Source organism: Abramis brama (genome assembly GCF_963993115.1).
Source record: "Abramis brama genome assembly, chromosome: 5".
Classification (NCBI taxonomy): domain Eukaryota; kingdom Metazoa; phylum Chordata; class Actinopteri; order Cypriniformes; family Leuciscidae; genus Abramis; species Abramis brama.
In genome coordinates, this window is record NC_139967.1 from 8,479,827 (window position 1) to 8,624,005 (window position 144,179).

At 37.4% G+C, this 144,179-nt stretch overlaps 2 protein-coding genes across 2 annotated transcripts; one reads left to right on the forward strand and one right to left on the reverse strand.

The window, feature by feature from the left end:
* Positions 1-16,177: 16,177 nt before the first annotated feature.
* figla (folliculogenesis specific bHLH transcription factor) lies at positions 16,178-23,960 on the reverse strand. The gene is made up of 4 exons (XM_084114886.1): positions 23,626-23,960; positions 18,210-18,359; positions 18,017-18,106; positions 16,178-16,653 (listed from the first exon to the last, which is right to left on the reverse strand). The coding sequence occupies exons 1-4, from the start codon at positions 23,857-23,859 to the stop codon at positions 16,471-16,473; spliced, it is 657 nt and encodes a 218-aa protein (XP_083971012.1). The 5' UTR covers positions 23,860-23,960; the 3' UTR covers positions 16,178-16,470.
* Positions 23,961-27,270: 3,310 nt separating this feature from the next.
* hk2 (hexokinase 2) lies at positions 27,271-87,052 on the forward strand. Its single transcript, XM_084114445.1, has 18 exons — positions 27,271-27,516; positions 37,997-38,159; positions 41,083-41,231; positions 44,473-44,592; positions 44,697-44,792; positions 51,590-51,689; positions 56,790-56,973; positions 60,283-60,444; positions 63,624-63,857; positions 68,713-69,017; positions 72,177-72,325; positions 72,872-72,991; positions 75,551-75,646; positions 75,853-75,952; positions 79,093-79,276; positions 81,589-81,744; positions 82,658-82,894; positions 86,472-87,052. Exons 1-18 carry the CDS (start codon positions 27,454-27,456, stop codon positions 86,611-86,613), a joined length of 2,760 nt encoding a protein of 919 aa, XP_083970571.1. The 5' UTR covers positions 27,271-27,453; the 3' UTR covers positions 86,614-87,052.
* Positions 87,053-144,179: the final 57,127 nt, after the last annotated feature.

The window sequence follows — 144,179 nt, forward strand, 5'->3', positions numbered from 1 at the left end:
CAAACTCCGTGTTTCTCAGCGACAGCCCAGAAACCTGACTGATCTAGAGAAGATCTGTGTGGAGGAATGGGCCAAAATCCCTCCTGCAGTGTGCGCAAACCTGGTGAAAAACTACAGGAACCTCTGTAATTGCAAACAAAGGCTACTGTACCAAATATTAACATTGATTTTCTCAGGTGTTCAAATACTTATTTGCAGCTGTATCATACAAATAAATAGTTAAAAAAATCATACATTGTGATTTCTGGATTTTTTTTATACATTATGTCTCTCACAGTGGACATGCACCTACGATGACAATTTCAGACCCCTCCATGATTTCTAAGTGGGAGAACTTGCAAAATAGCAGGGTGTTCAAATACTTATTTTCCTCACTGTATATATTGAATATATATTATATTTTAATTTGATTCATTTATATATTATTTATAATTACACAATAAATATAATCACACATTTATATGATGATTGAAGATGCATTTTTGTTTGATTGAAGATGCATTTTTGTTTGATCGAAGATGCATTTTTGTTTGATCGAAGATGCATTTTTGTTTGATCGAAGATGCATTTTTGTTTGATCGAAGATACATTTTTGGATGAATGAAGATACATTTTTGGATGAATGAAGATACGTTTGATTGGATGAATGAAGATACGTTTGATTGGATGAATGAAGATACGTTTGATTTGATTGGATGAATGAAGATACGTTTGATTGGATGAATGAAGATACGTTTGATTGGATGAATGAAGATACGTTTGATTGGATGAATGAAGATACGTTTGATTGGATGAATGAAGATACATTTTTGTTTGAATGAAGATACATTTTTGTTTGAATGAAGATACATTTTTGGATGAATGAAGATACGTTTGATTGGATGAATGAAGATACGTTTGATTGGATGAATGAAGATACGTTTGATTGGATGAATGAAGATACATTTTTGTTTGAATGAAGATACATTTTTGGATGAATGAAGATACATTTGATTGGATGAATGAAGATACGTTTGATTGGATGAATGAAGATACATTTTTGTTTGAATGAAGATACATTTTTGGATGAATGAAGATACATTTGATTGGATGAATGAAGATACGTTTGATTGGATGAATGAAGATACATTTTTGTTTGAATGAGGATACATTTTTGGATGAATGAAGATACATTTTTGGATGAATGAAGATACGTTTGATTGAATGAATGAAGATACATTTTTGATTGGATGAATGAATACATTTTTGGATGAATGAAGATACGTTTGATTGGATGGATGAGGATACGTTTTTGTTTGTTTGGATGAGGATACGTTTTTGTTTGGATGAGGATACGTTTTTGTATGGATGGATGGATGAGGATACGTTTTTGTTTGGATGGATGAGGATACGTTTTTGTTTGGATGGATGAGGATACGTTTTTGTTTGGACGAGGATACGTTTTTGTTTGGATGGATGAGGATACGTTTTTGTATGGATGAGGATACGTTTTTGTTTGGATGGATGAGGATACGTTTTTGTTTGTTTGGATGAGGATACATTTTTGTATGGATGAGGATACGTTTTTGTATGGATGGATGAGGATACGTTTTTGTATGGATGGATGAGGATACGTTTTTGTTTGGATGGATGAGGATACGTTTTTGTTTGGATGGATGAGGATACGTTTTTGTTTGGATGAGGATACGTTTTTGTATGGATGGATGAGGATACGTTTTTGTTTGGATGGATTGGATGGATGAGGATACGTTTTTGTTTGGATGGATGAGGATACGTTTTTGTTTGGATGAGGATACGTTGTTGTTTGGATGAGGATACGTTGTTGTGTGGATGAGTGGATGAGGATACGTTGTTTGGATGAGGATACGTTGTTGTTTGGATGGGTGGATGAGGATACGTTGTTTGGATGAGGATACGTTGTTGTTTGGATGGGTGGATGAGGATACGTTGTTGTTTGGATGAGGATACGTTGTTGTTTGGATGGGTGGATGAGGATACGTTGTTGTTTGGATGAGGATACGTTGTTTGGATGGGTGGATGAGGATACGTTGTTTGGATGAGTGGATGAGGATACGTTGTTTGGATGAGGATACGTTGTTGTTTGGATGGATGGATGGTGATACGTTGTTGGATGGATGGATGGTGATACGTTGATGGATGGATGGATGGATGGTGATACGTTGTTGGATGGATGGATGGATGGATGGATGGTGATACGTTGTTGGATGGATGGATGGATGGATGGATGGTGATACGTTGTTGGATGGATGGATGGATGGATGGATGGTGATACGTTGTTGGATGGATGGATGGATGGATGGTGATACGTTGTTGGATGGATGGATGGATGGTGATACGTTGTTGGATGGATGGATGGATGGTGATACGTTGTTGGATGGATGGATGGATGGATGGTGATACGTTGTTGGATGGATGGTGATATGTTGTTGGATGGATGGATGGATGGATGGTGATACGTTGTTGGATGGATGGATGGATGGATGGATGGTGATACGTTGTTGGATGGATGGTGATACGTTGTTGGATGGTGATACGTTGTTGGATGGTGATACGTTGTTGGATGGATGGATGGATGGATGGATGGATGGATGGTGATACGTTGTTGGATGGATGGATGGATGGTGATACGTTGTTGGATGGATGGATGGATGGTGATACGTTGTTGGATGGATGGATGGATGGATGGATGGATGGTGATACGTTGTTGGATGGATGGATGGATGGTGATACGTTGTTGGATGGATGGATGGTGATACGTTGGATGGATGGATGGTGATACGTTGGATGGATGGATGGTGATACGTTGTTGGATGGATGGATGGAGATACGTTGTTGGATGGATGGATGGATGGATGGATGGATGGTGATACGTTGTTGGATGGATGGATGGTGATACGTTGTTGGATGGATGGATGGATGGATGGTGATACGTTGTTGGATGGATGGATGGATGGATGGTGATACGTTGTTGGATGGATGGATGGATGGATGGATGGATGGATGGTGATACGTTGTTGGATGGATGGATGGATGGATGGATGGATGGTGATACGTTGTTGGATGGATGGATGGATGGATGGATGGTGATACGTTGTTGGATGGATGGATGGATGGTGATACGTTGTTGGATGGATGGATGGATGGTGATACGTTGTTGGTTGGATGGATGGATGGAGATACGTTGTTGGATGGATGGATGGATGGTGATACGTTGTTGGATGGATGGATGGATGGTGATACGTTGTTGGATGGATGGATGGATGGATGGTGATACGTTGTTGGATGGATGGATGGATGGATGGATGGTGATACGTTGTTGGATGGATGGATGGATGGATGGATGGTGATACGTTGTTGGATGGATGGATGGATGGTGATACGTTGTTGGATGGATGGATGGATGGTGATACGTTGTTGGTTGGATGGATGGATGGAGATACGTTGTTGGATGGATGGATGGATGGTGATACGTTGTTGGATGGATGGATGGATGGATGGATGGATGGTGATACGTTGTTGGATGGATGGATGGATGGATGGTGATACGTTGTTGGATGGATGGATGGATGGATGGTGATACGTTGTTGGATGGATGGATGGATGGATGGATGGTGATACGTTGTTGGATGGATGGATGGATGGATGGATGGATGGTGATACGTTGTTGGATGGATGGATGGATGGTGATACGTTGTTGGATGGATGGATGGATGGTGATACGTTGTTGGTTGGATGGATGGATGGAGATACGTTGTTGGATGGATGGATGGATGGTGATACGTTGTTGGATGGATGGATGGATGGATGGATGGTGATACGTTGTTGGATGGATGGATGGATGGATGGTGATACGTTGTTGGATGGATGGATGGATGGATGGATGGATGGTGATACGTTGTTGGATGGATGGATGGATGGATGGTGATACGTTGTTGGATGGATGGATGGATGGTGATACGTTGTTGGATGGATGGATGGATGGCGATACGTTGTTGGATGGATGGATGGATGGATGGAGATACGTTGTTGGATGGATGGATGGATGGAGATACGTTGTTGGATGGATGGATGGATGGATGGAGATACGTTGTTGGATGGATGGATGGATGGATGGATGGTGATAAGTTGTTGGATGGATGGATGGATGGATGGTGATACGTTGTTGGATGGATGGATGGATGGATGGATGGATGGTGATACGTTGTTGGATGGATGGATGGATGGATGGATGGATGGTGATACGTTGTTGGATGGATGGATGGATGGATGGATGGTGATACGTTGTTGGATGGATGGATGGATGGCGATACGTTGTTGGATGGATGGATGGATGGCGATACGTTGTTGGATGGATGGATGGATGGCGATACGTTGTTGGATGGATGGATGGATGGATGGAGATACGTTGTTGGATGGATGGATGGATGGATGGAGATACGTTGTTGGATGGATGGATGGATGGTGATACGTTGTTGGATGGATGGATGGATGGTGATACGTTGTTGGATGGATGGATGGATGGTGATACGTTGTTGGTTGGATGGATGGATGGAGATACGTTGTTGGATGGATGGATGGATGGTGATACGTTGTTGGATGGATGGATGGATGGATGGATGGATGGATGGTGATACGTTGTTGGATGGATGGATGGATGGATGGTGATACGTTGTTGGATGGATGGATGGATGGATGGGTGATACGTTGTTGGATGGATGGATGGATGGTGATACGTTGTTGGATGGATGGATGGATGGTGATACGTTGTTGGATGGATGGATGGATGGTGATACGTTGTTGGTTGGATGGATGGATGGAGATACGTTGTTGGATGGATGGATGGATGGTGATACGTTGTTGGATGGATGGATGGATGGATGGATGGTGATACGTTGTTGGATGGATGGATGGATGGATGGTGATACGTTGTTGGATGGATGGATGGATGGATGGATGGATGGTGATACGTTGTTGGATGGATGGATGGATGGATGGATGGTGATACGTTGTTGGATGGTTGGATGGATGGATGGATGGTGATACGTTGTTGGATGGATGGATGGATGGCGATACGTTGTTGGATGGATGGATGGATGGATGGAGATACGTTGTTGGATGGATGGATGGATGGATGGATGGAGATACGTTGTTGGATGGATGGATGGATGGATGGAGATACGTTGTTGGATGGATGGATGGATGGATGGATGGATGGTGATACGTTGTTGGATGGATGGATGGATGGATGGTGATACGTTGTTGGATGGATGGATGGATGGATGGATGGATGGTGATACGTTGTTGGATGGATGGATGGATGGATGGATGGTGATACGTTGTTGGATGGATGGATGGATGGATGGATGGTGATACGTTGTTGGATGGATGGATGGATGGTGATACGTTGTTGGATGGATGGATGGATGGATGGAGATACGTTGTTGGATGGATGGATGGATGGATGGAGATACGTTGTTGGATGGATGGATGGATGGATGGAGATACGTTGTTGGATGGATGGATGGATGGTGATACGTTGTTGGATGGATGGATGGATGGTGATACGTTGTTGGTTGGATGGATGGATGGAGATACGTTGTTGGATGGATGGATGGTGATACGTTGTTGGATGGATGGATGGAGATACGTTGTTGGATGGATGGATGGATGGATGGATGGTGATACGTTGTTGGATGGATGGATGGTGATACGTTGTTGGATGGATGGATGGATGGATGGATGGATGGTGATACGTTGTTGGATGGATGGATGGATGGATGGATGGTGATACGTTGTTGGATGGATGGATGGATGGTGATACGTTGTTGGATGGATGGATGGATGGATGGATGGTGATACGTTGTTAGTTGGATGGATGGATGGAGATACGTTGTTGGATGGATGGATGGTGATACGTTGTTGGATGGATGGATGGATGGTGATACGTTGTTGGATGGATGGATGGATGGATGGATGGTGATACGTTGTTGGATGGATGGATGGATGGTGATACGTTGTTGGATGGATGGATGGATGGTGATACGTTGTTGGATGGATGGATGGATGGCGATACGTTGTTGGATGGATGGATGGATGGATGGAGATACGTTGTTGGATGGATGGATGGATGGATGGATGGAGATACGTTGTTGGATGGATGGATGGATGGATGGAGATACGTTGTTGGATGGATGGATGGATGGAGATACGTTGTTGGATGGATGGATGGATGGTGATACGTTGTTGGATGGATGGATGGATGGTGATACGTTGTTGGATGGATGGTGATACGTTGTTGGTTGGATGGATGGATGGAGATACGTTGTTGGATGGATGGATGGTGATACGTTGTTGGATGGATGGATGGATGGATGGATGGTGATACGTTGTTGGATGGATGGATGGATGGAGATACGTTGTTGGATGGATGGATGGAGATACGTTGTTGGATGGATGGATGGAGATACGTTGTTGGATGGATGGATGGTGATACGTTGTTGGATGGATGGATGGTGATACGTTGTTGGATGGATGGATGGATGGTGATACGTTGTTGGATGGATGGATGGTGATACGTTGTTGGATGGATGGATGGATGGATGGAGATACGTTGTTGGATGGATGGATGGATGGTGATACGTTGTTGGATGGATTGATGGATGGATGGATGACATGGTCCTAAGTATTCAGACCCTTTGCTGTGACACTCATATATTTAACTCAGGTGCTGTCCATTTCTTCTGATCATCCTTGAGATAGTTCTACACCTTCATTTGAGTCCAGCTGTGTTTGATTATACTGATTGGACTTGATTAGGAAAGCCACACACCCGTCTATATAAGACCTTAACAGCTCACAGTGCATGTCAGAGCAAATGAGAATCATGAGGTCAAAGGAACTGCCTGAAGAGCTCAGAGACAGAATTGTGGCAAGGCACAGATGTGGCCAAGGTTACAAAAAAAATTCTGCTGCACTTAAGCTTCCTAAGAGCACAGTGGCCTCCATAATCCTTAAATGGAAGACGTTTGGGACGACCAGAACCCTTCCTAGAGCTGGCCGTCCGGCCAAACTGAGCTATCGGGAGAGAAGAGCCTTGGTGAGAGAGGTAATGAAGAACCCAAAGATCACTGTGGCTGAGCTCCAGAGATGCAGTCGGGAGATGGGAGAAAGTTGTAGTAAGTCAACCATCACTGCAGCCATCCACCATTTGGGGCTTTATGGCAGAGTGGCCCGAGGGAAGCCTCTCCTCAGTGCAAGACACATGAAAGCATGAAAGCACACCTGAAGGACTCCAAGATGGTGATAAATAAGATTCTCTGGTCTGATGAGACCAAGATAGAACTTTTTGGCCTTAATTCTAAGCAGTATGTGTGGAGAAAACCAGGCACTGCTCATCACCTGTCCAATACAGTCTCAACAGTGAAGCATGGTGGTGGCAGCATCATGTTGTGGGAGTGTTTTTCAGCTGCAGGGACAGGACGACTGGTTGCAGTCGAGGGAAAGATGAATGCGGCCAAGTACGGGGATATCCTGGACGAAAACCTTCTCCAGAGTGCTCTGGACCTCGGACTGGGCCGAACAGAGGCTGCATTCGAAACAGCATACTCAATGAGTAGGTACTTAATTTCAATGAGTACTTAATTAACGAGCGCTAAGAGTAGGTACTTTATAGCCAGATCTCGTTGAGTATGAATGCGAACCGGACATCTGCCATGTTGACGTTATCATGTGACCTACGACGTGTTATCACACGCGCAACAACTTAAAAGATTTGAACGACACGTTTAATTCATCTATCTGTAAATATCTTGATATTGATTAAACTTGCTCATTTTGTGGTCTTTTTGAAGAAACTGCTGCCCATTTATTTTGTGAATACATTTAGGGTTGATTTAAGTTCTTCTATTTAACCCTACTAATGTGACCCACCGTTATATCCTTAACAATATTATTTATTTTTATTATGAAATCGCAAAATTGTCATCTTTTGAATATGTTGTTAATTTTATTTTATTTAATATCCAAACATTTTCATCCACAAGCAAAAGTGGCTTACTGCTTTATGTTTTCCTCTTTTTCTTGTTGAATTTAACTCTCGTTTCATCCATCAGGCCTAGGCCTATAAATAAAAAAAAATAAATGTGTTTTTTTTTTTTAAATGTATTATGAATTATTTAAGAAAATATATATTAAGATATTCAACCTTGTAGGTTATTTTTTTCCTGTGTAAAAAATCTCATATGTATGCAAACCCAACACACACGCACGCACGCATTCTGCGGCTTTATTCTGATGAATCAGCTGACCGCCCGAGGTGAGCCGTGCCTTCATGCTGGAGGTTGTTGCGTGTTGTGTTGTGCTTCACAATCTGAGGCAATAAAGGCAGGTGGAGTGATGGAGGGTCTCGTAAGGGCAAGTGGAGTGATGGAGGGTCTCATAAGGGCAGGTGGAGTGATGGAGGGTCTCGTAAGGGCAAGTGGAGTGATGGAGGGTCTCGTAAGGGCAAGTGGAGTGATGGAGGGTCTCGTAAGGGCAAGTGGAGTGATGGAGGGACCATCTCCAGGATTCAGCTCTGGGCTCCTCATCCTCAGTGCTCACACCAGCCTGCTGATATTTCAGATCCTACAAAAATACATAACACAAAAGCAGTAATTTCAACCGCATAATGTCATTTGATTTCAGTATTATTTAGAAGACAAAAATGCTTTTTTTCACAAATGCCGCCATCATCTTTCCTTGTAGGTCCTGCTCCACTACAAAAAAATCTAACAAAATGGTTCTCAGTAGTTTGTATGGCCCCCACGTGCTTGTATGCATGCCTGACAACGTCGGGACAGGCTCCTACTGAGACGACGGATGGTGTCCTGGGGTATTTCCTCCCAGATCTGGACCAGCGCATCACTGAGCTCCTGGACAGTCTGAGGTGCAACCAGGTGATGACAGATGGACCGAAACACAATGTCCCAGAGGTGTTCTATTGGATGTAGGTCAGGTGAGCGTGGTGGCCCTTCAATGGTATCATTCCTTCATCCTCGAGGAACTGCCTGCATGCTCTCGCCACATGAGGCCGGGCATTGTTGTGCACCAGGAGGAACCCAGGACCCACTGCACCAGCATAGGGTCTGACAATGGATCCAAGGATTTCATCCCGATACCTAATGGCAGTCACGGTGCCATTGTCTAGCCTGCAGAGGTCTGTGCGTCCCTCCATGGATATGCCTCCCCAGACCCTCACTGACCCACCACCAAACCGGTCATGCTGAACGATGTTACAGGCAGCATAACATTCTCCACGGCTTCTCCAGACCCTTTCCTGTCTGTCACGTGCTCAGGGTGAACCTGCTCTCATTTGTGAAAACCACAGGGCACCAGTGGCGGACCTACCAATTCTGGTGTTCAATGGGAAATGCCAATCGAGCTCCCTGGTGCTGGGCAGTGAGCACAGGGCCCACTAGAAGACGTCGGGCCCTCAGGCCACCCTCATGAAGTCTGTTTCTGATTGTTTGGTCAGAGACATTCACACCAGTGGCCTGCTGGAGGTCATTTTGTAGGGTTCTGGCAGTGCTCATCATGTTCCTCCTCGCACAAAGGAGCAGATACCGGTCCTGCTGATGGGTTAAGGACCTTCTACGGCCCTGTCCAGCTCTCCTAGAGTAGCTGTCTGTCTTCCTGGAATCTCCTCCATGCTCTTGAGACTGTGCTGGGAGACACAGCAAACCTTCTGGCAATGGCACGTATTGATGAGCCATCCTGAAGGAGCTGGACTGCCTGCGCAACCTCTGTAGGGTCCAGGTATCGCCTCATGCTACCAGTAGTGACACTGACCCTAGCCAAATGCAAAACTGGTGAAAAACAGTCTGAAAAGATGAGTAGGGAAAAAATGTCAGTGGCCTCCACCTGTAAAACCATTCCTGTTTTGGGGGTTGTCTCACTGTTGCCCATCTAGTGCACCTGCTGTTAATTTCATTAACACTAAAGCAGTTGAAACTGATTACCAACCCCCTCTGTTACTTAACTGACCAGATCAATATCCCAGGAGTTTAACTGACTTGATGCTATTCTCTGATTAAAAAGTGTTCCCTTTATTTTTCTGAGCAATATATTAGATAGATGTGTATATATATATATATATATATATATATATATATATATATATATATATATATATATGTATGTATGTATGTATGTATGTATGTATGTATGTATGTATCTATATATATATATATATATATATATATATATATATATATATACACATCTATCTATCTCTCCATCTCTATCTCTCCATCCATCCATCCATCCAACTAGATATACATCTATGAATGCGGTCCGTTATTTCAGAGTGCGAATTACCCCACCATAATTGGGGGGGGTACTGCTCCTTCACTTCTTCTATGACCATCATGGTCCACTACCATATCAATCCCCACCGTGATCACCAAGTGCAACATGTGTGCAACACACATACAAGGTCTAAACATGCGACAAACTGATAATCAGTAGGCTACAGAATATCTCATTGTTATTATATATCCAAAAGAGAACTGTTTTGATCAACTCCCCAAAATTAGAAAGTTAAGTGCACTGAAATACCATTCTAATTACTAGTAAAAGTAATACCTTTACAAGAAGCCTATTGTCTATTTCAGGGTTTTCCTGGCTCAAAATGAGGCGGAGGTGGTAAAATCATAATAATGTATTTTAATAAGATAATTAAATGTGTTTTTTTTTTTTGTAGATCATCAGAAAATTTTGTACATTTTAAAGATAAATTCATTAATCTGGTGCACTTTGAGTCACCCGAATCCACTATTAAAAATAAATAATCCAACCTATATTCTTTGATTTAGATATCTGCATCTGATCATCCTATTACAATTATTCAAATTCTTAGTGTTAAGCATGATAATATGGTAACATATCACACTGAAGTAGGCTGATTTAAAATAAACATTTATTTAAAATAAAAGTTCTTCTTTTGGCAAAATTACATTTCCTTAATAGCCTAAACAGAGGCTTTACTCCCTTCAAGCTTAAATTGTCAATGTTTCATTACATCACTGTTTGAAAACACTCAGAATAATTTTTTGTACCTTTATAAAGGGCATTTTACCCTAATTTTATTAAATGTATGCTCCATCTTTCATTTCAAATTCTTAAATTTGATAAATATATTCAATTAAAATAATTAGACACTAGGCTGTTACCAATAAAATTAAATAATTTACATTGAAAAATAACTGTATTAAATTAATTATTTTTAATATTTTTGAATATACAAATAAGGAATGTTGAAAAGAATGATACTTTATTAAACTAGCGTTTTGTCATTCAACGTTGACACTTGCTTGAGAAGTTGAAGTCGTTCTCTATCTCCGTTGCTTCTAGCCATGGTGGTTAAAAATGGTACGGTCCACGATAGGGGTGTCTGAAATCGCTTTACATTAAAATGTTCCTACAGTGAAAATAGGAGTTGACTTGTATTGTAACTGTAATTATATTTTTTCACAATATCAGAAAAATTATCTGACCCCTCTTGATAACAGACCGCTGCGAAGTATAACACACCGTTGCCATGAAAAACAGAGCGTAGTGGACGCGGAACGGACTATTTTCTTTAGTGGAAGCAATACAATCGTTTTTTAAATCAATAAACTCCTTTTTAAAATCAATAATTTGTGTCAAATTATTGATTTATTTGGTAGGTAGCCATGTAATAAGTGGGATAATGTAGAGCAAGGCGGTTGTTATTGCGAATACAACGCCTTCAGGCTGATTCAAGATCTTCGCGTCGGGGTTGTATTTGCTATAATAACCGCCTCGCTCTACATTATCCCTTACTTATATCCCGCACATGTACAAACAAGATCATGACACAACTGGGGTCTTGATTGTTGCACAATACAAATTATTTTTTTCACTGTTTGTATTTATATTGTATATTTTTGTGTAAGGGAGACTTGCAAAATAAGAATTTCATTGTGTGGTCAAAACCGTAGTGTTTTACTGTGCAGATAATAAATATATCTTGTATAAATAGTTATTTTAATTGCAGATAGCACATTTCATGCTGACTGAAAGGATAAAGACAGCCCACTACAGAGATGCACGTCTGTCCTTCTCAGCCTCACTTTCATTCCCGTTAAAAATCAAAGATGGCACTGCTGTGAATAAGGTCTATTGAGGTGCACATGCTGTTTCAGAAACCATAAAACAACAGTACAAAGAAAGAATGGATTATCACATTTAATTTGCATTATGGCTAAACAGATAAATAAGCCAAAAGGTGCATTTTAACCTGTGTGTTTGCATTTTTTCAAAGAGGACACCATTGGAAAAGTGCTGAGAAGAAAAGCTGCACAATTTGAAATGTATTGAATTGCCATTTATTCATATTTAGATATAACAAATTGCATTGATTTTTAGGTACCTTTCCCACACCAAACTTAGTTTAACCAGAAATAAATTCTGTCATTACTTAGCCTACTCCCCTTCATGTCGTTCCAAACCCGTAAGACTTTTGTTCATCTTCGGAGCACAAATGAAGATCTTTTTGATGAAATCTTAGAGCTTTCTTTCCCTTTATAGACAGCTATGCAACTTACATTTTGATGCTTCAAAAAGTTCATAAAGAGATCGTAAAACTAATCCCTATGAATTGAGCGGTTTAGTCCAAATTGTCTGATGAGACTCGATTACTTTATATGATAAACAGATATAATTTAGGTTTTTATTCACATTCAAACATTGATCAGCGAACATAAACAGAAGCTCAAGCGAACCTGCTTGACGCGCAATAACAAACCTCATTGGTTCTTACTGAAGCTCAAACGCGCTGTGTAACATGCAAATTTATTTGTGTTACGAAGTCTTATGGGTTTGCAAACGACATGAGGGCGAGTAATTAATTTTCATTTTTGGGTAAACTATCCCTTGAACTTACCTTTTAACTGGTTGGCACATGAAGAGCCCCTCTTCCTCCTGATTGTGATATTTCAGTACTGCGAGGAACTGAGGGTGCTCTGTTTGAAGGAATGCCCGATATACCATGCGTTGGACACACTTTGTCAGCTGAATGTTGCCGGATAAATCACATTTTTACTATACTGTAATGAACATCAACTATATCTAATATTTGAAGTAGTCTGTAACATTTTATTAATAATTTAATAATAAAACTAATTCATATTATTTATAAAGTGTAATATTAAGGATAAAGAAAAAAACATGAAACAAATGTCTTCATAAATATCATGATACTGTGAAATAACCATTCACTTGAAAGTGTACTCACTTGTACCAGAGGGCTTTGAGTCTACTTTGGAGCCTGTCGGTAGGACATTTTTTTTTATAAATAACCCCCATTTGTGATGTTTTCTGCTGGAAGGTACTGACCCACTACGAAAGTTGTGTTCCCATCAGCAGCCAGTCCAACTCCTAACTCCTTCGTGTCCTTCCACACGACCTGTGTGAGGTGACCTGGAGAAACCACCAGGAGTCAGTGTTGTAAAAGAGACTAGAGCCAACTTAACAACCCAGAGTGTTTACAGATAAGACTCACCTGTCTTGGAGCAGAATCCCTGCCTACTAAAGTTGTAGTCCTTAATTTCACTGTACCAGCTTTCCACTGCCTCACGTCCTGTATAAAGGTTGGATGTAGGGCTAATTTCTTCAATGCCATATCAAAACACCACTGGATTGGTTCACAGTGTGCAATACTAATTAAATGAATTAAAAGACAACACAAATGCTTTCTCCATCGTTTAATGTCTTGTAATTAAGTTACAAAGTTTTGACAACAGGAGAATGCCTGCAATGGCATCTAGTGCACCCCACTTGACCAAGGTCGGTCTGACTGGATATGACTGTCCTGGGGTGCGTTTCCCAAAAGCATCGTTAGCCAACTATGGTCACAAGTTCCGTCGTTATCAGCATAGTTCAACGAGTCAGTGTTTCCCGAAACCATCGTTCCAATGAACATTCGCAAACAGCATCGCAAAGTTGTGTGGTTGGAAGGGATTGACTCAGAAAGAGTCAATGAATGCACGCGAGTCACCTGATCGACAAATGCACATCTTACTTGTTGCATGCACATGCTGACCTACATTAATACAAAATCAAGGTTTTGTATTAACAACCGTCTCTATTTGTACAAAATGCTGCACATTCATGCATTTCTGGATTTTGCACACACAAGTTGTATTGTAGGCTATTACTTTAATACACTAATACAAAAGAAAACATTTGTATTCACAAAAAAAGTGTCTCTATTTGTACAAATTGTTAGCCTGGCAAGCCAGACCTACATCAAGATGTTAGGTCTGGTAACTCACCATAGTCACAGCTCAATCCGAGGGGTGGGATAAACGACTGTCTTTCAAATTCCCTCTGCACGCAATAGGACATCGCTTCAACCAACCAGGGGTGCGTTTCCCGAAAGCATCGTTGGCCAACTATGGTCGCAAGTTCATCGCAATGTCCATTGAACTCTATTGGTAACGACGGAACTTGCGACCATAGTTGGCCAACGATGCTTTCGGGAAATGCACCTGAAGGGTTAAAATTTAAGAATATGTTTTTAGATCTGCTGATCCTATTTCCCTACATAACATCACATAAAAAACTAAGGTGAACTATACTGTATTGGGCATTCAAGGTGAACATGAGGGCATCCATTTACTGATTAGATTTAACAGTTTCCTTTGAAGGGGGATTGTTAGTCTTTGGTCTTTCTACTAAGAGTTGAACTATGTGTGAATGTTTACCTAGTCTTGGTTCTCGTGACCATGTGTTGTTTATACAATTTGGGGGTACCATTATCTCAGTTGGGGGTAATTGCCTCTATTGTCTTTAGATGATTAGATTCAGCAGTCATCTCTAAGGCTGTGTGTAAGTTCAGCACCTTTAAGGACAGCCCACTGAATGGCCTATAAGATACCATGTAAAGTTCCCCCAGTCAGATCATGTTGGACGTTTCTACAGCCGCGTACGGCGGAGTTCTCAATAAAGAATAACTTCTGTTGAACGCGATCCCGACTGTCTCACTGGTCTCTGCTTCGAACAAAGAAAACTTTACAACACACCCCAGAGCGTTTTCCCAACAGCGGAGCTAACGTTAGTTGATAGATTCAACTTTTGAATCTGGCTGGCAAAACTATGAACACATCTTCCTTTTTTAAGAATGACTTAAGTGCTGTTCTTTGCTCTTTTCTCAAAGAAAAACTTAACTCCAAGTCTTCCAGAGTCGCGGCCAAAGCCGATTCGAAAGACTGTTCTCCAGCAGCAGTCATTCTTCTTTGTTTTCAAGTAGCAGGGAACCGTCGCAACTCTGTCGTCATTATGTTAAGCCCGCCCCGCCTACTCTATACACGATGTGATTGGCCTGAAAATAAATTTTGCTGCCGAAATTTTGTTCAAAATTGAACAAATTGCTACACATTCATTCAATTTTGAATTTTACACACGCAAGTTAAAAGGCATTTGGTTGTAGATAGTAAAACATATCTGCAACCTTTATCAAGTTCATGCATTATAGTGCTTGCACGTTAATCATTTTGATACTATATTCAACCCATACTAATTTGCATATTCATCGAACTGCATATACTAAATGAGGCAACGGTGTAGGGTTACATACAGCTTTTTAAAGCATGAATTTTTCTTCAAGAAAAAAAAAAAAAAAGTTTAAATATGTAATTTGTGATCAAAGATGAGTTAAGGGATAAAATTGACTACAGGGGGATTTTAAATAGAATAAAACAAAAATAAAAATAACTAGCTAGGTTAGCCAATCGCTATCAGTTTGTGCTGCCATTAACAATTTCTCCGACAAGCGGATGCAATGAGACCCGTTTGTTCATGTGACGTTCTGCATAAAGCCTAGATGAATCATTTTCCCCATTTAAAAAGTACAAAATGGGGAATAAAAGTATAGATTTGTAATTATGCATAATTGTAAGTCATAAAAAAAAAAACTTAAGAGAGATTAAGAAAACTAAAGTGCGTAGACTTGATTTTTACAGATTTTCGCATAAATGTTTTTTAGCTATATAAATTCAACATGCAAAGACATATTTTCAATGTCATTAGTCAATGACATATGCCTTTTAAACCTTGATGTTGAAAAATTGGAATAATGATTAAAACGCATTAATTAGCATTTACAATTTATTCATGTTTGTAAACCATAAAGCAGCAGAAAAGACTCAAAATAAACTTTATAGAGATTTTCCTCCCATAATTAATGGAGTTTACATTTATGAAAAAATAAATAATCCAACAAAATAAATTCTCATGAGAGCTCAGCATCAGGCAACCATCCAACTCATCTTGGCTGACATTTCAAATATTTTAGTAATATTAGTGATAAAGGGCACAAATAGCATGAAGTGAAGATCTTGAAGTCACATATAGAAAAATGTGAGTGATTCAAAGCACCAAAAGAAGGCACTAAGACGAGAGTGTACTCGTTACCACCGATTGTTCTGAGCCGACCTGAACAATGTACATTGGTACGACACACTGTACTGTCATGTTGTTGAGATCAATGTCATCGTCCGCTCCTGTCGCCATAGTGACCAGTGGAGCAGCCAAGCTCACGTCCTCAGATAGAAAGGGATTCAACTCCAGGGCCTGAGGAGGAGATCAGGCGATACAGTGATAGCATGCAGAGATTTCAGAGGAAAAAAGGAAGAAATAAATGTTTTTTGAGCAGCAAATCAGCATATTAGAACGATTTCTGAAGGATCATGAGACTGAAGACTGGATTAATTATGCTTAAAATAAAGCTTTGACATCATAGGAATACAACTTTCTTCTCCAATATAAACTATTTTATTTTACAATATTACTAGTGTTGGGGAAGCTACTCTGAAACTGTAGTTTGTAGTTTAACAAGCTACAAAAGTAGTTAAGATACAGTCTAACTACTCTTTTGAAAAAGTAAAACTACTTAGATTTTTTTTTTTTTTTTTTTTTTTACAGTAGCTGCGTTTACATGGACACTTATAATCGGATTGACGGCTCAATCGGACTAAAAAACCTTCATGTAAACACCTTAATCGATCCGATTGAGCTCGATCCGAATTAAATTTCGATCGGATTGAAAGGGGTGGTTTATCCCTTTTGTAATCCGATCGAGAGAACATGTAAACACTTGATCAATAAGCAGCATGGCAAAACGGTTAATATGCTCTAAATTATGACAAAATACAGATTAATATTACATCTGCTGTTTAAAACAAATAAAGAACCAATAGGGGAGAATATTTATGCGCGAAAAGCGGGAAACTCTGTATATTCGTGCAGTGTGCGCATGTCAAAACATCAGATCCGATTTGAAACTTGTGACATATAAACGCGAACATCAACCCGATTATTTTGTTTATCATTCATGTAAACACCTTGTTCGGATTCATCAATCGGATTGATTTCATTCCGATTGTGTCCATGTAAACGCAGCTAGTGACATTGTATATTACAAACAACTGAATAATTGTTAATGAAGAACGATTATTTTTCGATTGACAGATGCTTTGCCAAAGCAATGGTGCCAAACACAACGTTGTTATAAAACTGTGGTGGGACAGATTAAACAGATTTAGGTCATCATAAAATCTGAAATATGCAATAAAGCAGGACAATTCATTTAAAAAGGCTATGATTCACCTGTAAATGCACAGACAGTGTTTTTAATCTTTGGCTTGCATATTCATAACTAGCTCACTGGAAAAACTACACTGCTTTAAAAGCAACTTAGCTCCTGTCAAGCTACTGAAAATTTAGTTTAATAAGGTTGCTACTTGCAGTTAGCTACTCCCCAACACTGAATATTACAGATTTACTGTATTTGATCCAACATACACGGCCTTGGTGGCCAAGAGAGAGAGGGGAACAAAAACCTCCAAACTTTTGAATGTTAGTGTGACATCTGATTGAAAGCATTTACTTAAAACATATTTTACACACTTCTAGAACATTTCGTCAGTGAACTCACATCCTCCATGCTCCAGAGATCAGAAGAGTCACTCTCCATGCTTGAGTAGTTGATTCCAGTGTCCAGGAAAACATTTGCATTCCCATTTCCCTGCAACACACACACGGCATCAAGTACTTTGCACTCGTACTGTATATGAATGGTCTTGTAATATCTTCTAGGACAAAAGGGAATGGCGTGGGGCTTGACTCACAGTGGCAGAGGTATGATTGAGGACCGCTGAGAGGAGCCGGATGTACTCCGTTGCAGCCTTCAGCATGTCCACTTTACTGGGCTTTCGATCTCGCGGCATCACTGGCACAATACGGCGAAGGTACGAGAACATGCTGTTCAGGCTCCTCACCTGAGTGGAGCAGCAGATGACACCATTAACAGGCAACATTTCACAACATCTTTGACTGAACCAAAGAAATAACACAAAAATGGAGCTGAGGAACAAACTCGTCTCACAATGCTTTTGGGAAACACAGCCCTGATGAATACAATATAGGGTAGATCAAGATCAGTATTTTGGTTTTTAAAGGAAGTTACCCAATAGTGAAAATTCCATAATTTACTCACCCTCCCATTCCAAACCCATTCTACTACGTTTTTTTTTTTTTTTTACAAAATATAATGACTTAAACACAGAAATGCTTTACTGTAGCCCAGCATCATAGTGAACGACCATCATGGACTAATTAAAGTGAATGCGTCACAATGCATTAGATCAACTCTGAGAAAGTCAGCTAGTCTCTCTAATTAGGCTATAAATTTTGGAAAATTTCCATAATTGCAAATTGTATATTTGGAATCCTGAGAGCTTCCATTCAGAGAGAGCAGACTTAAAGGAAACAATTATGCATTACAGCTTAAATCCATGGTCATTAGTCTTAAAGTCCCCCTGCAATTTTATCCCTTAAAAATCATCTTTGATCTACAGAAGAGGATTAGGGCCAAGCAATAATAAATAAAAAAAAACATAGAGATTAAAGTCATTATAATGCGAGATTAAACTCGTTAAATTTCGAGAAAAAAGTCAAAATACAATCTTGAGAATAAACTCATTAAATTTCGAGAATACAGTCGTTGTGTTTTGAGAAAAAAAGTCGAAATGAAATGTAGAGAATAACGCATTCAATCAGTGTTCATTGCATAGCCTACTTAATAATTACGTCCAATAGGGGTGGTGCCATTTCTACCGTTTCTATGGTAACGCAACATCCAATTTCAAAACGGTTTTCACAGGATGAATTTGAGTTTGTAAGCTTTCAAATGATACCTAATTTATGATAACTACTAAAATGTGATGTAATAAAGGCGATAAAAATATATTTTAGAGGATAATATAGCCTATATATTATACTTTTTAGAGGATAATATTTTATCTTTTTTTTATTGACAAATACTAGATTATATGTTTTATGAACTTTAAGCATGAAGTTCCAATTATTAAAAGTGTGTGCATCAACTTTGTGACAAACGCCAGAACTCCTGTTATGATGTAGATTTTTTGAGGTGCACTCTTGTCATAAATTCATCTATTACTGTTCCTACATAATTTGTAACAAAAAACAGTGCTAAAATATCTATTTAGGAGTCTTAGACCTTTCCAACGATATATAGCTGGTCATGATTAGATTAGGATTTAATTGTAATATAGTGAATTAAACTCAAAATACAAAGATGGTCAAAATTAGGGTTAATCCCTTTTTTTATACCCTAAACAGGCAACGTGACTCAGGAGTCACATATTTCAAAACGTGCTAAATAACATCATGAACAACATATTAATTTTCTTCAGCACCTTAAGACAATGTTCACAATTAATGTTAACAGTATTATTATTATTTTTCCAGAAGAAAAGTACATTTAATATACATTTTCTTTCCTCAATCTGAATGTCCTGCACTACCGGTAGCCATGTTGGATTTAGGTCAGGCTGACTAATTTATCACAAAAAACTTGAAGCAAATCATGTGACCAGCATACACAAGACAGACCAGGCTGTGATAAATGATAAAAGGATTTGATGAAAAAAAAAAAAAAAAAAAATCGTTCTTATGCCCCAAAAAAGACAATAAAAACTATGTGACTCCCAGAAATGAGGAACATGAGGAAACGGGTTGCCCGTTTTAGGGTGCCCGTTTTTGAAACACCACATAGACAAACAACATTGAAAGCTTGATTTTCACCAGGGGAACTTTAAGACCTGCCATTTGAACATTTATTTCTGTCAAAGCTGTAGTTATTAAAATAAAAATGCATTTTCTGAAATGCCAAAGAAGCCGGAGAACAGTGTTCCAGCTGAAGCAGGAAGGCCTTTAATACACCATCACTGGCCCTGAGATTTTGAAGAGCAAATCTTTCAGCAAGTCAATTAGAGATCTAAAAAAAGAAGGAAAAAAGGAACTGCAATCTTTCTGTAAAGCCATAAAAATAAAAAATAAAAAAAACAACGAGATTAACAAAAGGATTGAAAGTCTGCATGGTATAGCACATGCATTTTGATTGAAACAAATGGATTTTGTCTCTCTTTTGTTACAGTTTACTTGATATTAAAACTGGAAACTTGCTCCTAAGATGATTTTACTGCACCTGCACTGACAATCCATCACAAAGGATAAAATAAAAACACTACAATATTTATTGTAAAAACCATTCAGCCCTTTTTACACAAATTACAAGCAGGCTATTTTAGTTGTGCTTGCCTTGCACCCTAAAGTTTTATCAAAAGTTATAGTGTACTTGGAGCCATTACCATGGAAAGAGAGTCAGTGAAGAGCATAAGATGAAATGAGACTTGTGAAGGAATATTTTTGACCAGTAGCTTATTTTTCAGTCAAGCTGTAAATGGAAACATTATGCAAAAAGGGCAAAACATTTATATTTGTAAGAACTGATTTTCCTGTCAAAACAAAACGCACCCTGCAATAAAGCAGTAAAATGCACCCTGGACAGAAGATAGCAAAGAGAGAGCACAGGACACTGTCCTGCCCAAACTGTCCTTCTTCCTCATCTCTGCATCCCCCTCTCCCTCCTCAAGGAATGTCTTTTTAACACATATGGTGTATCTTGTGAATATGTTGGTTTTCCTTTTCATGTTTGGTGTCATTTAAAAGGGCACAGTGCGATTGGTAAAATGGTCTTAATTTCATTGCAGTCATTGGTTTAATGAAAAAGATTGAGAACTTAGGGAAATCCTGTTCTCCTCTCTGGCTGATATCTCTTTAGGATATCTCCAGAAACCAGGTGCTACCCCCCTGGGGTACATGGATTGGCCCAAACAACTCTAAACAACATTTGCTTAACCCCCCTTCTGTTCTGATCTGGTATTTAAGGTGAGGGAATAGAACACACTTTGGGACTCTTTTACCAGGAACATCCCCCACACAGTAATGCATGTCAGTATTTTCCTGTTGGAAAACCCTGACACATTACTGTGTGTCTTTGTCAGGAAAACATTACTTACTTTTAGAGTCATCTTTGAGTAAATGATGTTATGTATTTTTTGAATTGGCTTTTAATAATTTACTTCTGTAATTGGCATAATACATTTTTACCTGACAAATAAATGTTAACCTTGATTTATTCTGCATTCTTCTGAAATCATTATTTCCAGTAGATTAATGTGTAGTCTGGTGTTTCCGCAAACCTTTGTCCAGAATAGATCAAACTGAAGGCACTTTGAATGGACCATGGGGCACATCTTAGAAAGACCTTCTGATTTCTGACTATTCCCTGACTTAGCATGTTGTATGCTGCAAATATTATATAAATTACACCTATGGGTCTGTAGTGTGCGGCCGCATAGGGTAAAATATTTGTACTGCACCCTCTGACTATTTCAGGACTGGCTAGTTTGTGATCGTGAGCGCGCAGTCGCGACGTGACGTCTCAAAGCGACACTAGGTCCGTAATGAACGAATAATTGAAAGTATGGGATAATCAGAATAATCAAAGATCTAAATTAATTCATAATCAATATTTATGATTATTTTCTAATCAGAAATACGATCTAAATTTGATTATGATTTGAAATTGGAGTCAGATTAAGCGTAGAGCTAAAGCAATACTAAAACTAAGTTCCAATAAATTAAGTGAACTTCACTGGAGCGCTGAAAAGGCATACACGCTTTAAACCTTCGCCAGGCCGTTGGATTCCGTCGTTGGGCTAATGGATGGTCCTTACATATTCACCATCACTTTTTGCAAGTCTGTCGATTTATTCGAGAAACGTAAAGTTTCCATCACAGAATGGCATCAAGTAAAACAGTGTTTCCCAACCTTTTTTCAGTCAAGGCACCCTTTGAAATTTTTTTTAAAAATGTGTGGCACCCTACACTAGTGTTGTCACAATACTACTTTGATATTATACCTTGAAATGTATCAATTTACAAAGAACTGCGGTATAGTCCTACTGTCATATAGATATTTTTAATATTATAAAAAAAAAAAAGTTGTCCATCCATTTAAAGTCTAGGAAATCATTAATTTCTTCTGAAGAGATCACTTTACATGATGACATGTATAATTAAAGCTTTTATTCATATATAAACATTGCTCAATTACCATTGCAAATCTCACCTAAATGTTTGCTGACTCAGTGTATTTGTGTTTTTATATTGGGATAATTTTGTTATAATTGCACAAGATAGCTTGTTTTTAATACATTTTATGTAATAATTTCACAGTTAATCTCCAAATTAATGTAGAAACAACATAAAGACAGTAGGCTATATTTAAAATAATTGTTTAATGGCATCTTTTTATGAATGAAGTGTTATTTGATTCTGATGTCAGTGCTGCACATGTGGATCCCATTTTCTCACAACTCTTAACGTTCATTTAAGACTTTAACTAATTTAAGACTGCTCTCATGAGGATACTCAAAGCGAAACCGTGAAAGAGAAGTCGATTCTGGCGCGCATCGTTCTGTGCGTCTGCGTTCAGCGCATTCTCTTTTGTGTTTTCTCGCTTGCATGGTTTAAAAGCATTTGCATGAAGAAGAACGTGATTATATAATGTAACGCTAGCCAAAGGATGAAAGAAAAAAAACGGATGCTGCTTTAATTGCGTTAAATATTTTTAACGCGTAAAACTGAAAACATGAATCGCACGCGTTACCGTTGACAACAGCACGGACATAACCGATGTGTTTGTGAATACGCGGCAAGACGGACGTTGTGACAATGTTTTCGTGTGTATTTGACCGTTAGTGCAACAATAAAAAAATAGGCAGCTTTATGTGGACGCACTGGGAATGAGGCACGGGAATAAAATCATGCGCAAGCGCAACCTCCTCAATTCAACCCCGAAAACGTATGATTTGCATTTTTATTATACATTTGTGCGCATTATTTGTTGTTATTAGAGACTTATAGACTTATGTAATTTATTTTATTATTTTTTACACATTTTAGCAATTTTTAAATGTTTGATGGGGTTTTTACACGGCACCCCTGCTCTCGCCAGAAGGCACCCCGGTTGGGAAACGCTGAAGTAAAAACAGCACCGTAACTTAGAGAACTAATGTAAACCTGCAGCGCTTCATTCGCCAAAAGAGGGCAGCAATGTACAAATGCTGGAAACAAATGATGCTTGCTGTCGTGAACTTTGCAAACACTCACCCGCAGTCTCTCCTTTGCGTTTGCAAGCTGTCGTCTCTTAACAGCTTTATCTCGGTCCTCCGTATCGAGGTACTGGCCGTCGTCCAAACGGACAAATTTACCAATATTCACGTGAACGGGAAGTGAAGGTTCAGCGCTCTCGCACAACAAAATATCGCCCATAAGCTCGCGCTCTGGGACTTTCATGAGACCCACTATGGACCTGAACTTCTTGCCGGTCATTTCACCTGACATTCGTGTATTTTCTTTAAAATACTAAATGAGAAAATTGCTCAGCAGGCCTATAGTCTAAAACAGGGGTGCCCAATTCTGCTCCTGCCGATCGACTGTCCTGCACAGTAGGCCTACATCTCCAACCCTAATAAAACACACCTGAAGCAATTAAGGTCTTCAGGATCACTTGAAAATTAAAGGCAGGTGTGTTTGATTAGGGTTGGAGATAAACTGTGCAGGACAGTCGATCGGCAGGAGCAGGATTGGGCACCTCTGGTCTAAAATAACACAGGTAAAGCAAATGATATGTTTGGAAAGAAAAAAATAATTGTAATTGATCATACTGTAGAATCTATTGGTCTAGAAGTTGGTCAAATGACTCATTAAAAATCTAATTCTAACTGATAGCACCTGCGACAAACTCCAGCCTGACTGATGTAGATTATGTGCTTTTCAGGCTTCACCGCTAGATGGCAGTGCAGGGTATTATCTCTTGAATCTGCATGAAAAATAAATTTTACCCTGAATCCTTTCCAAAACGACTGATGTGATTGAACTTAAAGTTCTTACTCTGCTGGCAGTAATGTTGATATCCCGATGTATCCCGATATATATAAAACAATTTTTAATTGAATGGGACGACTGGGATAGTTGCCACGTGGGGAAGTTCAGTTGTCACAAGAACTGTTGCCTAAACTTCACTTGCATACATGAAGATTGAATTGCCATCCTGTCTTACTCATTTTAGCTTCTCCTTTGTTTCAAACTTTCAACAACAGTGTTTCAATTTTCATTAAACAACAGCAACAACAATGGATAAGCTGTTCATGTCTGTCAGGTCACGTTTTTGTACCAACATATAAGCATGAATGCACTGCAGCAGATTGCATTTGCATAAACATTGCATCATCATTCATATTATTTTTTGTTGCATTTCTTCCCTTTCAGTAGATACTACTTCAGATCCATCCCCACTTCTTGACTCAGTGAAACTGTACAAAAGTGTCACTGGTCATAAACATATTCATTTAGAATAATTACACACTTACACAAATACGCTCATTATAGCCTTCAGTCTGAGCGAGTGGCATTGTACTGAACACATACTGTCTATCACCTTTCTTTTGTAAGAAATCATACTTTATGAACCAGTTAAGTGGAAATGCATCATACTGGTGAGTCATTTGTCTGCATTACTTAATCGTATATGCTTTTTAAAACAATATCCTTTTTCAGAGAGAAGATGTATAAAAACGTGGATTAAACATAATCCACAAAATATTCCTAGCAAAATTCAATAATAAATAACTAAACATCATAGCGTGGTGATGTCTGAAAATAATCCAATGTAAACATCCTGTTCATCTTCATTACTTCCTTGTTAAATCATAAAACCACAACTGACTTTTATGAATTGATAACCTAATCTGACGCATCACGTTATCACCAGATTGAGAGTGGATAAAGTTGTTCTGTTCTTATCGGTCTTACATCATACAACATACATCGATCAGTCTGACATAACCGTTCTGTAAAAGATTTTATTCAGTGTATTATTTGCTGTTTTCCCCCATAACAAAGAACTCTTATCACACTTCTTTTGAACATGAAATAAAAAAGAAGCAAACAATGTCAGAAAAAACTGGACAGTACTCAGTAACTATCTCCATAATTCACAACTATAATGGCCTAATATCCTACTTTCCAGTGCCTTGGATACAATTGTGAAAGACATCAAATAGATTTTTCTTTTCTGTTTTTGACTGTTATTATTTTTTACTTTTTTATATATATATGTTAACAATAAGAAACAAGAAGTGTTATGAAAAATGTATCACAGAAGACTTTCATAATGTTGCATTCGTTTCAGCAAGTAAAGACCTTTACCCCAGTTTACAGCTTGCTCATGCAAGAGACTGTAGTTGCCCTCACAATAATGATTTTGAGAACAACTGAGGCACAATTGTGGGTTTGGAATCTGATCAGCTGCTGTCTTACATTAATGTGCCTGTGGGATGTCAGGAACTCAATTCATGCTCATCTGATAACGGGACCAGCTCTCTCCAAAGACATTCTGTGAATTCATAATCGTACTAACCCAAATAAGTAGGCAAAGTGGTGTTGCAGGTATTTCAAAAGTGAGCTTCAGTGAGAGGAATAGTACTAACAACACTAGTCACTTGAAAAACTAATTTCTTTTGTACAACACTCATGTTGCTTTTTAGTTTTTTATTTATTTAAATCTCATATACTTCGTCAGCGTATATGCAATTATAAATATTCTAATTAGAATCTGCCAACAAATACCATTAATGTTTTTTAGACTGTAAAAGATGGTCACATGTTTTTTTTTAAACACATTTTCAGTGTGTTTCTTTCAATAAAGGCTGTTTTTTAAAGTACTTCTTCCTGACTCTATGTATTAATGCTCATGGGTAGCCTAAATGGGTTCCATTCAGACCTTAACATTAAGTATTTTACTGTTATGTGTCAACAAGATTCAACAAGACATTTTCACCTGGCTATACCCAATGTTTAGATCTGTTGTGGTATTTATGCAAATTAGAACATACATAATGAGATTATGCACCTTTTGTCCATGTTAACAAACAATTTCAAAAAACTTGTAATACATTTTTTGTTTATCTTGATGTAAGTAATCAACACAGTAATTTTCATGGTGATATCTAAAGGTTAAAACTTTTACCCTATTCACATAAGAAAAAGAATGAATAGGCTATATTTGGGTCTTTTTCGAAACTTTCCCCTGATGGGATTCTTCTGGGCTTTTTTTTTCCTTACTCAGGACATATTGAGGATACAAAATCAGTTGAGTTTGCTTCTGTTGCAACCTTTTTTCATAAAATGACTGGACTACTATGGAAAACATCTTTTAGACTCCCAAATGTGTAGGGGGACAAATGCAAAGTTTGAAGTCAAGAGACTGTTTCTAATAAAGAAGTCATAATGAAACTGTTGCTGTGTGTGTCATACAAGGAGACGTGCCAAGTTGCACATCTAGTTCTAGGTTGTGTCATACAGACAAAATGAACTAATTCAGATGAAGAGCACTTACTCTTGCTGCAACCTAGACTCCTTTATTCTTAAATACATAAAAACATCATCCCATTATGCTGTTTAACCAGAGCTTTCACTGACAAATGATCTTGAATTACAGTAAATTGCAATTTTTATCATGTCTTTTTTGATGCATGACTTAATCAAACTGCTAAAAAATGAAGTCATATGTTAGCCTACAGAAAATTGGATTTAAAAAAAAAACTAAATTACCATTTTATTAGGCCTATATCATAAATTATGCTGGGATTGGTTGAGTCTGGGTGGGGGTGTCCCAGAGTCTGTAAACTTTGACACGCCTTCTTTGCGGCCAATCAGCAGCAAGACTCTCAGTGACGTATACCTACTCAAATTACTAGTGTGAAGTGGGTGGAATTAATAGTGACATCACTTTGCATCATCATCGTACCGGATAGCTCAAGTCCAAGAAAGAGTTTGAGAAACTTGAAGAACATGAGCTCACACTTAAATTGACTTACAATCAGTTCAGATCACATTCAACACACTTAAGAAGACACCCCAAGCTGACAGAAGACGATGATCGCCTCTCATTTACTGGCATACTACTTCACTGAGCTTCATCATGACCACGTCCAGAAAGTAAGTAGCCTACTACTGTAGCCGGCTTGCGCTAAATCGTCATCTCACATTGTAACTTATATTGACTTAATCAGGCCGATGGACGAGTGAAGATCATTATCGGTCAGTTACAATGTTCGTTTGTTGGTTTTTAATGTAAGTCGTTCACATCCTCTCTCGCATCTACTACACGTGTGTGTGACAGCGAGGTCAGCTTTACATCACTTTACACAAGATAATATCACGATCCTACTTATAACAGGCTTTGAGATCCTGTAGTTTATTGAATATTCCGTTAGGCCTAACGTTATATTGATTTCCTTTTCTAAATTTCCCCCACATCGAGTATTTCCACGAGCTCCGTGCGTCAGTAGGAAAGCGTCAGTTTCCGCATTTTTGAAGTATGAAGAGTAACGTTACGTAGTTTGGGAGTTGGGAGCTGCTCCATACCAATAATAACATTAGATGATATTCGTGTCGATAATATCTAGGCTATATTTTTAGTATATAACATAACCGTATGTCTGCCAGTTTGAAATAATGGTCTATAAAAACAATGATAATAAAGGTAAAAATGATATTGTATAAACTAGCTGGGCGAGTTTTCGTGGCGCTTCCTGCCACGACGTACCTTTAACTGAGGGAGCGAGTGTTGCTCTGGTAACCTGAGACACTAGCGCCCTGCTAGTCACGTGTGTCACCTCCTGGCCGCGCGACTTCAGTAAATTCCATTATGACAAAAGCATTCTGTGACCTCTGACAAGTACATTGTCACACTTAAAAAAGAATTAGAACTGTGATTAAGTTAATTTGATGTGATGTCCTCCATACTCTTCAGAGCAACTCAGGAATTGACAAGATGTTTATAGCCTATTTCATGCACTCCTATACATACCTTCATATCGTCACCTTCCTAAAATAATTGCCTAAGTAATTTTTTCAGGTTTCTCAGAAAACACACAAAAAATGAAAAACAACTTCAGAGGTTCGTCCTTCTTGATGCAGCTCCCATCTTGAAAAGCTTGTAAAATTGCCTTTTAAAATTTTAAAATTGCTTGTAAAATCTTTTGACTTAGGCCAAATAAAACGGCCTAAGTCACACTCTTGACATAGGCCATTACACTACAGGGGTAGAACTGCATGATCTGTTCAACTGAGGATGTGGGGATTTTACCAGAGGTGGCCAGCATCATGAGGAGATGACTTATGCAAAAAAATCATTTTTGTCAAAAAATGACTTAGGCAATTATTTTAGGAAGGTGACGATATTCATTGTGATATAGGCCTACGCCAAAGCTTAATCTGTGTTTGTTAACACATTAGCAGATTACAGTTGACAGCCCTTTTTTATATACGTAGTGTTTGATTCTAAACAAGACTATCAACTGCATTCTTTTACTGAACTGAACTGCCTCACCTTTGTTTGGTTAACTAGTGCTGCGTGAATGAAACTGCACTGGATGAATGGTTGTCTGACAAGTCAGCTATTACCCTCAGTGTCTTATAGCCTACGTTATCAACAAATGGCCAAATGGGATCATTGTACAAACAACAAACTGTATGAAATTAATATACCCTGGTTAAAAGCTGCATTTTTATTTTCTGCTGTCACTGGGATCAGATGATATACACAATGCCGAATAGAACATTCCAGAATCAAACACAAATTCTTAATACCAAATTAAGAACCACTGCCATGTTCCTCATGCCAGAGTAGAGTAAGCTATCTCTTAAGCATATTTTGATATGTGGCAAACTCACAAAAATCTTATTAGTAGAGACTACTAACATCTATCATGAATAAATCAAATATGTTATGATAAATTATTCTTAGAAATATCAAATCAGTGTTATATCTTTCCAGAGTTATTGGTCTATATGAAAAATTATAATATTTTCATTGCATTTAAGCACTGCAATCTCTGAACAAATAACACACATCAGTTTAACACAGAAAGAATGAAGACTTAGTTACTTTTTTGTCCATCCTTCTTTGAATTTTCGGTCTACATTATTGTCTTCTGTGTATCAGAACAGTAATTCATCGTGTGATCGCATTCATAATCAGATGTACCGTAGTATCAGTATCCTTATTTGAACATATCATATATTTAATTTGAAGAAGACATGATGAAATATGTCTGTGTGCGTACGTATGTACACAGTGCTAGTTCATGTTTGGAGCACTAGGAATGAAATATGTCTATAAAAACTTGAAACATGCTTGCTCTGGTCCAGTTATGAACTATGATCCGCATTGCGAGTATTGTTAAGGACTGTCTGAAGGACAACAACCCAAAGCTGAACAGGCAGATTTGAACGAACAGTCTTTTGTTGACATTTGAATTATCTTCTGTAATGTGATTTCATATGGCGCACTGATTGGATTAAAAGAGTTAATTCCTATGAATAATGCAGAAAAAAACTCAGAAATTGATGACAGATGCTCTCCAGACACGGCACCACTCTGAATTGACCTATGGCTAAGCCACGCCCCCAAACGCGATGAGCCAATCACAGTGTGCATAGCTAACCCAATACACTCGGACATTCTCTGCTTCCACGTCCATTGAAATGCATTGCAGTTAGTCAGTTTTCATTCGTTTTTATCTGTTTTTTCTTGTCATTTTAAGTTTAAAATGGTCAAACGGTGTGCATGGGGTACATTCAACTCCAACTCTAGGTATCCTGAGAGGCTGGGCGACGGTGTGTATTTTTTTTACCCTTTCCCAAGCCACATCTCAACCGAGATATAAGTGTCTGCTCTGGATTAATTTATGCGGTAACTAACTTAGACCACAACACCAACTAAACGTGGATAAATTAAACAAGGATGTCTATATCTGTTCTAAGGCAAGTCAACAACGTATTTGAACGTTATCTTTAACATCTCCAAAGTAACGTTAGCCTAGCTTCTAGCTGCGTTACAGTTTGACAAAAGCACAATGTTGTGTTTTATACAAATATAAGTAGGCTAAACACTTTGCAGTTTTAATGATGTCCTGTATGAACAAAATGGAGTATGTTTTTATGTTTCCACTGTTCGATCGCGATCGCGCCCGCGCCTCTCTCTCTCTGACACACACACAAACACACACACACACACATTCCAGCATTGCAATCTTGACATCGCAGCCTGTTCATTACGCTGCGTTCACACCAAACGCGAATAGAGCGTCAAATTCGCGCGTATAAAGCGAGCGTTTGAAGCGAAATAGCACCAAACTATAACGTTTACACGCTGACCTGTAACGTTAAATCTTTGTCTGGAGCTGAAGCTTTTCATCGACCTTCTCAACAATACAATTATTAATATAACCCTCCAATGCATTGTTAAGGCCCTTTTGGTGACTTCGAGATGATATATAATCTTTCTGTCTCCAAAAATCATCAATTGCCTCCTGTGAAATGTCTCCTACTGTGACAGCTACCGCTATAGCGCCTGTTACCGAATGTTGACTGTTTGTCCGAGTGAGTGGAGGGGGCGTGGCTTAGCCATAGGTCAAATTGACGCATATACCGCAATTTTTGTGACTTTCGTTCAGCTTTGCTTTTTAATCCAACATGTTTAAACTGACATGCAAAATGATAAACTTTCGCTCTATGATGGTTAAAGTTTGCAATTAATCCGAGAATCACGTGCGTTTCGAACCATGGTGCCAGAGGGTTGTTCCATAAAACAAGATTAGAATACAAGCCAGGCTTATTTTGGTTAGTCAGACTTATTGTCGGTGGATTCTGTTTCATAAAGCAAACTTAAAATAGTTCAAACTCAGTTACCCTGGCAACTTATGCTGGGAAACTAGCCTGGTCCAGGGCAGGCTAACTGTCAGGCTAAGCCTCAGCTGTTACACAGATCCTCTAACACTGACCAATAGGAACACAATGATATTACCACTGACACTCTCTCATACCATTATTGGACTTTATTAACCACTATTAGTCCAAAAATAAATACACAGTATACAGAAAATCAACTTAAATAAGGCTACAATGATAAATAAATTAGACAATAGACCTATATATATATATATATATAGATAGATAGATAGATAGATAGATAGATAGATAGATAGATAGATAGACCTAAATACAATACAGGTTTTCTTTTTTTACTGGCTGAATGTTTTGTGCCCAAGATTTAATTAGATTGTTTCAAAGATTTATGAATACCTTTCTCTCTGGTTTTGTTTGGCAGCTGTTGTACGTTTATGATTATTAGAAGAACATTAGAACACAATCTAAAAAAACCTTTGTAAAGCAGAAGTTAAAATCACAAAATGAAAAAAATAAATAATTACAAAAGCACAGTATAAATTTTAACTGGTAAGATGAATCTGAGCTTAGTAATTGACAGTATATTAGCCTACATTTGATTTACCCCATTACAATAGTCCCTTTACAGTTATTGCTATCATAAAAATACACTTGTAGGTTTAAAATTCTAAATAAGGGACATCTAATGTCCAAATAACAAATATTTTAGCATATATATATATATATATATATATATATATATATATATATATATATATATATATATATATATATATATATATATATATATATATATATATATATATATATATATATATATATATATATATATATATATATATTATGTACTTTATTATGTCTTTCAACACATTTAACACAATTATACAAATTGACAGTTCCTTTAAAGACATCATATTTTCCCCCAATAAATATTCCTTATTTTTCCTTCTACTTTTTTTTCTTTTGTGATAATACCCACCAACACATAGCCTAAAAAGCACATGATTAGAACAATAACCAAAAATACATAGTTAGACACTATAAGGGGGGAAAGACAAAAAAACAATAAATAAATATTAATAAAAATTGAACATTCACATATTTATATTTAATTCCTAATAGTTATTCAAGTAATATTATTTGAATATCAAATATTTAATATTAAATAAGTAAATAAATAAAATAACAAATAACTAGAAATAAAAGGGAGGGAGGGTTACATAAAAATGTAGTTAATGTAGGCTAATATTTATTCCTTTATTTTATGGAATATTCTTTGATTTTAGAGTTGCACATTTACACTACATTTGCTCTTAATTTCATGTTATCCTCTCCATAATGTACTTTAGAAACTAAATCTAACCACTCATTTAAAACTGGGGATTCTTGCTTTCTCCAAAAAATTATTGCATTAAAAGCTGTAATTCTCAGCATTCTAAATAAGTATACCTCATCTTTATTAAGTAGCATAGGTCCTATACCCAAAACTATATTTTGTATCTTTATATATTTAGTTTCTTAAAAAAAATCTTCCCTGAATTAGGCTACTTCTGTTCACTGAAGTACTTCTGTTCGCTAGAAGTTCACTGCAACTTATCCAACATCCTAAAGATAAATTATTATAATTAGAAGATATTTCTAGTGTTATAAAATATCGCATATTAATTTTCCAAGCAAAATGTATATTTTAGTCAGAATTATTGCGCTCCTAATTGGCGCGCATGCGCGCAACAGCGCTCGTTCAATATGAAGGTTAGCAGCAAAATGGATACATTTGCATGACTTTCTAACATTTACAGATGGAGAATATAACTGTAAAATGTAAGTTTTGCACTGAGGGGAAAAAAACACGTCACAAAACGCATAAAACGGCACAAAATATACGCTGTTTGATCAATTTGATCCACGATCGACCTCTAGGGCTGCTTAAGAAACGCGTGCACACGCAATTATCTAGACTAGATAAACCTGGATCAAATTAGTGAGATTGCGTGAACTTCAATTACCTTTTATGGAACCACTTTAGCCCCAACTTATTTGTTAGGCTCATTCAAGTCCGGTTTTGGAGTTTAATCCCCGCTTTTCTAAGCGTCTTTTATGGAACAACCCTCTGGTCCGTACAGATCAACAACAATACTTCCCATTAATTTAATTGAATAATCACCTTCAATTAAATGTAGTTAAAACAAATGACATGCTCATTGATTTTAGAAAAAAAAAAACCAAACACAAGAAATTACATCAATCAATGGTCAAACTGTTGAATGTGTCGATTCATATAAATACCTGGGGATGATAATAGACTCCAAACTCACATTTGGAACTAACTGTGAAGTGGTATGTAAAAAAGGGCATCAGCGCCTGTTTTGTTTGAGGAAATTGAGTAAATTCCAGGTTGATAAATCCATCATGACCCTATTTTATCACGCTTTTATCGAGTCAGTTTTATCATTTGCACTAGCAGCCTGGTTTGGGAATCTCACTTTGAAAAATAAAAACTCGCTCAACCAAATAGTAAAGTGGTCTAGCAGGCTGATTGGTGAGCAACAGCCTAACGTGGAGACCTTATACACAAAACAGGTACAGCGCATAACTAGCTCAATTTTAAACGACAGTTCTCATTCACTGTACACAGAGTTCCAGCTTCTACCCTCCGGGCGTAGGTTTATGATCCCCAGGTGTAAAACAAAAAGACACAAGAATAGTTTTGTCCCTGCAGCCATTACATTGAGGAATAAGTTATAGCTATATTTTGCACAAGTGTTCATTCTGTTTTTTGTAATATACAATATGTATGTATTATTCTATTCCTTTAGTTTTATATGCGTCTACTGCAAACAAAAATTTTACCTACGTATTTAAAAATTTTTTTACTTGTATCTTACATACAATTTTTACGTATGCTTATGTATTATTTTATTCTTGACCGATAAGAACTTTTCTGATGATTTTTGATGATGTGTGGTAATGTGATGATGTGCGATAATGTGATGGTGTGTGACTCTACTGCAAACAAAATCTACCTTCGGGTATAAATAAAGTAACTTGAACTTGAACTTGAACTTGATTATAAAGGCTGGGATACGGTCATTGTGACATTTTTTTCTATTTTCTTGTGGTGGAGCAAGAAATGTACACATCAGTGCTTGGGCGTTCCAGATTACGAAATGTCCAAAATTACCCTGATTCATCCTATTACAATTATAATTTCTTTAAAAAAATACCCACGTGACTGTTTGGTAAAAGTCATTCAATATTGGCTAGGAAAAGTAAAGTATAGTTGACAAAAGGTTTAATGAAATAAAACTCACAGTTTCAAAATGCTGTTCGAGGCCAATGTGGGAGTAATGTGAATAAGAGCCCTGTCTAATGTTGAGATTTAAAAGAACTTTATGGATTTGTATTTGTGGAGCTGTCTGTACATCTTTCACTGGGATTCAGATTCCTATTTAGATCATTCAATGCACGCACACTGACCTTTTTCATATCCTCATGTTATTACTCACTTGTCTTGCATGCAAGAGTTCTGAAATGTCTTGTGCAAATGATCAGTTTCCGGCTTCCTAAGAGTTCTCTTTTCTTTTGTATTGACAATACATTCTGAACCTCATTAAAGTGTCCTCGCATACGTTGGAGTCAAAAGCAGGTGAAATTGGTGGTGTTGAAATTGGCATGTAATTGGAAAGGTGTTCAGTTTAGCCCCAAATAGAAGTGACCCCAGGGCAAGACATTCATTGAAATAATTACCCTTTCAACATTATTGTAGGCCTATTGAACAGTCAGTGTTCATAAACGCTTATGCTACAGTAGGGTGAAATAACCTGGGATATTTTTTGAACTCGACTTTTTTCCGACAAAAACATACATACTGAATACAGCTGGGCGATGCAGCTTAAACCTCACACTTCTGACATCTGATGTATGTCAGTATTTGCACTGAAAAGGCTTTAAAAAAACTTTAAAAATAAAAAACAAATAACATTTTATATTAAGATTATTTATAGCATTATTAAAGTAATGATCAAGATATGTTTTTCACTAAATAAGAACAACGAAGTATATTTATGAATCTGCTCTTCAAATGTCATTGAAATGAATCATTGAATCAGAGTTTTAAATAGATTTTTTTCTTTTTCTTTTTAAATTGAAGTTTCTTTTTAAGCAGACCGTTTGAGTTGATTCACAGAAATGAATCAAATGTAACAACTGCAAAACTGTGTTTGCACTTGAAGTTTAAACCAGAATATAATAGCGTATATCTCTGTCTTAACGCGATAATTATAAACTTGTTTATCATAGCACTGTGTACTGTTACATCCAGTATGTCCTGGACAGGACCTTGAGACCAGCCTGGACTTAGAAAAGTTTGACTCCATAATGCAGATTGTACTGCATGTGTGTGTGTGTGACTTTATACAGTAGTCTGCACCGTATCAGTGCCTCCGAAGTCCTATTTGCCTTTTATATTTACATGATTTTTAATCAAAACAAGCTTCTTTTTTAATTCATTTTCACATACATTTTTTAATTTTGTTGTTCTTTCAAATAATCAATAAGAAATAGCCTATATTTTTGATATTCATGCCCTTAAGCCCTGTTGAATCCTGTGTATTAGGCGACAGGTTGATATGTTTCCCATGTGATCTTGGCACCATATTTCTTATCGTGGGCAGCTGTGTGAATGATTCTGTCCCCCTGTGATGTCAAATGTCATATTATAGAAACAGCCATATGAGTTTCACATCTTACATAAGTGCTTAGTATTTACCAAGACAGGCCATTTCTCCTGCTGAGGTGGATATGTGTGATTGTGAATGCTGTACGCTTTTGTAGGTATCTGTATGAATTGCGCCTCAGTACAGTGCTCTGTTCATGCTATTCATCAGGGTGAATTCATCACAGCGAATCGAACCATTATTGAGCTAGAATTGCAAACAACACTTGGTCCATTGTCAATCATTAAATATAATGCAGACCTCAGAGAGAGAGCTGCAATTCTTTTACAATCTGGAAGGATGTTGCCTAAAGAGACTCTTTCTTTCTTAATCTTTATATTACTGCTTTTAAGAGCTTCTCTTATGAAGTCAACATCTGACCTTTGAGTGAAAGCTAGTACGGGACATTCCAGCTTCCCTTTCTTGTAAAAGATTCTTCAGCTGGTATCAGGACTGTAAGAATAAACGGATGGCCTCAAGTTACTATTGGCCTTCAAAGAAAAGCAGGTCTCTGTGATTGCCAGTGTCAGATAGTGGCCGAGAGCAGCCTTCATTTATATAGGCCTACAAATATTTATATATAATGCAGGATGTAATTCCATTCTGAACAGAACCATAGGCACAAAATCAGACAGACTTTCGATTTTATAAAATCAAAAGCTCAAATACAACAGCATAAAATAGCACGTTCAGCCTTACTGATTACATTTTGAACTGAAAGTTACTCTGTGTTCGAAATGTAACCAGTAAGGCTGAATGTACTATTTTATGCTGTTGTGTTTTAGCTCAGATTTTATAAAGTCGAGTCTGTCTTTCACATTTTGTGCCTACAGCTATTGACAGAGGGGATGTGCCTACTGCATTTATAAATTTGGCAAACATAGTAATTTGGTTATTCAGTGAAAAAAATAAATAAAGTTGCGATATCCAGGCCTGGAAAATACTCTCATGCATAGTTTGTGATATTAGCTCACTTTTCGGCAAAAGCTCTGTTGGCTTTTATTATTTGAGAAATAAAAACTTGTGTTAATGTTATGCAAATGGTTAATTATTTGTATGACTACATCACAAAGAGTCAAGTCTTGTAAAAGCATTAGATTGAAAACATTGAAATTACACAAAGTGTGTAAATAATAGAAACGCAGTTCAAAATGGCCTTTCTTTAAATGCAAATGTTCTTTGAGAACTTAATTTGTGAAGGTAAAGCATGTACTCACTATACTCCTAATTACAAAAAGAAAAAACTGCTCTTAAACTGGGTGTGTGACAGGCTGTGAAATGGGGTTTGGCTGAGGGAAAATTTTCAGTCAAAAGTTTCAGTTTTTTTATTTTTTTTGCTTTAACCCCGTACCTAGAATGATTTCCAGTTTAGTGAGTATGCATACCTAAAATATTTCATGCCTTTTTGTGAGTGCTTTATGAAATCATTTAAAATAAAATTCTTATGAAATGGGAGGGAGGCCGCACTATGCTTAAATATATTTAATTTTTTATTTTTATTTGCACAGTTTTTATTTTTATTGTGCAAATAATAATAAAAAAATAAAAAAAAAAAAAAAAAAATATATATATATATATATATATATTTAAGCATAGTGTGGCCTCCCTCCCTCCCATTTCATGATTATAATTATTTAGGCCAGCACTCTTAAAGTTGACAAGTATACTCGAGTGAAGCCTGCTCATATCCACATTTAAATAAAATTCTTACCCATTTTGTGAGAACCCTGGTTAGTCTTATTCCTTGCTTGCAGAAAATTTGTGGAGAGTTAATATGTCATGTTGCAAAGTTATTATGAGTAGTATAATAGTTTGCCATTATATTTAAACCCCATGCCATGTTGTACATTTGTATGAGAATATGTATAGTGATATTTGTCAAAAACTTTACTAATAAAAAGTAAATCGGTGTTGTTAAGTAGAAGTACATTTCTTTATTTAATTTGACCTATATAAAAAAGAAAATAGGAAAATGTAGTGAATTTTCACCCTTCATTTGGTTTTCTCAGGTGGATAAGTACCTGTATCACATGCGACTGTCTGATGAGAACCTGATGGATGTCTCCAAGCGGTTCAGAAGGGAGATGGATAAAGGACTGGGCAGAGACACTAACCCAACTGCAGCTGTCAAGATGCTCCCCACCTTCGTCCGCTCCACACCTGACGGCACAGGTGATAATGAGATTTTTTGACCTATACAGATGGAAAAAAAGCATCATCAAAATAGCCTAAGACATTCAAGTTTAGCTTTTTAAAATCATAAAAGGTATCAGAACACAAACACACTTATAAATGTAGTATGCTATGAATTCAGGTAAAATAGGCCAATTTTAGCCCAATTTCCAAAAAAGTGCCCCACTTTAGCTGAATCCATTGAATTTCAATGCATTTGAAAAGTAAATAAATCAAACCAAGCAACACCTACAAACAGCTAACGCAAGAGCTTTTCTCAGAACTGACTTTACTTTTCTTTTGACCTTTCACCAACTGATCTCAAGGTAATTTTTAGATGTATGAAGTCTGTTCTCCTCAAGTTCACATACAGTAGGTGTCTTAGCCTTCAAAACCTTGGGGTGGTGGGTAAGATATTTTTAAGTATTGAAAGAGGTCCCTTAAGCTCGCCAAGGTTGCATTTTTTAAAATCAGTTATACAGTAAAATAGAAATATTGTTAAATGTTATTACAATTTAAAATAACAGTCATCAGTTTTCAACAGTCATTACTCCAGTCTTCAGTGTCACATGATCCTTCAAAAATCATTCTAGTATGCTGATTTGCTGCTCAAGAAACATTTCTTATTATTATCAATGTTGAAAACTTAATACTGCTTAATATGTTTTGTGGAAACAGCTTTCATGTTTATTTGATGAAAGTTCAAAAGAACAGCATTTATTTGAAATACAAAATCTTTTGATCACTTTTGATCAATTTAATGCATCCTTTTCGAAAAATCTTATTGACCCTGAACTTTTGAACAGTAGTGTAGTTCCCAAACTGGATTGTGTTATAATTTCAAACTGAACAAACATCTTTTTGTGAAATGTTTTGCTTAAAATGTTATTTGTGATATGTAATGTAACAGCATGCATGTTTTGTGACTGTGGCTTAAGTATCCAAATCCATTTTAAGGCATTTGTATGTCAACAACTTTTATTACAAATTCTTAATCTAATTATAATGAGGGAAAAAAATTAATTGAATATTGTGAATGAAAAGCATTTGTACCCTTTGGGAATGTGTTGGCGTCAGGTTCCATGTGGATCATGTCATGGGCGGAGGTGTATTATTGTCTTTAGTGGCAAGCATCCTGTGGAACTGTTATTGTTCTGTCCTGGAAGTGGTTCCTTTTTGTTGTGAGATAAGATGAAGAAATGATTGATGCAGCTCTCCAGGTGTGTTATTATCAGCCCTCACTGTTGATGTGTTTGAGTGTGTGTTTCTGTCACAGTGTCTGACAGCATCCCAATGCTGTCACTGGCATCTGAGAGTGTTTGACTGTGCACGTGGGATGAGACAATGTCTCAAGTGGAGTGTGAAAAGAATAACTGTTTTCGGGTTCCTGGAAAGAATGCCTGCACACAGAGAAGTAGTCATGTGGGTGTGAGCCACAAAAGAGTGCTAGGAAGTGTTGCCAAGGGAACGATACTGATCTGAGACCAAGGTGGGTTTGTTTCCAAATGGATGTTTGCCATCCCCACTTACTCAGGGACTTTATTCTCATGTCATGATTCAGCGGTTGAGATGTTTCTGCTTGCTCAACGTTTTGCTTTCTCTTGAAGAGATAGATTTCTTGTTGCATGGTTGTAGATTTAAGCAACTTCCTTGTAACAAAACATTTGCAAAGGCAATGTTTATCATGTCGTTTTGAAGTGAGATCTTTGGGTGCATGAAAGCCTGTTGCTATACTGACATTGTACGCTAAGGCAGAAGGTCACGCCTGTACTGACAGACATCTGTCCTCACCTTGAGAGTTTAACAAATGCTTTCTGAAAGACCTTTAGTGTGTGTTAAGCATAGAAAAGCATGCAAAGACTAGTTCTGAAGAGGCCATATCTTGAAAAATCCTTGGAGATAAAAAGTAATTCAAATTCAAAGTACTGTGAGCTTTCAAAAATCTGAAATTCCTCCAACACTCAGTGCTCAGAAACTTAGCCCATCCAGTTACAAGGACAATTGTAATTAGTGTGACAGCCTTTTAGTGCTACATTAAACAATGTAACATTACAAAGTCATAAAGTGTTGAGAAACAAGTCATAAAGGTTAATCTAGTAATAATTATTATCATTCATTGCATATAGCGCCTTTTCTTGGCACTCAAAGTGCTTTACATTTGAAAGGAGGGAATCTGCTCAACTACCACTAATGTGCAGCATCCACCTGGATGATGCGAGCGACGGCAGCCATATTGCGCCACACACCGTTTCTTTACCGTATAGTGTCCCCATCACTATACTGGGGCGTTAGGATCACACAGACCACAGGATGAGCGCCCCCTGCTGGCCTCACTAACACCTCTTCCAGCAGCAACCTGGTTTTCCCAGAAGTCTCTTGTCCAGGTACTGACCCGGCTCAGCCCTGCTGAGCTTCAGTGGGCAACCAGTCTTGGGCTACAGGGTGATATGGCTGCTGGCATAATGCAGGTTTAATAAACAAGTATTGTCTGAGAACAGCTTTGTTCTCGTAACAAACAACTTTTTTTGGTAACATTTTATTTTAAGGTGACAGTTACACGTTACATGTACTTACTTTAGTAATAATAGTAAATTATGCATAATTACAAGCAGCTAACCCTAACCCCTAAACTAAGAACATGTAGTTAATTAATATTACTCAGTACTTGTTTGTGTAAATAGACTGTAACAACATCACCTTAAAATCATGATCTTTTATTCCCATAATTTTTATTTTATTCTCAAAATACTGTTTGTTCTGATGTTTTGACTTCATTGTCAAAACTTGGACTATTTGTAAAATATTATTGTTGTAAAATAATAATGTGATTATTCTTGAGCCATGACCTCTTTGTTCTTGTAATGTTGTCTTTATTCTCGAAATCTATTCTCTTGAGTTAAATTTACATTACATTTGTTTGTAGAAACGGGCGACTTCCTTGCCCTGGACTTGGGAGGAACCAATTTCCGGGTTCTGCTTGTCAGAGTGTCCAGTAATGGGAAGCAGACGGTGGAGATGGAGAACCAGATCTATGCCATTCCAGAGAACATCATGAGGGGAACTGGGACAGAGGTGAGGAGTGTGTGCGCAAGCCTGTTGAATTCTTTCTTTTGCGGGTCTTCCGTTTTATTTTATTTTTTTGTGAGTGTTTCTTACTCGGATCTCATTTTAGTCTTTGCTAGCCTCAGCACATATTTAAAAACCTGTCTTTGAAAATTCTTGTTGCGATCTTTAAAGGTCTAGGGGAACGTTGGTCCTGGAGAGCCACTGTCCTGCAGAGTTTAGTTCCAACCCTAATCAAACACACCTGAACCAGCTAGAACCGAAGCCACTAGATACAGTGTGTGAGCTATGTACAATGTAAATGAAAACACACAAAAGGAAACGAACATACACATAATTATAGGGAAAAGGAACTTAAGTGGCGCCAAATTAAAGAACCAAATATAACAAAATAATTCCCTTAAACTACCCCCACAACCTCTAACCTAATAAAATAAAATGTGAAAAATAAACCGAATTCTTCAGCGTATTCGACGCCCTAAAATCCTTCTCTAACTAAGAAAACAAAAATTTCTGTTGCTCAAACAGCACTTCTTACCTAGTGTGTCTAGCACCTGACATTACTACGGGCACAATGTATATCGCGCAATCTACTGACCTGTTCTCTTTTCCCACATAGACCTAAAGCCCATTAAACTAAGAACATTGGCGTAAAGCACAAAATAACACTAAGGAAATAAATGTTAGACTACACATGCACAAGTGGGATTCGATTAAACTGATACAAAGTACGCAACTCAGGACACTGAACAAACACACACTGCTGCCGAACGAGATGCACTGGAAGTCTTTTAAAACAGCGGGGCGACAGCAGATTGGTCGCAGAAGAGCCGCCCTGGTGATGATTGACAGCTGACACGGCCTATCACAGGAACCTGAGAGCAAATAGAAGGCGTACAAGAGAGGGAGGGAAAAACAAAAACAAAAGCACAACAACAAACACAAGTATTGGACCTAACAATTCTCATGCAGAAAGTTCTAATGTGAAAGTTATTATGCAGAAATCATGATGCAGAAATTTTGATTCATTATTAGGTGTATTATTTTTTAGAGGGATACAGTATATCACCTATATGAAAATATGTCATTTTCTCACCCATATTTTGTTCCAAACCTGTATGACTTACTTTCTTCTGCGGGACATAGAAAAACATATTTTGATGGTTGTCTGCAAGTTTTTTTTTTTTTTTTTTTTTTGGCTAGACAATGGAGGTCAATGGTAACCCAAACTGTCAAATTTCGAAATAACATCAGGAATGATGTGAGTCAATGATAACAGAATTCAAATTTTCAAATTTGAATTTCAAAATTTGAAATTCAAATTCAAATTTCAAAATTCAACATTTTGGGTGAAGTATCCCTATTCCAAAGTAACAAATATGATTTATATGATATACATGTGTGGTCTGGTAAAGGTTCTACAAAACTTTTTCTGTTGCTCAAACAGCAGAGGTCATGGGTTCGATTCCCGGGGAAAGCAAGAACTGATAAAAATTGTAAAATGCGTGCCTTGAATGCAAAGTAATTCGCTTTGGACAAAAGCATCTGTCAAATGCATTAATGTAATTGTATTTAAATAACAATCTGGCCAACCACATATATCTAGGCCTAATAGACAGTCTAATCTAGAGTATGCACCTGAAAGTTTTACATGAGAACGTTTTAACATCTAAGAACAAAGTAAATGAGATTCACTGTATCTCTGCACATGAACATTTAACCAATTAACCATAACACACAAGGCATCTGTTTTTATCTCGGGGCCTGGTTGAAAAATTATTTTAATTATGCATTATTAAAGGGATAGATTATTAAAAAATCTTTCTTGAATTTCTTTCTTCAGCTGAACACAAAAAGGATATTCTGAAGAATGTTGGTAACCAAACAGTTGATGGGCCCTATTGACTTCCATAGGGCCCATCAACTGTTTGGTTACCGATATTCTTCAGAATATCCTTTTTGTGTTCAGCTGAAGAAAGAAATTCATACAGGTTTGGAACTTGAGGGTGATTAAATGATAGAATTTTCATCTTTGGGTAAACTATTCCTTTAACTTTGTCTTTTAGACAACTTGATAATGTATAATGGGTGCTTCTTTAACTGCAAAATCCAAAGTTAACAGATTGTGAAGATGTAGAAATGGATTCATCTGAATTTATTAAATGGTTTAACATTTCTCTTATTTCATCTTGCAGTAGATAATAATGTTCTCACTTTAAGTGTCACTGTCTCTGCATGAAATTACCATTTTAGGCAAAGGCCAAATGAATGTGCGTCATAAGAAAATCATTTTAATGCACATTCTTTCTTATACACTTGTTCACTGTTAAAAAAAGTATTAATACTTAAACGCATTTCAAATGGTTTAATCCTAAATGTATAAAACAGACATGTCCGTTTGTTTTATATCTCCTTATGTTTTATTTTTTATAAATATGCTGTTATACAAAGAATTATATCTTCTTTCCATGACATAATACAGTCATTTGTATATTATTGATTAAGCAAAAAAAAAATAAAAATAAAAAAAAAATTACCTTTTCATCATAATAATTATATAAACTGCCATAAAAATAAAAATAATAGTGTCTCTTAGGTGGCTGGGAATGCCACATGTCTAGGGTAAAACTAAACCAATTTTCATCCCTACTTCTCCGTGTTAATTTGGCAGTGGATGTGTTCACTGTTTGGACTTCAATCATTGCAATTCGGCCACAAGAGTCCTTTATAAGAGTGCATGACCAGAGGGTGGAAGATATAGTTGGAACCCAGCTGTCAGAAAATTATGAGTTGCACCTGGTTCCTCACACACACCCCACCATGGCATTATGGCGTTGTGATTTCAATATAGAATGTATGGCCTGAGGAGACTGCACGACATATTGATTGTCTGTCCCCATTGGATTTCCGCATCAGAACTTTTCACTTTCAGTAGCTTTTCTGAGGCTTGTTTCCACTTTAGTTTTTCATTTCAAAACAATTTTACTGTGCTTATGATTTTGTAGACTTCAAAAATGTCATATTTAAGAGATGAAAATAACGACACCTTTGGACTAACTTGCGCTTTGTAAGATTACCTTTTTTCCTTTTACTTAGACTTTTGATCCACCTAATTTGTTTGCTATTGAACATATTAGGCTATATTTAGACATTTTGGTGTGGGTCACTTTTGACTGTAATGGGTTCTTAATCTTAGCTAAGCAATGTAATTTAAATGTTAAAATCTGTCTTTTTTTCTTTTCTTTTCCAGCTCTTCGATCACATAGCCGAATGCTTGGCCAATTTCCTTGAAAAATTGGGCATCAAAGAGAAGAAGCTGCCTCTAGGCTTTACCTTTTCATTTCCTTGCCAGCAGACTAAACTAGATGAGGTGAGATGAGAAAGAAAAAAATTTAAAGGAGGAAGAATGCATTAAAATAAGGAGCTCTTTAGCGAGAATGCCATGTCTCCATGGTTGTCCTTATTTCTGTGCAGAGTTTTCTGGTGTCCTGGACCAAAGGTTTTAAGGCGAGTGGAGTGGAGGGGAAAGATGTTGTAGGCCTTCTGAGAAAAGCCATCAAGAAGAGAGGGGTGAGTGTATGAATCAGTGTGTCATGCTTTTACATGCTAAAGCCATTGGTTTAATAGACCCTGTCCCAAATGGCACACTTCATATGCACTTACTTACAGTGGCCAATGCGTGCGAAGTTAGAGCTGCACAATTAATTGTTAAAAGATTGCGATCTTGATTCAAACACTTTTTAGCAGCACTTGATCCATTAATAGTAACACTTTATCTTCTATTCTATATATATTATCTTTATAAAAAAAAACAAAAAAACATGTACTGCGTTAGATTAAACTGGGAAGGGTCATAGCACTTGCATATTGTTGTCCTGTTGTTAGTTTAACTGCTTCTATTGTTCTCATTTGTAAGTCGCTTTGGATAAAAGCGTCTGCTAAATTAATAAATGTAAATGTAAAACAGCTTCACAAACAGTCTTTTCAACATCACAGTATGATTATTTCTGTTTTACAATAATTCAAATGATCACAGAAGTACTGTGATAAGTTTTATAGTTCGGATATTAACACTGATGTCTACGGTAGCGATCAAAATAGAGTAAATCGCCTTTTGAAAGTAATATGGCACTTCAAATAACGATTGTATCGATTACATCTTTACACCACCAGGTGGCGACAAGTGACTGTTAAAAAATGTATTTGTCATTGAATCATTCATTCAAGAGATTTGTTTAAAAACACAGATTCATTCAGTAATAAAAATATTTGTGACCCATGCTGGCAAAATGAGTCAGAATGAGCAAATTTTGCTCGTGTTTGTTATTGTGCAAGTGCATGAATCATATAATGTTATGAAAAACCATTGAAAATTGACCTTCAAAATGATGTATGATTTATTGGAATTGGACTAACAATGAATGAGCTACACCTGTTTGAAGTCGATAGAGTCAGCAACGTAAATTTTGAGAAAAATCGTATTAAAGTTTTCTGAATCGTGGGAGAATCGTGATCTCAGTTTGAAAGAAAAAAAAATTGTGATTCTCAATTTATCCAGAATCGTGTAGTCCACAAGACCGTTGGGTGTCTCATTTGTCATTTTAGGTTTTAGAAGGGTGCTCCTCAGTGCCCCCTTTGAGGTTGATATGTGCCCTCGATGCACACTAAAGCGAGCTTCACAGCAGACTTTTTCCCGACAGTCAAAGCGGCATTACGTTGTGAAAGTGCAGACTCGTAGGAAGCGTTGAACACCCGTTTCAATCCGATCGAAATTTCATTCAGATCGAGCCCAATCGGTTCGATTTAAGGTGTTTACATGAAGGCTTTTCAGTCCGATTGAGCCGTTAATTTGATTACTAATGAATTATTTGGTTGCATGTAAACGTAGCCATTGAAGCTTCTTCTCCAGATCTTCCAATAACCAAGCTTTCCCCTTTTGCTATTCAAAAGGGTATCACTGGAATAGCAGGAACAGTAAAAGAAGTGAACAAATTATGAACTGGACAAAGTCGTGTGGAATGCTGTAAAAAGGCCAATGCTGAAAACCTGTTACATGCAAACATGTAAGTTGGATTACATATAAAGACATCTCCTCATCCAACTTTGAACTGTAGTAAAGGCGTAATCCGTACCAGAAAGTTGGATGATGTGGATGAAGAAGTAATGCAGGAACTCGAGACTCAAGGAGTAATGAATGTAAAAAGAATAAAAATCAAAAGAGAAGAACGAATTATTAAAACTATTAAAACAAAATCATTAAAACATCATCCCTTTTAATAAGCCGATACTGCTAGAAAGAATTCGAAATGGGTATCTGAGTGTTCCAGTGGACCTATTTGTACCCAACCCTTTGCTGGGTTTCAATTGTCAAAAGTACGGACACGGGTCTAATGGCTGCAACAAAAAATACATCTGTTGTAACTGTGCTGCGGAAGGCCACGACAAGGAGAGTTGTGAAAAACCATCTAAATGTTGTTATGACACGGGAGATCTGATCATTCAAAACATCTGCATCAAAACAATGTCTCATATGGATCAAAGAAAAGGAAATACAGAAGGTTAGATGTACAAAGAGGATCAGTTACCCCGAAGCAAAGAAAATGGTGGCTGCTGACCCTATTTTCAATTTGAATAAAACTTTTGCTTTGCTATCAAAAAAAGCTGTAAGAACAATAGATTGCCAGACAGATATAACCTGGATGCATAAAGATAAACCCCAAACTTAACTACAGTAATCTTATCTCAAAAACGAAGAATACAGGAATTCAGAGCGAAACTCTTTCAAATGACTTTCATCTCAATCAGAGTTCAACAACTGAGAATCAAAAGGCAAATAAAAATAACAAAGGCAAGCTCTTCACAATCAAAAGATGAAACTTCAAAAAGACGAGACAAATTAAAGATGTCGAAATGAGTCAACACCATAGTAGAAGCCCAGTTGCAGTATTTAATTGCAGTTATTAGGGGCCAAGCACTGAAAGTGCGTAGGCACCTCTTGAAATCGTTGGCATTTTTATTCTTCTTCTTCCGTATGGAGGTCTATGGTAGCCCAGAGAACCGCTGGCGGTAAAGTTATGAAATTTGGCACACTGATAGAGGACAGTCTGAACTGTCACCATAGCAAATTTGGAGTCTCTAACTCAATCTGTTTAGCTCCACCAACTGTCCAAAGTTTCACTCATGTTTATGCTAATAACTTTTGAACTGTAAGGGCTAGAAAATCAAAAATCTTGTTTCCTCTGATTTATTCGATTGCACCCTATGACGTCCTTTTCTGTCATGAAAACTTTTCCGCCATTTTGAATTTTTTTAAAAACCTACTTTTTTGAACTCGTCCTAGATGGTTGCTCCGATTTTCACGTACAGTAAATTGAACCAGATAATCTTCAGACCATTCTGACAAATAGTAATGGAATTCAAGTTGATTCGTCAAACCGTTCTCGAATACCGTGCAAACTAATTTTGTATAGCGCTTGCAAAAACAGACATAAGGCTGTATCTCCGCAATGCTTTATCGTATTGAGACCAAACTTGGTAGATGTCATCACAAGCATGACTTGAGGCTATATGCTGCGTTTCGGCGCAGCGCCACCTACTGGTCCGGAGATACAAAAAATCTCGCTATTTTTGGCTATAACTTCTGAACAGTTTGTCCAAAAATCATAAAAGTGGTTAGATTCAGGGCGTCATGCCGAGTCAACTGATATCCAGTTTTTCCATATCGGCCATTTTGAATTTTGTACTAAAATGCTGTATTTTATGAACGCATGAACGTATCTTTACAAAACTTGGTATGGGTCATCGGCACGATGCTCTGAAAGAGTCTGAGAAGTTTCGGACCAGCGCCACCTAGTGGTGAAAAAAATTATTTACATGCTTATAACTTTGGATTTGGTTGACTTATTTTCATGGGAGTCATCTCCTTAAATTCCTGAATCCTTGCCGAGTCTAACAATACCAAACATTCTAGGTTTTGCCTTGTGGTTAGTGCATTGTTGTAAATTAGCGCTTGCAAAACATTTGCCAATACCTTCGAAACCCATCGAGACGAAACCACCGTAGGAAGTTAGGAAACATAGGTCGTTGGCAATATGCTAATGTCCAAAGTTCAAAATTTTGATAGTAAGTGGAAAAAAAATCCAATCAAAGTCACCCCTGCGTCATTTTTTATGCTCTCATACATATAAATGTTTATCCAAAACAAAATTAGATATTTTCACCAAATTTGGCACACACATGTATGGGCTCACTCTGAGAACACAAAAAAAGCAGTGGAACTGCGCCACTTGGTGGCACTATAATAGAACAAAACAAGGACATTGCCATTAATTACAATATAATATGATATTACCTGCAACACTTTACGAATGCATTGGTGTACCATTATGTGCACAGTATGTGTCTTGATAATCCATTAAATCATAATTTAAGTTACTGTATATATGATTTATCAGCCATTTTGCCTAAAATCATCTTTAAATGTCTTTAATTTCTCATTGTTGCAGTTGGTCTGACACTCCCAGCCATGTTGGCATGTCTCATTGTCTTGTTTTTGCTTGGCCCCGATAATTGCTGCTGCTTGCAGCTATATTTAATCCTTAATTATTTAATCCTCTTGTTGTATGTTTATAGGAGATACAATTATCATCAGATTGTGCTTTCTCCTTTAATAGTCATAGTCACATCAGTATTAAAAGCAATCTACAGGTGACGGCAGTACGATGGACACTGCAGAAAACCATTATAGTTTCACTTACATTCCTCCTGATTTAAATTTGACACGCATGGATCTAGATCACCTTGTTACTCAACTGCCATCTTCTTTTATTCTCATGGGAGATTTTAATAGCCATAACTTTCTGTGTACTTTCTGGCAGTAAAAAGTACATCATGACCTTTGTGGAAGTGACCATTTTCTAATCATTGTAACCATTAAAGGAAAAGAGGAAGAAACAAAAGTACAGAGATGGCAGGTAAAAAAAGCAAACTGGTATCAGTTTCAAATTCTCTGTTATGAGAGATTTGCAAACTTTCTGGAGGACAGCCCAGATGCGATGCAGATTTTCACAGAAACGCCTATATCTGTAGCAAATTATACTGTCCCAAGAACATCTTTAAGCAAAAAATGTAGATGACTTCCATGGTTTGATGATAAATGTAAGGAAGTTATAAAAGAGAGGAAAAAAGCTGAAAGATTTTTCTTCAGACATCCATCAATTGAAAATCTTATCAAACTCAAGATGAGTAGAGCACAAGCAAGAAGAAATAAATGAAGTTAAGAAGGAAAGCTGGAGAAGATTAGTTTCAAGCATGTCAACAAGTTCTCCATCAAACAAAATATGGAGCTGATACTAAAAATAAAGGGCAAAAGCAGTGGTCCTCAAATTCAACACATCAAACAGCATGATTCACTCTTGACTGTCTTCCTGCTTTCCAAACTTTTCATGCTCAACAAAGGAGGGGGAGAAAATTAACTTAAGCTCTAGTAATATAGAGCAATACAACCGTGATGCTTTTATTAGGAAAGAACATGTCGTAGCTTTTTCTCTTTTTTTTATTATTTGGAGAAAGCCTATTACACGACATGGACACTTGGAATTTTAAAGGATTTGTACCAAATGAATTTTAGAGGTCGTTTGCCTATCTTCATTGAAAGATTTCTATCGATTAGACACTTTAGAGTCGAGGTAGCAAACACCCTGTCTGGCCTGCATAAACAGGAACTTGGAGTACCTCAAGGAAGTATTTTATCGGTATCTCTTTTTAGTATTAAAATAGACAGCATTGCAAAAGTCATTGGTTCTGATGTGCACTGTAGTTTAAATGTAGATGATATCCGCATTTGCTACAGAAGTAAGTACATGAATACTATAGAGTGAAAAATCCAACTGAAGATAAACAAAATACAAACTGGGTCAATGCAGAATGGTTTTAGGTTCTCACAAACAAAAACTGTCTGTATGCATTTCTGTCAGCTTCGTTCTTTGCACAATAAACCATAGTTGTTTATGGATGGAATCCCCATTAAAGTATTTTATTCCTCACATTAAATCTATACTATATTAATACTATTTCTATTGTATAGGCTGTTAGGGTTCTTTGAGAGAGAGGACTCAGATGCAGAATGAGCAGGGAGTGATATTTATTTACAAAAAGCACAGCACAAGATAGGAGAGGGAGGAACACAGTCTAAAAAATAGGGCAGGGCACAAAACAGGAGAACAGGCTGGTCGGGGATGAGGCAGCTCCAGACGCCAAGGCAACAATGGAGATAAGGCGGTGGCTCAAGAAACCAGAGACTTGGCACTGAAACTGCAGAAGCATCAGAGTTAGCTGTCAGGTTCGGAGAGTCAGCGACCAGTCAGGACACAGGAAGCAGGGCAGGGACCAACACACAAGACAAGACAACAAGAGATTAAAAAATGGCAAAACTATAGAGAAAATAAAATAAACTATAAATATAACTGGGTTTAGAAAAAAACCCAAAATAAAATTCTAGAAATAAAAAAACTTTAATTTGCAAACAAGAAGAAATCAGATGAAATCATTTCTATGAAAAAATGACTGGAACTGCAAATAATTGGAAAAAAGACTGCAACATTGCAGGAAATTTAAGAGAAAAAGAAATAGGCTAGGGAAAACTAAAGCAAAAATAAAGACTACAACTTGACTGGAGTAAAAAAAAAAACAACAACAACAACAACAACAACAAATAGAAACTAACGAAACAAATAAGGCCTAGACAAGGACTAAACAAGGGGGCATGATAACGGCAAACAACGAGGCTGGACGAGAAAAGAATATGGCCAACACAAACTCAGGCACAAGACAAACAAAGAAACATGAAACGAAGACAAAATGTAAAAGGTCAGACGTTGTTATAGGAAACGGTTTGAAAGTCCCTGTAGAAACAAGGTTCCAAAAGGTATGTCTGGTACAGTGCCTTGAGACGGTCCAGCGTGTTCCCTTGGCAGCTCTACTGGCTGTGGAGCGCACGAGGAGTGAGGGTTCCTTGGGGTTTGGTTCCCTGAAGAAAATGCGCTCACTGTTATCCTCAAATCACCCATGCTACTGCCTGAAGTAACCCTCTAAAAACAACATCTTTCTGCATACAGGTTTTTTTTAACCAACATTTATAAATGTCATTTATTATTTAGAATTGCTATTACCTCCATAAGGTGTAGTTACAAAATCTACCAGCAGGGGTTAACTGAGCCATAACTCGGCCAACCCTTCAAATCCATTTTCATTTTAAATTCACCCTTCAACCCATTAAAATCGCAGTAACATATAGCTTCACGTGCCTCATTGCTTTATTTGACCTTGTTTCAAATACCAAACAACTTTTTTTTTCTCTCTCTCTTCAGGACTTTGACATTGACATTGTTGCTGTGATCAATGACACCGTTGGCACCATGATGACCTGTGGCTATGACGACCATCACTGTGAGATTGGTCTCATTGTCGGTGAGTCACTGACTGTCTTACTTTTGCACTCATATTCTAGCTGATATCAGTGGGAAATATCAGCCAGGGTGTCAGCAATTATTGTCAGGCAAATGATCTGCTTGGTGTGAATGAATAGTGCTTTATTCAGACACAGACATTTTCTTCTGTCATTTCATTTGTTTAGGTTATTGGTTGAGGGAATACTAAATCACACATTTCAGGCATTTTATAGCCTGTTCAGGCCTATTATTATGGCCTAACAAAATTATTTTTTGCGGCATCTTGACAATTATAATCCTCACACTTCACTTAACGAACTAATTATTTTGATTCATTTCCCCAATAGTGTGTCAAATATGTGTAATTATAGAGGCTAGAGCAGATGCTCCCTGAGTCGTTCCTAACAACTTTGTATGCCATGCACTGCCTCAGTTATTATACTCACTAATTTGAAACATCATTTCAACAGTCTTTCACATAAGATGACAATTACAGTGGGCTAAATATATTCTTGGTGATGTGGAAATACAGAACAGCTGAAAAGTGTGGAAGTGGTGTTAGTGTATATATATATATAATGTGTGTTTTTGTGTTTGTGTGTGTATATGTGTATAATATAAAGATCTGAACGACTTTGACAAGGGCCAAATTGTTATGTCACGGTGACTGGGTCTGAGTATCTCTGAAATGGCAAGGCTTGTCGGTTGCTCCTGGTCAGCAATTTAGCAACAGTGGTCCAAGGAGGGACAAACCACAAACCAGCGACAGGGTGTTAGCCACCCAAAGCTCAGCAATGCATGAAGACAATGAATATTATCCAATAATAGGCAATAATATACATTGTGGGGGGATGACAAGCCGCTGGAGGTTGAGTGATGCTCTGGGCAATATTCTGCTGGGAAACCCTGACACGTGCCACCTACCTAAACATTGTTGCAGACCAGGTACAACCCTTCATGATAATGGTGTTCCCTGATGGAAGAAAACATTTTTACAAATATTTTGTTGTCTAATAGCCATTCAATGACCAAAAACTCAATAGTTCGAAAGATGAACTCTATAGAGGAGCATTTTTCAAAAAAATATGTTTATATAAGTTATTATAACATTATTATCATAAAAAACTGCATTATATGCAATTGTAGACAAATCAGTTGTTAATTCTAACCTTTAATATTATAGTAATGTGCCAGCTTACTGTCCAGCCTTAATAAAAACACAGTACCAGTCATTAGTTACGTTTCCATTCAAAGTTGCGAATTTAAAATTCGAATATAAAGCATTTGTGAATAAAGCAGAGCTTCCATCCCATGTCCTCAAGAAAACAGAATCATCTCTTCTTGGGAAATTGGCCACTGTGGCTCTTTTTTCCTACATCATAAATTAATTGCGTCTCAGAGCGCACAGGCGAACACAATAAACACTGTCATGTTCTCTTCCATTCAGATGCCAGAGTAATACCAAATCATTTTGATGACAGAATTTGGCTAAGGCATTTCAGAATTATCAAACTAACATTTGAGACGCTGTGAAATGAAATTGGTTTGATGATCACTCCAGTTATCCAATCACATCCTTTGTTGAGGCAAAGTCACTTGAGTTTTTTGTTGCACATCAATTTTATGTGCATTTCGTATCTGCCTCAATTTAAGTTTTTTATGCATATTTTTAGAATTTATGCACATTTTGCCGTTTCCATCCAGAGTTTTTTCATGCAATATTCAAAGATGCGCATAAAAATAGGTGGATGGAAACCGCGTTTGAATGATGAAAAATGATGGAAATCATTTTTTAGTCCAAAATTGTCATGGTCATTTTCCAAGCTTCAGAATGTTTAGGATACAAATTAATAAGATAAGAGCTGTTACTATCATGCAAATCGGTGGAACGTCCTGTATATTTGAAGGCAGCGAGTTTATTTTGAATTCAAAGACAGTGTTGAGAGACTACAGTAAACTTACTGATAGCTGGGCTAATAAAACAAACTTACCCAAGGCTTACCTTGTCATCTTCCACAAAGCCAGTCTAGCACTGTTGTTTACTATTGATACATTGTTTGAACATCATGAAGATCTGATGTAAATTCGTAAATTCCCTTGTAAAAGTTAATTATCTCGCCTGCACCTTTGAACGTGTGTTTTTATTATTTAAGGATTTGTAGGAATCTGTTGAGATGGTGCTTAGAAAACACACAGACTGCAGTGGATTTTAAAGAGGAATTGCATTGCAGAAGATGTGCGTGACTTACTTTGTTTGCATTTGCATTTGCATTTATTTTAGAATATTAGCATTAGCGGAAAGAATTGGCCACCATTTTAGCACTGGTCGTTCACACCTCAGATTTAAAGAGGAGAGATCATTTTATGGACAAATGAATATTAATAAATGTGCAAAGAAAAAACAAACAACAGTTTGTTGGGGCACCTTGATGTATTTTAATAATACAACCCCATGACTACAAACTCAGACAAATCTTGAGACTAACAACTATCATGAGCAAATCAAATACATTCTGGTAATTTATTCTTAGAAATACAGTATCAACATCAGCATTGCCTATGTAACAGTTTAACTCTGGCTGTGTTTGTTGTTCTTGTCAATAAAGATAATGTCGATGGAAGAGGTCTCAGGATGCTTTATTCGCTGCAGAAATACACAGAGCACAGTGAATTATTTGGGATACACGTCTCTCCCCTTCAGTCAGCACGATTTTTAGAAGAGCGAGAGAAAGCACACCCAAACCCTTCAATGGCAAATGTGCTTCTAAAGATGGCGCTGTTAGCACATCGCACATCAGCGTTATCATGTGCGTCACCAAGTGCCCCTTATAAAACATTCTGCATGAATGGTTCCCAATTGAATTAATTATGTACATTGTACCTTATAACTCAGAATAATCAATTATGATGGAGTTCATTATATTTTATACTTTTTGAACAAGCTACACAGAGCTATAATAATATTTTCATTATGTTTTCTAGCACTACAATCACAACAAATTTCACACATCAGTATAAGGACACAGAAATAATAAAGACATAGTTACTTTTTTGTCCATTCATCTTTGAATTCTCGGTCTACATCATTGTCTTCTGTGAAATCAGAATAATTAATTGTGTCATCGCGTTCATGATCAGACGTACCGCTGTATCAGTGTTATTTGCACAAATTTAATTTGAAGAAGACATGCATGATGAAATGTGTGCTGGTTCATGTTTGGAGCAGGAGAGTATATGAAATATGTCCATAAAAACTTGAAACACTTCCTTTGCTTCCCTTCCACTTGCTTTGTTCCTGATATGAACTGATTCAATTTAATTTAATTTTGTACAGCGCCTTTCACAATATATATTGTTTCAAAGCTATCAGAGGTGACTATGTCCAAGTTATGTGTTTCAGAAATGTACACATACAAATCACACAGTTAGCTAATAATGTATTCATTTAAACAATGTATTAATTTAAGGCAGAAACAATGAGCTTATTGAAGTAATGAATACATGCTTGTTAACAAATGAATAGGATATATAGTAAAATGTAGCATTGGGGCATGATTCCTAACTTGCTTCATCTGAAGTCTTCGCAGGAGTTTATAACGGAGATGCGCAAATTAGTGCATATACCTCACTTTTCATGACGTTGGTACAACTTTGCTTTTTAAACTGGAAGAATGAAATTGCTTGGAAAACTAAAAAAAATAACCACTTTTCCCTAATTAAAAAACACGAGTGCTATTGTTGTTTTTATTCATGTGCAACCTAAAAAAAAATAAAAAATTATGCGTTTTATGGTTTCATGGCCCTATAATTCTCTCATAATATACAGTACATTGCAGCATCGCCTCTCTTCACACAGTATTTAAAACATTTTGATCTATCTCTGTTTAAAACGTTTTGATCGGTCTCTATAAAAACCTCCTTTCTGGGTTATATTACATGAAAGTTAATATCTGAAAAATCCTAATAGGGGCAGTGCACTTTAAGGAGAGTTTGCACAAAAATATTGTATATATGTTGTTCAGTGCCATTTCATGTTGGCTTTAGTAGCTACTTAAAATTTTCTTTGCCATTCCTTTAAGCAGTCCTAATCTTTAAAAAGCTTTCTGACCTTAACATGTGTCATGCTTCTGTCATTGTATGACAGTTTTAGCATGTTGACAAGGTTTATACATAATGATTCACACATAATAAATTGAACACACCCATTTCTTTTATTGCTCATGCTTTTTTTGCAAAGACTGAGAAAACATTCTTTATAATAAACCACAAAGAGCACCTATACCATGAAATATTCAACATTATTCTGTTCAGATGTTCTTTTTATATGCTTTTATATATACATATTTTGTAGGGTAACACCAGAGTCTGGGTTATACATCAGATTTCTTAATGCTATCTTAAATTAATTAGAAATCAATAGAAATTAATTTGAGTAAATCTCAGGAAAGAAGTAGGTATTTGAAACAGGGTTCCCACAGTCAAAGAAAATCTTAGGCCTGGAAAAGTCATTGAAATATAAAACTGTTAAAAAGTTATGGAGATGTATATAGTTAATGTACATTTCTGTTAATGCTCTGCATGGAGTCTCTGAAATTTCAATCCTGCATTGAGCCTTATTCAAATCTCAGGTAAATTTTTTCTCTTTGTGGAGATATTTGTACATAAAATACATTCAATTTGAAAAGGTCACCAGTAAATGCCTATGGAATCCTATGGAAAGTACTTATACATTAATCATGAACTACTGGATAATTATGGAAATTCATTGGTCAAGAAGGGTGGGAACCCTGTTTTAAGTGTCATGAAAAGCCCCTTTTGTCAGCATGGGTCAGTTCTCTTCAAGTAATGTTACCCATCGGACTTGAAAACTGCCTGTTAGAAGTTCCAGTTTAAAATTCCATTTAAAAAAAGACAGAACTGCTTTTTTTAGGCTACTAATATGACTGGAGTCTTCATTTCATGGTAGTGTACATTATTATTTATTTGTGTAAAACATTTTTTATGAGGGAAAAATTACTCGGTGCTCCTTTAAAATGCAGCACACGTTTGCATGCAACATGTAACGTCATGCAAAATTTCCAGGAATCTTCAATGTGAACAAGTTGCGTGTGTTTTACAGGGACAGGCACCAACGCGTGCTACATGGAGGAAATGCGGCACTTGGAGCTGGTGGACGGTGACGAGGGTCGCATGTGTGTGAACATGGAGTGGGGTGCTTTCGGCGACGATGGCACCCTGGATGACATCCGCACCGAATTTGACAGAGAGATTGATGCTGGCTCCCTAAACCCCGGCAAACAGCTGTGAGTGACAGTCCTGCACCTGACAGTTATTGCCACTCCCAACAGTTCTTTTGTTGATACAAAAAGCCATTGAGGCCTTTTTCCCTAGTCAGCCGGTTGTACAACTAGGCTAACGGTTAACAAGGTTGAAAATAAGAAAAAGGAAAATAAGAAAAAAAAAACATGCTAGGCCTATATTTATTTGTTTATGTTTTTGCTATAAATAAACTGGAAAAAGTACAGTAAGTAAATGATGACTTCATATTGTGCTTCACTGCACAGCACAAATGAACACTACTTTTCAGTTGTTTTTTTCATTGTTGTTAAGAGTTCTTATCCATGGGAACAAGAACATGTTTACAGTACTCGATCTGGACATAGTCTAAACATTCATCATGTCTCATGTCTCTAGGCTAACAGTTAACAAGGCTGTCACCATGGCGACACCAAGTCACAGCATTCTTGCATCCGCATTTGTTTTTAGAAAGCAACTGCTAGAAAGTGAGTCACATCATTCACTGTACGTTAGCCTGCTTTTTCCGAACAGACGTCACAGGTCTTGGGAGTTTTAAAGCTACTTTTCCTGCCCCTAGTCGCTGTGACTCAACATGCGCTTTCATTTCACTGTGAAGAACCAGCACTTTGAAAGCTCAGAAAATGCAAAACTAATCAAATGCCATTATGCTATGAGTGCTTGTGGCTAAGCTCTCTACATGCTGTCAGTGGTGGAGTGTGGCAGTCGATTGCCTTATCAGATTTGCACATGCACATTCACTGTTGTCTTTTTAGAGCTGCTTAACGGCAGAATTTGAACTTCTCATCTTTACATACACCGTTTCTTTAGAGTCGCAAGTCACTTTTATTGTTCTCTCGCATACACTGCTCTCTGAGACATGATGAATGTTTAGACCATGTCCAGATCGAGTTCTGCAAACATGTTCTTGCTCCCATGGATAATATCTCTTTAACAATGAAAAAAAACAACAACTGAAAATTATTTACATTTGTGCTGTGCAGTGAAGCACAATATGAAGTCATCATTTACTTACTGTACTTTTTCCAGTTTATTTATAGCAAAAACATAAATAAATAAATATAGCCTGGGTTTTTTTCTTATTTTCCTTCATAACTGACAGACTACTACAAATCTGCCTCCTTAACACAATAAGAAAAGAAAACAAACAAGTAACAAAAAAGTTACTTTCCGTTCAACCCCTACATAACCTAGTCTAACTGAGGAAAAACCAAACCATTACAATGACATACAATAGCTCCTTGCCTAGTGTGTTAACAATGCAATTCCCTAGGTGTTGTGAGATGAAAGTCACGTGACATGCTTTCCTGTTCACTACTCCCTGGTCTGTTGTCAAAAAGAAAGTAACAAAAGAAAAAAAACGATTTAGCTCAAAGCAAAAATCATACACACAAGGAGCAAACCAACGAGTCAAAAAGAAAAAAGAAAAAAAAAGAAACGACAATAACAAAGTGTGACAGGAAAAGACTCCGCTCCCTTTTCCTTCCTTTCATTTCCGGTTGACGTCTGCCTTTTATCAGAGGGACACCCATTCATAACAGACAGCATTACCAGCCAATAGCGCCGCCCTGAGAGGTGATCGCGGAGAAAGTGAAAGTAAAAACAACAGCACACCATATCCTCTGAGCACGTAACATGATAAAACAATCAATTATTTTGTCACATTTTGCTTGTCAAGTGTTAGTGGAACATGTTCAGATATAATTATTTGAAATGAGTCAAATCCTTTTCTTTATTGATCAGGAATCATTTTCAACCAGTTACATTTTTTTATATCGGCATCAAACCGTAGTTTCAATAGTCCTTTCTTCCCTTTTGTGAAATCCCAGTGAAACAGCTTCTCAATCAAGAAAAAAAGTAAGGCAGGACTTGATTTTGGTCATCAGAAATTGATTGGATCGTTGTGGTTTGCTATTGGTTGATCTCATGTGAGTGACAGGTTGTCCCGTCCTCACACCAGTAAACATGTCATCAGAGAAGAGAAGAGATGTTGTTGCAAGAGGAAGAGGAACTTATTTTGATTAAAGAAGTACAAGGGCACATGCATTTTTAAATGATGCTGTGCACAGATAAATCATTTATAATGAATATTGCAATATTCCATAAAAAACATTTCATGGTGACTTATAAAAATATTATTTAAAAAAACGTAACATTTATTTAACTTTAAATTAAATTCTTTAATTAAATTCATTAAATTATTGTTGCAAGTGACCCCTGTCTCCACTACATTAATTACTTTCAAGGCCATGTCTCTAGAGTTTTAAGTAAGGAATAATTGACATGCATCTCAATTATGATTGAGCATCTCATCCCAAGCCTCCGTTGCTAATTCCAAAACGTCAATTTAGAGCTAGTAACAGAGGCTTCAGCCACTGATAGTAGACTCATGCAGTTATCAATGTAGTTATTAGAGAGAGAGAGTTATCAAGCGTGTATGAATTACCCGAGTCTCTGCGTCTCTCAACAGTGTTCGGCTTCAGCAGCGTCTCTAATAGTGAAACTTTAAGTTCATCTGCTCCAAGAACAGCGCCGTTAATACCTCGCTAGTGAGAAATTACATGTAGCTTTTAAGTTGTTTAAACTATTTTACTGATAAAATCGTCTGAGCAGCACTGACAACATGTTTCTGTGGGAGGGTGTGTTAGTACTGTATATGTGCGCTTTTGAGTGGGAGAGAGAGAGAGTGAGTATATGCTGTCCGTAAATAATAAAATGTAATTTTGCAGCAAAAAAACATGTAAATAATTGAAAATGTTTAACCTATGGTTTACTATACTTATTTGCTTGGTCAGTGTCATTGTGTGTTTGGTTCTTTTGCTGTTGTAGTCTGTAAGGACCTTTAAAAAAAACTGAAAACATTTGCCGAAGTGATATGGAACTGTAATGTGGTCGAGACCTGCCTGGAACTACTTTAGCCCTGCATTTGCCTGAAAATAATTGCACACCTTTGAACGTTCCTGAACCAATCAGATTCAAGCATTCAATAGCCCCGTAGTAAAAAAAAAAAAATCAACACTAGAATGTACCCTGTGATGTACCCTCTCTTTCTTTTCTTTTTTCCACAAATATTTCCTACACCCCTGATTAAGGGACGGTCCCCCTGAAGCATCCTGGGGTTAAGTGTCTCACTCAAGTGAATAATAGTGATTGGGTTCACTCGTTTGCCCCAGCATGGGATCAATAACCTCTAGGCGACCATCGTCCCATACCGCCACACTGCATCATGACACGTGTGTTCATCGTGGTCACTCATCAGCCTGACTCTACGTGCTGCGTGTTTTGTTTTCATGCAGGTTTGAGAAGATGATTAGTGGGATGTACATGGGGGAGCTGGTCAGACTCATCCTGGTGAAGATGGCCAAAGACGCTCTGCTGTTCCAGGGACACACCACTCCAGATCTGCTCACCACCGGACACTTCCAGACCTCCTTTGTCTCTGCCATCGAAAATAGAAAGTCAGTACCTTTTTGTGCTTGTGTGTTTCTAGCTCTACTAAAATGGCTGCAGAAGTAAGCCGAATCTGATCATTTAGTTTAAAAGGTTACACTTTACAATAAGGTCTCTTTTGTTGACATTAGTTAATGCATTAGCTATCATGATCTAACAATGAGCAATATATTTTTTACAGCATTTATTAATCTGTGCTGATGTTAGTTAATAAAAATACAATTCTTCATTGTTTGTTCATGTTAGTTCACTGCACATTAACTAATGTTAATAAAAACAACTTTTGATTTAAAAAATGTATTACTAAATGTTGAAATTAACATTCATATTAACAAATGCTGTAGAAGTATTGTTTATTGTTTGTTCATGTCTAATAGTGTAGTTAATGTTAATAAATGAAAACTTGTTAAAAAACATGTTAAAGTAAAAAAAAAAAAGAGCTAAATCCTGGGGCTGTATTCACAAAGAATTTTATCTCACCTTAAGGGTTTCTACCTAGGAGTTTTAGCTTAACCTATTGACAACAAAAAAAGAGCAAGTTTTACTAAGGAACTCTTAATATATGAGTAAGGCCGGGTTGACCTCATTTCTCTGGATGATGCCACTTTTTGGTATATATGGCTACATGAAATGCAAACAGTTTGTGTGTGTGTGTGTGCCTGCACTTTATTTCTATCCCGGTGGGGACTTCAACCTGAATGCACACTGACTCATGGGGAGTCGTCGTGTCACAGTGGGGACCTAAATTGAGGTCCCCATGGGTACACAAGCTTATAAATCATACAGAATGAGATTTTTTTTTGTTGAAAATATAAAAATGCAGAAAGTTTTCTGTGATGGGTAGGTTTAGGAGTAGGGTTAGTGTAAGGGGGCAGAATATCCAGTTTGTACAGTATAAAAACCATTACGTCTATGGAGAGTCCCCACAAAGATAGCGAACCAGACTTGTTTGCACACGTGTGTGTGTGTGTGTGTGTGTGTGTGTGTGTGTGTGTGTGTGTGTTTACTAGAACATTATCAAGTGTTGAGTAGCCTATAGCATACATTATGTTTAACATTATCTCCTAATCAATTAAATGGCTAACACTTTTCAAAACTGTACGCATATAGTGATGGATAATACAGGACCACCAAAGATAAGACAAAGAAAGGAAAACTGGACTACATTTAAAGCTAAGAAAACACTTTCGCGATACAGGTGATACCCTGTTAAAAGGTCGATGTCATTGTAAAATTATTGTAATGTCATTGTCTGCGTCAGGAGGAACTTTTATCCTTAAGATTTTTTGTGAATACAGCCGCTGTTTTTAAGGTTGTACTTTCTTTACAAATGGCACCAGCTGAATCTTTGCCATGCTGCTCATTATTTTCATTGTTATATTCTAGGCTGTCAATTTTAGGTTAAAAAATAAAATAATTAATCACGGTTAATCTCAGAATTTTTCCACAAATAACGCGCCTAAAAAAGACCCAGGTGTAATTATTAGGGCTGTAATTTGTGTAGCGGATATTCATGGTGTAAATTTATACAGCAGTGATCTTTACAGTCTCACATAATGTCACACTGAGTAAATGTGTTGGCGTTAAACATTTTTAATTAAACTACTTTTTGTGATGCAATGGAGTGTAATTTATAAATAACTTATGCATTATAATTTTGTATTACTTTTGTTTGAAGAGTTTGCTTTAGGTGTATGGGTAGGATTTACATACATTAAGTATTGAACTAACTTTATTAGTTCATTTAATATTACAGGAATAATATTATTGGTGACAGTTGTTTGTATGCTGCTCCAGAACTCAGTTGGGAGAGCACCTCCCACAGAAGTAATTAGCTTCTCAAAATTACCTTCTTGCCAGACTCACCATCAGGTCACAGACTGAGAACAAATGAGTGTTAAATTTGTACAGTGGGTATAACATTATTAACCTTTTCAGATATCAGACTTTTTGTTGGCAGAAAAGCAATGTGCTAATTGAAATTTTGAACTACAATTGTTAATTGTATATAATGAAAATGTAATTAAATGAAATTAAATTAGAGCTTGAATTAGTTATGCCAATTATGCCACAGGGGATGCGCATTCTTGATGTGTTGCTAAAAATCTCATCTTCTTACCAAGAAGCATTTGTGTCTGTGAATATCTACTGTTGGGTCCAAATTCTACCACAAGTGAAAATATTATTATTTTTGTCCCTACAAATAAGATCAGCATAACAATTTGATTGAATTATACAATGTTTTAGCGTTTAATGTGTCACTCTTTTGATTTAATGACAGCAACACAAGGACACAAACTTCACAAATTAGATCAAAACCTTATGAATCCATTTCATTCCTGTATAATTTGATCTTAAGGTCTCAATTTTTAAAAGAAGTCTCTTATGTTCACCAAGGCTGCTTTTATTTAATCAGAAATACAGCAAAAACAATAACATTGTGGAATATTATTACAATTTAGAAATTAAATGTAATAATATAATTTTAATGTATTACTTTTCAGCATCATTATCCAGCATCACATGATCCTTCAGAAATCATTCTAATATGCTGATTTGGGGCTCAAGGAACATCTCTTATTATTATCAATGTTGGAAACCATTGTGCTGCTTAATATTTTTGTGGAAACAGTGATACATTTTTTTTTTTTTTCTGGATTCTTTGATGAATAGAAAGTTCAAAAGAACAACATTTACTTGAATTTTATTTGTGATGTAAAGGTTTTTACTGTCACTTTTTATCAATTTAAGTCATTTAAGTCCTTTCCTTCTTTAAAAAACCTTGCAGTTACTGAACAGAAACTTTTAAACAGTGTCCAAAAATGTTCCAAGAAACATTCAAAATCTGAAAGTGAACCATCTTGCAACAGTGTTTATTATACCAGCATCTGCACCTTAAGTCTTTAATACCCTGTTTTTGTTGCTTAGAATAATATTTGCTGCTAGGAAGGATTAATTAGTTTACTGTTTATTTGTATTTTCTTTTCTATTATTGTTCTAATTTATATTTGGATTTTAATGCGATTAGAAAGATAGCTGTCGGGAAGAAGCTTTTTGTTATTTGCGTTTCTAAGTGCAGAACTGTCCCTCAGTAGTTTCGATTTCAGCCATTCACATGCTGTAGGCATTTGGCTAATATTAATTAAAACCTCCAAATAAATCAGAATCAACATTGTCTCTTCTGCAGGAATAACGAAGGTCTGGTGAGTGCAGATCAGGTGTTGAGAGGACTCGGACTGGACCCGTCCCCTGAAGACTGTGTGGCCACGCAGCGTGTGTGTCAGATTGTGTCTACGCGTGCGGCCCATCTCTGTGCTGCCTCGCTGGCGGCTGTGCTACGGCAGATCCGAGATAACAAAGCCCTAGAGAAATTGCGCACCACTATTGGCGTGGATGGATCGGTCTACAAAAACCACCCACAGTGAGTCCATTGTCCGATACTTGTGTGAGATTGTTGTGGTAACAAATGATTACACCATGCCATTGTACTTAAAAGAATACCATGGGAAATGTATTGTAGATGTTAGATTTCCATATTTTTGTGTTTCTTCTCAGTTGTTCGGATTATTCTAACTCGACAAAATACTCAAAAGCTCATTATTGTAAGGTTGGACCCCTTGTAAGTGGTAAATGCGTTTCAGTAAAGCTCTTGAGGCTGTAATTGAAATTAAAAGCAAGACAGAGAAAAACAGTTACAAGTGGCGTTGCACTAGCCAACTTGAAACAACTCTCTTTTAGGAGGGTTTGTTACACTTTATAATTTTTGGGCAAATTATCCCCCAAATATGAAATAATTGTTTTAATGAAGTGATACTCTAAACAAGAAACTAAAACTGCCAGTGGTGGTAAATGTCAAAATGAGAAAGTCAATGAGTCATTCATTTGATTCGTTCACACGGCTGATTCATTCAGGAATTAAGTTAATAGCTCTCTTTATGAATAGGCCATTGAATTCGCTCAATACCCAAATTAATTGATTCGCTCGAATTAATTGATTCGGTTGATTCGCTCAATACCCAAATTAATTCAGAAACGAAACATTAGGTGTGTTTAACTTGTAGTGGCACTGCGCAGGTGTGTGTGTGTGTGTGTGTGTGTGTGTGTGTATGTGTATATGCATACTGTATATATATATTGCATACAGTGCCTTAAGAAAGTATTCAAACCCCTTAATTTTTTTTCACATTTTATGTTGCTCCCTTATGTTTAATTACTTTTAATTGCTTAAGAAAAACCTCTCTTTTGGGAGGGTTTGTTACACTTACCAACTGTTATTTCTGAAATCTGGCCCCTGACTGAGCCTGTTTTTTTCTCCACTACTGTGACCTGCTGGAGTTTTGGTTCTGTGCCACTGTCGCCTTTGTCAGTTGGGGTTTAAAAGAAATGTAATATTCAGTAATATTATCGATTTAACTGCAGTGACTGATGAGAACAAATCTGAACTGAATTGAGCTGTCATTCTGTCATACTCCCTGACTGAAGACTGAAAAAGATGACAGACTAAACAACCTTTGTTGCGGATTGACAAGAAAATAGACTGACAGCAATAGACTAATCTAGACTGATCTTCAAAGAGGATTTATTATGTTAAAAAACAGATCGTTCTGTGTCCGCATTTATACTTTACTTCTCAATTAAGTGCTTGACAATGCTAGACATTTTTTTGTTTACAAATTGGCCATGGATAATCGCTGTGGTATAATTTTAGATCAGAGCAGAGCAGGACGACGGTTCGTCAGTTCATTCATGAACTCATTGGTCACTACACAAGAGCCCATTTCACGGACTCAGTGACTCTTCCTGAATGTTGTCAGAGAGTTTGGCAAGGTCATAAACGCAGGAAGGAGTTGAAATTCTGGGGGCTTTTAACAACCACCCGCTGAGACGCGGCTGCATACATCAATTTCCTATGATTCCTCAACGACTATGTAAATTAAGCGTATGACTGAAAAATGTCTGTAAATCGGTTAGTAGGTGCTGTGCTGTGCAATGATGCGTATAGACATTTTCCTAGCAAAAGTGATTATGAATTTTTATTGCTTGGAATTTAATTTATTAATATAATAACTCTTTCATTTTCAGTTATTGTTGATAATTTTATATTAAAGGAACTTAACGTCTGATCATTTTTTTTATTTAACATGCATGCATCTATCTCTATATCTGTCTGTCTGTCTATACACTCACCTAAAGGATTATTAGGAACACCTGTTCAATTTCTCATTAATGCAATTATCTAATCAACCAATCACATGGCAGTTGCTTCAATGCATTTAGGGGTGTGGTCCTGGTCAAGACAATCTCCTGAACTCCAAACTGAATGTCAGAAAGGGAAAGAAAGGTGATTTAAGCAATTTTGAGCGTGGCATGGTTGTTGGTGCCAGACGGGCCGGTCTGAGTATTTCACAATCTGCTCAGTTACTGGGATTTTCACACACAACCATTTCTAGGGTTTACAAAGAATGGTGTGAAAAGGGAAAAACATCCAGTATGCGGCAGTCCTGTGGGCGAAAATGCCTTGTTGATGCTAGAGGTCAGAGGAGAATGGGCCGACTGATTCAAGCTGATAGAAGAGCAACTTTGACTGAAATAACCCTATTGTTACAACCGAGGTATGCAGCAAAGCATTTGTGAAGCCACAACATGTACAACCTTGAGGCGGATGGGCTACAACAGCAGAAGACCCCACCGGGTACCACTCATCTCCAGTACAAATAGGAAAAAGAGGCTACAATTTGCACGAGCTCACCAAAATTGGACAGTTGAAGACTGGAAAAATGTTGCCTGGTCTGATGAGTCTCGATTTCTGTTGAGACATTCAGATGGTAGAGTCAGAATTTGGCGTAAACAGAATGAGAACATGGATCCATCATGCCTTGTTACCACTGTGCAGGCTGGTGGTGGTGGTGGTGTAATGGTGTGGGGGATGTTTTCTTGGCACACTTTAGGCCCCTTAGTGCCAATTGCGCATCGTTTAAATGCCACGGCCTACCTGAGCATTGTTTCTGACATGTCCATCCCTTTATGACCACCATGTACCCATCCTCTGATGGCTACTTCCAGCAGGATAATGCACCATGTCACAAAGCTCGAATCATTTCAAATTGGTTTCTTGAACATGACAATGAGTTCACTGTACTAAAATGGCCCCCACAGTCACCAGATCTCAACCCAATAGAGCATCTTTGGGATGTGGTGGAACGGGAGCTTCGTGCCCTGGATATGCATCCCACAAATCTCCATCAACTGCAAGATGCTATCCTATCAATATGGGCCAACATTTCTAAAGAATGCTTTCAGCACCTTGTTGAATCAATGCCACGTAGAATTAAGGCAGTTCTGAAGGCGAAAGGGGGTCAAACACAGTATTAGTATGGTGTTCCTAATAATCCTTTAGGTGAGTGTATAATGTATGTATATATCCAATTTTTATTCTAATTATTTACATGATGTTCTACTTAATTAATCTACTTAATCATCAAATTTGGCTGAGAAATTACCACCAAAAGATCATTTAAAGTCATTATTGTGTTAAATGACAAACACATAACAGACATTGCAAAAAGTAGCTTTAGAAAGAAATAGTTTGATTCAACATAGAATTTATTACACATACATTTTAAGCTACAATGGCCATGGTTTTTTTTCTTCTCCAGAAGCTGCATCTGAATTGTTATTTAGATATATTTATTTAGATATATTTACAAACCAAAACCGTTTGGTTACCAGCATTTTTCAAAATACCTTCTTTTGTGTTCCGCAAAAGAAAGTCATACAGATTTGAAATGACATGAGGATTGATGTAAATGATGACAGAATTTTAATTTTGGGTGAACTATCCTTTTCCTTGGTGTTGTGCAGAGCACTTATTTACATGGCTTATGCTTTATGCAATTAAAGCAATCTTCAAGCATCAATGTCAATTAGTTGTGCTCTATTTTAATCTGCACACCCAACTTGTGTTCACAGCTTTAATCACCCGGGGTGCTAACACATGCATTCATAGAAAGGGATCATGCTCGAACCTTTTCTAAAGGTGTGGATGGCACTTTCAGAGATTAGCTGCCACAAGTGCCATCACATGCCAGTCATATGCAGTTTATTTTGGTATGTGTAGGTAGATGTAGAGCAAAGATGACATAGCTCAATTAGCCTCAAGACAACTTTCTTTAAAGGGAAAGTCAACAATAATGAGATTGAAACAATGAAATAGTGAAGTTTCTACCTCCTACACTCATATATCTACAATCAAAGTTACACTTGGAGTGAAAACAAAACAACTTCATTAACTGCAATGGAAGCAATCTAGTTGTTTTCACATTATGCTGCGGCTTGTACTTCCAGTGTATATTAGATCTGTAAATTAGTTTTCAACCTGTGGAGCACCTGTTAATAAAGAAGCATACACTCGAGTAAAACAGCTGTAAATGTTTAGTCTGCAAATCTTTAGTCTGCAAATCTTTAGTCATGCACTAAAGGGGGCAATTTGACTATTTTCGCAGCTAATCATTGGCTATGGTTACTGTAGATTTGGCGCATCTGAATTTGAGCAAAAACAACTAAAAACAAAATGGACGGGTCGCTTGTAAAAAACAAGAATACCAGAGATTATCAAACGGTTAAACTGAATGATAAACAAGCTCAGCCTCACACACTAAATTTGGTATGCATAATACTAAAATGTAAATATAATGACACATTTTACACTATTCAATATAATTCTATATACAATAAACACTATAATGTAAATAAAAATGTACATAATACATTTAATTTATTATTATTTTTATTTTAAATTAATTATTTTTATTTTATTTATTAAATTTGAAGATCATTGTGTTTGCAAGTCTAGGGCTTATCCAACTTTTTTTCTCCAAAGAATGAAAAATCCACACCATCACACATTATTCCAAAATCCACTTGAAGATTGATCAAGACCCTGGTCAGATTGTTATTCCAGGACATCATAAATGTTTTAACATTCATTTTTTTGAGTTCATATATAATTTAACTGAAGAATCACCAAACTTCAAACATTGCATCACCACTCAAAGTACAGTAGTTGTTCTCAAACCTTTAAATGTACTCTCTACCATGCAACCGACTATTTTATTATGAGCTAATGTTATTTTCTCCTGTTCCCCATCTTGTGCATCTTTCTCATTTTCCTCTAACCTTTCCTTCCCTTTCCTTTCTTCTTCTTTCTTTGCTTTTAAACCCTTTTCTCTCTCTCATTCACAAACACACTCTTTTGCTCTGTGTTTTTTTTGCGGTAGGTTTGCCCGGCGACTGAATAAAATGGTTCGATCATTGGTGCCTGACTGCGACGTGCGTTTCTTGCGCTCTGAGGATGGCAGCGGCAAAGGGGCTGCCATGGTTACAGCCGTGGCATACCGGTTGGCAAAGCAGCATGCAGAACGTCAGCGTATCCTGGACACCTTACGCCTCAATCGGGATCAACTCCTGGAGGTGAAGAAAAGGATGGAAGTGGAGATGAACCGAGGCCTGGCTAAAAATACACACCTCGAAGCCACTGTTAAAATGCTGCCCACCTTTGTGCGCTCTACACCGGATGGAACAGGTTAGAGTTAGAAACCGATTTTTTTCTAATAATTTGGGCAAACTAAAAGTAGTCAAAATGCCATCATCTTTTATTTACCCCCGTGTTCCAAAACCAGATTTTTTGTGAAAGCAAAAAAAAACAAAAAACAAACAAACATTTTAACAATTCATACAACAATTCATAGTGGGCACATCTGCAGAGCTCTAAAATAAACATAAAGCACAATGAAAGCACAATAATTGTGCTCCATATGACTACAGTACAGTATATTCCAAGTATACTGAAGTATGAAGAACAGACCAGAATTTACTGCAAGTTGCCTAGGATTCCAAAATGGTTTGATGTTATTCACACCAAAATAGCATTGGTTTTTGCACATTGTTTATTTATTTATTTAGCATTTACCTTTTTATTTATTTCGCATTTCACTTACTGATTTAATTGTTTTACATTTTATGTATTTATTGATTTGTTTTGCATGTGATTGATTTTTTTTTGTTTGCATTTTAATTATTTAATTATTTATTTGTTTTACATTTTACGTAACACTTTAGTTTAGGGTCCAATTCTCACTATTAACTAGTTGCTTATTAGCATGCATATTACTAGGTATATTAGTACTTATAATAGCACATATTAAAGCAACACCAAATATTATTTTGTACCTTACCCTAATGGGTAACACTTTATAATAACTGCAGGCTATTAATCATTAGTTAAGAATTAGTAAACAGTTAATTCATCATTTATAAAGCATTCATAGACATTAATAAGCAGTTTATAAATACAGTTATAAATGCTGTATTCTTGATTTAAAAGCATATCTATAATGTGTTCTAATAATTGTATTTTCATACTTTATTAATGATCAATTTATCATTTCTAACTGAAGTATTGCATTATTTACAAACCAGTTGTTTAGGAGTTGTCATAAGAAACTACAAATTTGACATGCTTTACGGCAAGCGTTACTATAGCCGATAGGTGGAGCCTATATATAAAAAATAGCCGTTAACATCTTCCTTACTAACTATTAATAAGCAGAAATTAGGAGTTTATTGAGGCAATTTTTACTTATTTATTGATTTGTTTAGTATTTTACTTATTTATTTATTGGTTTTGCATTTTACTTATTTATTGATTGGTTTTGCATTTTACCTATTTATTGATTTGTTTTGCATTTTACTGATTGATTTGTTTTGCATTTTACTTATTATTTTATTTTTAATCTGGACATTTATTCGACTTCAACCTCTGGTGGATCTGATTCATCGTTGTTGTTGTTTCCGATCCTCTAACCCATTGATAGATGTTGTCACTAGGAACTGTTTAAGAAAACCGCTGCAAAAATGAATGCTTGTGTGCTTGTGGAAAAAATACCAGTAACATCTTTGAAGATCTGATCACAAATGGGAATGTATTGCATGCAAAATAAGATGTCATTCCATCTTGCCAAAGAATCAAAGAGAATTTGCAGGGGAAATTGTTTGAATATAAATGGCAGCTGTGCGTAATGCATCATATACCGAGAGTGTGATCAGTGCACGATTCAAGTTTGCTCGAGAATGTTTCCATGCATAATTTCATTCAATTCTATCCCTGACTGTGGCACAGTACGTGGGCAGAGATAAAACATATAAAACAGAAAGTGTCCATGGTAACATAAATCGCTCCCCTGTCTTGCCTACACTTGACCACAGTATCTCACTTCACTCCCATTGATAGTACCTGTATCACGTTGCTTCTTTGTTTGCATAAAGAGTTTATCGATTGCCAATGGACACTCTCACCTGTGTTGCTTCAAATCACAGTCTCTTCTTTAAAATAGTTTGCTTTAAATCAACAAAATGATTTCTAACATTGGTGAAGCAGAAACACTTTCAGTCTCCTTCACCACTCACTGTAGGTTTTGAAAGACTACTTGAAAAACACATCTGTGCTGCATTTGTCTGATTTTAAATTGTTTCATCAGCATTATAATTTGATTTAATTTGATCATTTGTTTTTAAGAAAAATAAATTGAGAAATTTATATTTTTATTCAGCAAGGATGCATTAAATTGATCGAATTGAGAGTAAAGACATTTTTGCTGCTCTTTTGACACTTCTATTCATCAAAGAATACTGAAAAAATGCATCATGGTTGCCAAAACAAAAAATATTAAGCAGCAGTTGATAACACTGCTTGATGATAATAATAAATGTTTCTTGAGCACTAAATCAGAATAGTAGAATGATTTCTGAAGGATCATGTTACACTGAAGGCTGGGGTAATGATGATGATAAATTCAGCTTTAAAATATATTTAATATAACACAAATAAATACATTTCTTTGTATCAAATTTGCATATTTATGTGTTCTTGGGGCAGCATGTAATGAAAAAATAAGCGTAATAATGGAAGTAGTAATTGGCAAGATTTTCATAATAATATCTAATATTTCATAGGAATATTGAAATATAATTTATTTCCCTATTCACTTTTATTGTCTCCCAAAAAGCCTGATAAACATGATTTAAGTCCTGGTGCCCTCTACAGTGGACATGTATGAAATCGATGTCTTGTTTTGTAACAGAAAGTCATATTTTGATTTGAAACCCCATAACATTTTCCTGAGATGTTTATTTATGACAAAAATAGTCAGTTTTAAATAATTACAAAATATTATCATATTTCCATAAGAGTGTTAAATTTGATCACTAAATTAATGTCAATCATTTTTAAAGTCCAAGGAGAGGCAGTTGTCATTGTGAAACTTCCAAACGTTTGGTATCTCTGAAAAGCCCCGTATCTGCTCTTTACAGGACACCCAGACTTTTAAATCTCCTTGTTAGTGTGCTGATACAGCTAAAATGCAAGTGAAATGGAGTGACAAAGGAAAATTTTGACTAATCTGAATATAAGACAAAAACTGCTTTGACCAATGCAGGGCAAATAAAATAAAAGAGAAACTAGACAGTATGTAAGACCTGACTGGGATAAGACACAAATCAATTACCCCTCTATATCTACTCTGTACCACCTCCATAATTAGACTGTTCCGAATCTCCTGAGCCTAGTTGAAAAAGTTGATTGGTGTGTGAGTGCACGTCTGAACAAGATGATGTGTGCTCTGTGTGTGTGTGTGTGTGTGTGAGAGTCATTTCGGTCTCTGAATCTCTTGTGCATGCTCTACAGAGCGTGGTGACTTTTTGGCACTGGATCTGGGCGGCACAAACTTCAGGGTGCTCTTGGTGCGTGTTCGAAGTGGAAAACGACGGAGTGTGGAGATGCATAATAAGATCTACACTATCCCCCAAGACATTACGCAGGGCACCGGCGAGGAGGTACGCACACTAATCCTATTCTACATCATTAAAACCCATTCAAAATGTGAATTTGGTACATGGTGGATTCCTTTCACTTGCCAGTTTTCTTTTCGTATTTTCTCAACTGAGCTGCAGAATTGAAATGAAAGTGCAGCTCACTTGACACACTAACACATGATGATATTGTATGTCTTGGATTGCTAGTCAAGCACACTAGAGGTACTATGCACATAATAAAGATATCCCTGTTTTTGAACCTGAAAAACACTCACCTATTTGCAATTTATTTGAAAGTGGTCACTGGCAGCACTCGAGTGCTACTATCCTGCTGTCTGCTGCATACATAGTGGTGTATTGTATTCCATATTGGCATGAAATTAATGGAAGTTGTTGTGATAAGTACATGTCATGGATAATGGACTTTGTATATGAATGATCTTCTGTCTTCACCTACGTATGTGTTTGTGTGTGTGTGTGTGTGTGTGTGTGTGTGTGTGTGTGTGTGTGTGTGTGTGTGTGTGTGTGTGTGTGTGTGTGTGTGTGTGTGTGAATGGTTCTCTGCAGCTGTTTGATCATATTGTGCACTGTATAGCTGACTTCTTGGAGTATATGGGTTTGAAGGGGGCATCCCTGCCTCTTGGTTTCACCTTCTCATTTCCCTGCCATCAGACCCGACTGGACCAGGCAAGTACACACATACACACACTTGTCTATCTAGCTATCCAAATGAGGACAAACCATAGACTGATCTTGTAAAGTATTTTTGGTGATTTTAACATTGAAAAGTGTATTTTCATGAATAGGGTACAAAATGGAGCTTAAACTCTTAAAAATTATGAACAGATAAAAATTGGAAACTTATAAACTTATATAAAATTAAACGTGTGTGTGTGTGTGTGTCAGCGGTGAGTGGTGACTTCTTTAACCGGGTATGTCAAAAAAAGTACACGCATTTTAATATGTTGGAGGGCCGTTTGCAAAATATGCTGTATTTTCGTAATTCTGCTTGGTGCCACTAGTGTCGTAGAAACTACAAACTTCACATTTAAACGGTACGGCGCATCGGCTGAGGACATACAAAAGACTCAGATCTAAATCAGAGATGACAAATAAGAAACACCATGGCAAATGTCAATTTAAATGTATGTCGGAAGTTTTTTTTTATTAAGAATAAAAAAAGGATAATATAATAAATATTAGTAGCCTGTAATATATAAGTAAGTAAAATATAATTATTATAAATATAAGTATAGTACATACAAATATAAGTATTCTTTAAAAAACAAGTTGAAATAATTCAATGACTTTAACAAACTCATAGACTATCGATTAACAAAACTTTGATTGTTACAGTAGCCTAGGTCTGTCTTTAACAGTTTATACTGTAAGTTTTAGATAAAATAATTTCCCTGTAGAGAAAATGAAATACTATGAAAATAGTTTCAGTTATGTCTGAAATCTATTTGATTTAGTTTCATATCAAATGCTATGTGATTTCCGTTAATCGAGATCTGGCAGCAAATTTTCTGCTTGGGCGAGCGGTTTTTGGACCGCTTTCCCTTTGCATGAAATCTCCCATATGCCAGCAAAACAGTGAGAACATGGGACAATGATGACGATACATATCAACCGAGCATAGGCGCCAAAACTGCTTCTTTTTTTTCCTCCTCTTTTTTTTTTTTTTTTTTTTTTAACAGTGATTTTTATATTAATTCAATAGATTATATACAATTTTGACATTTGTGAGACTAGTTATTTGACGCAGTAGATGACGTCAAGACCTCTGATGTTAGCCAGCCTTAAATCATTGTTTTAAGTGAAGTTGCGTTTTAGCTTTGGTAATTTTATATTATATAGTAGACAGTGTAATAGGTCTCTCTCTAAAGAACATCCTATTTTCGCTTTAAAAATATAATGGGAGACCAATTTGTACCCTATTCATGGAAACATGCACATGTTATTTTTAAGTAATTTTTCTTTTAAGATGATGTACTCAAGTTAAAGGTAGGGTAGGTAGTATTTTTATAAAAAACTTTTTTTTCAAATTTGTTTAAACTGTCTTTATATACCAATACATAATTAAAATGTAAGTGCTCTGAAAAAGAGAGTATACAAATCGAGTGACTGTAGACCTTTTAATCTGCAATAAACACAGCTCATTATTTCCATTCGGGACAAAACAATTGATTGGTTTGGGCGACTGTCACTCACTCTCATAACCATGGCTACCACCACTGTTGCTACAAGATCTGCCCATATGCGCGCGCACCCGTTTGATTTGAGGAGTGCAAGAGAGGCGCGTAACCTACGAAGAGTAAAATTATGGCAGAGAAAGAGCATTCAAAATTCAAAGCACCTGCATATGCAGTCAGCGAAGGCAAACAAGGCAAAAACTACTTCCTCGGACCCTGATTGCCCGCACTCTTGAACGACCTCCTCTGCTTCGACCCCGGACCGACGATGCGGTACTTGTCACCGGAGTGTAACGTTAGTCCTCATCAGAGTCAACAATGTTTTCATCATGGAAACTCTTACATGCAAAACACTGTATATGTTATGAATCTTACACGAAATTCACCTTCATCACAGTTTAACTGATGGTAATGGAAAAACGTGTATCAATGTAACCTGTTTTTAGCTTTGCCTTATAAATATAGCTCGTTACCTATAGCCTAAATATAGCTTGTTACCGAAACAAACAAAATATTAAACTTTACCAGTATCGATATGCTAGCTTGATAGTGAGTACTAAAAGCCATCTTATTTGTTTATATTTATAGTGATAAAGTTAGGTATTTTCTTACATGTGATTCTGACATGATGTCACTGCATGCACTGCGCTCCTTCCTCTCCACTCGTCTCAGGTAAATAAATGCGTCCTCCAGCTGAGCGTTTGGCGTCGCGCGTTCATGTGTTTTGGGGGCGTGGCTTTGGAAGGAGCCCAGAAGGGAGGGGGTGGGAGTGAATGGAAATAATTAGCTGTGTTTACAACAGTCGTGAGAGGTCTACAGACACTCGATTTTTATACTCTCTTTTTCAGAGTACTTACATTTTAATTATGTATTGGTATATAAAGACAGTTTAAACAAATTTGTAATGTTTTTTTTTTTTTTTTTTAAATCCTACCTACCCTACCTTTAACGTCTGGATTTAAAAAAAAAAAACTCTCTCTCTCTCTCACAAAAAAAAATTGTCTACAGTGTTGTCCTGTGTCCACTATATTCCCATCTCTCTTCCTCACAGGGTATCCTGATAAAGTGGACGAAGGGCTTCAAGGCCTCAGGCTGTGAGGGAGAGGACGTGGCCACACTGCTGAAAGACGCCATCCATCGCAGTGAGGTCAGCACTATCACTCACCGCTGGTGCTCTACTGCTGCGAGAGCAATTTCTGCAGTTATTAGCCACAATTACCCTGTCTTTTATAGCAAGATGTAATTAGTAGATGTTCAGTCAGATGAATCGTGTCCTGAAAGGCAGTGATGGTGGATTTGCTCTGCCTTGCTGGTAATACTTCTCTCTCTCTGTATGTCTTTTGTTCCTCAAAGGAATTTGATTTAGATGTGGTTGCTGTGGTGAATGACACTGTGGGGACGATGATGACGTGTGGGTACGAGGACCCACAATGTGAAGTTGGACTCATTGTCGGTGGGTGTGATTTCTTGGCCTATGTGCCTCTGATTAGCCTGTTTTTTCTAGATGACTTTAATGTCGATGTCTAGTGAGAGGTTTAGTGATTATCTAGTTGGCTCAATAATTATTTGAACAACAAAGTCTTAATTTAAATTTGCATTAGATAATGAAATCTAATGAAATAATAAAGCAAGGTAGCATACAAATCATGCATTTTGCAGAACCAAAACTTTTTTGAGCCATTTTTTGCAATTAGCTTTAAGCAACTGGTGTCAAGGTGATTTTTAGAGAATGCGTTAAGTCGGATCCCCTCACTGGTTTGACTACCGCAAAGTGCCGAAATATTATTTTATCTACATTTTCAGTAGTGTTTTTTTTGTTGTTGTTTAAAGCATAATGCGCTTCTTTTAATTCAGATGTGTGCTTTTGCTATCTTAATTATTAAGCAAGTCGATATTCTGATCATATTTTTTTCCTAGCACATTTTTCCAATTCCAAGCTGCGTCAATCCTGCTGGGACAAAAAGTATATTTAACTCACACTGAAAATGTAGCTTTGCTTTCCATTTTATTACTTTCAGCACACTAAGTACTCCGATACCACAGCAAAACCTACTAGCCTAACTAATAAGTTTCAAACATTATTAAAGGCAAGTGAACAGTCAGTAATACACTAATTATATGCATAGATAAATACAGTATAACAAAGTTATAAATAAAGTAAGGTCTAACTGTAGTGTATTCAGATACAGACATGTAATAATTAGGCCTAAATGTAAAATAACACTATAGTACTCACTGTATGGATTAAATATAGATTAATCTTTGTTAAAGTTGTTTTTTGTTGTCTCATTAACATTAATGACTTGGACAGCAACAGGTATTTATAGGTTGCCGTCACTTTAAAGGCAGGGTCGGCAGTTTTTTTCTAAAAAAAAAATTGCAATTTTTTAAAAACTTTTTTTATATACCAATTAGGGCTGTAGTACTCGAGTCCGGTCTTGGACTCGAGTCCGGACTCGAGACCGCTTTTCTATGGTCTCGGACTTGTCTCGGACTCGCTGGTATTCGGACTCGGACTTGTCTCGGTCTCGGCCACTGGTCTTGCCAAATATGGCTTTTGGTCTCGACCGAGTCCAGGTTTCTTTATTATGTTCCCAGTAATCACACATACGTCGCCGCAATATTAAAACAATATATTATTGGAGGGAAAGTGAAACACTGGCCACCTAATAACTATGGGCATTTCGGCTCTTTTTCGTGAGCCGGCTCGTTTCACTCAGCTCACTGAAAGAGCCGGCTCTTTTGACTCACAAACGGCTCTTTAAAAAATAAATGTTTAAATAAACTCGCTGAAAGTCCACCGCTAGTGCAACGTGAATATTCATATTTTTAATTGTCCATAACACCCCGAAAACTAGCCTGCTTGCCTTGCACATCTAAATAATGGGCAAAGTTTTCCGACTTTTTTTCTTACCTTTCTTTCTTTGCCTCCACGAGTGGTAGGCGCAATAAATGGCTGTTTTAAAATATAGCTAATATCGAAACAAAATAACCCAGCTCATAACTTGCAGGTTTGCTTAGTGGCTAACTTTTTTCATTTGATTGCTTCAGCCGCCACCCGCCCGAATTTAATTAAAATATTATTTTTTGTCACGTCATCCGCCCGATCCGCGGTTTATCCGCATCTCTTGTGTGTGTGTGTGTGTGTCTGTGAGTTGTCTCGGTCCTCCCTCATGCAGTTTAATTGGTTGACATCGCGTGTATGATTGACAGGAACAGAATGTAAGGCTGATCAGACAGTCGAAACGAATGTGTAGTGCTCCTTTAGGCCTGTATAATTATATATTTTTTGTTGTTCTTTGAATTAGTCAATTATTTTAAATAAAATTAAAATTATTCATTATTACATAATGATTTAATTTCTATAGGCTAGCCTATATTTTTTAGCAGACTTTTTTTCCCCTGTCCTGGACTCGGTCTTGACTCGGACTCGAACCTTTTTGGACTCGGTCTTGACTCGGACTCGAACCTCTTTGGACTCGGTCTTGACTTGGACTCGACTAGTCCTGGTCTTGGACTTGTCTTGGACTCGACAAAGGTGGTCTTGACTACAGCCCTAATAAGAGAGTATAAAAATCGAGTGTCTGTAGTCCTCTCAGGACTGCAATAAACACAGCTACTTATTTCCATTCACTCCCACCCCCTCCCTTCTTGGCTCCTTCCAAAGCCACGCCCCCAAAACACATGAACGCGCGATGCCGACCGCTCAGCTGGAGGACGCGTTTACCAGCGCCGAGCGGAGAGGAGCGCAGTGCATGTAGTGACATCATGTCAGAATCACATGTAATAAAATACCTAATAGACTCATAGTTTATCATTATGAATATAAACAACTAACATGGCTGTTAGTACTTACTATCAAGCTAGCATATCGATACTGGTAAAGTTTAAAATATATTGAGTTTGATTCGGTAACGAGCTAGTAACATAAGGCAAAGCTAAAAACAGGTTGCATTGATACACGTTTTCCCATTACCATCAGTTACACTGTGATGAAGGTGAAGACTAACGTTACACTCCGGAGACAAGTAGCCTACCTTTCTACCTTACTAGTTCCTTTTTTTGCCTTGTTTGCCTTCGCTGACTGTATATGCAGGTACTGGGAATTTTGACTGCTCTTTCTCTGCCATTATTGTGATTCTTCCTAGCTTCCGTGCCTCTCTCCGTGCCTCTTCGCCTCCTCGAGTCAAACAGGTGCGCGCATGTGGGCAGCTCCTGTAGCAGCAGGGGTGGTAGCCATGGTAGCGAGGGAGAGTGACAGTCGCCCAGCCAATCATTTAATTCGTTCCGAATGGAATAAGTAGCCGTGTTTATTGCGCCCTGAGAGGACTAGAGACACTCGATTTTTATACTCTTTTTCAGAGTACTTACATTTTAATTATGTATTGGTATATAAAGAAAGTTTAAACAAATTTGGAAAAAAATATTTTAGAAAAAAACTGCCGACCCTGCCTTTAAGATCAAATGCAAAAATCCAATATAATGATACACATCCAATTTGTATCTCAACTGCACAGCGCCGCTTCAAGTCAAACACACCATTGTGTATCTGTGTACAGCACATTTAAATGTGTTTCTTTCTTCACCCTATAGGCACAGGGACTAACGCATGCTACATGGAGGAGATGTCAAACATTGAGCTGGTGGATGGAGATGAGGGCCTTATGTGTGTGAACATGGAGTGGGGAGCTTTCGGGGACAGTGGAGAGCTGGATGATGTTTGCACAGAGTTTGATCGAGCTGTGGATGACCAGTCCACTTACCCTGGGAAACAGCGGTAAGAGTTCAAAACCTGATCCCTTTATGCAATGTTGTCAACTTCCCGTTAGAGAAATGTCCATATCTAATGGGGTTTCAGATTTGAGGACCAGGATGGTGCCGCTCATATGAAATTCTGCTGTTTGAATCGGCCCAGACTTCAGGTTTATGCATTGGCTTCCAGTCACATGAAATAGATTTTTAAAGTGCTATTACTAATTTATAGATGACTCAATCAAAATACATTATGGATATGCTTGCAGGATTTAAACCTAATGGACCTCTTAGATCATTCGATCAGGTCAGCTTAGTGCAATGCCTAGAGTTAATTTTAAATATGATGAAACAGCGTTTAGCTACTGAACTGCCTACAGCTGGAACCAACTTCAAGAGGATCTTAGATGTCAGTTTCCCATAAGTAGTCAGACTGTAGTCTAAACTGTAAACGCATCTTTTTATTTTTGCGTTCTCCATCATATGAATAGTTTACATATCCAAGCTACAATTAGATACAAAAACTGTATATGTATGTTACATATAGCTACAGTAGATAGAAAATAAATAAGGATGGAAGTCTTGCCATTGTCCTCAAATGACATTTACACTTGTGCACATAAATATCAAAAGGGAATCTATTTTTCCGTGTGTTTACAAACACATGACTATTTGCGTTCCAAGGAAGAAAGAAATTCAGACTTCTTTTTAACAGCATAAATATGAGTAAATTATATTAATTTAGGTGAACTGTCCCTTTAAGATTCTGGAAAAAGTTGGATGGATTGATAAATTGGTCATTAAAGTTGTAGTCGTAGATGTGTGGTCTAAATGTTGTCTTGAGATCATGCCAAAGCATCTCAGTCAGGTTGCCAGAAGGCGTATTTTCTTCTGTTGATACCATTCTGTTGTTGGTTTACTCGTGTGCTTTGGTTTGTTGTCCTGTTGCATCATTTAGTGTCTGTTGGGATTCATTTGACAGACAGATGGCCTTACATTCTCCTGCCAAATGTCCTGATAAACTCAGTATTTTTCCATTGGTGATGGCTAGCTGTCTGACCCTGAGGCAGCAAGCAATGTAGCCCCAAACCATTATGGCTCCATCATACTTTATAGTTGGGATGAGGTTTGATGTTGGTTTGCTCTGACGTTTTTGGTACTGAACAGCTAAACTTTGGATTTAATTTTTAAATGTTACTGAAAGAAGTATCTTATGCTCACCAAGGCTGCATTTATTTGATCAAAAATACTGTAAAAACAATAATATTGTGAAATTTAAAATAGCTGTTTTCTATTTGAATATAATTTTACAATGTAATTTATTCCTGCCACATATATACATTGAATACATTCATAATGCATAATACATAAAGGCTTTAAGTAGAGTGTTACCATTTTTAGCTTGTTGATTCACATGCATTTTTCAACTTTACACAGTTTGTGCGTTTAAAAGAAAATCGCGAAAAAAATATCATTGTTTATGTGTAATTTGTTTAAGCAGACTGTGTTCTTGTGACTTGGATGAAGATCATATAAAACAATGTTGAACAGTTCATGCAGAAAAACAGTTAAATCCAAAGGTTCATATACTTTTTCCTGCAACTGCTGTATATATGTTTTTTTTTTCTTCTTTTAATTCTTTTTAATCCATTAAATTGTGTTTTAACTTTTTCAGGGACCTTAACCTTATTTTTTATTCAGTCATTGTAGCCCATCTTCAGGTTAACCTATGGTCTAAATTATTATTATTATTATTATTATTTTTTAATTTTACTATTATTTTTTTCTCATTGAATTTAATTGATTTAACTCGTATTATCTGTCCTATTATGTACTGACCCACATAATTGACCCACATAAAAAATGTCAGCTTTAGTCAAATGTAATTTTTTATATCTTTTTGTACTTGAGCTCTAGATCATTATACTAAATTAGAATAGGGAAGCAAGCTTAAATGCCCCTTTTTATTATTAAAATGTTTTGGTTACTAAGGAACACTTTAAAGTATTGTTCCAGGTTCATTACAAGTAAAGCTCTATCAACAATGACAATAATTATTACCACAGACATTAATTTGTGTTTAAGGTGTATTTTTTTGTGATTACAGTCAGTTACTTTTTTGCCTTGCCACTGTAGTTCTATTGTATGTTACACAAATAGACACTATTTAAAAAGTATAGCCACAAGACAGTTAATGTATTAAATTATACATTATATAAATTGCCTTTCCTGTGCAAAGTTGTAATCCAATATTTTCACTCATCACTTCAAACTTTTGCAGCAATATGCATTATTGAGGGTCAAGGAATAATTTCCTTGTTTCTTTGTCACTTTCAGGTATGAGAAGATGATCAGTGGGATGTATCTTGGAGAGATTGTCAGAAACGTACTCTTGGACTTCACTGCCAAAGGTCTGCTTTTCCGTGGCAAACTTTCAGAGAGACTGAAAACTCGTGGAATCTTCGAGACCAAGTTCCTGTCGCAGATTGAAAGGTGTGTAAGAACAGTCCTGCAACAGACTGCATGAATTGTTAACATTTGTGTCTGAGCCCCGGGGGCTTCTCTGTTGGAAGCATGCTGATTATGTCCTATAATTTTTGATGAGCCTAAGGCGTCTTGGCAAATATAATTAGATGTGCTGTTTTCTTTTATGCTTAATCATAAAGGTAATATTCCAAGTGAGGATTGCCTGCAAATTTTGGTTTGATTTGACAATTCTTGCATATCCATGCTGTAGTATTTGTATTCCATCTCTGTGCCTTGGATTTGGGGGGAAAAAATGCAACCGTAATGTTTGTTAACCTTGATTTATTTAAACTACTTATGTAGGAGGAGATATGCAATACAATTTGTTCTGTGGCTATTGATTATTAAAAGGATCGTATTTTTACATTTTTATTTTCTTACCTGTGTAATATTGCTGTTTGAGCATGATGAAGCTCTGCAAAGCACAAAGTCACTCCAAAGAGAGTTATTCTCTACAACAGTAAGCCCTGTTTTAAAACTTCCTGAAACGCATCGATTGCAGTCTTGAGTTTTCTTATGAGAATTTTCACGTCACAATATTCCTCGTTTAAATAATTCCCACCCAAGACAAACGCAAAAAAAGGGGCGAGGTCTGTTTGAGTTGCGTTAGAAGTGTGTTGAAAGACATTTCTGAAGCATGCTCAAAGCGGTTGACCAATCACAACACACTGGTCCAGCCGACCAATCAGAGAAAACTGAGCTTTTCAGGAGGGGTTTCATAGAGACCGGAACTAAACAGTGTTACAGTGTGACTGTGAAGAGGTGCTGCAATAATGTAAAATATGTGAAAAATGTGTTTGAAGCATGAAAACCTATTTTAGTAGACCATTTGAAAAGGGTCCCTTTTAATCAACATAATTAATCTGTTTCTTTCTCACAGCGATCGTTTGGCACTGAGGCAGGTCCGTTCCATCCTGCAGCACTTGGGCTTGACCAGCAGTACGTGCGACGACAGTATTCTTGTGAAGGAGGTTTGCAGCGTGGTGTCCAGACGGGCTGCCCAGTTGTGCGGAGCCGGTCTGGCTGCTGTGGTGGACAAGATGCGGCGGAACCGTGGCCTTGAGCAACTCAACATCACAGTAGGAGTGGACGGCACGCTCTACAAACTCCACCCACAGTGAGTTGCCACACAGCACGATGATGGGATAAGAGCAAAAGCAAGACCATGAATCTCTTTTGCAGCTAATATTTGCCCCTGATTACTAAATTAGTGGTTTTCAAACTATGGGTTGACATTCTACTTGTAGCATGTGGGCTTTTGTGAGGGGCGTACAGTAAAGGGAGGAAAAAAATGTGCTTATGTAAGGCAAGAAAAATGTAATTATACCACAGGAGCCTGAAATGAAAAATTGTCAGTGCCCCATGCCGCTTGTTAATGTAGCAGAGGCGTTAAAGCTGAGCCATAAATCACAGGTGTTGCTAGACCTATTTGTGAGGTCTTGAGCTTCTATCTGTAACCGAGGCCAACTAGTAAGAGCTGGACGAGTAAACCTCACTCCCCTGGCCTCAAGAGGTGCACTAGCGACTGAGGCTAGAGACGCAGGTTTGAATCTCGCCCAGAGCAGGTCGAGTAGGATTGGTTGCATTGGTGCTGTGACCAGGATGGGAGTGAGGTTTAGGGGGGTGAGTGTAACAGAGGCCAGCTAGTTAGAGCTGTGCGAGTAAACCTCACTCCCCTGGCTTCAAAAAGTGCAGGAACAGATTTAATTTAGGCAGAACCTTTAAAGGTCCCATTGCATGAAAATTTCACTTTATGAGGTTTTTTTAACCTTAATATGAGTTTCCCTAGCCTGCCTATGGTCCCCCAGTGGCTAGACGTTTTGGTGGGTGTAAACCAAGCCCTGGGTATTTTTGAGAAAATAAAAAAGCTCAGACGGGCGAATCTAGAAATCTTCCCCTTAAGTCGTCATAAGGGGAAAGGTCACCTCCCCTTTCTCTTCTTTGCCCGCAAAAAATAATTTGGCCCGCCCATGAGAAAATGAGCTGCACGAGCGCGATATTGGTTTTTCCTCGAGAGACAACATGGCTTGCAAACAAGCGAAGCATGGCAGTTGCTCAGTGTTTGGATGTACAAATGAACACAAAAGTATTTTTTTAGTTCCTTCATCCGAGCCTCTGAAAAACCAGTGGGTTATGTGAATTTCTGATGTGTAATTGTTCAAGTTCAGACAGATAATCTTTCTCTCAAAGTCGTTCAATACTGTTTAAGCATGTCAGCCTATCACAGCAGTGGGCGTTTACACTGAAGTCTCACACAGACACGCCCCTTAAAACAGAGCGTTCAAATCAGAGGCTAAAATCAGGCTAGGAAATATGCCTTTTATTTCTAAATTATAACAACTTTTGATCTAAAAAACATGCTAACATTATAAGGGCACCCCAAGAAACATTCTAAAATAATAAAATAATCCATGCAATGGGACCTTTAAATAATGTGTAAAATTTAATAATCCTTTCAGCTGTTTGCACTGAACAAATTAAATAAAAGTAATTGAAATAGCTGAACACAACAAATATTTTAAGTGGTTTCCCCGAATTCGACTAAAAATGCAACTTTTAATGACTTCTGCACTGCAGTCTCAAAATTATTCAACCCCTTCATGGCAAGCATCTTTAGTACTGAGTAGAACACCCATTTGCTGTTATGACCTGCTGCAAACGAGATGTATAACCAGACACCAGCTTCTGGCAGCGTTTCTGAGGAATCTTAGTCCATTCCTCATGAGCATTGGCCTCCAGTTCAGAAATGTTCTGAGGTTTTCTATGGGGTTCAAGTCAGGTGACTGATGGCCACTGTAGAATCTTCCAGGACATCTTCTGCAACCAAGCCTTGGTGGAATTTGAGGTATGCTTGGGATCATTGTCCTTTTGGAAGATCCAAATGATGCCCAAGATTCAGCTTCCTCACTGATAGCATGACGTTTTTCCTAGGATATCCAGATACATTTTGCCTTCCACACGCTGGTTTCCAGTGCCAGAGGATGCAAAGCAGCACCAGAGCATCACCGAACCCCACCATGCTTAACTGTAGACAGAGTGTTCTTTTCAACATACGTTTCATTCTTCTTCCTCCAGACATACCACAGAACAGAATCCCCAAACTTCTGTGGCTTATTTAGATAATTTTTAGCACTTTTCTTGTGCTTTTGGGTCAGTAGTGGTGTATGTATTGGAGTTTTGGCATGGAAACCGCATGTGTTTAGTACGCACCTTACTGTGCAGCTGAAACCTCAGTGACTGTTGCCACCAAGTCTTGCTGCAGGTCTTTTGCAGTCACTCGAGGGTTTTTCTGAACCTGTCTTCTCAGAAATCTGGTTGCAGCCATTAGCTTCCTTTTTCTTCCCCGAACAGTTAGTGTAACCACTGTTCCTTTAACTTTGAACTTGTGAACTATGCTTCCAATGGTGTCTCTAGGAACCTTTAATGTCTTTGCTATCTTTTTGTATCCCTTGTTTGTGAAATGCGACGATATCTTCTCTTAACATTTTGGACCATTCTTTTGATTTAGCCATATTTCTAACATGCAGTCAAACATGACATTCAACAAACTTAGGCCCTGTCCACACAAATACGGGTATTTTCAAAATCTGTGCTTTGGCCGTTCGTCCACACGCAAACGCAGTATTTTTTTAAACCTAACCTTTTTGAAAACTCCTGCCAGGGTGAAGATTTTCAGAAACTCCAGGTTGTAGTGTTGTCGTGTAGCCGATGAAACCGGAGATATTGGCTTGTGACGTCGGAGTGCGTGCTGTTATCTCCTTTGTTTGACATTAGATTGTGAGATGCCATCTCCTTTGTTTACATGAGGCAAGTCTGTGCCCTAGCGGACGTAGCCAAAATATTGCTGCTAATAGGGCTTATAACATATGCAGATACATGCACGGTTCTCCCATTATATTGCAGAACAGAGACATCAGAATTGAATACTACGCAGGTCACTGTGTATGACAACTTCTGATTGGCCAACATGGCTTTACGGTTAGGGTGATATCGGCACTTGTTGGTTTGGCATGCTCTTGACAGCGCTTCATAGCGTGTTTTTGCATTTTCATGTGGACGGAGAAAACCTGTCTACGTGTAGACTAGGCCCTAGCCAGTTCACATATTTCATGTGTTCTAGCTCAAGCACACCTTGTGCACCTAATGAAGCCCTTGATGAGTTGCATCAGGTGTTCTTGAGACAACACCTGTTTTGCAGATTTGTGCTGTTGTGAGGGATTCTATTCAGGGGGTTGAATTTGTTCATTGCAAACTGTTGAAAGTCTGTAAATTTTGCCAATAAACCTGATTTGCAATGGGGGTTGAATAATTTCGATTACAACTGTGTGTGTGTATAGAGTATGCTTCCTTGTGCGATGTTAGGAGTTTAATTAACAATTTGATTGAAGTGTCACTGACTGTATACTGTAAGCTTTCGATCAAATGACTACAAAAACAGCCTAAACCTCGCTGGAGGAATGTACTGTGCTTTTAAACATAGCTTTTAAACTTGAATAGTAGTAGTTTCATTTTATTTTATTTTATTATATTATATCATATTAATAGAAAAAGGAGTTTTGAAAAGTGCTGATTTTTTAATGTACTATGCTATGGGAAAACAAAAAAAGCCCAATAAATGCACAAAAGAGCAGATTTTGCTCATACTCAGATTTCCTCATTCAGATGTTCTGTTGTCTCCTCTTTTATCTCATCAGCTTTGCCACCATCATGCGGGAGACCTTAAGAGACCTGGCGCCCAACTGTGAGGTCACTCTCGTCCAATCAGAAGATGGCAGCGGAAAAGGTGCCGCCCTCATCACGGCCGTGGCTTGTCGATTAAGAGATGCGGAAAAGTAGTGACTGAACGGAATAATATAAAGGGGAAAAGATAATGAGGAAAAAAGAAAATTATGTACTGAGCTTCCAGATTTTTTTAAAATATTATTTTCTGTGCAACAATGTGACCTTACTGAAAAAACACTCCTGTCTGTACAAGAATGTATTTTATTTATTTTTTTTGTTTTTTGTTTGTTTTGCTTTAGGTCATTCATTGCAAGGGCTTGGAATGTGTGGGGTGTGGGGGAAAGGGAAAAGAGTTTGTAGAAAAGGGAATATCAAGCAGAAGAAAAACAAAGAACTAGTCTAGATCCTCTTGCAGATATATATTATCATATTGTTACTGATTTGAAAAAAGCACAAAGAGATTTTAATCACCTTTTGACTTGTGAATGATGTAATTTATGTTTGTACCTAACTAGAGTCCATGCATGTGATTAAAGGAATAATTGTAAGTGAAGTAGGTGAGTAAACAGAATTGTTATTTTTGGGTGAACTGTTCCTTTAAATACATTTATTGATGATTCTCAGGTGAGGATGCTCTTTAGTTTAATCTTAATTTGTGTCATGCTGCTCTTCCTGTTACTAAAGCACAGTCCCGCTGCTACTAGACTGAGATGAAGCTAATCTCATTCGTTTTCTGAACAGGTCCATTGCTGGTTTGAGGAAAGCTGTCAGGTGAGGTGCTTTTTAAGAGCTAACTTGATGTTGTGAGCTGAAAATTGACTTTAAGTGCTGTACTGTAAGTTTATGTGCGGTGACCAAACTGAATTTGGTCTTTTATAATATCTAGGCCTACTAAAAAGTGCATGCAATCCAAAACATACAAATGGAATTATACAATCGTGCTCTTTTTTTTTTTTTTATATGCACAATTTACTGTAAATTGCATTGGCACTTTTTGGGTTGGGAATGACAGGTGAAATGATCACTTTTAGATGTCAAAAGAGACTCACACTGTGAAAATGAATGCATCAAATTGTGTCTTTTCTTGCAGCTCTGGTAGGATATTTATTATTGATGAATGTCGCCATTGCTGATCAGAGCTGTGCATCACAGTTTATCATGTTGTGGATAATGTCAGGGTGTGAGGTGTAATTTTCTCACAGCAGAAATTGAACGAGTGCCATTTTGTCAGACTGTCAGTAATGAACCCTCTGCAAACTTTTAGTCTAGTAATCAAATAAGATCAAGTTGGTCGTTTTATTTTTATATGATTTCACAAATTTATCTCCTTGATTGAATTGCTTATAGGTTGGATTAATTTTACAGTGTAATTTCTGCAAATTCACACAAATTCTTTTGCACAAGAATGGTGCCAGACAATAAAGACTAACATCACCGGTTACCACCGATATAGTGCATTACCAATTGACTGAATTGAAGTGGCCTACTACAAAATGTTAGGTTATCTATCTTTCCCAAGTAATTGCAGTCTGCACACAAAGGCAGAATATAAATATCCCTCAGAGAATATCCCTTAAATTATCCCTTTTTTTCTGGCTGAATTCAATTCACATTTATTTGTATAGTTGTATACTGTAATTTAACAATGTAATAATTAAAGGCAGAAACAATGAGCTCATTGAAGTAATGAATACTTGTTTGTTAACAAATGATTATGACATTTAAAAAAATGTTGCATTGGTGCATGTTGATTCAGAGTTTGCGTGAAGTTGAAGTTATATATATATATAAGGCTGCACCTATGTGATCAAAATATAATAAAAAGGTAATGTTATGAAATATTGTTACGATTTAAAAAATAAAAAATTACACCCAGTTACAATTTTAATATATAAAAATTGTATATACAATAGAATAAACATTCAACTTCCTTGTAAGGTAGCAAAACATGTTGCTTATGTTTAAAAATGGAACGTATACTTCGTGCTTACACATGGTTCAATCCACTATCCCTCTGTGTATACATTAGTGGTACATTTGCATCAGTTGAAACACATTCCTTTCCTTGTAAAGAACATACCAACTGTACACATTTGAAGTATCATCATCACTGCACTGTCAAAATGAATATGCTATATCTACTCAATAAAGTTGTGGCAACAGATTACAAGCAATATTATTAATTCAATTGAAAAAATTAGAATTGAGTAATAACTAATCAAATTAATTCCTTAAAAGTTACCCATTTAAAATGAGTAAAATTTAAAACATTTTTTTAAACAAAAATATCTGAATAACAGACAGACGTCAAAGATGAATTAAGAACTCTTTATTTTTTATTGCCAACATTGAAGACACCTGATATTAACAAGCAGAATCACTTTTCACAGGGTTTTGTTTACATTGTAAAAGTTAGAAGTATTATGCTGTACAAGGACAGTGCTGCTATAATTAAAGTAAAGCTAACTCAGAAATCGGGCTCTATATGAGTTGAGTGATTCAGGTCAAGTGAAATAATGATTATGTTAAACACCATCAGATCACCTTTTCTATTTGTTCATCTGGCTGTTATAACTCAGGTACAACAGCCAAACAAAGTTGGTGATATAAGGGTCAAGAGCCCAACTAAAACAAACACTGATCACCATAACGGTGACTTAAAATTACGGTTTTCTCCTTCAGTGATTCTGCTTGTTAACATCAGGTGTCTTCAATGTTGGCAATAAAAAATAAAGAGTTCTTAATTCATCTTTGTCTGTTATTCAGATATTTTTGTTTAAAAAAATTTTTTTTGTAAATGTTACTCATTTTAAATGGTTAACTTTTAAGGAATTAATTTGAATAATTATTACTCAATTCTAATTTGTTAAGTTTAATTAATAATATTGCTTGTAATCTGTTGCCACAATTTTATTGAGTAGATATAGCGTATTCATTTTTTACAGTGTGGATCATCTCTGCTCAGTGAACGTTGCATTGCGCACATATACCTCTTAGCAAAATATATAATTCTCCCAGCTCCCTGCTCAGCACACATGTACAACATACTCTGACTCATAACATACATTATGAAATTATTATGAAAATGAATCTTTTCTCATTGCGTTAAGAACTTTGCATGCACTCACTTAGATTGATTCGTATGAATTTATGAATAACAGATTTTCTGTTCAGTGTACCGGTCCATTCTGTGCCTGTGAGCAGTCTACTTATTTTAGTAAGGCTTCAGGGACAATAACTCATGAATTTTAAGGTCAAATCAGGTCTGATATGCTACAGCTTTCAAATGTTCTTTGTGGCACCTGCACCAAACACTGCCTTTTGCAGGGGAATTTTCGCATATTCAGTGTGTCCATGCTAAAGGCCATTTCAGAAATGCAATAGACAAGCAAAGGAGGAATGACCTTTAACACCTGGTGAATATCTCTGTAAGCGTTGTATTTTGTTTTTAAGTAAAGCCCCCTGCAACCAACCCCACATATATGCAAAATACTTAAATTCATAGAGTTTTGTCGTTTTGTAATAAATGTTTTTAAATTTATTAATAATTCATAATTGAGTTTCTTCATCACCAGGGCTTAGGTTACGAGCCCCCCCCCCCCCCCCCCCCCCCCCCCATTTAATTTTTTATTTCAGGATTCTTTGATGAATAGAAAGTTCAAAAGAACAGCATTTATTTGAAATAGAATCTTTTGTAACATTATGTGTTATTTTAACTTTTGATCAATTGAATTCATCCTTGATGAATACAAGTATTGATTTCTTTTATTTCTTTCCCCCCAAAAATAAAATAAAAATTCTTACTGACCCCAAACTTTTGAATGGTAGGGTTTAATGTTACAAAAGCTATATTTCAAATAAATGCTGTTCTTCTGAACTTTCTATTCATCAAAGAATCCTGAAATAAAAATTTAAATAACTGTTTTCAACATTGATAATAATGAGAAATGTTTCTTGAGCATCAAATCATATTAGAATGATTTCTGAAGGATCATGTGACACTGAAGACTGGAGTAATGACGCTGAAAATTCAGCTTTGATCACAGGAATAAATTACACTTTACTATATATTCACATAGAAAAAAGCTGTTTTAAATAGTAATAATATTTCACAATATGTGAAAATATACAGCTGCATTGAAAAGCACAAGCACACTGTTGAAGCTATTGACACTTTCAACATGAACCTATACAATGACAGCAGCTGAGTCATTTTTTTATTTATTTATTTTGTCACAACTGTTCTTAACTAAAGGGCTGAAAGGATAGTTGAATTAATTGATTAAAAAATTAACCATATCATAATGTACAAAAAAAAAAGAAACCCCTGGTAAAAAGTTGCTCTTTACATATCTTTTGAACTTGAAATACTTTTATTATGGGCAGACTACCATTCAACAGTTCGGAGAAGATAATGAGTCAAATTAACAGTAACTTTCAAAATAACTGTCGGAATTGATTTTTACTGCAGCCAGCTGTGATTTGTGTGCTTTGATTATGTCCAAAATAAATAACACGTTGTCGTTGAGTTGTTAAAAGGATTTTTTTACATTTAAAAGAAATGTCAGGTGTCTGCTTTTAAAATGTCTGTCTGAAATGTTTCTCATCTAGCTGCATCAAATGTTGCAATACTTTTATTTTACAGTCTCTGTGCTGTACAAGTGATAGAGCATTATCTGCAAGCTTCTATAATGTACTTTTTAGCGCAATTTTCCACCGGAAAAAATTGCGATTGTTAACTCATGATTTCTGTTCTGTCTGTGCGCACCAATCTTGCACTTCTATCTACTCCTCAACCATACCACCTAGAGACTTCGGGTTTTCGGCATTATGTTAAGGAAGGTCTAATCTCGGGAACGCACAAAAAAAAATCCAGGAAAAGATTTACTATCTCTTAGTGTTGTGATCCCATGAGGTGAGAAAATTGCGCTAAAACACTCACCGAGTTTTTATTACTTGTTTTTAATTGACTGCATAACCGAAAGTCAGGCATGTAAAAGTACAAACTATAAATGAGTCTTCCGGTGTAACCAGTGAAGTCCTGATATCCAACAGTTATTTGACGCAAGAAGGAATAGAACAGAATCTGCAGAAGTTGCTTTGAGCTCCACTTCCCTCTTAAATCACAAATCCAATTAATGCCATTCTGCTACTGTTATTTAACGTGTGTGTTAACATTCTTCTAGTGTTTTTAACTTTGCTACCTAATCATTGTATCACTTCACTTCACTACCTTATCATTGTAGCTTTTTTGCATGACTTTTTTTTTTTTTCACTAAGGTGCAAATAACTACAAGTGTAAATAGTATCTAATATTATTTATACTGCACAGTCAAAAAAATCTGTCAAAGGATGTTTTTGGTTGTTAGTTTCTTTTTTTTTTCTTTTTTTTTTTTTTTGGATCTCAATTACTAGACTGTTGCAGCATTGAAAAGATGTTTGAAATCCCCAATTTACACTCACAAGGGCTTGAGAACCAGACATACAGTAACAAAAGGGCAGAGGTACAAATAACAAGAATTTCCTTTGGATGATTCAGAAGAGGAGTCTTCAATTTCAAGTAAACTTTGAGTCTTGATTTTTTTTTTCTATCTATCTATCTATAGCCTTTAGCTTATGTGAACTGTAGTATTAAGTATTTAGACTAAATTGCCATTTAATTATTTACTGCAATGTCTAATCCCTCTTTGAGCACTGCATGTTTTAAGGACTAACTTCTCTGAGCTTTATCAATCAAAAGGCACCACGGTCCTTTTCTTATCCGACATTAACTCTTGCAATATAACAACATGTTTCACTTTATTTCATTTAATACTGGTGCTTTAGTTTTCTCTATTCAAGGTGATAAATGTAGAGGAGACAGAGGGCTATTGTGATTTATTTATTAAATTTTCTTTCATAACTCATAAACATTAGAAACAAACAGTAATGCTATAAAGTAATGCTGAATAAAGACGTAGGATGTCATGTAATGTACTCTCATATCATTACTTGTATTACTTGCGCAAGCACATTGTTGAAGCATTTGACACTTTCTACATGAACCTATACTTAATGAGTACAAAGACAACAGCTATGTCATTTTTTATTTATTTTGTGTCACAATCAGTCTAGTCTATCTGTGCAAACTAGAAATCCACATACCCATTTCCAAAGTTATCAAGAAAATTTCTTTGAAGTTACTACAAAAAAAAAAAAAAAAAATTAACACAGAAATCCGAGTTTAAATTATACACACAATATTACGTTTATATAATGATCAACATTGTTGTCAATTGAACTCAATAAAATAATGTTTGCAACTTAAACAGGTTCCCTGAATTACTTATCCAGTTAGTTTGTTTTCTGTAGCTGATTCAGTTCTGTATTCATGAGCTCACTGTGCACTCCAGGCCCTTTGAGTCATGTATTTGATGAAGGATTTTATAAATCACACTAAACACAAAAGGGCCATAATGGAGAATAAATCTGGCCGAACAGTTGTGGATGCGTCATGCTGAATCGAGGATGAACTCCTCTGAGACAGAACCTTGGATTTCCTTGACTGCTCTGTGACAATCCATTAAAATATCTGTTTGTCGAACTCCAGTGAGACTTTTAAACGCCTTGCTTGATTTCAAGCAATTGTGATGCTGTATTGTGCATTCACGACTGCTAAACCCTCAGATCAAGAATAAATATTCCTCAGTATGCATTCAGTGTAAATACAGACACTTCTGAGCAGTAGATCGTGTTACAGTGGGTGTGTGTCAATCAGCTCCCTATAGGTCATGAATCCGGATATCATGTACACAAATTTGGGCACTGGTAAGGACTCTGGTTTACCTCACATTGGAACTTTGATGACTACTTTTCTGCTAGACATTTTTGACATTGAGCCCATTTACCATACTGCATTTGTTTGCTGCTTTTGGGCTTGGGTGTCTTACATAAAAAAAATTACCTGGTTATTTTTTTCGGGCAGCAGGGTGAAAAGACTCAAAGAAAAAACATTGGAGACCACTTACAAAAAGGTTAGGTTAGTAAGGTATAAATCATATATAGGCAATAATCCAAAATATTAGACCACAAGTAAAAATGCTTATGTTTGGATTTTTCTAATTGCATTTTTTTTTTTATTACAAGTTTCTCAACCATTCAAAAGATTGGAGTCAGTGAGATTTTTGAAAGAAATTAATACTTTTATTCAGCAATAACTAACAGTTAAGACATTTATAATGTTACAAAAGATTTATATTTCAAATAAATGCAGTTCTTTCAAAGAATCCTAAAAAATGCATCATGGTTTCACAAAATAATAATAAAAATAATACTAGTCAGCACAACTGTTTTCAACATGTTTCTTGAGCAGCAAATCAGCATAGAATGATTTCTGAAGGATCATGAGACACTGAATACTGGGGCAATGATGCTGAAAGTTCAGCTTACCAACACAAGAATAAATTACATTCTAAAATACAGTAGTCAATCAAAGTTGTCCTAAGACAAGAACGGGTATTGTTCAAAATTCACGTATAACTTTGATACTTTTAATAAGGTTTTGAATATGTGTATATGTTATTTACTGTATATATAGTTGTTTGATTTGACACATGCTGCATCCCAATTCACCTACTTATGCCCTAAAAGTATAAGTATTTGTAAAGAAAAAGTACATACTATTGAGTATGTAGCAGAATAATAGGCAAGGTTTGGGACATACTAATTTGTCATAATTGCATCTTTAACAGACAGCTCTGTCACTTATGCTCCATACCCTCTCGTGTAGGCTTGAGATAACAACAACACATTACGTTTTGCTCTGCGTCCTATGCGTTTCTATGGAGATACTATCAAATGTGCAGCATTCAGGTGGTACAGTGGTGACGTGGTACGAGTAGGAGCTCTCAGAAATTAGAAATGCCACATCTTACAAGTTGTAATTACGAGCTATAATACAATAACTATTTCTAAGTTGAAAACTATAAATTACGGTAATTTTCAACATGGCGTGAATGCACATTCAGTTGTGCATCCTGTCACTGTTTAAACTGCCCTTTCATTCATCTTCAAATCCTCCACATTCAGTGCAATTTAATTTCATACCGTTTTGGAGTGAAATGTCACGTTGATCTGCCAGTTGTGGGTCTTTCATGCAGTGACTTTCCTCGTGTGTTTGCAATTTGAATAATGATGCCTTTAAAAGTAAATGACCAAACTTATCTTTAAAAAAAGTTCACAATGGTTAGATATATATACTGATTATTAATCACTCAAAACCTATTTTATCTAAACCTCTCTACATAACCGTCGGACTCACACATCTTAGATGTTAAAAGTGTGCACGGATCTGCACTTCGGATTCTAACCGGAAAAGACCATCTGGGTATCTTTGGAATACTCATTTTGACATGGCCTATGATTTGGGGACGCTCATTTTAATTTCTAATATATTTATAAGGGATAGTACGCGAATTGGGATGCAGCAGTTAACTCAAGGAAGCACGCTGATGTCCATATGCTGATGAGATATTCCTTACAAATTTTCACACCAATTATTTCATCATCATGTGTGATTGTCTCTAACAGTGACAGTCCCAGAAACCTGTTTTTAGATAGGCCTACCTTTAGTTTATAAAATTTTATTTTATGAAGTCAATGAAATTCAGTGCAAGAGGAGCTTTCTTGTTGATGCCGGATGTGCAGGTTTGAATTTTATTTTTCAAAAGTTTCTCTCTGTCACACACACACACACACAGACACACACCTGCTCAAACCTGGCCAGGGCTGCTGTCCGCTGGGAGATTAAGAACATAGACTCCAGGAGGTAAGGTAGAATAATGACATCTGGGACTGAGGCGTAATGAGGGGACATTTCCATCCTTTTCAGTCCGGGGGCAGGATCCAGTGGAAGTCTGAAGCATGCTGATTATTTCACTGAATACTGAGCAGAAGCTGCGACCCAGAACACAGGATTAGAAGTAGGGTTTCATCCCAATGCAACGAGAACCCTCTCTGGCATAGAATGACTGCATTTAATTGAACCATATAATTCCAGGTAGTTTAGGAGAAGCAACATCATTATATGCACATTCAAGGCACAGATCGTGATGAAAACAAAGCTGCTCCTTTGTTTAAATGTGATGCAGCGTACAAACAGGCTTTTCGCCTTCAGAATGGGCCAGTTAGTCATATTGTCCTCGATGTTCATTTCTTGAGTTTCAATTTCCAGAATGTGCCATAATTTGCATCTATTGAGGATCTCTTAAATGGAGGGACTTAATTTTAGTTGTCACACAATAAGATGGCAGATGGCAGCTTTTGACGTACTTTGCACAGATTATCAGAAGCAGAATGTCTCAGAGTATTTCAGAGTTCATTGCAGTCTTGTCACCTAGAACAAAAACATCACTTACTGTCACCTAGTTTGCTTAGAGCTCACTCAGAGCTGTGGAATGCTGGTTTTCTAATTTTTGATGCACGGTTTAAAAATGTCAGATTTATGTCAACACAAACAGAAGTTGATTTTTTTTTCTTTGTTTGCAGGATAATTTAAGTGTTTGCTATGGTTGTGTTGGATATCAGATGTTAAATATATCCAAAGTTCGCTGGAGTTGCAGAAACTTGATGGCGTGTCTGATTAAAACAGAACGAAAACCAGTCCTTTGCTCTCTTTTATTTTAAGTTCAGGATGATTAAGTCTTGGGTAATTCACATGACATGAAGTTCATGGATTCACATGGAGCAGAGTCACACGATGAAAATGGACAGGTGTTAACGGATGGACAGGATGAACAGGATGTACAAGATGGTCTTAAGTCACTACAAACAATACAATAAATGAAATCAAACTCATATAATTTATCAATAAACATATCAACAACATATATATACTCAATCCAAACAATTCAAATAAACAAATTCAAACAATACAATTGGCAAAACAAACTTACTTAATGCATCCTAAGGAAAGGACTTGGTTGGGTGTCCATTCAAACACCCACACCTCACCAATGCAAAATAAACAAAGGAAGGAAGTGGAACTAATTATAGACCTTGACCACAGGGTGTATGGGTAATGTAGTGCTTGGAGTTTGCGGGATATGTAGTACAAATATGTGGGGAAAAAAAGGTAAAATTAAAGAAAAGGGCCAAATTCACAACAGGTTGTTCTAGGTGGTTGCAAAAGAAATCACTAGTCTCTATTATATTCAGGGCTCATGCCACTCCTTCAATGTACAGCAAGTCTACATTATAGAGGTAAGATTTTAAATCAGTATAATCGCTTGCCAGCAATAAATCATACATCTGGTGCTTCAAAGAAGTAATGGCACACCTTTCCTCAACAAGCTGCGTGGTTTGATGTATCACTCACCAAAGTTAAATGCTTTGTGTTTTAGAAGATTATTCAAATCCCTAAACTTAAGTATGAACAAGAGTAATAGTGAGGCTTGCATTAGCTCTTTCTTTAAATAAACTTCAAAGAAAAGTTTTATTAGCAAATAAACAGGTAATTGTGAAATGTAGTTTGCCATTTCAAGGGTGTCCACCATTGTTGTATGGGCCAATGTGTTTTATTGTGCGTGACAGATAATTTATCAAGTAAGCTAAAAGCTCAGGGACAAATGAGGAACAATGCATGGAGGGACAGTCTCAGATGTTTTTCTACATTTTATGTTTATGTTTAATGCTTTGCTAACACATGCCCAACAGGAAACATTCTTAGAACACTGGCAAATGTTCTGGCAAGGTTATGAACAAATGTTCTTCTGGTAACGTTAATAAATGTTTGTTCATAGCAGGGTTGGGTATCATTTGAATTTAGCGATTCCGGTTCTGCTTATTGTTTCTGATTCTTATTCATTTCCAGTTTTGATTTCAACAAGGTAAAATCAAACATTTAGATATCAAACATATTTATTCTGTTTATTTAATTCAAAACATTTCTTTGCCAGCTAAATACCAGAAATAAAAAATCAGCAGCCTAAAGAACACACACAAGGAATTTTTGCCTATGGTTTTAACAAAAAATACCACCGCAAAAACTATATATATAACTATAACTATATAAATATCAAACATTATTAAAGACAAGTAAACAGTCAGAAATAAAATAAGAACAAATAAGCAAAAGCAAAATTAACTGAAAGATACAAATGAAACAAACCGTGTTTTAGGTTTTTTTCAGGTATTTGGGTACAGAAATTTAAAGGGGTGGTATAATGCCATTTTCACAAGATGTAAAATAAATATCTGATGTCCCCAGAGTGTGTATGTGAAGTCTTAGCTCAAAATACCCCACAGATATTTTTATATAGCATGTTAAAGTTGTCACTTTTTGAGGGTGAGCAAAAACGCCTCGTTTTGTGTCTGTCCCTTTAAATGCAAATGAGCTGCTGCTCCCGGCACAGAGGGCGGAGCTTCAAGAGCTCTTGTCATTAGCAGCTTCGATTACCTCACACAGACATGCACTGAAAATTTCAAAAACCTTTAGCCTTTTATGTTCAAACTGGAGTCAGACAAAGATGGAGAGACTCAAGAAGAAGTGACAACATGTAGACAGCATTTCTGAATGGTTGATGAATTTATGTAGCTTATGTGTAGTTATCTTCTAGTCATTGATTAGCATATTCTGTCTTGATAATCTATAAATCATGTACCGGGGGCGGGGTTTATGTAAATATTGGGGTTGGTGACGTCACTAACCCGGGAGGAATGTTGTGTAGTCTCTACCAGCCGTTTGTTGTAGTCCTTAAAAAGCGATTTCTGTAAAATAAAATATCTCCCTTTGCTGTGAACTTTGAGCATTGTAACTTTGCAGATGTTGTTTATGCTCAAACAGCAACATTACACACTAACTAAAGTTAGAAAAGTGAAATCATAATCAACCACCCCTTTAAATCAGTGTAATCTAATGTAAAATAACTGCAAAGTCTTCACTTTGCAAATAAAATATATATCTAGTTATTAAAGATACAAACGTTTTTCAGTCAAGATCAATGAGTGATTTTCTTTGAATTGAGTTCTCTTTGGCATCTTCTTGGCTTGAATGGTTTAAAAATCACATTAAAAATGTGCGCACAGGAATTGATAAGCGGAATTAAAATGTTAATTTTATAACACGTAGCTGATTCCTGACCTCGATTTTCGATTCTCAACCTTAGTTCATAGTTATCTGATCTTTTTTTTTTAAAAATGTTAGCACAAAAACGGTATTTTTACATCATTCATGGAATTTCTTTCCCCGGAAACGATTTACTTGGACATTCATCTTTTTCACCCTGTGTGACGCGGCCCACTAGAGGGCCTCAGTGATCCTCCCAGGTGGCCGCGAGATAACTTAAAATTAATTTAAATGTATTAATATAATTAATTAATTTTATTATCAATATGTTAAATAAAAAACATAAATAAAATAAATAAATAATAAAAAAATAAAATAAAAAAAATGAAAGCACCACCTCTCTCATACGGGTGACGTCACGCCGTGTTGCATTATGCGTCCGCCGCCATATTGAGAGGATCGCGCCCTATTCCGCTGTATGTGAATTCATGTGTTGGAGGCTGTGTTTAGATTTTCTGTTGAGATTTTTAGTAACGTCGATATGGTTGGTCAGTACTGCTCGATCAAGAACTGCCATAGCAGATCACACGATCGTTCAGGGAGGAAAATGAACAACAGAATACGTTTTTTCCACTTTCCTTCCGTGAAAAAAACAACATGGGAAGCAGATGGAGGAGCTGACGAGAAGGCGCCGGATCGCGTGGGTTGCCGCAATAATGAGAACATTTTTTTAATTTTAATAAACAAATACAAAATATTGTCTTCTAAAATTCCCATAAATATGGTTCTGCCATGTGAGGGTGAGACTGTGGTTCTTGGACAAAGTTGTCACAGTCTGCTGTGCTCTTACAAACATGTGTCCAAGTGTTGTGCAGTGATTGCTAAATCAACTGGTTTGTAAAAACGTTTGTTAAAAGTTGTACAAAGCTAGAGGTTTTGTATTGTATATTCCTTGATGACTTGTAGGATAGTTGATGAATTGTGTTGATTTTGTGGTTCATGTTAGCAGACGATAAAGCCACTGCATGAATCAAATAAATTATATTTTTGTTTTCAATTAACAATTTGCTTTGATATTCTATATACATTAAGTGACTTTTATCTGTTTCTGTACTGATTGCATCCACAAAGACGTTTTAAATAACGTTACACATAAACTGGGATGGGCAAAGATACATCAATCTATTTTGAAGGGATGTATAGCTCTTAAACTCCTGCAAAGTGTACGTACTCAATTCAAAAACAAGGTTAACGATGTCCAGATTTGTGAGCGGAGGTAACGTTAGTGCGTCTGGATCTGTAACATTAATCCAGTCTTGGACTGCTAAATCATATGGATCAACGTTGTTTATCGCGGACAATTTGTCCGAATAACGTTTTTGGTAGTGGCATTTAGTTTCTCCCGATAGGGTCCCTTCTCTTTTTCTTTCAATTTCATTCGTTTTTCTTCAATTTTACCTCGTTGTAGCCAAACACACCCAACTATTACATGTCATAGCAACGGGCGGCGAAAAGGTAAACAGAGATCGTGCCTCCTAAGATGGCGGCCACGTCCCATAGTGCAACACTGCGTGACGTACCTTCACATTCCCTATTCTGTGATTGTTTCGGAGCAGCCCAAGCCGTTTCTCATCGCGCTGTGTGAAATAGCCGTTTATATACTGTCTATGGAAATAGCCTACAGACTGAACGGCGGATCAACAGACAAAACACCCAACCGCTTCATGAGGAATTAATAGGCTACATCTCCCAGTTGGATAAAGAAAACCAGTGTCCCTGATAAAGTTTTAATGGACGACGATTGTAATGATTAACGTTAGGTGTCATACAGGAGGAGTCGTAGTTGTCCAAATGGATGTAAGTTAGGCCTACTGTGGGTGTTTTATTATAACGGATGCTCGACGAAGAAGCATGTTTTAGAGAAGTTTGTGAGGATCAGTCAGTGGTGTTTATGTAGCTACGTACCCGGCATCAGACGCTCCATAGACACGATTGCTTGTTCTGACAGAGGAACTGTTCACTGATGACATCGACCCACCTTCAGATTGGTGAGTTTCCACACATTCAAAAAGTTTTTATTTTTCATTTGTATTTTGGTGTTTAATAATTCTGTATTTATCCGTTGCCTATAGTAGTATAACTATATTCAGTCCTTTGTACGGTGGCCGAGAGAGCTATTCGCGCTGCAACTGAAGAAAACACATGCAAATAGAAAAAACACCCGCAAATTAAGAAAACATCTTCATCAGTTTCACAACACATGTGTGCTCCAAATACTCACAACACAACCAAATACAGAAACGCGCTGCAAAAGTTCACAACACAAACAAATACAGAAACGCGCTGCAAATAGGACAGAACACAACGGAAATGTTTCCAGGGAACCCAATAAGTGACGGACGGACGGCTGGGACGTGCTTATTGCTCGTGAGCTTTACCTATGCCCTACTCTCTTAAAAGGGCAGACGGAAGAGCCCTTGAATTGGGCACTTTGGAGGGAGCGGGGCACTTGTGTGCCATTATGTTGATGAAGGGATAGGCCGGGAGCCAGGTCCACTCCTCAGGATGTTTTTGCTACCTTTTTTTCACTATTATTTCCTATTATCTTATACCTTGGGCCATCACAAGATGATAATGACCACCCCCAACTCAGCCCCGTTTGGTCTCAGGGGCCAAAAAACACCCTTTTTGGGAAAAGCTTTTGGCAGAATGATGTAATTGTGAATATAAAGGTACTGCAGCTACATAAATGGCCATATAACCCTACAATTTTGCATGGTGTATCGTGACACATAGGGGAAACTAGCAGAAAAAAGATTCTGGGCATTGCTGCCTTTTTTCTGTCAAATATCACCCTCAACATACCCCAAAAGACTAAAAAATGTCTGTCCGCCTGACAAATTGTCATCAAAAGTGATCATTTTCAAGCATTTTATTATATATATCACTGCCTCAAATGTACATGAAAAACTTCCCAAATTTATAAGCTTTAATTTAAGTCCAAGATGACCTTTCTATCTAGAGGATTATAGCTGGTATAACCAAAGTTCTCCACTGTACCTCAAATCGGAGAAAACAGTACTTTCAAGCATTACCATTCCTTATGAATTCCATAAGTCCACAAAGTCCTCGCAACACAAGGAATAAAGATGACTCTAGTGTGTAGTCTGTTATCAAAAAAACAACCTTCAATAGAGTAAACGTTAGTAACCTTCTGTACAGGTAAACATTCTTTACAGCCAAATGGCGAAACTAAAATACAGCTCAAACATAAAATAGAAAACATTTATTTGGTTCTTAGATCTTTTTGCTGCTTATCCATGCTGTACTTCGACGACTGGTAATGTTAGTGTGTTGTATTAGTGTAGAATATAAACTCTTAATCATCATTTTCCTCATCTTCATCTATATTTGTATGGATTTCATCAGTTTTTGGAGCCAAGCACTTCGATGTGTTCTACATACCTTCAAGGAGATTGTGAAACTGAGCGAGCTTCTTCTTCTTCAGACCTCTCCACACTGGTGCGGGTGACAGCACAGCAGCGCGAGCGGTCTTTTTTCTCTCTCTTTCTTTTCTTTTTGCTTTTGTTTTGACTTGAGCAAACAAAAGCTGTTCTCACAGCTGGTAAGGTGCACTTGAGAGCACTCAAAGGCAACGTGGTCGAGAACTTTGCCCAGCAGAAACTGGCTGAAAAGCAGACTGAGACCATCAAGCACATCCTGCCGCGGCGGTCAGCTGCTGCCTCCACCCCATTGCCTGCAGCCCCTCAGTCTGCTCGTCGCCGGGGCGGCCTTCTGTGTCTGCCCTCGCTCCCGCGCCGCAGCAGCAGCCTCCACCTAAGCGGAGCCAAGGAGCCAGTCACAGGCAGGCCCCCCCCACCCGTCCAGGCCCCTGCCAAGCAGGGCGGTAAAGCCAAGAGCAAGCAGCCCTAGGACGGGCGACCCGGAGATGGATCGGGCCATTCACTCCACTACAGTGAGAGCAGCCGATGCCCATGTCTTGCGAGCAGATATCGCAATCCTACTAGGACGCGATAGAGCCAGTCCCACCAGCCGATTTGAGGTCAGGGCACTACAGTCCCTACTTTATTGTACCCAAGAAATGTGGTGGGTTCAAAATGCTCATGCAGAAACGCATTTTCGAATGCATCCGTCCCCAAGATTGGTTTGCAGCGATCGACCTGAAGGACGCGCACTTTCATGTCTTGATTCTTCCTCGACACAGGCCATTTCTGCACTTTGCGTTCGAGGGTCGAGCATATCAGTACAAGGTCCTGCCCTTCGGGCTGTCCCTGTCTCCCCGTGTCTTCACAAAAGTCACGGAGGGGACCCTTGTTTCCATGAGAGAACAGGGCGTGCACATCCTGAACTATTTCGACGACTGACTCATATTAGCACACTCTCGAGATCAGTTATGCGAACACAGGGACCTCGTGCTCAGGCACCTCAGCCAGTTGCGTCTTCCGGCCAGTTGGGAGAAGAGCAAACTCGCCCCCATGCAGAGGATCTCTTTTCTCGGTATGGAGTTGGATTCGGTCGCACAGACAGCACGCCTCACAGAGCAAACGCGCTCAGTCGGTGCTGAACTGCTTGAACACCTTCAAAGGTAGGACCCTGTGCAAAGTCAGGGAGGACGAGGAGCAGGTCCTTCTGGTGGCCCCCTATTGGCCCACCCGGACCTGGTTCCCAGAAATCATGCTCCTCGTGACAGTCCCTCCCATTCCTCTGAGGAAGGATCTTCTGACTCAGAGACAGGGCACCCTATGGCACCCGCGTCCGGACCTCTGGAAACTCAATCTCTGGTTCTAGGTGACTTACCCCCAGAGGTACTTAACACCATCACTTCTGCACGGACGCCGTCCACGAGACGTGTGCCTTGAAGTGGAAACTGTTCGTCAAGTGGTTTTCTTCTCGCCGAGAGGACCCCCGAAGATGTTCAATAGGGTCCGTGCTTTCCTTTTTGCAGCAAGGGTTGGAGCGAAGGCTGTCTCTATCCACCCTCAAAGTACATGCTGCTGCCATTTCAGCTTATCACGACCACATAGATGGCAAATCAGTTGCCATCTATGTGCCATCTATGGAAAGCACGAACTGGTCGTCAGGTTCCTTAGGGGGGCGAGAAGGTTAAACCCTCCTCGTCCCCCCTCCATACCCTCTTGGGACCTTTCCCTGGTGCTTCAAGCTCTTCAGGATGCTCCCTTTGAGCCTTTGAAGTCAGCAGACTTAAAGCTTCTCTCTTTGAAGATTTTGCTGCTGATTGCACTGGCCTCTATCAAGAGGGTAGGGGGCCTGCAAGCATTTTCGGTCGACGAATCGTGCCTAGAGTTCGGGCCGGGTGACAACCATGTTGTACTGAGACCCGGCCTGGCTATGTGCCCAAGGTTCCTACCACTCCCTTCAGAGATCAGGTGTTAGGCTGGGTTCCATATGTGTATACTTCCATGGCTGCTTCTAATCGAAGCCCCGTGTCTTTCCCTTGGGCTAAGTTACCCAATATTCATATGCAGTACAACCTTCGGGCTAGTCCATATGTATTTTTCCACATAACTCCCTTGAAGAAAGTGGCTTCCGCAGCGTTCCCCTTCCATAGAATGAGCACGCTTTCCCAGTGTTATCCAATAATCTCACTGTATGGGTTATCATGGAACAACAGTGATGGATACGCTCTGTGTAAGCCCTTTCCTATCGTCCGTCCAGGCAAGAAGGGGTACAGGCTTACACCGGGCGCTGGATGGGGTGCAGCAGCTGTGGCGCTTTGGTAGGGATTCCTATCAGTCGGTCAAGACATACGTCGAGAGTGACCGACCGATAAGGGAACGTCTTGGTTACATATGGTAACCGTCGTTCCCTGAGGGAGGGAACGGAGACGTACATCCCATCTGCTGCTGCCCACGGGGGCGGCCAGCTTACCAGGCTTGGCTCCTCAGCAAAAAAGGAGCTCACCTCGCACCTGCTGCTCATTATATACCTGCGCTGCGAGGCTTAACAGTTGATGCAAATGACTGCATGCCAATGTGTATTGGCTCATTTTAGTTTTACTCAAAGTAGATTGGCCTCTCTAGCGAGATTCCTATCAGTCGGTCACGACGTACGTCTCCGTTCCCTCCCTCAGGGAACGAGGGTTACCATATGTAACCGAGACGTTTCACCATTTGGCTGTAAACAATGTTTACCTGTACAGAAGGTTACTAACGTTTACTCTATTGAAGGTTGGCTTTTTGATAACAGACAGCACACTAGGGTCATCTTTATTCCTTGTGTTGTGAGGACTTTGTGGACTTTAATAAATCTCACATTTGGCTAATTGATTTTGTGTGAATGTACCCTATGTTGCACCCTGACCCCAGTCCACCTAGGGCAGGGCTATTCAATTGGCAGCCTGTGGGCCACATACGGCCCGCCAATCATCTCTATCTGTCCCAAAGGCACTCCAACCTCCCTCCGCCTCTTTTCCTGGCGGTGTGGCTACATTTGGTTAGATATGCGAGTGGCCGTAGTGGCGCGTGCAGCTGTACGTCTATACGCACTGTGCATACCATGAATGCTCCGACTAACCTGAGAAACGTTTTCAGTCCGAATATTTCACCAATTATTATGTGTGTCCCGTATTTCTGTCGACTGAACCAGCGATACCAATCATTTGTGAATGGTGCGAATATTTTGTTCGATCTTTGGTTCAATTATTTCCTTTACATGAATTGGCTAAATGCGCTTGCATTATGGTCTGAAACGATTCAGATTCGTTCGGACCGCTCTGTCACTGAATCATCTGAAGCTGTTTCTTGGTCAGTAACAACAAATATAGAACAAATAGCGCTGTTTTCAGTTTAGTTTCAGTTCAACTCGCAGTTTAGTTTACTTTGAACTACGCAGCACCACCCAGTGGATAACGGAACGCAAGCTTAAAGGAGTTGCATTTACTCCCGGTTCTGGGGCCTCATTTATAAACGTTGCGTACGCACAAAAGAAGGCATATGCCGCTCTCTACGCAATAATTGGTATTAATAAAAAGAAAACTTGACGGGAAAATGTGCGGTCCTTCACGCCAACTCTGACCCAGGCGTACGCACAAAAACGGGTGAAATGAGAAATGGCGACACCGTCGGCAGATGGAAGAAACACGCGAAAGTGTGTGAAACTGTAGACAGTTGTGTAAAAGAAATGGCAATACTGCTTCTCATAAATAACATGAAGACTTCACAAAGCAAGTCTTACAATTAACAGCCTACACGAACACCCGTTTGATCGATCTGCAGTGTAAAACAAACAAAATCAAACGAAGATTACAACAGAAATGCAAATTAACACATATTTGCATGTATATTTGCAATAATATTAGCATGTTATGCAATTCATCCTCATAACACATCTGTAGCTTGTCAGATGCAATCAAATGGATGGTAATAAAATGCCATAATGCCATCACAATGCGTAATGACGCACAATGGCTGATCTTGCGCTTCACGCTTGCGCGTGAGTGAAGCTACGTTTCTTGGTTTTTCTCTGCGTTTGCCATGATTTCGCAATCGATGAATATTAACTTGTGGGTGTTTCACGGACTATTTATGGGCAAATATGGGCGTGACAGAAGCCGCAAAAGCTGCGCTACATTTAGAATTGATTGTGATTTATTAAGGGAAAACTGCGTAGAATGTGCGTGCGCACGGTTTTATAAATCCGAATATTTCTGTGCGTACGCACGTCCTATGTTTCAGAAATGTGGAATATTTATACTGAATACTAACTTATAGTCATTTAGGCCTATATTGCAGTAGATTAATTAGGTTGGTAGAGGAATATACAGTTCATTTTGTGTATAGTTTTTACCTGTGTTTAAGCATTTTGTTATACAGTGGTAGTGAGTGAGTAACCACGTATGGTTTTACATGTGGTTATCACGTCTCACTGTCAGTATATTTTCATTTAAGCCTATAATAATTATAAATAAAATAATTCTTACCAATAGCTATGATCTTGTATAATTCATATTTTTGTACATAGCTGTAAATAAGTTATTTATTAAATACTCATAAATCTGCATACTGTTGGGTACCACATTTCCAAGTAAATACAATACTTTTTTTAGGTTTACTTTAGCTTATTTATTGATACTGTTATGTTTCAATAAGTCATAAATAATGTTTCAATAAATAAACTAAACCCACCGGCCCTCCTCAACATTTCGATTTAATAATCCGGCCCTTGAATGAAGCTAATTGAATAGCCCTGACCTAGGGGCATAACATTGCTCACTTTTCATGCAATTCATTTCATATAGTATAGCTCATAAGTCAAGTCTCAACTCTTGTTTAAGACATTGTTCATATGCAAAAAATATGCTTAATCCCATATGGAATGGTAATGCTTGAAATTTCTGTTTTCTCCGATTTGAGGTACAGTGAAGAACTTTGGTTATACCAGCTATAATCCTCTAGATAAAAAGGTCATCTTGGACTTAAATTGAAGCTTATAAACTTGGGAAGTTTTTCATGTACATTTGAGGCAGTGATATATATAATAAAATGCTTGAAAATTATCACTTTTGATGACACTTTGTCAGGCGGACAGCCATTTTTTAGTCTTTTGGGGTATGTTGAGGGTGATATTTGACAGAAAAAAGGCAGCAATGCCCAGAATCTTTTTCTGCTAGTTTCCACTATGTGTCACGATACACCATGCAAAATTTTAGGGTTATATGGCCATTTATGTAGCTGCAGTACCTTTATATTCACAATTACATCATTCCGCCAAAAGCTTTTCCCCAAAAAGGGTGTTTTTTGGCCCCTGAGACCAAACGGGGCTGAGTTGGGGGTGGTCATTATCATCTTGTGATGGCCCAAGGTATAAGATAATAGGAAATAATAGTGAAAAAAAGGTAGCAAAAAACATCCTGAGGAGTGGACCTGGCTCCCGGCCTAGGAGCAACGAAAGACAACGTAATTTCCTCATTATTTTCACCTGGGATGTTCCCATGACAACACAGCGCGTGTCCATCAGCTGAATAGCTGTTCTTACCAGAAATATAGTATTATTGCTGTTAACATAACTGTTGCAAATAAATATACATTTTATACAACACAGTTTTTAAAATATGCGTTATATCTGTGTGTGAGTGTCTCAACTTTAAAACTTGCCTTCTCATATTTGGACCTATAGCTGCATTCTAACATTTCTTATGAAACTTATTTTAACATAACATGACAAAATGTGTAACGTTACAATGTAACTGATGTATAGATTAATGTCTTTCCCTCATGTTCTTTTTCTCTATCTTTATTTATTTATTTATTTATTTTAGTCTTCAGCTCATTGTTCTTTTTAGTATTCTTATGACATTGAACATATTGTAAATACATTTTGTATATTGTATACGAAGTTGTATGTCATAAACGTGTCATCTCTGTATGTTTTGCAAAAAAATAATAATAATAAAAGTAGACAGCTGTAAGCACGTCCTAGCCGGGTCCGTCACTTATTGGGTTCCCCGGAAACATTTCCGTTGTGTTCTGTTCTATTTGCAGCGCGTTTCTGTATTTGGTTGTGTTGTGAACTTTTGCAGCGCGTTTCTGTATTTGGTTGTGTTGTGAGTATTTGGAGCACACATGTGTTGTGAAACTGATGAAGATGTTTTCTTAATTTGCAGGTGTTTTTCTATTTGCATGTGTTTTCTTCAGTTGCAGCGCGTTGAGCTCTCTCGGCCACCGTACCTTTGGCATCTCCCTGTGGTTTTGTTTGGTATGGCCAGGGGGGCAGCGTTTCAAATTATTTTGAAGGTACCCCCGGGAGCCGCCATTGGCTAACAAGCCTTCACCTGCTGTTAGCATCCCATTGACTCCCATTCATTTTGGCGTCACTTTGACAGCGAATAACTTTACATCTGAGGCGTTTAAAGACTCCATTTGTCCATGGTTTATTTCTAAAGAAACACGACAATGTATAAAAGGCTCCATTACCTTGTATCTTACGTTATGGCCCCGTAGAAGCAGTTTCTGTAAAAGTAGGCTAACGATTGCGTCATAACCACGCGACTCTCTGGAAATTACCGTATAGACAAGAGGAGAAGCTCGCAGTCAATCGGGGGATACGTGGAGGCATAAAGTCCGATAAAGTCAAGGGAGAAGCCCATAGAGAGTCATGACGTTGCTCCTGCTCCTAGCTCATGGACAGATCCTACTCACGCTTTCCGTCTCTGCAAGATTCGGAAGGGAATGGTTCAGATTTCGTTTGGCACAGCTACTAGAAAACTTACAACTGTCAGGCAGGCTGCTCACGTCACATCCACGTCGTCAAGCTCAGTTTGAGTCTGCGCAGTACGCTCGGCAATCAGGAAATGAGGGCTTCTAATGTGCTTCACTTCTCTCCGTTAAAACCTATGGGGTCGCTGTGTCCAGTTTATATACTGTCTATGGGTATGGCAGGTTGATTTGTGCTTATTTGTTGAATAGCCTAACTGTAGAACTGAGTAGAGTAAGTACTTTTAAGTTGTAAAGAATGTCTGCAAAGTATGTTTGCAAAAAAGAACACTTGCATTATTGATTCGGAGAGGAGGGGTGCCTTGGAGTAAAAAAGGTTGAGAACCACTGATCTAACATTTTTTAAACTTTACTACTACTTAAAGCAACTACTTGTTTCAAAACGTTCAACATCCAAAAAAAAAAAACCATTCCCATGATGTTTGTAAAATGATAATATCATTCACGTTTTTGCTAACCTTTGCATAAACAAGATTTTTTTTTTTTTTAACATTTAAAAAACTGGACGATTTGAAAGTTCTGTGAACATTCAGAAATAATGTTTCCATAACGGGAACATTATCAAAACGTTCTTAGAACATATTTTTATCATCTGGGTGGCAGCATGTCCTGATTTCTGGCATCAGTTTGCACATTGCATGTTTTCATTTGTCAAATAAAACTGATTTAAATGAAAGCAATACATGAGAAACAAGCATACTTCATTCAAGCATGAGAATAGTATGTAATCACAGTGAAGAATGTTCAACAGACAGGCCTATTCTCACAATCAGTTATCTGGCCGTTGCCATGACGTCTGCAATCTACTAATTATCCAATGTACTGCACACTGACAGCTCTTGTGTCATCTAACTAATGAATCACGTTGCTGAGGGCACTGGGTAAACAAGCCTTAAGCGCCATGTTTGTCCTCATCCCAGTGTGCAATAATCGCATAGTCTTCCATGAAAATCTTGTCTGAAAACAAGATGCCTTGTGCTCTCTTTTTGGTGTTAAACATTTAGTTCAAGATGCTTAGGCTTCCAAACAGAATATTGCCAACACATACAAATTTCCTAGCAACCCCTCTACAGGTGTGTTACCCTGCTAACAAAAATATGTTCTTAGAACGTTTTACTGACATTCCCATGAAGTTGAAAACGAGAGGTAAATTGGGGGTTGAATGCATCAACAAATGCTTGACAAATGCATTCACAACCTTGCAACTATGTTATTGAACTTTAATACATAAAGTAATACATCCTTTCCATTCAACTTTTGTCCCGCAACAATAGAATAATGACAAACAAATAAAAAATAGTTTAGCTTTTAACACTTTTGACATGTCACAGTTTCTTTTCATGACCATTGGTAAAAAAAAATAAAAAAAATCAGTTGCCATAAACCCCCCCCACTATTTCAGCAAAAAATAATTTCAGTCCTCCAGATGTTCTTTTGTATACTTTCCTTATGTGGGCTTCGAGGTCACTTGCACCTTTATGACACGTAGTCTATGCGCCAGCTTTGCAGGTCATGCATTCTGCTTCACACGGATCCCGACCGAGACGAAAACACTGGAACTTTCTCTGTAAATCATTTGTGAATTTACATTTGGGCTTTTTTTAACGCTGTTCAGGGGCCTATACCATGAAGCCGGTTTAGGTGGCTAGCCAGGTATGTTTCAGTTTAGTTTGCACCAACCCTGGGTTTTAGGCACTATGAAAGTGGTTTGGCTTTTAGAAGTGTTCATCGCCATAGTAACTTATGCTCCACAGCTAACCTGGTCCGGGGCAGGTTATGTTCCAGGTAAGCAGTTGCAAACCGAACTTGGACCAATCAGCTGTGAGCAAAGGATAAAGTCACTCCACCTGTTTCTACTCCAAATTAAAGGTCACTACATAGTAAATGATTTTTAAAGACAAAATCGTCTGGCTGTTAGTAATGCTTATTTAGAATAATAATTTTGTATGATTTAGATATTATTTATGTAATTATTATACCCTTAATCGATCACACATGTACAATTTTAGTTCATCAATTATTATTACACAGAGTTTAATAAATATATAAAGGAAATATAAATATGCTTTAGAATCAAAAGATAAAGCTATAAAATGACTACATGTGAGCTTAAATGTTCAATTCTCTCTATACCTTCATCAAATGTATAAACTAACTTCACAACTTTTACTTGCACTGAAATACAGTGGCGAGACACTTTCTTTTAGTTGTCCTCTTTCATAGAAAGCTATTTTCTTCTTGCTGTGTAAATTTGTTTAAATTCTTAATATTTTAATACTTTTATTTAATAAGTGAATTGTGCTGCTTCTCTCACAAGAAATGAATCGCAGTTTTACTCTTTCTCAGCATGTGATTGGCTGTTCGCTTCTGATGTCACACCTAAACTCAGGATCAAAGCCTGAGTTGACAGAAAGTTGATGATCAGCATCACGGTACCAACAAAGCCTGGTTGGACTGGTTTGGTTTTGTCAAATCGAAACTAATCCTGCAACCCTTAATTTGTTCAACTACCATCATGGTACAGGCGCCAGGAGCCATGTGCCACTGTTGACAAGCAAGCGCTGCTCTGTCTCTTGGCTGTTGCCGTGCTGAGGGTAATGATTGAGATGCAGTTTGACCAGTGTTTGCGTTACGTACATGACCAACCGACCGACCAATGGTGCCGTGCGAGAAGGCGGGACCTAAAGGAACGCAATAACGCACATCAACCCGATCACTTGTTTATCGTTCATGTAAACGGTACATTCAGATTCATCAATCTGAATGAATTCAGTCCGATTAAAACAAAAGATGTGCATGTAAACATAATGAATGGTCCTCCCGAACTTTGTTAATATAACATCATTTGAAATCACGAAATTTCGGTTATTATTATCATAATTAATATAATTAATCAATTATATTATTATTGATAATTATAATAAATAATTAATATAATATCATTATTATTTATAATTAATTATGTTATATAATAATTTTTTTATATAATTATAATTATTATTAATTGCTCTCTTCATTTGTAAGTTGCTTTGGATAAAAGCATCGACTAAAATGTAAATGTAATTACAACATGGCGTGAACACAGTTTAAATGTTAAGGCTTTTTTAAAACTTTCAGGCAAGGCATTGCAAAGCCAATACTCAAGAGTTTGTCCTGACAAACATTCCTTTTTTGTTGTTTTAATAAAACGGATGCTTTTTTCATTTTGTTATAAAGTTTTACAATATCTATAGTTTTGTTTACATCATTGAATCTTATTTGCTGAAATAAAATGCCATATGAGAGTTTGTTTACCACTTTCAGGGCTGATAAGAGACAAGCTTATGCTCTGTGAAGTCTATTTTATTGGAATCGTGAGCTTATTTGATCACAAAACCCTGGAGACCCAGTTATTTATGTTCTCATCTATATTCTTTGTCTGTAGAAAATTGCAGTGAAGCTTCAAACATCATATTGGAGAATGAATTTGAGAGCAACCTTTCCAAAAATATGCTAACCAGTAGGCATGTGCCGGTATCAAATTTTCATGCTGCGATTAATTGATTGAGCTTTTATCACGGTATTCGGTATTATCACGGTATTTTAATTGCTATAATTATTAAAGGTTAAAAATGAACAAATTAAATTAAATATAATTTGGTTTTCATTATAATAAATTATGACACAAGTAAAAATATAATACAAATGTAATATAGTGCACATATTTAGCAAAATACTCCTCTCTATAGCTTTTTTTTTCTAGTCAGCTATGTGTTGGTCATTAAATGGTAAATGTAACGTTCTGTGACATAATTGTTCACCTGCAGTTTTATTGACCTCTTTCCGTGGTTGAAAAACACTGATTGATCGATATTATGTGTGAGGCATAAATACCTTTCGGTAAGTTGTACTGTATCTTTAAATAAAAAGTAACAGATGATCGTTTTACTTGAACTGAGGCGCTACAGCGATCGGTCACGTCACATTTACAAGCACCAAAACGGTATTTATTGTCTGAATTTCGTAATAAAATGGACAGAACATGAGAGCTGAGAATTTTCAAAAGTAACCTGCTCTGTCTGTCGATGTCAGTGTACTCTTTGCTCCGCGATTTTTCTCTGAGTGAGAAAATGAATGTGTGGCGGGAGAGCGTGTGAAAAGTGTCGATTGTGTGAGTCTCACACTGAATGCGTAGAGTTGACAGCCCTGCTTTTAGAAGGGGGATAAATCGACGGCAGCGTTCCTCCTTCCGCCGTGCTTCTTCTCCATGTGAAGATTGTTTACATTAGGCTAGAGTGCGGACTGGGCCGCATGCACACAGCGCTTCATGTGGGGATTGTTTACATCAGAGTGCGCACGTGTTTCGCGCAGCATATACGCAGTGTTTATTTAAGCGGTTGATGGAAAATAAGCTAATGCGCGTTCTATAAATATAAATTCTGATCTATTATTTTTCACGGTATTTTGAAGTGCCCGCGATAACAATATCGTGCATATTCATTACCGCGATTTATCGCATTACCGAATACCGCCACATGTCTACTAACCAGCCACATTGTCAGTGATTAAAAATCTCGTTTTACTTCAGTTATTTTTCAGCAATACAGTGACATGTAAAATCACACTTTCATAGCCCCAAATTGCTTCTGCACCTTCACATGTGAGATTCAAACACCTTTTCAGTGTTTCACCTTTTCTGTATGAGAACTGTGATTGCATATGCCAGAGGATCCGTGACCTCTTTTCACTAACAGTGTTTTCAGTTGTGTTTGGTGCTTTTATTTTAGAGGACTAGAGAACAACACAAAGGACTTCAGCCAAACCAAATGCTTCTATCTCCTAATGGTACTCTTCCAGGATCAGTGTGTGATCAACACAGGAAGTTTTTAGAAAGGTAAATACTGTGCACAAAGCTTCCTTCATCTCAGCAATCCCAGCTTGTGTCAGGGAGAAAAATATTTTGTTAAACAAACTGTAGGTTTTGCAGCACACTGCCTACTGTGAAGCTGCAAAACAGTGAATGGAGGCCAGCTGGGATTGAGCTCACAGGAACATGTTTTGGTGAAACTTTGCAATATTTTCGTGAGACAAGACATTCCTTATATTACATAGCGCCTTTATATCTTACATTGCAATGTCTACCATTTTAAGAATAAATTGCATTACATTAGCAAAAACATTGACAGTGTGGAATTACATGCTGTTCCACAAAAAAATATAATTCTGTAAGATTTGTAAGTGTTTTTGAAAGTCTCGTTTATGCTCACCAAGGCTGCATAAATAAAATAAAAAATACAGTAAAACAGTAATATTGTAAAATATGAGTACAATTTAAAATAACTCTTTTCTATTTGAATATATGTTCAAATGTAATTTATTCTTGTGATGGCAAAGAATTCAATCTTCAGTGATTTCATGAGAAAAAAAGTCTAAAAGTTTATATCTCGCAATTCAGACTTTATAATCTGCAATTCTGACTTTTTTATTGCAATTGCGATTTTATATCACACGATTCTGACTTTATAATTTTCGATTTTGACTTCTTTTTTCAGAATTGTGAGATATAAACTTGCAAGATTTATGGATAAGCTGTTTGATTTATAATTATTAGATTATTTTTAAATTTCACTTACCCTGCTGTGCGTGAACATAGCTGTTCCTCAATTTGTGTGTTTCCCATTTGAATGGTCAGCATACGAGGTGGCTGCTGCTTGCGCTGGGACCTACACAGTATAGGCTTTAGCTGAAATTTTGATTAAATTATTCTCTAATCGGTTGCATATTATGTCGTGGATATATCTCTCGAATGCATACTGCAGTCCCTTTTTTCTTGCTCTCTCAGATATTTCACCTGTTTGCAAAAAATTATTAATTATCTCCTTGGGAATGTCTGACACCGGTGCATACATACCGTAATAGATGTGCCAGGTGCGAAAGCTTGTCAGGCGTAGCAACAGTAACTAAGGAGGGCGGGGCTTAGTGAAGGGTCAATTCTGAGAAAATAAAGACTGAGACTGAATTTAGGTATATCTCGCGATTTTGAGAAAAAAAGTCAGTATTGCGAGATGTAAACCTACAATTGTGAGATAAATAGTTCACCCAAAAATTCTGTAAGATTTGTAAGTGTTTTTGAAAGTCTCGTTTATGCTCACCAAGGCTGCATAAATAAAATAAAAAATACAGTAAAACAGTAATATTGTAAAATATGAGTACAATTTAAAATAACTCTTTTCTATTTGAATATATGTTCAAATGTAATTTATTCTTGTGATGGCAAAGAATTCAATCTTCAGTGATTTCATGAGAAAAAAAGTCTAAAAGTTTATATCTCGCAATTCAGACTTTATAATCTGCAATTCTGACTTTTTTATTGCAATTGCGATTTTATATCACACGATTCTGACTTTATAATTTTCGATTTTGACTTCTTTTTTCAGAATTGTGAGATATAAACTTGCAAGATTTATGGATAAGCTGTTTGATTTATAATTATTAGATTATTTTTAAATTTCACTTACCCTGCTGTGCGTGAACATAGCTGTTCCTCAATTTGTGTGTTTCCCATTTGAATGGTCAGCATACGAGGTGGCTGCTGCTTGCGCTGGGACCTACACAGTATAGGCTTTAGCTGAAATTTTGATTAAATTATTCTCTAATCGGTTGCATATTATGTCGTGGATATATCTCTCGAATGCATACTGCAGTCCCTTTTTTCTTGCTCTCTCAGATATTTCACCTGTTTGCAAAAAATTATTAATTATCTCCTTGGGAATGTCTGACACCGGTGCATACATACCGTAATAGATGTGCCAGGTGCGAAAGCTTGTCAGGCGTAGCAACAGTAACTAAGGAGGGCGGGGCTTAGTGAAGGGTCAATTCTGAGAAAATAAAGACTGAGACTGAATTTAGGTATATCTCGCGATTTTGAGAAAAAAAGTCAGTATTGCGAGATGTAAACCTACAATTGTGAGATAAATAGTTCACCCAAAAATGACAATTCTATCATTATTTACTTACCCTCATGTCATTCCAGGCCTGTTTGACTTTCTTCTGTGGAACATTATATTTTGAGAAATGCCTTTTTTTTTTAAAGCTTGATTACCAATATTCTTTAAAACATCTTTTTTGTTCCACAGAAGAAAGAAAGAGAGAGAGAGAGAGAAAGAAAGAAAGAGAGAGAGAGAGAGAGAGAGAGGCTTAACAATATCTTTATTAGACCATTACTTTTACCTCAATACAATTATCTTACAAAAATTTAATTTCATAAATTAAATTTCTATTTCTACACATTTAAAAACAACATTTCATTTTCTCCATTTTGACAAAGTACTCCCCCCACTGACCAAATTTCAGAAAACATTACAATGTCACTGACCAATTTATAATATGTATACTCTATCTTGATTCTAGCAGTTATCATCCCTTTTAGTACCATTTCAGCATTAATTGGACCTATACCTAACATTTTATTTTTTCTAGTTTTCCATATGGACAACTTAGCTGATCCCAACAGAAAATTCAGTAAACATTTCTTCCTCCTTTCTTGAAAATTATAAATTGGACCACTTATAAAATTCTGATAAGAAATTTTTTTGAACATTGTGTTAAAAAATTAAACATTCCCTCCAACCTAAAACAATCAATAAATAAGTGATTAACCGTTTCTTCTAAGCCACAAAATAAACACTCTGTCCCCACTGCTTGATTGAGGTGTGCCACGTGTCTGTTCGTAGCTATAGCCCCGAACATCAGTCTCCACTGCAAATCTGCAGTACGCTTTTCAACAGGCAACTTATATAGAGATCTCCAACATGCCTTAAAATTTGTCCCAAACACTTCTGACCACCTCCAAGTCTTCACTCCTCTTAGCACAGTCTGATGCGTAACTTTTACACACGTTACATAGAGTTCTTTCTTCTTAATATCTTGAAAACTCCCCAACTCGAAGTACTCAAATGATAAAATCGAATGTCCAGTTTCCTCCATCTCCTCTTGCACAGCAGCAGATACTTTGATGTAGGGCTGCAGCTATCGATTCTTTTTGTAATCGATTAATCTAGCACTTAATCGATTAATCGGATAAAAAAAAATTGTGTGTTTTTAAACAACCAAAACAAATAATGCATAACGAAAATGATGTGGCTGTAAAATGATCAAGCATTTGGCTTTTATTTCTCAAAAACAAAACAAAAAACAGGTATTTATTCCAACTCCAACATATGGCTCCAAAACTAAGCCTATTTATTGCCATTTTTACCCATTTAGTGTTTATAAGTGCCAGTGCCAACAATTTTATAACAATACAGTTAAGTCAACTTACTGTAAAACATGTATAACATGTAAAACTATGAATACAAACTTAAATAGTAAAGGCCATTTGGCCTTAGTTTTGTCTTCTTAATACAACATTACAAAAAAAGGATTGCACCTTCTGCAAATTACCCACCGGAGAACAAAAATAAATGAAATGAATATAAAATATCAAGCCAAACAGGTACACAATGTATACAATTTATAAAAAAAATAAGTGTAGCTTTGAAAAGGGGAATGTTTTATTGCAAATATGCATTTTGTTAAACAGAAAAAGAACAGCATTTTGTTTTTCACTTAGGCTAGTTGAAGTATAGTTGAAGTATATTAGCACGTTTTGTAGTATTATATTTTTTTGTTAATTGAAAATGTTCAATTACTTTGGTAGCCGATTATGTCTTCCCCAAAAGTATGAGTGGATTTGGAGAAGCAGGCCTGGGGAGTTTCATTTTTTGTTGTTGTCTGTAACTATTTGGCAGTCACGTGACATAGCCTACAAACAAGGTCTTGCAAAGACTGCAATACAATATTTGTTCCTCCATCACATCCCGGTGTATACAGTGAATGCATGCTGAAATTATTGTTGCGTGGCTACATAAAAGTTTAAGCATATGTGATGCATTGCCGCAATTGGTCTGACTGGCGCGTGAGAGAGAGGTGCGTGTGTGTGTGTGTGTGAAGGGGTTCTTTTTTTAGGCTATGCTCTCTTGCAATTGAACGTGAATACGTTTACTACTTAAAAACATCAAAGCTAAACCGCTTTTACATTTGAATACGAACGCGTCACAAAAATGTTTTTATGAGTTAGCACATACTCATCAGCCATAACGGCTGCGTCCGCCAAAGATGTAACCTTTTGTTCGTTCAGATGCACTACTAAACTCTCGGGAAGACAGTTCTTAAAATCTTCCAGCAGAATTAATTCCTGCAGACCCTCGAAAGTATTCACTTTTGACGCAGCGCACCATTTTTCTAACATGTTTCTCTTGTCTCTGGCAAATTCGAGAAAAGTGTGTTTGTCAGATTTACTATAACCTCGAAATTTCTGCCTATAGGCCTCAGGCACAAGTTCATAAGCCCTGAGTACCGCAGTTTTTACTAGGTCATAATTCAGAGAATCCTCGATAGGCATCGCTGCACAGACTTCTTGAGCTTTACCGACTAGATTACTCTGCAACATAAGTGCCCACATATCCCTCGGCCATCTTAATTTCCCAGCTACACGCTCAAAAGCTGTGAAATAAGCGTCGACCTCCGTTTCCCTAAACGGTGGAACTAATCGAATATATCGACTTGGATCAAATTGATCAGAGTTAACAGCACCAACAGGTTGAACATTAAGGACACCCTCATCGCGCTCTTCCTGCTTCGTAACACGGTGCAACTCCATCTCTCTTAAATGCAATAAACGATTTTTATGTTCTTGCTGCTTAATTTGGAGTTCTAACTCTTTCAATTTTAACGCAACCATCGGGTCACTTTCCCGTTCAGGGGAGACAGACTTTAACCTTTCACTCGGTTCTTCCATCTCCTCCACAACTTCACTCGCGACCGGGGGTTCCTCTGGCAAAATGCCAAGAGCTATCATTTCAGAAAGAAGATCAGATTTAATTACTTGTTTTTTTACATTCGGCACAACTTCGATTTTTAAAGCATCTGCCAACTGTAAAAGATCTTTCTTTCTAAATTTATCTAGCTGTTTAGCAGTTGGATTACCAAGAAAAGCCTCAACATTCACTTCCATAATAAAAAGAAAATTAGGCTTGTTCCCAACTACCCCCGTACACAAAAAAGGAGAGTTAATAAAAACTGTACTTAACACTTTTCAAAATTAGAGAAAAAAGTACAAATTATATAAACACAATGGTGTATGGTCTTTTTCCTTTTTTCTCAACCTCAATTTAGACTACATCACTTTGGCTCGATAAAAAAAAAAAAAACAAGTAAAGAAAAAAAAGAAAGGACGAGCCCCCATTTGTTACGAGGTCCGACAAAAGCTGCACCACCACAGCCAATTTTCAAGAAGTATAATAAGAAGAGGATTTATTAATTACATAAACTTAGGAGACAAACAAAAGAATAAGCTAATTACCTCAGGAGGGTTTACCTCCAGCTATCTACCGCATTACACCTCTTTCCTTCTCAAAAATAAAGAAGAAAATAAATAACATAGTCTTACCTCCCTGCTAACCTCAACACAGGAGAAAACGGAGGAAAAACAAAAAAAGGCACCCACCTCCCTACATACGTCTCCTTTTGTTACACAGGTGATTCGACAAACTTTCACATTATGAATACAAACAAGGTTTTGAATAGCTCGATGGTACAACAAGGCTTAGAAAAAAACTCAAAGTAAACCACGAAGCCGGGAGAGAGGAGAGCTCGTGGAGGAAGCATCCAAACACTTAAATCAAACTTCTCCGCCATGCCACTTCTGACGTCATCGTAATGCCATGCACCTGTACGCGCTCTAACGAGCGCCGCTAGGAGAGAAAGAGAGAGAGAGAGAACCACAACAACAACAAAACCACATGCACAAACACAACGGAAAAATAACATCATTCATCAAAAATCATTAAATTAAACAACGTAACACATATCTAGTCAAACCGCATCACGACATCACTACAAATACAGTATGGGATTAAAATCAGCGAACATCAATGTATAGGCTTAGGCACGGGCGGAAATATATAAAAAAAAAATGTCAAAAAAAAATGCGGGGGACAGAATCGTTACCTTGTTTCAGCGACGCTGAAAGGAAGCGATCCCAAACTTTAGACATTCTCTGCCATTTATGGACATCTTTACTCTCCGCCATCGCACCAACTACATTCAAAATGTATCACGCGCTATGATGTGCTTCCTGAACATTGAACAACGGTCCGTGTGAAACAATCAGAACCCTGCACGTATAGTGCGCGTCATAGGAATTTAACGAGGCTTCGAGGCAGAGTTTTTGCCTCGAGGAATTTTTGTAATCGAGTTAATCTAGTAACTCGATGAATCGTTTCAGCCCTACTTTGATGGGTGGAAATGTATAGTGCCCATTCCAGTCCTGTGACAGTGCCTCTCTGCAGGCCCCAGGTAGAGCTGCCCACACCTCCTCCATTATTCGTCTCACAAGTCGAAGAGATCTCAACCCCGTAACACTCTGCAAAGACTCAGCTGTTTTCCAGTCATCACCACTTCTCAGATCCCCCAACTTGACATACCCAGCCTTCACAAAACAGCTTTCCACAGATTTAGAGAACAAAAATCCTTGTTCTTATTAATGGATTATGGAACAGCGGTTCTCCCATTATCCAGTCCTCAGGTTGTAAAATATCTCTGTGAATAATAAACGTCTTTTTCCAAGCTGTTATCATTGATTTATAAAAAGGTGTCAACTCTTTTAAATCCACTTCATCACTTATGTAGTAGAAAAAGCTGTTTATCATACAATAATCCAGATGTTTTCCGCAGAAGAGCACAAGCAACATTAATCCACCCAACATTCTCCTCGTACAATAGTCTCTGGGCTGCTTGCAATCGAAAAGCATTTATGCGGCTTCGTACATCTATTAGGCTTTGCCCTCCTTCAATCACTGGTAGATAAAGTGCCTGCCGAGGAATCCATTTTTGACCTGACCAGAAATAAAACATAACCACCAATTTCCTCTGACTCTCCTTAATACTGTCATCTGGTGGCTCAAGCACATTTAGTTTGTGCCATAACATACAGTAGAGGCAGTCAGGTTGTTTGTAATTAGGACTCTGCCTCTATAAGATAGTTCGGGCAATAGCCAGTTCCACTTAGACAGCTTAGCAACAACCTTTCCAAGCAGACCCTCCCAGTTCTTATCAGTGCCCAAATACACTCCCAAAACTTTAAAACCTTCCTTTCCCCATTTCAGTCCTTCAGGAAGTTGAGGTGGCCCCTTATCATCCCAAGACCCCACAGCAAACCCTTCACACTTTGCTCAGTTTACCTTGGCCGAAGAAGACTTTTCATAAAGGTTTTTTCATAAAGCATCTGAATATAATTTTGACCAGAAATAAAAATATTTACATCATCCGCATAAGCAGACACAGAATACCTTAGCCCTGAATTATCTCCTGGTATCATTAAAACTTGTAACTCATTTCTTAGCTTACACAGTAAGGGTTCTATGGCTAAACTATAAAGTTGTCCTGATAGAGGACATCCCTGCCTGATTCCTCTTTTAACAGGGATTGGACAACTCAGGCCACCTCCTATCTTAAGCATAACTGAAGCATCTTCATAAAGTATTTTTATCCAAGAAATAATATTCTCCCCAAATCCAAAGGTTTTTAACACAGTAAAAAGGTATTTATGACCTACCCGGTCAAAAGCTTTCTCTTGGTCAATAGATAAAAAAAACCACATCAAGATTGTTTCTAATAGATAAATCTATCACATCTCTCATAAGAAACAAATTGTCCATTATTGTCCGCCCAGGAATACAGTAAGTTTGTCCACTTTCCACCACAACATGCAAAATATTTTTTAATCTGTTTGCTAAACATTTAGACAATATTTTATAATTTAGACACATTAAAGACACTGGTCGCCAATCCTTCAACAAGCCTAGGGCCCCATCCACACTACTGCGTTTTAGTTTAGAAACGGAGAATTAAAACGAATACGATCTCCGTCCACACCAGCGTTTTAGCTGCGTATTAGAATTGATCTCCGTCCACATTAAAACGACTGAAAACGCGGATCACGTGACCATTCACCAACACTGGGCATGCGCGTGCCGGTGTAAACACAACTTCATTGATAAAATTATCCCACCATGCGCTGGTTCTTCTCGGGTTAACCCAAAACCGACGCTCCATGTACGGTCGATACCGCCGCTGCACACGGGAATTGTCACAGATCGCTCGAATAATAGCTTGCCTCCGGCGCATGTAGGCAGTTATAGCATTGTAAAATGCAGAATTTACTTGCACAACAGCTGCTAGCAAAGATATACGCCATGACTGATGACACCCAATCATAGAGCCGAGCGTGAGCCTCTACTACGTCATTGTTTCTAAAGTCCTCCGTTTTGACCCGTCTTCACTAAAACACCCTCCGGAGATTCAAAACGAAAAACGGGTCGGCAGCGTTTCTAAACTTCTCCGTTTTGGGTCTCCGTTTTTACCGTTTTAGTCTGGACGGGAGGTGCAAACGTAGCAAAAGGTCTCCGTTTTTAAACGAAAACGCAGTAGTGTGGATGGGGCCTAGGTCTCCATTTTTTGGCAGGAGTGATAACACAGCTCTTTGACAGCTGTTTGGTAGACAACCTCTTTTAAAACATTCACAAAATACATTATACAAATCTTCTAAGACACCCCAAAATGCTTTATAAAACTCCGCTGGTAAACCATCAATTCCTGGTGACTTTCCTGTAGAGAGCTGTTTGACCGCCTTTGAAAGTTCATCAAAAGAAATCATTACGTCCAATGAATTTTTTTCCTCAGGCCTTAATTTAGGAAGATCTCTTAAGAACTGGTCCATAGATCCAACATCACAGCGCATATTACCAAACAGTTCTTTATAAAATTCAATGCCCATTGTTCTCATTTCTGTTGGATCTGAAGTAATAGTTCCATTTTTTCTTTTGAAATGAAGCATACATTTCTTTTGTGCTTCCTTCCGTTCAAGTCCAAAAAAATAAGCAGTTGGAGCATCCATTTCTTTAATTGAAGATATTCTAGCTCGTCCTAGTGCACCTTTAACTCTTTGTTCCAACAATGACTTCAACTCCATTTTTTTTCTTTTTTAAAATATTCACTGAACCATCATTAACAACATCAATCATTCTTTTTTTTATTTCATTAATCTCAAACTCCAACATTTTCACATTTCCCACCTCCCACCATTGAGTCAGATTTTCAAAATAATTTTTCCTCTGTCTCCAAATTTCCCAAAAACTACAGAATTTCTCAAAAAAATCTGTATCCTGTAATAGTTTTACATTAAAATGCCAATAAAATTCAGGTCTTGAAATTTTCACAACATTAAAATCTAAAGTAACTAAGTTTATGATGGTCTGAAAAACCATTCGGTAATATATTAGTATTAGTTACTCTCTTTATTTCTGATTTACTTATATATAACCTATCCAGTCTCGATCCTGTCACAACAGAATCTAATATCTTTATCCAGGTATACTGCTTCACCAACTTATTTCTACTTCTCCACACATCCACCAACTTTAAATTATTTGTGGTATCAATTAGTAACTTAATAGATTTTGAGTGAGGCTCATCCCCATTCCTATCCAAAAAGAAATGTGTTGTGCAATTCCAATCACCTCCTATTACAACACATGTATTGCCATCATCATATTGTTTTATTGCATCATTTAATTTTTGATATGTTATTTCACGATGCCATCCTATATTCAGAGCATACACATTAAAAAAAAGGAATTTAACACTTTTAATTTCTGCTATAACTAATAACACTCTACCTTTTTCTACCTCTATTGTTGTCACAATTTTTAAATCCAAATATTTTGAGAAGAGAATTGCAACACCCATACTTAAATCAGTGCTCTTTTGACCCTATCTCTTCCCCCATTAATGTTTAAGGATCCTACTCTTACAAACTCCATAATAAGGTTCCAATGGAGGGAAAAGAAAGACAGTGAGAAAAGAAGAAATAGAAACACCCTTAGTGAATTATACATCATTTAAATTTCCTTTTTTTCAGGGTTTTCCCCCCTCTTATTTTTGTGACAAACTTTTTCAATCGAAACCTCTTCCTCCTACTTAATTTGTCCTCTCCAACTCGTTTCATCCAGTATAATACAGAACTTTCAAATGTCTTAGTGTCAGTAAAGTAATCCTTCACTTCTGCTACTTTCCCGAAAGTCTCATCCAGAAAAGCATCTATTTCCTCCAAAGCGTAAAACTGGTCACATCCCATCTGAGATAAATTTGACACATCTGATACATCTGACAAATCATCATCACTTTCTTCCTCTCCTTCATTTTCAACCATCTCTTCTGAATTCTTACTCTCTGAACTCACTATCCTTCTATTACTTAATTGATCTTTATCAATTGACATCACTTCCTCAACACCTCAACAGAAAGAAAAAAAGAAAGAAAGAAAGAAAGAAAGAAAGAAAGAAAGAAAGAAAGAAAGAAAGAAAGAAAGAAAGAAAGAAAGTCAAACATGGAATAAAATGATGACAGAAATGTCATTTTTGGGTGAACTGTCCTTTTAAGACATAGCGATGTAAGGCACACTGGTAAATGCCAATGTAATGTACATGCATCTTTATTGCATTGACAGAACTGATCAGCTAATTTTGGATTCATTTCAAAGGACATTTTTGGAATTCAGTGTGCTTTCTGATCTAGGTTTAGGACCTCTAAAAACAATTCTTGAAATCATTAAATTGATCAGATATCAGGCAAAAGCATTTCATTTCAGTAGTAGTACATGAGTGGTCGATATTTCTCTCCCTTAGTGAAGCTGATGTGTAGGCTCTACAGTAAATGCTTCATGGCACATTATTACACATAATGATTTTTGTTAAGAGTGATAGGCTGTCATGAGCAGACTACAATAGATGAATACCTGCTGATACAATCTGTTAAAGTGCAAGTGAGAGGTTCATACCTCCATTAGCTGATTGAGCCATCTCCATGAGTGAGAAATGCAGCCATGTAGATCAGATAATTAGGAGAGTTTAATGACCAGGAAAGATGTGCTTTGGTAACCTTCTATTTCAACATTATTGTGTTTGGTATGCAGACAATCTTAGCTCTCCTTTCACTTCCCGTGAGCTGTCCTCTTGATAATTACTATCTTTCTGCAATGTGCTTATTAACATTTTCTGATGAATGCCTTTCTGAAAGAGATAAAAGCTCATCGGTTTGTGTAATCAGAGGAATGAGAACACTGTCTTGTTGGCAGGGCAATGTTGATGTGAAAGTGGAGGTTATATCAAAATAAAGCTACTATATGAAGGACAGTTTCCTCTTTGCACTGTATGCTGTAGGGAACAAAGCTTCTCAGCTATGTGAAATGGCTATATGAAAGTGTCAAAACGTATAGGGAGTTTTTCATGGCAACTGTCACATGGCTTTCTCACTGGGGGGGTTTATCCAATCCTCTATACAGAAAAAATATTTTGTTAGGTAAGCTGCTTCATGTGGTAACATCTGAATTAGCTGTTTCAGTTAAAATTATTATGCCACGTACAAAATAGAACTGAAGGATTATAGAAAACAGAAGTATTTCTTTTTAAAAGGCTCAATGAGAGGAGGTTAACCTTCAGAAAATATTAATCAGAACCTCACAAGGTCAAACTAAATATTTGTGTTACATTCCATTCCATTCGATTTCTTTTTTTTCTTTTTTCTTTTTTTTTTTTACTATCCTGAGTTTGTCATTTTCTAGAAATGTAATTAAATTGTTAAAGCATGAAATTAAAAATAAAAACTACATCAGAACGGGTTACAGAATGGGTAAATTGAGACTAAATTTAAAAAAATCGTTAAAGCCAATGTTGGTTTGCAGTTTCTTGTAAACGTATACCTCTCATAATAATAATAATAATAATAAAGAAATATATATTTATACTACACAGTATGATTGAGTCCACCTGTCAGATAACGATATTGGCAAGTTCAAAAATAGAACCCATGTGCAGTTTATTGATATAATCCAAGGTCAACAAGACAATGACTGAAGACAATGACAACTAACACACACAATCTACCTTCCTTCTCTCCACTCTGAGGCAGAAGTCTCAAAACTCAACCTTTCCAATCACCCTACTACCTGTCCTCTTGATCCTATCCCCTCTCATCTCCTTCAATCCATTTCTTCTTCAGTTGGACCCACACTCACTTATATCATCAACACCACTCTTCATACTGATACTTTTCCCACAACATTTAAGCAGGCTTTATAACCTAACCACAGGCGAAGCACTGCTACTTGGGCGCAGAGATATCAGATATCTTGGGCGCAGAGATAGCAGATTTAAGGTGTTGCGTGATATCTCTGCGCCCAAGTAGCACTTCGTCTGTGCTTCACCCCAATATAGTCCCAAGTCAATATCTGCCTAGGAAATCGCCTAGTCTTAATCTGCATTGCTATTTATACTCGTTGTGAATACGGGCCACAATAAGTAATTAGGTTTTGTTTTTGTTTTGTTGTTTTTATCACTTTTACTCACGACATGCTATCAAAGGATTCCATTCATTATGCTAAGCTAAGCTAGCGGTGGCGCTTTGGTATTATGTTACTGATTTGATTCCTGAAAGAATTACCATTATATTACATTTGGCAGACACTTATCATCCCTTACATTTCATTCAAGGTATACATTTTGTCAGTTATGCTATGGGGGCTTAGGATCTAAAGCATATGGTCTGATTGGTTGACGAACGTTCTAAGGTGTGCAATGAGTCCAATAGTGCATGCTTTCAAACACATGTCGGAAATTAAGGGATTTGTGCACAGTGAATTTAATTTTACTGCATAATATACCATTCTTAATTTGGTAACCATGGATATGGTGTGCTGTTTATATTTTTATATTCTGCCCCCTTTTTCAGCAGCAGTTTTTTTCCATTAATTTCTCCCATAGGGATATAAAAAAAGTCCTTGTTTGAGAGTTGTAAGCCATGAACCAAGCCAATAATCTGTGAGAAGAGTCACAACACTACAAACTTTGATGGGTATTGTTCAAAATTCATGTATAATTGATGAAAGGTTTTGATCCACTTCAAATGTTGACTACTGTATTTATATATATATATATATATATATATATATATATATATATATATATATATATATATATATATATATATATATATATATATATACACACACATGCGTACGTACATACATACATACACATATCAAACAAGTTCACTTATTCTTGCACAATGTAACAATCCCATAAAGGAGGACAGGAGGAGAGAACAAAACAAGAGAGCAGAAAGAGAGCGAGAAAGAGACCGAAAAAAACCAAGTATAATTTACAGTAAACATCTTTTATGTAAAATATCTTATTCAGTACAGTACTAAATAAAAAAATAACATGCATTATTTTATTAAAATAATTATTTTATTAAAAAATAATTAACATTTTGCAGATTCTGCACGGTGTGTTTAAACTTTTGAGCACGACTGTACTTCTTTTTTGAGAGGATATGACGAGATCTTTCATGTACCTACAGTACCTTATAAAAATTACCCCGTTCAAAAGTTACATTCACTTGATTCTTAATACTGCACTGTTAGACTTTTCTGTAATTTCTACAGTTTTTTAATTCAAATCACCCAGTATTATACTGCTATTTCTCTTTACAGTAAATAACTGTGATTCCCAATGCATCATGGGAATTTTCTCTGACATTAAACACCACATACAGAGACTTTCTGTATTTTTTAAATTTGCTGTATACTACTGTATTTGACGTAACGGCCTCTCTGACTGGCACCATTCCATCGTGCTTTTTATTTCCTAATGTTTGCCTTACACCGTGTGTCTACAACGCTATAACAGCCAGAGGCTGTCTATATTGGACACATTGAGGCGACCGAACCATTAATGCAAAATGCAAACCTGTTTGTCCCTTGTCAGAAGTAGCGCAAGCGGTTTCTGATTTCTGGAGCATCAGTGAATGTTTGAACCTTTTGTAATAGTTGTGTTTGAGTCCCTCAATTGTCCTCAGTGTGAAAAGATGGATCTCGAAATCATCCAGTCACTGAAAGGGTTATATAGCATATAGCATTAGCTCTTTAGCCTGAGCAAACTCGATCACGTCGAGCTAGGCGGGCGTGGTTTCAGCAACCAGGCTCCTCAGCTCCACCCACATCGCACCTCTTTGCCCATTTTCTGTTATCCGGGAGTGACGCGCTGCCAAGATGACGACTGCCGGCTCCGCCCACTTTAGGCTTCAAAACTGCTCCTCAGAAATATGAAATAGAAATATGGCTAAGTCAAAAGAATGGTCCAAAAAGTTAAGATGATATCATCACCCTTCACAAACAAGGAACAGGATACAAAAAGATAGCGAAGGCACTAAATGTTCCTATAGAAACAACGTTGGAAGAATAGTTTGCAAGTTCAAAGTTTCAAATGTGGAACAGTGGTTACACTACCTGGACGGGACAGAAAAAGGATCAATGGCTGCAACCAGATTTCTGAGAAGGCAGGTTCAGAAAAAACCCTCGAGTAGTATGTGATATGCAGTATGTGGAAGGCAAGATAGATTCATTGAAGTATCAGGAAATCCTAGGGGAAAACTTCATGCCATCAGTGAGGAGGCTGAAGCTTGGGCATCATTGGACCTTCCAAAAGGACAGTGATCCCAAGCTTACCTCAAATTCCACCAAGGCTTGGTTGCAGAAGAAGTTCTGGAAGATTCTACCGTGGCCTTCACAGTCACCTGACTTGAACCCCATAGAAAACCTCTGGTGGGATTTGAAGAAGGCGGTTGCAGCACGCAAATCCAAGAACATTACTGAACTGGAGGCCATTGCTCATGAGGAATGGGCTAAGATTCCTCAGAAACGCTGCCAGAAGCTGGTGTCTGGTTATACATCTCGTTTGCAGCAGGTCATAACAGAAAAAGGGTGTTCTACTAAGTACTAAAGATGCTTGCCATGAAGGGGTTGATACATTTTGAGACTGCAGAAGTCATTAAAAGTTGCATTTTCAGTTGAATTTGGAGAAACCACTTAAATCATTTGTAGTGTTGAGCTATTTCAATTACTTTTGTTTGATTTGTTCAGTGCAAACAGCTGAAAGTCTATACATTTTCCCAATAAACCTGATTTGCAATGAGGGTTGAATAATTTGATTACAACTGTGAGTAACCTTTTTAATAGTTTATTTTCATTAATATTAGTATATTATTAAGAAATGGATGCCTGGTCTTATAATATTGTTAGGAAAACACAGATCTGTGTCAAATTGTTTCTACTGAGTTTACTTGCTGTTTCTGCAGTACTATTCCGTGGCTGAATCCGAAATCGCCCCCTATACCCTCAAATAGGGCGTTATTTATGGGGACAGCCATTTGTAGTGGTGTCCGAAACCATAGTGGACGTTATTGAGTGTACTTATTCAATTCCACATCGCACTGCAATAACGAGTGTACAACCGATGTATGCTCAACGGCTGTCCGAATTCGCTCTCTCCTTTTCATTCACCCCTTCAAGTGAACAGTATTAGTGGACTAACGTAGGGAATAGTGAATGAGGGTTTAGGGGGCAATTTCGGATTCAGACCGTAACAAATATATTGTAGCCTTTAAAAAAATAAAATAAAAAGCAAAAAACAGCATGTTTTTTGTTGACCTTGCAAAAACAAAGGCGGGAATAAAGAACCCTAAACTCTAACATAAAGAACTATTTCAGCATATACAGGGTTCTATAGGACGATACGTTTCTAAATAGAACTGTTACTACATGTAAAGGACCTTTAAAGAACCATCTTTTTTAGAGGAATAGTGTGTTGTACCAACAAATGCTTATTTAGTGTTGTACACTTGTACGAGAATTCAACTAAAAACAACTGTAGAGAGTACTTGATAATTTACTTCAGATTACTCAGAATTACTTTTTTCTACAACTAAATCATTCCAGGTGTATGCAGGTGATAGGTTGATCAAATAACTATTAGACTACATTTGTAAGACTTTGGATGCTAAAATATGTAAGACAGTACTAGACATATACAGACTGAGACATGCTGTGAAAACTGAAACACTAAGGTTTACCAAATTGGCCAAAACCTCTGTTGTTCTACCTTAAGCATACAATACAGATGATTGACATTTTGTTATGCTTTTCTCCTGGGTCTTATTCTAAAAACGAATATTCATTGTTTATCTTCCCCTGAGGCCAGAGCCCAGTGCATCACTTTATATTAATAATAACAATAACAACATCATTCTGTTCAGTTGATGTGGGCATTGTTTGTGTGTGTGCGTGCGTGTGTCATACCAAATTGGTGCTCCCATAACAAATAACACAGCTTTTAACAAATCTGTTACAAAGTTTTTTTCTCACATGAATCACAAAAACTAATGCATATTTTGTAATGCCATTGTGTTATATTCCACTCTTAGGAGAAAATGTTCTAAATAGAACCTTAAAGGATTCTGTCAGCAGTAATGACTTTATGAACTTCTTTGCTTGCCAGATTTATAATATTAGAGAGAAAATTATAACCATGCAACCATCTACTAACTACAGTATCGCATCTGACAGTGCATCTAGTGTCCCTTGGCCAGAGGAGAACTGGTCCCCGACTGAGCCTGGTTTCTCCCAGGGTTTTTTTCTCCATTCTGTCACCTGATGGAGTTTAGGTTCCTTGCCACTGTCGCCTTTTTTGCCTTTTAACATTTAATTTAATATTCAACAATATTATTGACTTTTTTACAACAAAAATGAAACATCACTGAACTTAAGCTGGACTGTGACAGTATTTTCTTCTGGAAACAAACTTTGTTGCATTATTTTCCTGTTATCTCTGTAAAGCTGCTTTGAAACAATCTGTATTGTAAAAAGCGCTATATAAATAAATGTGACTTGACTGAGGAAAAATTCCATTCATTCTTTGCTATAGGAAAGGAAGTATTGTCAAAACTCGTTAAATCATCTAAAAATCAACAACATGTAGCCTATGTTAGACCCTATACCACCTAAGCTACTGAAAGAGATGGTTCCAGAGGTCATAGATCATCTTCCTAATATCATTAATTCATCTTTGTCATTATATGTACCAAAAACTTGTAAGCTGACTATTATTAAACCGCTTATTAAAAAAACACAACTTGATCCTACAGAATTAGTCAATTACAGGCCAATCTCGAATCTACCTTTTCTGTCAAAAATACTAGAAAAAGCTGTATCCTCACAACTATGTTCCTTTTTAGAAAGAAATGGTAGCTGCAAGGATTTTCAGTCAGGATTTAGACCGTCCCATAGTACTGACACTGCTCTCATTAGAGTTACAAATTATTTGCTCTTATCATCCGATCGTGGTTGTATCTCTCTATTAGTGTTACTGGATCTTTGTGCTGCATTTGATACTATCGACCACAACATTCTTGTAATGAGGTTAGATGTTATCTGAAAAAGGTGGCGGGAACTGGCGAACATTTAAAGAATTTAATAACAAAATTAAACAAATACAAAACGAAAGTAAAAGACAGCAGCCCCTCACGGACGACTGCTGTCACATATAATAAAACAAAACACAACATAAGTCCAGGTAGGCTTGCCACCTGTCCCGGTTTTACCGGGATTGTCCTTCTTTTTAATAACCTGTCCCGGGAAATTTATCCACTCTTCCGGGACACTGAATGTCCCGGTTTTCTAAAGGCTGGAAAATGTGTTGGCACCATTTAGTCTGCAAAGATTGGCAGCAGAGTTGCAGAAAGCGCACTATTTTGCAGTATGTTCTGATGCGTCCAATTCTGGGCACACAAAATTGTTTCCCTACACGGTCCAGTATTTCTGTGCATCCGAGGGTATGAAGTATGGATTGTTAGACTTTTACGACGACTCCAACAAATATAGTGAAGCCGTATTCAAACAAATAGTGTCTATTACTGAGAACAATGGACTTTCAGTCAGCCAAATCAGTGCCTATGGTGCAGATAACGCATCAGTTAATTATGGTTGGCACAACTCAGTTTTTCAGAAACTCAGAGAAGCTAACCCACAAATTGTGAAGGGCAATTGCAATTGCAAGTGTCACATCATAAACAACACTGTCAAAGCACCTCACAATTAATCGTGTCTTTAGTTTCTGTTTCACTCTAGTTTCACTTCACAATTAATCGTGTCTTTACTAATACAAAATACAGGGAGATTCTGAGGCATGTCCCCACACGCCGGCTGTCTCTGCTGCCAGCGATACAGAGGATTTTAGACTGTTGGCCAACTTTAAAGTCTTATTTTGTATCCCTGGGAAAGGAGGACTGCCTGAAGTATAATCTGGACATTTGTGTGTGGTGCAAGTGATGCAGAAAATGTGGACTCTGTCAGTTTAAATCTAGACTAAAATCACATCTCTTTAACCTGGCATACACATAGCACATAATACATTTCTATAATTCAAATCATTCAAATAATTATTAGACTGCATAAATTAGGTCAGCCGGAACCGGGAACATTTACCATAACACCTGATTGGCATCTATGCTAATATTAGTCTCTCTGTTTATCCTGAGGTTTACCGTACTCAGACGAATTCGGGCCGTATCCAGATCAGATGAAGGACCTGCACCTAGACATGACTACAACACAGCTGGGGAATGGCTCATTTATTTGTTTTTTGTTTAAAAAAAAGAAAAAACAAGAATTCAGCTTAATTTTATATTTTTAGGTTCGGGTAGAAAATGGATAAACGGCTTGAATATTAGATTTCCAAATGAAACGCCACTTTCCACTAATTGGTCAACGAAAGATCAACCCGTGCCACTTTCAGTTCTTCCACAGTTCCGTGCAGAATAATAGTCCTCCGCTGCTGGACAGATTCTTAAAGTATTTATTACAAATAATCTCTCTCTCTCATCCAACAACCAGACTAAGGAATGCTTTGACACAAATCTCACTGAGTAGGGCCTAGAAAGGGTTTTCTTCTCTATAGGCATGGGTTTGACAACCTACGTGCCAGAAAAATATTAGCTGATTATTTCAGAAATATTAATGTAGGTTATCTCGCATCTGCACCCACATTATCCATCAGCCTACTTCTTTGGCACACCACTGGTTTTATTTAGTTTACCAACTATCAAAATCTGTTTGGCAAAGCTGTGTGACCCACTGGACAGCACTGAGAGGCATTTACGTTGTAGCAAAGTGCTGAACAGTATCGATTTAAGTGTAAATATGCAGTCATAACTTATTTTTTAAGACAATACGGCATATTGTTTTGGACAAGTGCTACGATTTCCTGATTGGTCTAGGGGAGGAAAGCAACAGCAAAAATGGATGGTGGTGAAATGAATGTGCAACAGCATGAAGCCACCCCGTCTCAAGACCCAGAGTTGTTTCACAATAACCACATAATTATCTCATGAAAGAAAAATAGTTTTTATTTACAAATTAGGCAAAAGAAAAAGTGAGGTATTGGTTTCAGAAGGGGGTATTGCCAAAACAACAAACATAATCAATCTAACTCCTTATTAACCAAACTACCTAAACTAAGAGAAAAACAGTGATTAATTAACCATACATTAAATAATCATTAAAGTTAACTCACTTCTGCATTTTAAGTCTCAATCATAGTGTGATCAAAAAGAGACTAATGAGAGAAAACTACTTCAATAAGTAGAACACAACTTGAGGTAGAGATACACTATCAACTACTGGCTTCAACAGAACATCAGGTCTGGGGTTGAAGATGAGACCTCAAAGCTGCTGCTGCACACAGTCAAGCCACCACCAGCACGGCTCTGATGATGGTTGCAGTTTAAATTCTCTCCCCCTCCCAGCATCCAATCATAGCAGGGCATTGATTATTTGCATCAGGTGGAAACCATTTCTCCTACGAAGAGAGACGGGGATAGAGAGAGAAACAGCACAGCTTGGGTACACACAAACAAAACCTTACTGCTCTGGACGTAACACAAGGGATGAACTTGAAATATGATAGATATGAAAAGATATATATGACATTTTCTCATATCAATGTCAGTTTACTATCGCAGCACATCTATTGTTTTGGCTGATATTCTATTAGTTTTTAAGTGTGCTTGCTGAAAGCAGCACACTTATTGTTCTTATTAAGTTTTCTTCTTCTTATTAAGTGTGCTTGCTGAAAGCAGCACACTTATTGTTCTTCTTAAGTTTTCTTCTTATTATTATTATTATTCCCGGGAGAAAAATTTTGGCCAGCTCCTGCGCCTAGGCCCTTTGAGACAGAGACACCGTTCCAACTTTAAAACGTCCGGTCAGTACCGGTGTAAGTTGCTCGCGAAGATGACATCACGAGTCCATGTCGTTCGTCCGCAATATTGGATTGAACAGAAAGCGAAACTAAATTTTCACAGGTCACAAATTTGGTCTGAACTTCACGAAACTGGACGTACATGATCCTTAGACCAAGCCTCACAAAAGTTACTAGAAGGATTTTTGATTTTCGGAAGCGTTTGCCCGTCACAGCCAAACGAAATCAGCGGCGTAGTCGCCAAACAGGAAGTCGTCCATATCTCGGGAACTCTGTCACGTATCGAAACCAAACTTTGTACATGAACTCGGGACTCCAATGTGAGGATGCACAAGATCTGAATTTTTTTTTTTTTTTATTATTATTGTTTTTTTCAGGCTAATTGACAAATCCATTTACCTATGTCTATGCAAAAGTTTCACCTCACAACTTTTAATGTTAATGCATTTAGACAGTAGGTGGCACTGTTGTATTACATTTCACAGAGCTGCCAAGTCAGTGTATAGACTGCATTCGTTTTTACTAGGTTTGTCTTAAAGGGGTGGTTCAGGATTTTCGACATCGGTCCTCATTTTCAAGTGAGCCTGGTTGTTATTCATCAGTGGAGACAGTTTTCAAAAAAATTTATCCAGTCCTTACTTTTGGATAGTTCGCCTATGCTAGGCTAGCGCGAGTTAACGGCGCATGTTAGCCTGCCATTAAAAACAGTTTTACCCACTCCACAGTACACCAAAAGCAAATAAATTATAACGCCAGACTATCGATGTAAATGTCTGTTGAGAGAATAATGTTAGAAATCAAACTACCCTTTCATCACATTGCATTAGTTATAATTTGTTCCCTGTATTTATAAGCAGTCTACAGCAGCGGCGGAGTTATATTTGGTTACCTAGGAAACCGAGAGAGCCGGTCCACATAACAGTCATGCAAGTGTATTTACCTGCCGCTGACACTCATCACTAAAGTTACAGAGTATCTACATAGGACTAATCTCTGAATAGACATTTACATCGATAGTCTGGCGTTATAATTTATTTGCTTTTGGTGTACTGTGGAGTGGGTAAAGCTGTTTTTAATGGCAGGCTAACGTGCGCCGTTGACTCGCGCTAGCCTAGCATAGGCGAACTATCCAAAAGTAAGGACTGGATGAATTTTTTTGAAAACTGTCTCCACTGATGAATAACAACCAGGCTCACTTGAAAATGAGGTCCGATGTCGAAAATCCTGAACCACCCCTTTAATAAATGCAGGGCCTGAATTTCGTTTTTTGCATCGGTCTAATTTAATCATCTTCATTTATTAATATATACAGATTTGTATGCATGAATTGTGCATTTCCAGTTCTCAAAACAGTTAACAACAACAACAACAAAAAATTATACAGAATACATCATGCTCTTCTTCGCTAACCGAACAAACAATTCATTGTCTGTGGCTGTGTTTGTGCGCACGGGAAATATGCTGCGCATAACAATAGAAAACAAGGAGAAATGCGCAGTCACATGCTCAAACAATCAACAACGTCGCTCTAGTGGACTTCACAGGGTTTTCCGCCATCTTAAGTGAGATTCCAATCCGAAGGGAGCGAACATGTTCAGTTCGAAGGGCACTGCGCACGGCATAGGGAATAAGGGAACATCAATACATCACTTCACAGGAAGTGGAGAGCGATGATCACCCAACTGTCATTTCGCGCACCACGTCATCACCAGTCAGAACGGTCATAACTAACGATGGAGGAGTTTACGTATGTGTGTAAGTATTCATACATTTCGCCATTGTTATACAAATGACAGTATTTTTAACGGTTATTGTTGTGAATATTACATATACTACTTTTGATGATTATAATTTACCTCAGTGAATGCAGCCAGCTTAGCTAGTTTGTGAAGTAAAGTGATTTTATTTTAGGTAGTTGTAAAATAGTGCAATATAATTGTAAATATATAATATAATAATAAAAATGTAAATATGAATGTAGTCCTATATATATTTATGTTATATCAAAACCCCGTCGTTGACTTTCTTTGATGACGTTTGCAGGGTGTTTCAAATGAGCGGTTATTGTCAGTGAAGTCCACTTCAACTGATATACCGTGCTCAGGGAGTAGGGGAGCAGTGAACACTGCGTATGGACCCTGTCGAATGGAACGCACCTTAGATGTGTAAAAACAAGTGGGAAGCGCGGGCGCGCCACTCTCTCCTTTCCACAAGCGCTTGCTGTCCCGTGGCGTCTGTCGTTGCTATGCAACCATGAACTGCGCTCTCCATGATGACAAGGAAGTATCAGCAAAAGATTAATTGATTTCTAGCCCTTGCATTAGCTTTACTACTAGATATATTTATGGAGATGAAAAATAATAAGGCACAGCTGTACAGCTATGATCAGCTGTTCGGCCGAGCATTCAATGTTTACGCTGCGAGCTGATCAGTTGGTTCGTTGCTGCCACGCTCTATCACTCGCACACCATAAAGAGCAAATTATTTTTTAATGTTTAAATTTCGTGATTAAAATGACATAATTTGGAAGCGGATCATTTCTTCACAAACAGCTCATTATGACTCAATGTTAGAATGCTGCACCTACACTTGATAGTGTGAATAAGATCAGTGCAATGCAGAACACTGCATTGACAGCGTGAAACATATGATCTGTCTACAGCCAGGGCTCAGCGGAAGACAAAATGCCGGTCCAGCGCTGATTGAGGAATTAAATTTGAAAATAAAAGACAGTTTGACATCTTTTTTCTCGCATCTGTGAATTTATTTTTTAATCATTTGCTCTGAGATGAAGCGAATATATTTGTGCGGGAATTTCTCGCACTATAAAAGCTAACCTTGCGGGAATGGTTTAAATTATGCGCAATCCCCACATTCCCGCACCAAAATTCAAGCCCTGAAATGGCAGCAGGATGTGTAACTCTATAGCATATGGCGCATATGTCATATAAAGTTAGGCAAGGCAAACAGCGTTATCCATGTTGTTGCGATTGCATCGCTAGAATAAACTAATAGTGAAACTGATAGCGTTTTTCATTTAATTACAATATGAGGACTGACGGTAGGCTATAAAAATCAGCGTTTCTTTGTAGGTGATGACAACCATCTTGACAGCAGCAATCAAAGCATCGCTAATTACGGTAGACCTTAATTTGAGATAGTAAATTTGTTCCTAATCAAAGGGAACACTCAGCCACAGAACAGCTGGGTGAGTTTTGTATTGGCTTATTGGATACAGTAAATGAAGACTGTCAACTTCTTTTCAATAGGCTACTATTTCATCACCCAAAACACTCCCACTCTCTGCTGTATATTCATAACCAATTATTTCAAAACCAACAACCAAGCCACATAAACAATGCCATTGGCACTAGTCTACATTGCAGACATGTCTCTTAATGCACATAACTTTTCACCTTTTTGCACAATCTTGAAAAAAGTACTATTGTTGAAATTCTCAGATCAAGCAAACTTCAACGCACCCTTATCCACTACCTGCTAACGTTAGTGAACCGCACCCGAGCAAGCACACTTCGCAGTTCCTCCGGAAATGCATTTTTCTAGTTTTTATTGTTGTTTTGTGTGTTTGTTTGCTTGTTTTCATAGAGAACAGCTTATATGACAGCAATTATTTTTCTTCATCGCAATGCTGAATGCCACTATCCAACTGGCGTGTTATGTTATTTGTTCCTCAAAATCACTGTTTCAGTGATTGACTATGCAGCACGCCTAGTTAGGGGTTTTGTTAAATAGCCATTATAATAGAATATATAATGCAGGCCCAGGAAGTGCTCTCTCAGTTGCGGGAAGATATCAAAACCCTGAAATGACACCTTGAAAAATAAAGCCAGAGATCAGAAGAGTATTTTTATATGCATCGTCATCTAGCATCGTCAGAAATGAACTTTCCCATTATGGGGCAAATTTGCTGATATTTTTAAATTAAGATATTTTTGATGAAATCCGAGAGCTGGCTCACTCCTTCATAGGCTGCAAGGTAATTGCATCTGCCGGCCTAGAAAAGTTAGTAAAGACATCGTTAAAATAGTCCAAGTGACTACAGTGGCTCAAACTTAAGTTTATCAAGCGACGAGAATACTTTTTGTGCGAAACTCCCCACAAAAAACGACTGTATTCAACTATTCATTTTCCTCTGTGTGGGCCTCTGACGTGAGTTCACGAGTGCATGAGAACTGCATTTTTGCATTTTCTGAACAGAATTTTTGATCGGGGAATAAGCGAAGGGGCTCCACCTCTTTCGAGGTAACAGAGTCTCGACCGTAACGCTGCGATTGTCATGTTCCCGCAATGAGAACATGAGTCATCCATTAGCACCATTTCAGCATGGCTATAGCCCAAGCACGTGATACAGAGATCATGCCCGTCAGCCGGAGTCAAACATTGGCCGCATCCAGAAACACACGATCTGAATGACATCTTGAAAAAGACGCATGTTAGCTATTTTAGAAGTGCTCTGAGGTGCTGAAACGCACAGGGAGATAGCCGCGGCTACACACCAGGAATGCAACCCAGTGTGAGCACTCACTCTCAATCGTCATGCCCACCGAACTGACAAAGCTGTGAAAACAGCTGTTTATGCTCTGAAGAGAAGATGCAGAGAAATCGCGACCCTCGCTGTCAGCGCCGTCACACCAACACCACGAACCAGAGATTCTTCTTGGCAGAGACTCAAAGACACTCAGTAGATCTTTGCAGGAGACAGGAACAGCATACACCATCTGGCTCCGAAGCGAAAGACAAGTATACGAGGCACCTGCCTCTCGTTATATGCTTGCGCCGCAATGCACAGCAGCTGGTGCAATTATCGCATGCCAATATGCATTGGCTCGTTTTATTTCACTCGAAGTAGATAGGCTCTCGCAAGCGATCCCCATTCGTCAGATTCACTTCTGACTCACGTCATAGTGAGCTGACGAAGGGGAACCCTTTTTTCCTAAGAGTGCTTATTTTTCATTCACTGAATCAGGACAAAGAGACACCTTGAGTATCCTCTGTAAACATTGCCTGTGATGTCATTCCAAAACGTATTACTTTATTCTGTCGGACAAGCAGAATTAAATACGAGACGCTCTTCAAAATATATTATGTTCCACAGAAGAGAGAAAGTAATATAGGTTGGGTGAGTAGGCTAAATGATGAGAGCATTTCCATTTTTAGATGAACTCTCCCTCTTAACCGGTCCCTGTTTGTGATCAAAACAGGGATAATGCCTCACATCAAGTAGCTTATTGAGAAGAAATGTGGTGGTACTTTTCTAATCTAGTTTTACCGGAGAGTATAGCGTCAGGAATGTGGGAGTAGAGGCAATGGTATAAGGGCACACTGTACCAAAACCTTTGTTTCTGTGAGCTCTTGTGTCTCAAGCACATGCACTATTCATCATGTCACGGTTCTGACACATTAAAGGCATCATCTGAGCGCTCTCGTAAATATGTTTTTCATTATCAATTTGTGCTGAACAGATGAATAGGCAACATATAATGTGAAACAGGCTTTCTGAATTCTGATGCTAATTATTGATCTTAACATAATGTTCTATATGAATAAAAGACTTGGAAATGATTAAATGCTTTTCATCCATTTAATTTCAGTTACTCTGAATACAAACAATAATGACACGTAGCATCTAGCTGTTTGTTATTTTCTGCATTGATTATGCTTTTTCTTGCTACTGTATACTGATAACAGAGCCTTCTTTGAAGGTAGAGTATCATTTTTCATCATTTGCTCAGCCCGTTGTTACACCCTTCATATTATTTTCATTCTTCTTTGAAATGCAAAAGGAGATTTTAGGCAGAACGAGCTTCTGCTTTCCATATACAAAGAAAAAATATGGTGATTTATACGTTATACAACAAAGCTGTAAACTTGTGCTATAGGCTGCTCCAAGCTTTCTGAAGTCATACGATATATTGTAGATTTGTGTGAGGAACAGCCCGAAATTTAAGATATTGTTTGCAGATCAATTTCTACGTAGCTCTACGTAATCTCATTTGTGGTGTGTTTTTCGATGATGGTTCAATAACATAAGATTTAATATAATACTTATAATAAACAGCCAACATACTAACATAAACAATACTAGACAACAACTGAATGAAAGGGAGGAACTTAAATACGGTGGTGGTGGTGATGAGACAGTGACAAACAGCTGTGGTGATTTGAAGGTGTCGACTGATCAGTGGCGGCAAATAGAACTAGGACCACATGTGACTAACGAAAATAAACAGAATGTCCATGAAAACGTCCAAACAGAACATAAGGGTGACAATGAGTAAATGATGACAGCATTCTCTTCTTTTTTTTTGGTGAAGTAATCCTTTAACTTCCTCTTTCCAGGCATTGCACATTCTGCTAGAGCATAAGAAAAGTCAAACTCACTGACATTATTTTCCCTGTAACCACAGTGTCATACAAAAAGAAAAATGTTCAAATGATGACAGAGAGCTGCGGTGAAAGACAAACAACCTCAGACGAATCACAAATAACTCGAGAGGTTTTCTGAGTATATGATTCAATGGAAGAGCCTCCTTTCATTATTAGCCAATCAGTCTGCATTTGATTTGAGCAATCATTTTAATGGGCATATTTGTGTTGTTTCTGTAGGAGACTCTTTTGCTATCAAGTCCATTGTGATTGGAGCTGCTATACTCTATAATCTCGAGGCGTCAGGGCGCCATACAGGTACAACAAAAGTGATGAGCTGAGGGTCTTAACAGATGAGTCACTGCTGGGAGTGAGTGTCACAGCTATTGTCCTGGGGCGCACATGGGTTCGCTTCTGTCCTTTCATTTTTCTTTAACCTTCTGGCTCACACGTTTCTCTCTCTCTCTCTCTCTCTCTCTCTCTCTCTCTCTCTCTCTCCATTTCTCCTCCCTCTGTTTCACACTTTCTTGCTTGTTGCATTTGTTGCCACATCTTGAACATTCATGCTTTTATGATTTGTTGAGTATTTGCACCATGGCCATTATATGATATATTGTGTTTCTTGTGTTAATTTTTGTGCTTATTTATAGATATACAGTTGGTTCAAAACATCTGAAACCATTAGTGAAAATGCTTCTAATTTTAATACTAATTCACTAATCAATCTGAATATTAGATGTTTCTTTATTTTATGTCATATTTGTTTGTTTACATTTTTTTATCCCCCCCCCCCCCCCCCGTTCCCGTAATTTATAGATCGATATAATATACAGAAGTAAACAGCGTAGGTGACTTACAGATTCAGTTAACATCCACAAATGAATAAACGCGACGATTCAGGAAGCAGGCTACACAGTGAACTCCGAAAAAATTCGGAGCCCGTAGCCTGTCAAGTTTGAAATCCTTCGGACTAACGGTTCGAGAGATATGCGAATAACAGACAGACACACTGACTGACTGACTGACAGACAGACAGACGTTTCTGTAATTTATAGATAGATGTTGAGGTTTTCTAACAGTTTTTTTTTTTTTTTTTTACCTTGATGGTGTTGAACATTTCATATGCATGGAACATCAGATATCCATTTATTGATTTTTGTGTAAATTAATTGTATTGATTTCTATTGGTTGCTAAGAGACATGAACTCATGTTGATGGATAACCTTCCTCAAATGAGATCAGTGGTCTATTGTATTACATGATGTCTGGAAGATCCACGATCACATTATGAAAGATTTAGAATAGCAAGCTCTGAAATAAGCTCAGTTAACTCACATTGATGCTTTTTCCAATGCACCTAAACGGTATTTTATGAAAAGTGTGTGAGCTAAGAAACACCTGACTTGATTTGTTGCTCTTGGGTTAGCCATGAGAATTTTGGCTCTCTGGGTTCACTATTGTGGCTACTGTCACTGATCCTGCTGTTCTCTGGGGGAAAAGAGCATAAGGAGATGATACTTCTAAAGAAAAAAGCTCCTGACTGTTTTTTCTAGATATATACCAAGTGAAGGGAGCTTCAAGCATGGAAGAGCATCTGGCAAGGTCACTAAAAACTACCCCAATTCCTTGAAGCCAGTTTGTTTGTTGGAGAAGATGGGGTGCAAGAGGAACAATAAATCACAATCCTAAACTTTGCATTAAACTTTGTAAGATGTAAGTTGTTTGCAATATAGGGCACTGGGTCTCAGTTGACCCTAAAGTATGTGGACAACAGGGAACAACTATGCAGAGCAAATAATCATGCACACTAAAAAAAAAAAAAAAAGAAAAGAAAAAAAGATTTTTGCAGGTTGATTGGTTTAGTTAATTAAAATGAGCTAAAGAAACACTTTTTTTTTTAAACATTGTCATTTGCACTCAATTGTATTACATAAAATTAAATTAAATTTGTAAAATGTCAAGTTAACTTAATCCATTTGTATTGGTACAGCATAAATCGTTTTTGTTGCGTTAACTGAAACCGAGCAGTGAATTTCTAGTTCCCAGCATGCTCTGCATAGGGCTGGATTAGGAGAGTACATTTTGTTAAGTGCTATTTACATTTACATTTAATCGTTTAGCAGATACTTTTATCCAAAGTGACTTGCAAATGAGGAGAGCAATAAAAGCAATCAAGCCAACAATAGGGCAACAATATGCAAGTGTTGTGACAAGTCCCAGTTAGTCCAGCACAGTACACGTAGCAAGTTTTTTTTAATTTTTTATTTTAAATAGATACAGTAATACAGACGTTATAGTAAGTGTTAGCATTAATGGGTCAAGTGTTGCAGAAAAAGATGTTTCTTGAAAATGGCTTGGCAGAGGTATTTAATGTGTAGTTAATAGGGTATTTAATGTGTTTTTTAGTAAATGGAAAGACCTGTTTAAGTTTAATATTCAGTTATGTTTGACATTTAAAAGAGTTTCTGTTATGTTGATTTTTGTGGTTACCATTCTGCTGAAGAGTAGAGCTTGTGGTTAGGCTGTGGATGGCTTTTAAATACAAAGATGCTGTACTCAATGAGCCATAACTATAATAATGTCAGGGACAAGTAATTTTTAAAAAACTTGTTTATGACATTTACTTGTTTATTACAGCTGAACTTGAGCACAAGCTCACCACCACAATGGTAACCAAAAAAACCTACTTGTGTAAACTCTTTTAAATGTCTAATATATCATTAAACACTGACAACTCCTTAAACAAAAAACTGAGTTAGATGCTTTCCTGGGCCAACATATTTTGTTGATCCTGGAACAACATTCCTGTCCGAAAATGTTATCCTAACCATATTGTTATGACCCTGGTCTAGGGTCAGGGTGATAACATAAAGAAATTCAGAAAACCTGTTTATACGTTTCCGTATTTTTTTCCGCAATTTCACCAAAAAGGTGTCGGAACAAAAACTTTGGAGTGGTCTTAGACAAAATAACAAACAAAAAAGTTGCCACTGTCTAAGCTCAATTGTAAGTAAATAGGCCTATCAAAAGAAAGAAAATAAAAAATACAGTGATCTTACCTAACTTCCTAACTACACGAAAAAATAAGAGAAAAAGATGTACAAAAAGAAAAAGTGGCGCCCTACCACAATCATGAAGGAAATATCAAGTATTTACAATATTTACTGGAAAAAAGGGCAACATCTTGCCACAATAACGAAAGTGAAAAGAATAAACACTGGATTTAAATACACTACAATTAAAATTCAATAACTGTTAATTAAATACAATTAAAATTCAGCTTAATTCAATGAGGTCACACCAATTTCAGTTGATGTATTCTGTGAGCGTTCCCTGAACATGTTGCACTTGGGGAAATCAGGTTCTGCCAACTCTGCATAGGGCACCAATTTGACCAGTGGCAGCACTGGTTGGATCAACAAGAGTGAATTATATTCATCAACTGAAATTGGTGTGATCTCATTGAATTAAGATGAATTTTACACATCAGTACAACTACCCTAGTTTAAGTTCAAATCGATCTCTTTAACTGTGAGGAAATGTGTCATCATTTTATTAAGTTCGACCAACAAGTTTTTTTTTACAGGATAGCAAAATAAATGGACATATCAAATATAAAAAAAAAAGGAGAGAATTTATCATATAGTTGAATACATTTTTTTACTTTTGTTGGCGACGCCAAAGTTTGCACATCCAATCAAACTCTTAGTGCAAATTCACAGTGCATTCTCATCCCAAATCGTCACTTAATCGTCACTTTCTGACATT

Excerpts from the sequence above, each read along its gene's own strand:
- figla (XM_084114886.1), bottom strand. The coding sequence starts at position 23,859 with ATGTCAGGTGAAATGACCGGCAAGAAGTTCAGGTCCATAGTGGGTCTC. Across the intron at positions 18,360-23,625 it reads ACGCAAAGGAGAGACTGCGG|GTGAGGAGCCTGAACAGCAT; the intron begins GTGAGTGTTTGC and ends TGCTCCACTCAG. Across the intron at positions 16,654-18,016 it reads ATCTCTGGAGCATGGAGGAT|GCCCTGGAGTTGAATCCCTT; the intron begins GTGAGTTCACTG and ends TCTCCTCCTCAG.
- hk2 (XM_084114445.1), top strand. The coding sequence starts at position 27,454 with ATGATCGCCTCTCATTTACTGGCATACTACTTCACTGAGCTTCATCAT. Across the intron at positions 75,647-75,852 it reads ACGCCATCCATCGCAGTGAG|GAATTTGATTTAGATGTGGT; the intron begins GTCAGCACTATC and ends TGTTCCTCAAAG. Across the intron at positions 75,953-79,092 it reads TGAAGTTGGACTCATTGTCG|GCACAGGGACTAACGCATGC; the intron begins GTGGGTGTGATT and ends TTCACCCTATAG.